Source organism: Microtus oregoni, unplaced genomic scaffold, assembly GCF_018167655.1.
Source record: "Microtus oregoni isolate MIOR12 unplaced genomic scaffold, Mior012 000005F_ref0000423, whole genome shotgun sequence".
Classification (NCBI taxonomy): Eukaryota; Metazoa; Chordata; class Mammalia; order Rodentia; family Cricetidae; genus Microtus; species Microtus oregoni.
In genome coordinates, this window is record NW_024543064.1 from 10021931 (window position 1) to 10146907 (window position 124977).

The window sequence follows — 124977 nt, forward strand, 5'->3', positions numbered from 1 at the left end:
TATCCAACGTATCCCGATGGATGTTTTTTTAAAAACCTGAAGTTCAGGTCGTTGAGATGGCTCAGTGGGTAAAGGTGTTTCCGATGAAATGAGTTCGATCCCTGGAACATGCATGGTGGAAGGAGAGAGACAACTGCTACAAGTTATCCTCCGACCTCCACAGGTGTAATGTGGCCCGGCTGTGCCCTCACACTTACCTGTACTCATACACACTGGCACACAAAACGTCGAAAGAATGGTTGCATCCCCTGGAACTAGAGTTACAGATGGTTGTGAGCCATCATGTGGGTGCTAGGGATCGAACGTAGGTCCTCCAGAAGAGCAGCCAGTGCTCTTAACTCCCAACTCATCTCTCCAGCTCCAAATAAATATAAATTTTAAGGTCCTATTCTGCCTGCCCATCCTCCCTTTCTCCACTTCGAAAATCCTCAGGACTCCCCATGCTTTCCGATCTTCATTCAGAGATCTTCCTGTCTGGTCCTTTTCCCATCCTTGTCAATTATCCAGGAGACGAGGCCTCAGAGGGCTGTATACATGGAAGTCCCCTGGAAAGGCCCTAAGTAGGGCCAGGGTCCTGAGAGCAAAACCAATCCAGCAGCCAGGCTTTCCCCTTTTGTTGCCACACTGATGTCTTAATTAGCCAAAGTCCCAGGCCTTGACTCCTAAGCAAGATGATGCCAATATGTCAAAGGCTATGTTGGAATCATAAAAAATGTGGCCGGCATTTGGTGATGTCATCTGGATTAGTGGTGTGAATTGCTTTTTAATCAGTGCCTGGCTGCCTGGGCAGGAGGCATGAGGACATCCCCTTGTCCCCCAGGGATGAGAACATACTCTAACCCTTTCCCTGAAGCAGCTGGATGCGGAACATACTCTACTCTGTGTCTGTGTCCCCTACTAAAGGGCTAATCTCAGCTCCCCACTCTTCTGCACCACCACCACCAGGGGGTGCTATGTCACACACACAACACACACACACACACACACACACACACACACACACACACATGCCACTTTTCCAGCTCTGGCTGGCTTGTGAAGTCGGTGTGCAGTATTCCTCCACTTTGCTCAGTAGCTTGGTTATTCTGACTATGAGCAAGTTAGCGAGACTCAGGACATGGGGGCAGTCCATTGGCCTGGCACAAGGAGATGTGTGTTCTTCACTTGGGGCTAGTGCCCCTAATGCCAGCCAACCATCCATCTAATGTGTGGCCTTAGGCAGGGCTGGAGAAGAATGGAGTTATGGGCATCCTATCTGTTCCAGGGAAAAGCAAGAGTCCCAGGCATCCTCGTCCCATAGGCAAGATATAGTCCAGCAAGCCCTGGTGCTACCTATCCCCACTTCCTCTCCATCCATCTTCATCTTCTATCCACCTGCAAGATCCTTACCCAAGCCATGTAACGCTCCAATTGCCATCTGTCGTCTACTCCTGCCCAACTCCCAACTCATGCTTCCAGTACGCAAGGAAGCCAAAGTGGCCAATGAAAATATGTATCCGATTATGTCACCCTCTGCTCAGATGCTACTGATGGGATCCTGTGTGTGACTGTAAGATTCCTAAGATCATCTCAGGCGCCTACCTCCAGGCGTTCCTTGAGTGAGGGTGAAGTCTGTGGCTTACTTCCTCAAAACACATTAAGGCAACGGTGAAAGATGTCGCATCTGAGATTGGGTGACAAAGAGCTGCTCCCTTCCACGTTGCCAGCAGACTGTCACCTTCTTGGCTTGCACGGTTTGATGGAGCAAGCTGCCAGCATAGAGTGGCCCACATGGCAAGGACTGGAGGGTGACCTCAGAACAAGAGCCCATGAGGAATGGAGCCTGGCCAACATCCACAGGAACTTTAAGTGAAGCCTTCCCAGTTGAACTTGAAGCTGTCCGCGGGCCAACCCAAAACAGTTTCTCACCCAGAGAAACTGACATAAAACCACGTTTAGGTTTGAGCAATTAAATGGGAATGGGGGTGAAATTTGTCGTACAGCAGTAACTAATGAGTACAGTCACTTGGGATAAAACCTACCGTGCCTAGCTCTATGTGTCTTTTCCACAAGGCTTGTGACCCTTTCTTTGCCTATAGGTCACAATCTCTGGTCTTGTTCTTTTTTCTTTTTATTGATTTCTACTGCAAAGTCATTGTTCTAGTTATATCCTCTGTATAGACACCCACCCACCCCCACGCACACACCAGGTTCTGGCTTGATTGGTGCCATTCTACCCTTTGAGTTTTCTCAGTCCAAATATCATCTCCTCTGAGGCCTGCCTCAACTTCCCAGCTTCCCCATCACCCTAAACTTCTCCTGTCTTCTTGTCAAGATGCTCAGTATCACCAGACGAGGCCTCACTTGCCTATTTCTTTACTTGCTCACTCTATTGTCCCTCATTAAAATGGAAATGGGACACTGTATTAGTCAGGGTTCTCTAGAGGAACAGAACCACTGGAACGGATGTGTGTTACAAAGGGGATTTATTGGGCTGCCTTACGTAACACAGCCTGGATAGTCCAATAGTGGCTGTCTGCTCACGGGAAAGACTGCGATCGTGGTAGCTGATGGCCAACTTTGGTGGCTGGATGCCTTAGCAGCCCCAGGCTGGTGCTGAAAGTCTGGAGGATTCCTGGAGAGCCACTGGCATCAGTCCAGGTCAGAAAGCCAAAGAAGCCGGATTCTGATGGCCACGGAGGGTGGTGGTGGCAGCCACAAGGGTACAGACTCACTCACCAACTAGCAAGAAGCCAAGTCAAGTGCCAAGCATTGCTTTCTCCTGGGACATTTTTATATCTTGGCCACTAGAAAGGGCTGCCCACTCTTGGGGCGGGGCTCCTCATTTCAGTTAACCCTTCTGGAAATGTCCTCAAGAACACACCCAGAAAGGGGGTGACTCCAAATCCCATCAGTTAACTATTGCTATTAACCATCACGGGTGCTTTGTTCTAGTTCCCAGAATCCACCTCAGCATGCAGTAGGCTCTCAAGGAATGTTTAAATAATGAACTAATTGTCATCTGCAAATGATGCTTCTCAGTCAGGGTTCACAGTTACTTCCCTAGTGTCCCATGTGGAGACAGATGCTCACTTGTCCTTCCCTGGTAGAACAAGAGCCTTGTCCCTCCAAGACAGCCTCAGCTCTGGTCCTATGAGAGGTCAGGTGTGTGTGGGAATCACAGAACACTCCAGTTGTACCCTTGCAGCACCCTTGGAATGCAGGGTCCCTCCAAACATTAGTTATAATCCCTCTTTAGCCTATCAAAAGCAGGCAGCACCCCACTGCTTTATTCTACTCCCCCACCCCCACCCCCAAGCCTTCATCAAACCCTCCTCCCTAGTTGTCTCCCACTGAGATCCACACTTATTGAAGGGAACTTGACTTTCCAAATTTACCCAGACCCCTTTGGTTCTCCTTCTCGGGCGAATAAGTGTTGTATTAGGAGTGGAAATCAAAGATGGAGTTGGCACAACCCCATCCTACAGGGGTCCCAGGCTTCAGAAGGAGCCACAAAAGCTAACAGAATTTTTGCTGGAACTCAGGACTTTCACATTCATCTGCAAAACTCAAGTCCAGAGGCTGGAGGGATGGCTCAGCAGTTAAGAACTTTGACTACTCTAGCACAGGACCCAGGTTCAATTCCCAGCACCCACATGGTGGCTCACAATCCCCTCTAACTCTGGTTCCAGGAAATCCAATACCCACGCATGACTCCACAGACACTAAATGCACACGGTGCATAGGTACACATGCAGGCAAAACACCACACACATCAAACAAAATAAATCAAGTCCGCACTGGTTTACCAGGCATAGCGAAATAGGAATGGTAAGCATGGATTAAGTTGGAGCGCAAAGCTTTGACTGTCGTACCTGTTTGTCTGCATTCAAAGCCAGCATTTCTCTGCATCTGTGCTCCCTGTGTATAAATATACTTTCACCCATGCATGCCTCCATCGGGTTGAGACACGGTCTCCTACTGAAGCTGAAGCTCATCATTTGGCTAGACTAGCTAACCACTAAGACCCTGGGATCCTCCTCTCTCCATGTCTCCCTCTATGTCCCAGTGCTGGGGTTACAGGGATGCTCGCCATATCTGGTTTGATGTAAGTGCCTTAAACACAAATTTGGGTACCGGTGTTTGCAGAGCAAGCGCTTTCCACTGAGCCATTTTTTCAGTCCCAAAGTCAGCATTTCTGGGCAGCTTCCATTCTACAAGAAAGGTCACACCTCCAGACCCTAGTAGATTCATCTGTAAAGGAGGGACCCACGCTGGTCACTGGAGGGGCTGCTCAGTGAAGAGGGTCTCACAAAGGCAGAAACATCTCCAGCCATTTGGTGCTGGGTGAAGAGGGGCATCATGCAGGTGGGAACATTTCTAGCCATTCCCACAATTTCAGTGAACTCAGTTTCTTACCTGCTTGAGGGTTCAGAGCAAGGCGCTGAAGCAGGATTCCTAGGGAAAACAAAGAGGCAGACATAGCCCCATTTCTCAGTGACTCAGTCTCCTGGAAGGGACAAAGCCCAGGCAACAGCAGAGGACAAACCACACAGACTCGCTGTTTACCTTAATTGAGGAACAAGCACCTGAGGCCCAAAAATGTCACCGGCATTTTCAGGAGCCAGGGGTGCCAGGGAAAGGTACGTCTTGACACCGTTGACCGTATTTCCCAATTGGAACGCACCGTTGTGTGGCTTCATGCTTCTGTGCCCTGGCCCACAGCAACCCTTCTGCCAGTCCACCTGGCAGGCTCCTGCCTATCCTTGAGACACAGTGCGTTCCGGTGTGACTTTGACCTTCCCAGGTACAGCCAGCCCTTTCCTCCCTCTATCTCCTGCCAGGCCTGCCCCATGTGTGGTGTTTCTAGGTGATACATTCGTCTCCTGTTCTGGGTGGTTGCAGAGCTCTGGAGAAGAAAAGAGGTCCCTGTGAGCAAGGACAGCGAGAAACGATTTCTTTTTCTGTGAACAAAAGCAACGACAGTGTCCTCTCTGTCCTTACGTCCTGGAACCCTGCGGAGAGCTGATCCCAGAGCCCGTGCTCTCTGCATTTTTGTCAAATGAATGAACGGGTGCTTGCTTGTAGGGACAAATGAGCCTGCTGTCCAGAATAATAATTGGACAGAGGACTCGAAGACTGAATTACTTTGGAAAGCTCCTACTGCCCGGACTGCTGTGCGGCCTTGTGCTAACCCTCCTTCCTCACTGCCTCCCGTCACCTTGTGTAATACTGTCCAGTAGGGGCTGAGGAAATGTTCCAGTGGGTAAAGTGCCTGCCCATGCAAGCAGGAAGACCTGAGTTCGAATCCTTAGCACCCACTTCAAAGTCAGGCATGGCGGCAGGTGCTTGTAACTGTAATGGAGGTGAAGAGACAGACAGGCCCTTGGAGTTCATTGGCCTAGCCAATTGGTGAGCTTCAGGTTCAGTGAGAGACCCTGCCTCAAAAAAATAAGGCGATATGGGGCTGGAGAGATGGCTCAGGGGTTAAGAGCCCTGACTGCTCTTCCTAGAGGACCTGGGTTCAAGTCCTAGCACCCACATGGCAGCTGACAAGTGTCTGTAACTCCAAAATCTGACATCCTCACACGGACATACATGTAGCAAAACACCAATGCAAATAAAATAAAAATAAATTACATTTTAGAAAATAAGGTGGTAAAAACACAGAGGAAGGCACTTGCTGCTGACCTCTGGCTTCCATACATGCTTGCAACACACATATGAAGGTACGCACAGACACATATTTGAGATGCACATTAACATACAATAATTAGTTATAATTTTTTTCATTTTCTTTCTTCTTTTTTTTTTTTTTTTTTTTGGTTTTTCAAGACAGGGTTTGTCTCTGTAGACTAGGCCGTCCTCGAACTCACAGAGATCCACCAGATTCTGCCTCTTGAGTGTTGGGATTAAAAGCATGTGCCATCCTGTCTGGCTGAAAGTTTCAAATATTGGCTCTTGAGAGCTTGTATGTAGGCTGTAGCTGGGGAGCATGGCTACCTATACGCCAGCAAGCCACCTTTACTGAGGAGGGCTGGTCTCTCCCATGGAGCACTCAGCTTTGGGGCGGGGAGGGGGGGAGTGGACTTGCATGGAGCCCTGATGCTCACCTAGTCACCCAGATCAGCCAAGCCAATCCTGGAGTTTAAAAGACCACTCTCACATCCCAAGGGATTTTTTAAAACTTGCAGTTCATGTATTTATCTGGCATGAACGTGTGTATGTGCCAGCACGTGGACACACTGTCAGAAGAAAGTCTGGGGCAGTCGGTCCTCTCCTTCTACCACTGGATCCCAAAGACTGAAACTCAAGTCTTCCGGAACTCAGGTCTTCAGGCACCTTCCCCCGCGGAGCCCTCTTGCCGGCACTCATACTGAAGTTCACGGTCTTGGACCTGCCACTCCTTTCTCGCGGCTGAGCAGTTTTGAAGTTGCCACCACCGACCGCTCTCCCCAGAGACCCACGCTCAGACACACGCGCATCCACGTGCATGCCTCTCCCCACCAGGTGTGCCTTTCAGAGAGGACAGATTAGAAACCTGACAGGACGGAGTGGCACGGAACAAAGCCACCAGACTTCTTTCTAGTAAACGCGGAGGTGGTACCCACAGACTTACTTTAGGTGAATCTGCATGTGATTTGCATACATTTGCATGTTTCCCCCACAGCCATCCCACTGCGTTCACAGAACAGAAAATTATCCAGCAAAGGACACCTTCACCGAAGCTTTGATTCATATGACACCCTCTCTGCATCCGTGAAGACCCCAGAGGGTGCAGAAAACACAATGCTTCCTTGGTAAAAATAGTCATCGTGCAACTAGAGAGATGGTTCAGCCATTAAGAGCACTGGCTGCTCCTCCGGAGGACCCAGGTTCAATACCCAGCACCCACATGATGCTCACAAGTAGCTGTAACTTCAATTCCAGGGGTTCTGATGCCCTCTTCTGACCTCTGCTGGCACTGCACACACAAGGTAAACATACATGCAGGCAAAACACCCATACACATAAAATAAAGATGCAACTTAAAGAAAACAGTCATCGTGATCAGGAAATCATCCATCGCTTAACGAAGCACTTTTTAAGCGTTAGGTGTGGCTCTGAGTTTTAAATATATAATACTTGAAGTGCAGCCATCTCAAAACAGCTCAATTGTTCTCCCCACTTTACAGGTGAAGAAACTGAGAGCCTTGTGGTCAAGGCTGCACAGCTTGTCATGTTGTCCAAATAAAGGAATCCCGACTCCATTCATTGGCACAGTGGGTATTACTGTCTGAGCACAGGCCAGGGATCATCTATTCCCTCAGGGGCTGGGTACGCGGCAGTGGATAAAGAAGACAGAGCCAGGATTGTCACTGAGCACTGGACTGCTATAACAAAGAGAGCCCAGGTTGATTAGAGAAGTCAGGAAAGGAGGCTGGGGAGATGTCTTATTCAGTGATGATAAGGTTTGATTGCCAAACACGTGTTTAAAAAGGATAACAAGCCTCGGCTGGGCATGGGGGTGTGCGTGCGCATGATTTTAATCCCCGACCCCAGAAGGCAAAGGCAAGTCGATCTCTGAGTTTGAAGCCAGCATGGTCTGCATATTGAGTTGCAGGCCAGCCAGGGCTACCTACACAGAGGGACCCTGGCTCATGTGAGGGAGGGGAAGTCAAACATAGTGGTAACACTTTTAGTCTCCGTGATGGGGAGTAGAGATGGGGCGGGGGGGGGGGGTGTCTGAAGCTTTCTGGCCTGCTGGAAAACTCCTGAAGAAAGCCAGCTGAGCTTGTTCTCTGATCTCAGTCTCAGTCTCAGTCTCTGTCTCTGTCTCTGTTTCTCTCTCTCTCTCTCTCTCTCTTTCTGTGTGTGTGTGTGTGTCTGTCTGTCTGTCTGTCTGTCTGTCTGTCTCTCTTTCTCTCACACACATACAGAGCCAGAGAAACAGCAAACTCAGAAACTGATTGCTCTTAAGAGGTTCCTGAATGTAAGTTCCAGACTTGGGCAACCTCGCCTCTTCCACACAGGCACACAGAACACCCAGGAGCACCCCACCTCATCTCTGCGAAGCCCTCAGATGCTGTCTCCACCTGCTGGATGAGGCTGGGCCGCACCTCCTGATAAAACGGGGAGAAGAGACGAGAGCTGAAGAGGTCACACCCAGGGCACCAAAGCCCAGTAGTCTGCCATCTCTACCCTTTTACTAAGTGTCCTGTGGCCATATCTAACGTTAAGGGAACTCGGGGGAAAGGATCATGCCGAGGGTCTGACAAGGGAGGCATCGTGGATTTGGGTGGGCAGATGACAGAGATGACAGGTTTGAGGTGAGTGGATAATGTTCAAGGAATGGCGTCCAGGGCGAACCACACAGTGAGGAAAAGGAACAGGGAAGGACTGGAGATGACACGGGGTCAAATTTGTAGACAAAGTCCTCAGCTCTTGTCACTGTCCTTACGTGACCTGGTCACATTCATATATACTGTGAAGATGCCCAAGGCTTAAGAGAGTGTCTGCACTTCCTGAACTCAGTGACGTCACCTTACATCCAGCCAAGCAGCAGGTGATCTGTCCAAACAAGGCTTTCCTGGCCCTGACGGAGCCTCTACAGCCTTTTAGTGATAGATTGTATAGCCATCCTTTTGTTCTTTCTCGTTTGTTTTGCTTTAGTTTATTATTTTATCTTATTTTTGACTCAGGGTCTCACTATGTAGCTCTGATTGGCCTGGAACTCATCGTCTAACCAGGCTGGCCCCCAACTAACTGGAAGAGATCCACCTGCCTCTGCCTCTGAGTGCTAGGCCTAAAGGCATGTGCCACCAAGTTCGGTTTTTGTTTTTATTTTAAAAATACTTTAAGGTACCTAGTTAAATCATTATCATCTTATTTTCAATTTTTCTTGAAATTTATTCTTTGTTTTTGTTTTGTTTTGCTGTTGGTGGTAGTGGTTTATCTTTGAGACAGGGGTTCTCTGTGTAACACCCCTTGCTATCCCAGAACTATTTTGTAAACCAGGCTGACCTCGAACTTACTGAGATCTGCCTGCCTCTGTCTCCCAAATGCTGGGATTAAAAGCATGCACCATCACCACCCAGTGAGATTTATTCATTTTTATTTTATGTGTATGCATGTTTTGCCTGCAGGTATATCTGTGGAACACATTCATGCAATGTTCACAGAGGCCAGAAGAGGGCAGTGGATATCCTGGAAATAGAGCAGAGTAAAGTTCTAAGATGCCATGAGGTGCTGTGAATCAAATGTGAGTCCTCCAGGCCCTGTCATTTCCTTTTGTTGAGAAAAGGATTCAAGAGCTGAAAATATCTGGTCTAATTAGAAGACAGAATTTAGCCAGGCAGTGGTGGCACACGCCGTTAAACCCAGCACTTGGGAGGCAGAGGCAGGCAGATCATCCAGTTCAAGGCCAGCTTGGTCTACCAAGAAAAAAAAAGATACAATTTACTGAGCTTCTGTGGGGTGGGAACCAGGGGAAAGGCAGCTTCGGGCTGGAGCAATGGCTCAGTGGTAAGAAGAGACGGGAGCAATTGAAGGGGCTGCAGCATGGCGTCAAAGCCCATCCTGCCATTTCTCTCTTCTCCCCAAGTTCTCTGTGGCCATATCTACTTCTCAGTGGAGCTGGGCAGCCCCAGTGGCTCAGCTACTGGTGACAGGGTCCCCTTGGCTGTACCTATGGCAAATGGCGTCATATCAGGATCACGGGCAACAGGGAGCGATGACAGAGTAGAGCTAGAGGGGTCAGGAATCAGGTTTGTTCTTTTACAGCAATTTATTATTGGGAGAGCTCTTTCTCTCCATGGCACTCATCCCTATAAATCCACAGAAGTGAAATGTGGGGAGGGGGGAGCCTGGGCCATTTCTCATTAACCTGATTTGATAGGTTACTGAAACACTCAGGTAGATTTGTGTCATGTTGCTGGGCCTCTTAGCATAGCTCTGTCGGGAACAGATTCTCCATTTGTGCTTCTGCACAACCTTCAGATCGTGGTCATGGGGTCACAGCTGAAAGCGTCTGCTATTCTCTGAGGAGACTCAAGTTTGGTTCCATCACTCACATCAGGTGGGTTCTTCTGGCTTCCTTGGGTACGTGTGTGTGTGTGTGTGTGTGTGTGTGTGTGTGTGTGTACTGTTCCCATCTTAGTTCCTCCTCCTGCCTGCTTGGCTCCTCACCATCCTTCTCCAAAGGCTTGGTGTTCTGGCCTCACAGAGTTGCGTGTTTGCTCCCATGTCCATCCCCAGCCCCAAGCCATGAGCCCAGTAAGGTACACTACACATGCTCAGTGAAGACCCTTGTCTTAGAATCAGAGAACTCATGATCAGAAGCCAGGAATACAGGCAGGGAGTCGTTCTAGTGTCAAACTCCAGAAATAGCCTCCTGTAGCTTAAAATTCATTAAAATATATTCAATTTTTCACTAACACTTGAATAACATTAGACCCAAGTAACCGGTCCCCATCACCCATCCCTGTAGGCTCCCCGCATCTGCTAGTGGTTCCAGGTCCCACCTCCGACACTCTCCAAAACATCAGCTCTCTCACCTTCTCTGTCCTTCCCTGACCTGTTCCCTGGCTTCTCATTGTCCCAGTTTGATCTCTCCCAAGGCCAGAATTCAGGCTATAAAGCGCAGAGCTCTCCTTCAAAGGCGAAAGAGACAGCTCAGCTGGGCTGGTGAAGACTTAATCATACTTGAGCCTCCAGGCTGTGGTCGTGAAAGGGCACTTTTTCTCTCTGGGTCCAGTTCCAGAAGATTCCTAAGTCAGACACATGCAACAGCAGCCAGGGTCATGGCCACAGCTGGACACACCTGCCAAGAGCAGCTGTTTGGGTTCTTGGGACTTTTCCTGCTACATGGAGAGGCTGTCTGTAACCTTTCAATCTACTTCTCCAAAAGAAAGAAGAGCAACTTGGAAAAACTGAGTTTGTCCCACGCAGGCCCTCTTCTCTATTCCATAAGAGCTTGTTGTTTTTCAGTTACAGCCTCACTGTGTAGCCCTGGCTACTCTAGAATTCACTATGTGGACCAGGCTGAACTGAACTCACAGGGATCTGCCTGCCTCTGCCTCCTGAATGCCCAGCATGTAACAAGCCAGGTATTCCTGCAAATGCCTGTGACCTCAGCTCTGAAGGAGATGGAGACATCCAGGAAAGATTCTGCCTCAGAAAGAATAGGTGATTGGCCAGTGAGATGACTCAGTGGTTAAAGGCACATGCCTCCAACCCGGACTATCTGTATTTGATCTCCAGAACCCACATGGTAGAAGGCAAGAGCCCATTCCCACAACTTGTCCTCTGACCCCCACGCTCATGCCACAGAGCATGCAAATACACACATTAAATAAATAAACCTTTTTAAAAATCCAGGCCCAGTGAGATGGTGCAGCGAGTAAAGGTACTCGTTACTACGATTGGAAACCTAACTCTGATACCTGGAACCCACATGGTAGGAGAGAACCAACCAACCCCAGTGAGTTGTGCTCGGACCTCCACACGTACGCATGGCACACGTACCCGTGACTACATACACACATTCACAATAAATAAGTGAATATGAAAACAATTCTTCTGGTTCTTGAGAGAGGGTTTCTCTGTGCAGACCCGGCTGTACTGGAACTCACTCTGTAGACCAGGCTGGCCTTGAACTCACAGAGCTCCGCTGTGGAATCATGCTTCTGTACACTCTAAGCTGCGTTGCTCTCATTGCTAATAAAAAGCTGATAGACCGATAGCTAGGCAGGAAAGGTTAGGTGGGAGGATCAGACTAAGAGAATACTGGGAAGAAGGAGGAGGACTCTGAGGAGAGACGTGGAGAGACGCCATGAGCGAGCAGAATGGGAAATATGGACATGAGGTAAGTGAGCCTCAGGCAGCACATAGCTTAATAGACAGGGTCAAGTTAAGTTATAAGAGCTAGCTAAAAATAAGCCTAAGCTATTGGCCGAGCATTTATAATTAATATTAAGTCTCTGGGTTATTTGGGGGAGCAGCTAGCAGGACAGAAAAATCCGCCCACAGAGATCTTCCTGCTTCTGCCTCCCAAGTGTTGGGATTAAAGGTGTGCGCCACCACCACCACCACCATGACAAACTATTCTAAGGGGAATTTGCTTTGTGGGATCAGGAGAGGACACTACACTAATGTTTTTATGACATTCCAGTCAGATTGCTTACCTCGGAGATGAAGAACTGCTCTGAGAAATGACTGGTGGACTATTTTGGGGATCGAGTTATTTTACTTTGAATTAATAGCAACCTGTTCTGACCGAGAAACAGCGGTTATTTTGTTTATTCATTTAAACCTCCAACATCTGGGCTCCCAGACTGATCTCTGAGAGGCAAGGAGATCTAAGAAGGACTCCATGGCGGGCTGGGCCTCTGAGCAGGGAAAATGAGTCCATTTCCACTGGCAGATGGAAATAAGCGGGACCTACTTTTCCCACGAGCTGCCAGCTCCTCTTGCCTCTTAATACTGCAGCACCCTGATTCCGTTCCTATGTTGATTTATGGCTGTTCTAGTGACATTGTCATATTAGGGCGGCATTTTGGAAGCATGTCACCCACTAGGTTGAACCCTGGTCAGAACCAGCAATGGGCTGATAAGTGTTTCTTGACTTTTTAGGGGGAGGTGGGGACTATGATATGTACATATACATAAAAAAGATTTGGCTTTTCTGATAAGGTATATAACATGGTTTGAATATAACTGTAACTTTCATAATGTTCCTTATTGTACATTCTGAATATTCTGAACTATCCCTCAAAGAATGCATTTATTTTATTTTTTGCTGAAGTCATGACCTGGGACCAACCTACAGCTGCTATTCAGCCTTGTCTTAACAAAACCAGTATTCAAGTACCATCCATATGGCAAATTTTTAATTTTTATTTATTTTAAATTTTATTTTATATGTATGAGTTTTTCTGTTTGTTTTACTGCTTTGTTTTTGGGTTTTTGAGACAGGGATTCTCTGTGTAACAGCTCTGGCTGTCCTGGGACTTACTCTTTAGACCAGGTGGGCCTCGAACTTACAGAGATCCTCCTATCTCTGCCTCCCAAGTGCTTGGATCAAAGGCGTGCACCACCACCACTGGACTGTATGGGTGTTCTGCCTACATTTATATCTATGGGCCATTTGCATGCCACAGAAACCAGAAAGGGTGTCAGATCCCTTGGAAACAGTGCCAGATAGTGCTGGGCCAACAGATGGACCAACACACGTCAACTCTTGACGCTAGCTAGTGTACTGTGTTACTCTAACAGAATACCTGAGACTGGGTAATTTATGAAGAACAGAGGTTTGAATTCGGGCTGTGGTGGCACACACCTTTAATCCCAGCACTCAGGAGGCAGAGGCAGAGGCAGGCGGATCTCTGTGAGTTTGAGGTCAGCCTGGTCTACAGATATAATTCCAGGACAGCTAAGGCTGTTGCACAGAGAAACCCTGTCTCAAAAAACCAAGATAAGGGCTGGAGAGATGGCTCAGAGGTTAAGAGCTTCGCCTGCTCTTCCAAAGGTCCTGAGTTCAATTCCCAGCAACCACATGGTGACTCACAACCATCTGTAGTGGGGTCTGGTGCCCTCTTGTGGCCTGCAGGCATACATGTAGACAGAATATTGTATACATAATAAATAAATAAATATTTAAAAAAAACAAGATAAAAAAAAAAGGTGGAGAGGTTTTTTTCCCTTACTCTGCTGAAGGCTGGGAAACCCATAATTGAAGGACCCACATCTGGTGAGGGCCTTCTTGTCACAGCGTCTCATGAGGAAACAGGAACCCCAGATTTATAGCCAGGGGATCAGAAGTACAAGTGGCCTGAGAGTCACACCTGGCGTTTGAGACTAAGTCCTTCACCTGTGGGATTTGACTCCACTCCCAGGTAAAGTCATAGAATTAGGCACCCAGCTGGTGGTGGGGAAAAAAAAAAAAGACAAGGGCTAGAGAAAAGGGCTCATTACAATCCTCCCCCTTGTTAACTTCCAATTCAGAGTAAAAATCAAGCGAGTGGAGAAGTGGGGGAAGGAACAAGAGTTCACCCTCTGCCTGTGATGCTGGAAATCTAATTCAAGGATGGCCCAGGAGGCACCTCCACTTCTGCTTCCTCTTCTCCATAGACCTCCCGGTCATGTGACTTGGGCAAAAGCAGCCTCCTAAGGGTACGAAGGGGACAGGGTATTCCTCAAAGAGGCACTAATGAGACTGGCTTCGGTCCGTGTTGCTACAGTAAGGTTCACAAAGCAGTGTTAACTCAGAAAGCAATATGAATCGTAATTCCCAATGATAACTGGGTGATGATTTTAGCAGCATGCCACTGTCTGGCGGTGACACATCACGGAGAGAAGCAAACAGAAACGTTGCCATGGTTTGCGTGTCCCCGATAAAATATCCTGACAAATTGCAAATTAGAAGAGAAGGGGTTGCTTATAACTTACAGTTCTGGGGGTACAGTCTGTCTGTGTGCAGAAATCAAAGCAAGAACTTCAAACAGCTAGTCACGTCACTTCCACAGGAGAGGGAGAGGGAGAGAGAGAGAGAGAGAGAGAGAGAGAGAGAGAGAGATGAGTGTACAGCCACTGCTATGGTCAGCTCAGTTTCTCTAATCTTACAGAGTTGAGGACTCCCTGTCTAGAGAATGATGGTGCCCACAGTAGGCTGGGTTTTTCCACATCAATTGACTTAAAAATCTGCCAGTCATACCCACAGGCCAACCTAATGTAGATAGTCCCTCACTGAGAGTGAGTTCCCAGGTGGTTATAACTTGTGTCAAGTTGACAATTCTAGCGAATCAACACTGTGTGTAAGCAAGGAAATAAGAGACTTAAACCGGAGGCAAGCATTCATCACCCTTTAAGAATGGAGCCCCCGGCGACCTAATTACCTACCAACAGGTCTCGTCTTAAAGTTCCTACCAATCCAGCACTGCCACACTGGACACCCAGCTTCCAGCCCAAGAACCCGTGGGGGTAACAAACTCTATCCAAACGTTAGCAAGAAGACCGAGCTAAACCAAGCTTTGCTCTCTCCCTAAACTCAGACCACCCTTGTTCTCTGTCCCAGCAAGATGAGGCGCTGCTGGGTTTGAATGAAGGAAACAGAGATGGCAGAAGGGAAGGTGAATGAGCGCAGAAAAACCAAAGACCATTCAAAGAAAGAAATCGATGCAGCCAGTGAGCTAATTGTGTGTGTCCCTTAACCAACCCTGGATCAGATACATGGTATTGGGGTGAGAAGTCACCAGAAGATGCAAGCCATAGGCATGAGTCCATGGTTCTCAGCACCACTAGCCTCTGATTTGTCTAGGGTAGTTTATCATGGAATATAGTGGTATGGTATTTGTGTTTTAAGAAATAAAGTTTGCCCGAAGATTAAAGTGCAAAGCAGCCACACTGGTCAGCCACACAAGCCAGGCAGTGGCGGCACACACCTTTAACCCCAGCAGCCACACTAGTTAACCACAGAGGTCAGACGGTGGTGGTACATGCCTTTACTCCCAACACTAGAGAGGAATATAAGACAAGAGGAGACAGGTCTCAGCTCAGTCCCAATCTAAGGATTCATAGAGGCAGGATCACCCCTTTCAGTCTGGTAAGAGCCAGGGGCTCGTTGCTTTTCTGATCTCCAGCTTGAACCCCTATATCTGTCTCTAGGTTTTTACTATTTGTGCTACAGTGGAATGTTCCCAGTTCTCTGAATATTTGATTTGAATTGGGGGGAGGGCAGTATGTGTCCAACAGTGTGGGTGCCCACGGAGGTCAAAGACAGCAGATTTCCCCAAGGCCAGAGTTACTGCCTGATCTATCTATGGATGCTAGAACCCAAACTTGGGTTTTCTGCAAGAGTAGCATGTGCTTTTAATTACTACGGCATCTCTCCAGCCCTGTGCAACTATACTTAATCAGCACTGTGCTTAAAGTGGAAACACTCAGCTAGGACATGTGAGACAGCTCAGAGAGGCTGAATTTGGACGTGCCTGCTTCTGAGAGGAAGTCGGCTGTCTCATCGTCAGGAGTGAATGACCTCCAAAGAAGGTGGATTTTTGTCACGGGAAAGAATGGAAAGAGGTCAGGTATAGGGGATGTCCAATCCAAACGGATGAATAATTTCACTCCCACTTTTCAGGGAATCTTATGGTGGTTGGCTGTCATATTGCTAGAATCTAGAATCATGTATAAGGCAAGTCTCTGGCTAGGCATGCCCCTGGGGGACAGGCCTGTGCAGGCTTTTCCGGATTCGGTTCCTTGAGTTATGAAAGACCCACCCTAAAGGGGGCTGTACCATGCCATGGACTGGGGCCTTGGACTGTTTAAATGGAAACAGTGAGCTGAGCACCCGCACATTCCTTGATCTGTTTTCCTTGATTCTGCTGCCTGCCAGACCTTCCCCATGCCCTGATGGACCGTGCACCCTCAAACTGTGAGCCAAGGTGATCCCTTCCTTCCTGAAGCTGCTTTTGTCAGGCATTTGATGACAACTACAGGAAAAGTGATGACTTTGCCCAGTATGCCAAAAGGCAAAGCATGAGTGTACACACATATACATACATGCATACACATGCACACACACACATGCGTACATATGCACAAACATGCACACACGCACACATACACACATGTACACATGCATACACACACACACACACAGGTCCTCTCTCCAGCTTACTCACAGCCCCGCTGTGTGCTGAAAGCCTTCATTTCCCTCTGCTGATTAGTTATTCAGGAGTTGTCCATGGGTGACACGCACCTTAGAATCGTGGTGACTTTCAATCCCCTGGAGTGTGGAAATTGGGCAGGGAGGCCTCTGTGCAGAATGACAATGTGCACTGGGAGTAGGTGGGGAGAAAGGCTTCATGGTTGCCTTGAAACAAGACCTGGTCTCTGAGAGAGCAGTGCAGCAGACAGGACCCAGAAAGGAGTTTAAAGTGACTCTTTCCAAGAGACATCAGGCTAAGACAGGCTGGGAAAGGAATGAGTGAACAGAGGGGAGATGAGGGGACTTTTCCTCTCTGCTGGGATGAGATGAGTTCCTGAGAACTAGGTTGGAAATTGGAATTTTTATAGTTCAAATCATTTTCCCCGTTATTTCCCTTGCCCGCCCTCCCAAATGGCTCCTCAGAACATTCTCCAGCTCTTGAATATAATAAAATTACAGCCAAAGCCTCAGCAAACCTTTAAACATTATTGCTTTTATAACGGAAACTGACCATTTTCTTATATTAAAGAAAATCACATGTGGAAAAACATGAAATAACATAGCTGAGGTTGCTTCTCTATGTGGTACCATAGTTTCAGTGTTAATGGCTGTTGACTGAGCGGCTCCTAAGTTTGGGGCAGCAGAGGAGAATTTCAGCACAGCGCCCAACTTCACTGTGAACGCAATCCTGAGAGCTAACTATTACCTCCAGCTTAAAGTGCGGTGATCACATTTGGGTGGGGGGTAAGGAACTTACCAACACTCCTGGTGAGCTAGAACTGGCAAACTGAGAATCTAGACCCAGGTAAGAGTGGCTCAAAGACTGTTCTAGTCTCCTTTCACTTGAGGTATTCTATTAACTGAGCTACATCCTCAGCTCTGCCAATACCACTAGGCTTCCAACACCTCTACGCTCAGGGGCTAAATCAGACCCGAACTATAGCACTGGGGGACGAGGTGCGTAGCTCAAACAACCTCTAGGACTTGAGGCTTCTTCTAGTAAATGGGAGCGAGCCTGCCCCTCACTTCAGTGGTATTGTTGAGTCCACAGAAGGCTCACACACACCCCACACCTGAAGTCAGGGTCTCACATCAACTCACAGCAGATGCCCTTTTCTTGCAGTTCCCCCAGGAGCCTCAGGCTGGGTGTGTGGCTCAGCAAACAGCTGATAAAGTAGTCGTAAATTAGTTAGCTAAGAGACCTTGCCCCTAAAAGGATACAGCCCTAGCTAGCCCCGGTACATCTCGGGGGAAGTCAGCAATCAACGGCCACACTAATAATAACCCTTCCCCTTTTCTTTTTGAAACTGGGCTTCACTATATATCCCAGGATAGCCTTGTGTTACAGTTAGTTAACCTTAACTGTCAAGTTGACACAACCTACAATTCCCTGGGAGAGAGTCTCAATAAGAGATTTGTCTACACGGAGTTGGCCTGTGAGCATGTCAGTAGGGGACAGCCTTAGTGAAGTTACTTGATGTGGGAATACCCAGCCCACAGTGGGTGGCAGCATTCTCTAGGTAGAGAGCCCTGGCCTGTACAAGAGTGGAGAAATAAGCTGACCCCAACAAGCCAGCACTCATTCATGCATTGTTTCCTCTTCTCTTGACTGTGGATATGATGTCACTAGCTGTTGGAAGCTCCTGCCTTGACTCCCCCACACTGATGGACTGCCGTACCCTGGAATTGTGAGCTAATAAACCCTTTCTCTCCTTAGTTGCTTTCTGTCTGAGGAGCTTACCACAGCAACAGAAATGACATTCAGACAGCTTGAATCCTAGACTCTCCTCTAGGACCTCCTGAGTGCTGGGACTAGAGATGTGTAACCATTTTTAATTGACCACGAGGCAACATGGTTTGAGCTCTGTCTCAGAGGTAGCCTTAAGCTGTTGTTGTTGCTGTTTTTCCACAAAAAAAAGAAGTCTCAACTCATTGGAAGTCTCAACTCATTAGCAAAACACAAATTCTGGTGTGCTCTTTAGAGCCCCTCTGAGGACCATGCTGACCTGGAGGTAAACTGCAAATCCTGAGGAATAAACAAGCTCCCCATCCCCTGCAGCGGGCAGGGCCCCCCAGCCCGGACCACCCTCCCTTGCTTTACTCCCTGGACTCTAACTGGGAGACAAAACAGTTGTTTCCTCCCCAGCTTCAGGGCTTCGGAGGATCAACTGCTGACGTCAGAGATGAATTTCTCCTGCTGGTTGTGGTCTAGAATTTCACAGCCTTCGGTGCCAGGAAGGCCTGAGCCCTGTAATGGGACACAGGTGGAGTGGTCCTGCCGTGAGCCAGCTGTCCTGCTTGGATTACTCACAACTGCTGGGCTGAAGGGAAAAGCCGGGCATGTCTACAGTTCCAGAGACTGGGAGAGTGAGCGGAGAAGGTCACTCGAGCCCAGCAGTTCCCTGCCCACCTGGGCAGAACAGCAAAGACATGGCTCATAAATAAACCAAGAAAGAGAGCGACTGGGAAAGAGGGAGAGAGAGAAAGGAAGGAAGAGAGCAAGAGAGGAAGAGGAATGAAGGGAGGAAAAAGGAAAGCAGAGAGCGAGATTAGTTCAAATTTAAAACCCCAGCACTTAGAAATCTGAAAGAGGGGGGTTGCCATGAGTCTGAGTACAGCCTGGGCGAAATAGTGAGTTTCAGAGCTACACGTACACGCACATGCACGCACACACACACACACAGAGAGAGAGAGAGAGAGAGAGAGAGAGAGAGAGAGAGAGAGAGGACTCAGCCAGCCATGATAAGTTTAATAGGAGTAGACCACCCGAAGGAAGTTCTTTTTTTTTTTTTTGGTTTTTCGAGACAGGGTTTCTCTGTGGCTTTGGAGCCTGTCCTGGAACTAGCTCTGTAGACCAGGCTGGTCTCGAACTCACATAGATCTGCCTGCCTCTGCCTCCCGAGTCCTGGGATTAAAGGCGTGTGCCACCACCGCCCGGCCCGAAGGAAGTTCTTTACTTCCAACCATTATCACCTGCCAGAGTAGTACTCAGACATCGATAAGTTTAATGGAGGCCTGAGTCTCAGTAGTTTACCCTGAAGCAATACCTGGTTGCGGGGAGGACCACAAATTTAGATTACCCAAGCACCATCTAAAGGAAATGCCTAACATTCTAACCATTGTAGATAGGATCACCTGCAGCACACACTCTTGAGGACACCCCTAGACAAATGTCAGCCAATCAGGGGTCCTGAACCTTAGAAATCCCTCACCCCCACCTTTACTACTATAAAAACCCAACTCTAACTGAGCTCGGAGACTCTTCGATTATTCCAATATGTTGGGCATGCAGAGAGACCGAGTTTGCAAACATATAAAATAAAAGATCTTTGCTTTTACATACGGGACTCAGTCTCCTTGTTGGTTTGGGGGGACCTTTGCAGATCTGGCCATAACAACACGCACACACATAGACCTTTCTCAAAAGAAATTAGTAGGATATTCCCCTAGTATAACCCTGCTGCCCTGGGTTCGATCCCCAGCACTGTATGAAACAGGCATTATGACACACACTTGTATAACCCTGCTGCCATGGGTTCGATCCCCAGCACTGTATGAAACAGGCATTATGACACACACTTGTATAACCCTGCTGCCCTGGGTTCGATCCCCAGCACTGTATGAAACAGGCATTATGACACACACTTGTATAACCCTGCTGCCCTGGGTTCGATCCCCAGCACTGTATGAAACAGGCATTATGGCACACACTTGTAACTCTAGCTCTCAGGAGGTGGAGCCGAGAGGATCAGAGGTTCAAAGTCATTGTTAACTTCATGGGGAGTTCCAGGATAGTCTGGGCTACATGAGAGCTTATTTGAAGAAAAAAAAATCAAGGAGTAAGAAAAAAGGAAAGAAGGGAGAGAAAGAAAATTGGAAGAAGAGAAGGGAAAGAAGAAAAACTGTGTAACAGCCCTAGCTGTCCTGGAACTAGCTCTATAGATCAGGCTGGCCTCTAACTCACAGAGATCCACCTGAGTCTGCCTCCCAAGTGCTGGGATTAAAGGCATGTGCCACCACTGCCTAGCTCCAGTTCATGTCTTTTGTGTCTTAACATGATCAAATGTATACAACTTTATCTCATGACGAAAGGAAATTGTTTATTCTCAAAACCCTCAAACTTCAGAGTTTCGGAGTTACCCAGGACACAGGATGAGTCCAGTTCAGCAGACACATTAGAGACAAAGGAAAGGGCTACTGACTGTCCCAGGAAGGGCAGCCATAGTTCTCCAGCTCCTTCGGGTCCCAGCTGAGAACAGCTCAGTCCCAGCCCAATCAGACAGCCACCCTGTTCCTGGTCCCAGGTTCTTCACTCAATCAAAGGGACCAGGAGCATCAGGACCACCAGTTTTGGTGGTGCCTAAGGACACAGCTATGTACAGACAGGCATGAAAAAGAAACAGACAATAGACAGAGAGAGGGGTGAAGGACAAGGTGTTCACACAGGAATGGGCTTATAGGAAGACTGTTGAGGGCTCCTTTGACTGAGTGGTGGGAGAGGGCCTCTGTGAGGGAACATCTGGATCACTGCAGAGTTAGGTTTTGGATGAGCAGTGTCCTGGTTAGAGGTGGAATCTGCCACATGCAAAATGAAAATACAGAGCTTCATTCAAAGGCCAGTGTGAAGAGGAGCTGAAGATGTGGCTCAGGGATTGAGGACACTGGCTATTCTTGCAGATGGCACAGGTTCAGTTCCCAGCACCCTCATGGCAGCTGACAACCGCCTATAACTCCAGCTCCTGGAGAAAGCACGGGTATTGTAAAGAGACTGCTTGTTTGTTTCCCAGCTGCCCAGACTCCTGAAATAACCACACAGAAACTGTATTAATCAAATCACTGCTTGGCCGATTGCACTAATTTCTTATTGGCTAGCTCTTACATTTAACCCATTTCCATTATTCTGTGTATCATCACAAGGCTGTGGCTTACCAGGTAAAGTTCTGGCATCTGTCTTCAGGGGGCTACATGGCTTCTCCCTGACTCTGCCTCCTTTCTCCCAGCATTCAGTTTAGTTTCTGTCTCCCCCCCACCCCGCCTACCTCTGTGCTGCTCTGACCTGCTATAGGCTCAAAGCAGTTTCTTTATTCACCAATGGTATTCACAGCATACAGAGGGGAATCCCACATCACAGGGGGATTTTAACTTCAGGGTCAGTGTGGGCTACATAGTGAAATCAGAAAGACGTTTGGCATCTCAGAACATTAAAGCCAGCAGAAACCCTTCTAAGCCCAGAGCCCCAAAAGATGACTTGTGAGATACACGCTGAGAAAGAAACACCAGAAGAAGGACTCATTAAAGACCCAGAGCCCTGAGACTTGTACAGTCCCAGAAAGTCCTGGAATTAGAGAAACAGTGTGTGTGGAAGGTAGAAGGCAGGAGACATGGTCAGAATGTTGTGTGGTGGAGAGATGGAAGAGGCAAGGGGTGGAAGCCAGGGGAAAGGGTTGAATTGTTGACATGGCCATGCCAGACCCAAGGGAAAATGTAGGTATCCCAAGCTAGGAAGCATCTCCCCATTTATTTCTCAGAGTGAGGCTCAGAGGCAACTGGCAAAACCTGCTTGGGGGTCTAAGTATGAATTTGATTGTGTGTGCAGAAGATGTCCACCATGGCTTTCTCCCCCGAGATATTTATGGCCTGGAAACTGACCCCCTATAGAGACTGCTTCTACTGAGATTGGCTAAACCTGTATACCATAAGCCCACCTTCCTGGTCAACTGTATATCATAAATACACATCCCTGGTCAACTGTATACCATAAACATACCTCCCTGACCAACTGTATACCATAAACACACCTCCCTGACCAACTGTATACCATAAGCCCACTTCCCTGCTCAACTGTTTACCATAAACTCACCTCCTTGACCAACTGTATGCCATAAACCCACCTCCCTACTCAACTGTATACCATAAACCCACTTCCCTACTCAACTGTATACCATAAAACCATCTCCCTGTTCAACTGTATACCATAAATCCACCTCCCTGCTCAACTGTATGTAATAAACACATCGTGAACTTCCAGGCTGATGGGGCTTTCCACCAGAGGGTTCAGTCTCCCTGATCCCAGCTTTCATGTGTTTCTGTAGGTCTGCTTGTCTGTTATTTCATCATTCTCTCGTCTCCCTAGTCATGCAAATCTCTGAAAGTTGTGCAAGGACTCCAAAAAATACTGCTTATCAGTGAGGGGGGTCTGAAGGGAAGCAGGGGCCATGTGAGAAGGCTGAGATGATGCACTTTGGGCCCCGTGATGGCGGTGGAAGGATGGGACGGTTCACCTTGATTGTAGGCTTGAATCACCATGGAAACAAACCTCTGGGTGTGTCATCAAGGGGGCTTCTGCACCAGCATCCATCCCTCCTCTCCTCTAACTGTGGATGTGACCAGCTGTCTCCAGCTTCTGTCACCAAGCCCTCTCTGCTGGGAAGCACTGGACCCTTCAGCTGTGAGCCCAAACAGACCATTCCTCCCTTTCCTCTGTAAATTGTTCCTGTCAGCAACAGGAAAAGTAACCGGTACAGACACACCCCACCCCCTTGTTTTGTTCCTTTAATATTTTGGGGGAAGGGCATGCATCTCATCTAGTCCTGGTGAGCCTCAAACCTGGTAGGTAGGTGGGGATAACTGAACGTCTCAATCTCTCCTAACCCTAGCATCCACCTCTCTCGGCTTCCTCACTTCCAGACCCAGCGTGAGCAGCTGCTTTAGACTTCTGCTACCACGGTGGACTGTCACCTTGAGCCATGAGTCAATCCTTCTTCCCTAACTTATTTCTGTTCATACTTTGTTCAGCAGGAAAAAAAGTAACAAACAGAGTATGGAAAATAGAACACTTGACTGCCTGCAGCTCCTGATGTCCACCTTAGGGTCCTTGCTCACACAGTCCTCTCCTTCATCCCTTCCTTCCTCCCCTCCATCCTCCCCTCTGAGGGACTGGGCATCTTGGACCTTCACTTTGCGCACTCCGTCTCATTCTGCATCCCTACCTGAAGGACCACAGCTCCTCCCAAGTGTCCACCTCCCCAGCTCTGAGTCCGCTCTCTTCCAGGTGGCCCACAGAGTGTCTACCACATGGTGATGGTAGTCACATCGCTGTCGTCAAATGAAGACATTTGTCAACTCCAGCCAAGAAACAGGGCTCTGCTCCAGCCGTGCAGATCTGAGCCTAGACCTTGACCTGGAAAAGGAGAGTGTATTTCTAAACAACCAGCGCCTTTCCCTCTCATTAAATGTTTAAAAAAAAAAAAAAAGGAAGAGAGAGAGTCACTAAAAGAAAGAGCAGAAGCTGACATCCGAGGCTGTGGCACCCAAATTGTAGGCTGTAACTATTGTTTACGCTATATTTGTCCTGTCTCCTGGCATCATCCCGGGGACAGGAAGGAAAATGTCAAGCCATTGGCTTCCCTGGCCCAAGCACCACTAACTGAATGAGTCCGTGTTGCCTCCTTGTGGCCAAGATGGGAACTGCATTGACCTCCAAAGCAGAAAAAGAAAGTAAATGTTTCAGTCAGAGAAGGGTGGGTGAGCCATGCTGAGGGCCTCTCAGGCTGGGGGGCTCCATTGGCCTGGACTGTTATTTACTGGTTGGGTTGCATCAAAATCCTAAGGTTGCCTACACAGTAGCTGGGAGACCTGTCCCAGACAGGCGACTGGCAGCTCCGGTCCAAGGACACAGGACCTTTTAAAACGACTTTTAATGTCCCCCTTCACAAAACGACTTTATTTACCTGCCGCATGGATGAGGCCTAAGAAAAACCCACATTTAACGTGTAATTTAGAGCTAAGTACACAACAGACGTCCGGAGTTTTAAAATTAGCCAAGTGAACTGAACGCTGGGGGTGTTCTGCTTGCTCTCAAGCGCCTGAGTGTGTCTGACAGGGAGACATTGCCTGGGGCAGATTCTTGATCAAATAATCAGGCTCTGTCACTCCTGAGGAAGAAGGGAGACACTGCTCATAAAGGGACCTGCTGTCCCAAACCTTCTCCATTCATGTCAGTGAGAAGAGCTGTCTGTGTGGCCCTGCCACACACATGGGGTGCCCTGCAGTTTGCACAGATTAAAGTGAGATCCAGAATGATTTCCGAAAGACTTTTGAATATCTCGTTTTATGAATGTATCCCACCCACTTAGCTTGAAAGCCAAGGCTTTCCTCTATCCTGTCTCCATCCTACACAGGGTGATAGAGAAAGCGTGTTCAATGAAGAGAAGTTCCCCAGTGCCTACTGAATCCATGCTAGGCCTTCCCATTAATAGCCAAAGCAGAGGCTGTGAGGATGGTTCAGTGGGTGAATGTTCCCGTCTTGCCATCATGAGGACCTAAGATGGATCTCCTGGCATTGTGGTACACACTTTGTAATCCCAGTTCTAAGGAGGCAGAGATAGGATGGTCTCTGTAGGTTCGGGAATAGCCTAGTTGGTGAATTCTACAATAGTGAGAGACTCTGTCTCACAAAATAAACTGGACCCCTGACCTTCACATGCACACGTACACACGCACGTACACGCGCTCACGCACGCACACATACACACACACCAGCTGAAGTGTGAGAGGTGCTTTTCCTATGCTCTTCACTCTCAATAATTCATAGAACCCTTACCCTATGGCTTTACAGGACCAATATGACTTCCTTTTCCTGAAGGAAGGGGCTGAGAAATCAGGGAGGAACAAAGACTTGCACGTGGCCACCATCTTAGTTTGGGTTTCTATTGCTGTAAGTAGACACCATGGCCACGGTAGCTCTTATAAAGGAAAACATTTAAACTGGAACTGGCTTACAGGTTCAGAGGTTTAGTCCATTCTTGTCACGTTAGGAAGGTTGGTGGAGTGCAGGCAAAAGTGGTGCTGGAGAAAGAGCCAAGTTCTAAATCCAGATCAGCAGACAGCAGGAAGAGAGAGTGGCATTGGTCTTGGCTTGAGCATCTGAAAACCTCAAAGCCCACCCCCAACTTTCTCCAACAAGGCCACACCTCTAAGAATGCCACTCCCTATGGATCTATGGGGGCCATTTTTATTCAGGCCACTGTGGGGGCCAGCCATGGTAAGCTAAGTATGGGCAGGCCACCCAAAGGAAGTTCTTTACTTCCAACCATTATCACCTACCAGAGTAGAACTCGGCCCATCCATAAATTTAATCAGAGGCCTGGGTCTCAGTAGTTTGCCCTGAGGCAATGCCTGGTTGCAGGAGGAACCACAAGCTAAAATTACCCAACCTCCACCCAAGAACAGACCATTCAAAGGAAATGCCTGGCATTCCAACCACTGTAGATAGGAACACCTGCCAGCACACTCACCAGGACACCCCTAGACAAATGTCAGCCAATAAGGGTCCTGAACCTCAGAGACACCCCCACCCCCACCTTTACCACTATAAAAACCCAATTCTAATTGAGCTCTGGGCTCTCCAGTTTTTCCAACATGTTGGACATGCAGAGAGACGGAGTAGGGAGCCAATCAGTAGCAATCCCATGGAACTTGGATATACAGTTCAGAAATATGCACCACGTTCCCGTATCCTCAAACACGGCAGCTTCAACAACCGATGCTTATTGTCTCGGCGCCCAAAGTGGGAAAGTAAAAGATGATTAGTGGGGTAATGATGGGAGACTGCAGATGAGACTCCAGCCAGGACTGCAGTGAGCTCAGGGGTCCCCAGAGGCTAAGTGATTTGATGCTAAACTCATGCACTGGACTATTAGCATGGGCCATAAGCTACATGACCTTAGCCCTGGGCAGCTCACACTTGAAGGTTGGTTTCTGCAGAGCAAGTGATGAGGGAGGGTGGGAGAGAAAGGAAGGAAGGGAGGAGATTGGCAGGGAGGGAAGGAGAGGTAAGTACTCTGGAGTAATCCTCTTCCCTGTTACCATGGGAACCACCTTGATACAATATGGCACTCCTTGAGGACATGAACGATTATTGGATGCTATTTTGGAAGGTGTCCACTTCAGAGACAGAGAGGTTGGAAAGACAGAACAAAACTATGACTTTAAAATACAATGAGCCCGATATTGTGGCCCACACAAGTTATTCTAGCACCTGGGAGGCTGAGACAGGAGGATCACCATGAACTGAAGCCCAAGCTGGGCAACAGAATAAGGCAATGTCTCAAAATTAAAAAAAAAAATAAAGTAACAACAACGACAAAATCCCACTAATACACACGCAAGAGGCTGATACCACAAGTTCAAAGTCACTGTACTTGGAATACATACCAAGTAAAAAACTAGTCAGGACTATGTAGTGGAACTCATTTGTTTGTTTTTGTTTCTCAAGACAGGGCTTTTCTTTGTAGCCCTGGCTATCCTGTAGACCAGGTTGGCCTCGAATTCGGAGATCTGCCTGCCTCTGCCTTCTAAGTGCTGGAATTAAAGGCATATTAAGATTCCCATTTCAACAAAAATAAATACTGAAAATCAGCAACAAAAGATATGGTCCAAGATGTTGGGCCACAAGGACTCCTTTGGGGCTGCCATCCATGACACAGACATATTTAGCCACCGGGTCACAGGTGGCTCTGGAAGGCAAAGAAGCCAGGTAGGCTTTATGAATTGAAAAGTGGAGAAGGCTACTGAAGTATAGTCACGGTGCCCTGGCATAGTGACGGTGTCCTGGTATAGTGATGGTGTCCTGGTATAGTGATGGTATCCTGGCATAGTGATGGTGTCCTGGTATAGTGATGGTATCCTGGCATAGTGATGGTGTCCTGGTATAGTGATGGTATCCTGGCATAGTGATGGTGTCCTGGTATAGTGATGGTGTCCTGGTATAGTGACGGTGTCCTGGCATAGTCACGGTGCCCTGGCATAGTGATGGTGTCCTGGCATAGTCACAGTGCGCTGGTATAGTGACGGTGCCCTGGTATAGTGATGGTATCCTGGTATAGAGATGGTATCCTGGTATAGAGATGGTATCCTGGCATAGTGATGGTATCCTGGTATAGAGATGGTATCCTGGTATAGAGATGGTGTCCTGGCATAGTGATGGTATCCTGGTATAGAGATGGTATCCTGGTATAGTGCCATTATGGTGTCCTGGTATTTGATAGTCATCTGATTCGTCACTGTTGGCAGACGTGGTGAGACAATTGGGAATTCTTAAAGAAAGGAATTAGTTAAAAGAGAGAGTTTTTTACCGTGCTAAAAAATGGGAAACACTATTACACTGGAGAGAGTTGTGTCTCTGTGTAATTATGCAATGCAAGGTTTAAATGTAGAGCAAGTAAATGAGAAGATAATCAACTGGGATTAACATAATGTTAACTGCCATTTTAATAATCTTTGCTGTTGGTTTGATAGTCCTCGATTTATCCTTTAAAAAGTTGGTTGATATGAGTGCCAAGATACAGGCCTTAGAAAAACGTAGTAAAACAGATCATAGAGCTATTCAGATCTAGACAGAGGAAATTAAAGAAGAACCAATTTCAGCATTGCAATATAAGGTTAGAGAAAACAACCTAAGGTTTTCAAACAATCAAATTTAATTTATCCAGTAACTTTACAGGAATTGGCAATGATAGATATCACCAAGGTTGTGCAAGAGCTGAATGAACTCCTGTGGAAATTTTAGATTTAAGGAAATTCAAAGAAACAATAGTCTCATATGGCATGCACTCACCTTTTGTCAAACAGATGTTAAATTCAACATGTAATAGAACTATCCTTTAAGACTGGAGAGACTTTGTTACAGCAGTCTTGGAGCCTGGTTCTCAATTACAATGGAGGACCTGGTAGAAAGATGAGGCTATAACCATTGAACAATGAAGAAGGGCTAAAGGTATGGAAATCTCCAAAGACCAAGGACTTCTTTGAGAGGGAGATTATGTTAATGTACAAAGGCAACCTCTATATGATTATGCTGTGCAGCAGCTTTGAATGCTTGGGATAGAATTGAAGACGTAGCAAAGAAAATTAAAACATTTATCAAAGTTATGCAGGGCCCAAAAGAAATCTTCACTGATTTCTTGTAAAGATCGACTTCAGCAGTAAATAGAATACCTAATAATTGAATCTCTGGCTTTTGAAAACACTAATGCACAATGCAAAAGGGTAATTAGGTCATTAAAGGCAAGATCAGCACCCTTGGAGAAATGGATCTGAGATACAACCAATACTGAATCTCATAACCATGATGATGCTTGGATAGAAGAGATGATTTCTTGAGGTTTGAAGAAAAATCAAAATGTCAAGTGTTTCAGTTGTGCTAAACAAGGTCACCTAAAAGGGGATTGTAAACAGGGTGTTTCTAGAAACAATATTTTTTTTTCTAAGCACAATCCGAACAGAACTCACCTCTCTTCTGGATTATGTAGAAGATGTGGCAATGGCAGGCATTGGACTAATCAAAATTAAGGAACTATTTTGTTGCTACTAATCTCATAATCTTTTGGTTTTATTTTTACTTTTTAACAGGTTAAGGTACAAATATTATCTCAAAATTTATAAGATTAATATATATATATATATATATTTAAACTTTTTGTCATGATATTAATGATCATATTGAGTACTAACTAATTCTAGGAAAAGGCTTCATCTAGCTTCCTGTACATGATTTCAGGTTTGAGTCTCTATCAGCTAACTAGGAATTCAGTTTTTGTACTCTGGATGGACATAACAAAGTATGGTCCTTTAACATTTTTTAGATCTGCTGCATGTGATATTTAAATGTTTAAGTTTTCTCCAGTGAACCAAGACTGTGCCTAACAGTGAGCTTTGAAGTCTCCAAAAGGAGGATGGGGCCCCACAACGATGATTCCACGAGGACTATGGTAACACCAAGTTGAAAAACACCACCTAAAGATCGGCTTTTGGCTACAAACTGCTCAGGACAATTTCAAGGAGGCTAGCTGAGTGATCCAGCCTCACAGACTACTCTAGCCAGTGCTTGAGATAAGCCCTGCACCTTCCCATTACACAGAGACTGGACAACAAATGATACAACTACCTCTCCCAGGACTTAACAATTAACCCAATTTTTTTCAGGGTCCTCAAAGATACCATTGCCCCAAAACAGCAGTAAGTAAATTTAAGAACACTATTCCCACATTCCCAAGAGGTAGGGTGGGTGGTTTTTGGTCATTCAGTGAGTTATGGATAATTGTCATTGTTTAGGGTGGTTGATTACAAGCTGTTATCAGTAACAGTTAAAAGTTTTGTTTTGTGTTTTTTAATGATAATGGGACAGTAGCATCAATCTACTTCAGAGAAGATGATGGGCACCAAAGAAACTTCACATGGAATTTACTTTCTTTGTGGCAAAAGTTAGCCATTGGGCAAGAAAGGAGGAAAGGGAAAGCCATTGTATGAAACTATCAAGATGAAACCTAAATTGCAGTGGATGTTAGAAATACCAGGACCATGGAGTATCTGACACAGGAGAGTTGCAGACACAGTTTGGAGCTAGCCAGGGGAGAAGACCTGGAAGTACAGGGCTGTCTAAGGCCACTGGGTGTTGACTGATTCTTGGTGAATAGACCAGCAAGGCCATTGGTTCTCTTATTCCAAGCCATGTGTGTGGTAGCCTTTGCAGCTGCTGTTTCTCAGCTCTGCTGGTGTTTCTGGTCATGAGATTTGAAGTCTCCTGCCCTTCTACCAGGACCAGGTCTCCTCTTCACATCCCTGCTACTTCAAGGTGATAGGAAAGTCTTTTCTATAAACAGTTACCTATGTTACTTCAGGGTCTCCTTTGGGACCCTCCATACACTGAGCCACACTACTGCATGCAGGCCATGATGGGTGTCTCTGTAAGCAGGACACCGGCTTGGATGTTCTTGAGATTTATCTTCTTCCCTGGCCTTGGGCAGCAGCTCCCAGAATCAAGCATCCCACCTCCTCACTTTGTTCTCTTTGTCACCCCTTCCTAAAAGACAGTGCCACATACCACATGTCACATATGGATTCTCTCTAAGCAAAACCCCTATGAGACAAGCTTACCGGGTTTGGCTATTATTGTAAAAAGGACGCTTGGACATTCTCAGTATGATTTGATTATTTCAGCCTGTTTTATTGCTGAGGATTTTGGAAGCCCATTTTGAAAACCAAATACCTGGTACCAAGTCCTTTCTCTATATAACCTTATGTCCCCAAAACTAATCTTCCCAAAGGAGATACTCTGACTGACTGGGTTTGCAAAATGAGGGTCAATGAGGGAATTTTATTGTTTAGGTAATCTCATGTTTTATCATTACATGGAAGTAAACGGGTGGATACCACTGGCACCTGGTGAATTGATTCCATGGATGTCCCTAAATATCTTATAATGCCCAGGGCATGACTTCATAAAAAGGAATTACCAGGTCCCAACTATCAACAGTGCCAAGGTTCAGAAGCCGGGCTGTGGCTGAGCAGTGGGAACATCCCAGATAAGCCTTTCCAAATCCCGTCATCCGTCAGCAGTCACACAATCGATGTCTGTGGCTCCCTGCTTCTCCACTCAGCTCCTGTGGTCCCCTCCCACCTCTTCTCCAGTGGACCAACCACTCCTCCGCCTGTCCTTCCTGCTTGCTCAGGGATCATTTTGAAAAAAAAAAAAAGAGGGAATGATGGGATAATAGATTTATAATTGTGAGTTACTGCTTTTAGACAAATATATTGGTATCAATTCTTGTATATTGAAACAAAGTTAAATTATATTGACTATTGTATGCATGCATGTTTCTATGTCTGTTTAAAACATTTTTATGTATTGACATATATTGTATTGATATATATTGTATATATTTACCATATTGCAATGTACATTTCTACCTCTGATTAAGATACTTATATAATGTTTGTGTATTGATATATATTTGCCATATTGCAATGTATATTTGTACAGTGTATTTGGAGGTCATTATCCTCATTTGTTACACAGTTGTTTATTGTCTTAGTCTTTAAGTTAGATAAATATTGAGAATTATATAGATAAATAGTCATCTAAGTTTGTCATTTATAATCAGACTAATCAGGTTCTTTAGATATATAGAGATTATACTCAGTATAGATAGATAATCTTCAACCTCTTCAAAGAGCTGTAGAAAATGGCCTTTAATCTAACTCAGAGTTTCGTGATAGTGAGACACAATTGCTCCTGGCAACACCGCTCTATTCCCGAGAGAATGTTGAGCACCAAAGACACTCCACCTGGAGCCTTTCTATTTGGCAGAACTGCCCTTTGGGCAAAGAAATGCCGATACCTCAACCACTGACAGAGATACAGAGCGTGCATCAATGGATAAAACAGGACTGTCATATCCTGCCAAGACAGGGTAAGATAGTTTTGAAAAGTTCCTTGCCTTTAATAATGGTATGTCAGTTATGTTAGACCTTAGCCAAAATTGGTTGACTCAACATTGCAAACGAGACTTTGGGTGATTGCCCAGGTAGTCAGTTGTCTCTGTTAATTGTTGCACATTTTGGATATATCTCGTTTGTTGAGTAGTGTTTATTCCCTTCTCAGATCTTTGACTGAGTTGAAGATTATATAATTGTAGTTACTCTTTACATTATTTGGACTCCTTGAGATAGAATGTTTAGCAAAGCTTTTGTTCTCAATATTGTTTGTTATATTTATTATTTGTTGTTATTGTATGTAGTTGTATTTGGTTTAGTTCTGTCTTATTTAGACAAAAAGGGGAGATGTAGGGATAAGTCACACCCCTTAGGGGGCGTGTTCGCCTCGGGCTAATGTCTGCCTATAAATTTGGCGAGAGTGCTCCCGAGCTGTCTCTTCTGCTTTCCTGGTCTCCGCAGGAACGGTGGTTCTGTAAGTCTATTTCTACATTAAAAATATATATATTTTTACAATCTGTCTACATTTGTTTAGGCCGCTACACCGCTGCGTGCCTGCCCTCCCGCTGGTGAGAAGCTGTAGCCGCTTGCTCGCTTGCTCGGGTGCGGACCCTAGAGCCGGCGCCCGGCACTGCTGGGACCCGCCAGAGTTTGCTGTGGGGCGGGGGGACGCCAGGGATATTTTTTAAGAACAAGACTGCCTATCCTGAAACTCACTTTGTAGATCAGGCTGGCCTCAAACTCAAACATTCCCCTGCCTCTGCCTCCCAAGTTTGGGATTAAAGGTGTGCACCACCACATCTAGCTTGGGTTTTGTTTTGCCTAGAAACCTTTCAAGCAATTTCTAAATGTTACATATCCTCTGCGCACACTTTAAAATCCTTAGAGATGCTTTTGGGCCGTGCAACAAAATGACAAACACAAAGAGAAGATCCTGATCTATGTTCTCTAGATCCTTCAGGAAACATGGAGTTATTCCTTTGGCCACAGATGTGTGAGAGGAGAGGAGTCACATTATAGACAGCAGGGGAATTCACGCTGCTCAAAAAGGAACGCCCGTAAGCGTCACCAGGGCAAACTTGGAGCAGTCTATAGTGTCCACTCAGCACGCTGACGGCGTTGTAAACAAGCACAAACAAAATTCTTGCCAGGAGAATTAATGTGCAGATGGAGCCTGTTAAGGCCTCCAAGAGCCGAGACAGCCTCCATAAACGGAAGGAGAATGATCTGAGAAAAGTGAAGCCAAGGAGAAGGCACCCGAGTTCAGCTGAAGCGCCGGCCTGCTTCTCACAGAGAGGTAGCCTTTGTGACAAGGGAAGAACCCCCGAGCAGCTGGAGCCGTCCTGCGAATTCACGGCTCAGTGCACAAAAACAACCCTTCAGATCTGCAGAACCACAGACTCTGGCGAAGGCAGACACCTGGAATTTCAGTACCGCCTCAGTTAGTAGAGGCAGGAGGAGGGTCGGAAGCTCAAGGTCATCCTCTGCTAGGAGTTAGACTCTGTCTCAAAGATGGACAGGTAGATGAACAGACAGACAGTGAATCGTTCATCACAAGCTTAGTAGCTGCAAAGATGGAGCTCCCAGCCCGGGCATATATCTCAGGTTAGTCAGCTCCAAGTCCTCCTATACAGCAGCAATCCATCACTGGTGTCTGCCGCTGCCTGCTTAGCACAACAAAAGATATGGATATGTCTGTGTGTGTATGTATATGTGTATGCATATAAATGCGGACACTCTAAAATAATCTCTTTCAGATTGCCCTGTGACTCCACATGTGTGCCACGGCACATGAATACAGATAGCAAACAAATAAAGTAATTTTAAAATTTAAAAAACACAGAACTCCTTAAAGGTAGTCCCCAAAGTTAGCAATACATATTAACTGTTATTCTGCTTAGAACATTTTTTTTTACGAATGACACTTTATTCAGTCATTTTCAAAATTAACATCCTTGCCCGTGAGCTTCTTATACACACCAGAAAACGTTTCCACCTTGTGCTCCACATTGTTCTGCTGTGCTTTGTCTAAATGAACCTTTATGAGCCGGCTGCCGTCCAGTTTCACACGGATCCTCTTGCCCACAATCTCCCTCAGGAAGACCAAGTCCTCAAGGATGGCATCGTGCACTGCGGTGAGCGTGCGGCTTCTGGGGCGCTTCTGCTTATTTTTCGTACGGCTTTTCCGAGTTGGCTTGGGCAGAATCCTCCTCTGAGCAATGAAGACTACGTGTTTCCCGCTGAACTTTTTCTCCAATTCACGAACCAGCCGGACTTGGATTTTTTGGAAGGATTTCAGCTGAGGAACTGGTACAAAAATTATGATGGCTTTCGGGCCACCGCCAACTTCAATTTCCTTGGCCGCAGTGATGTTGAGCTCCCGCAGCTGCGCCTTGAGATCCGAGTTCATCTCCAGCTCGAGCAGCGCCTGAGAGATGCCGGACTCGAACTCGTCCGGCTTCTCGCCATTGGGCTTGACGATCTTGGCGCTCGAGCTGAATAATGACTTGCCCTTACGGAGTGCCGGCTTGGAAAGAGCTGCTTAGAACATTTTAAGCAGATGCACCCAACATGGGAAAATCTTTCCTAAGACCCATGCACGTAAACTGGTTTGATATCACCACCCACTTTATACTTTGTTATCCATTTAACCATAGATTTTGTCCAGTGAATCAGTAGGAAACTTCTCTTCCTAACACTCTGCTGGCAAAGCCGTCTTCCTTATCAAGCGAGTCATCAGATCAGACTGTCTTCTTGTCAGTCTGCCTTCGTTTCCTGTCTGACGTGACATGTTGTCACACCTGTCTTGAGACAGCTGACAAGATAGATGGGTTAGGCGGAGCAGCGCTGTGTGCTTGTTCTAGTGTAGAGCCAGGCTGTTCTGCCTGTTGTGTGATGTTTTACACTTTGGACTCTTTTGGGGAGCCCACTGCCCAGCTCCCAAGTAAATGACACACAGAGACGTATTCTTAGTAATGAATGCCCGGCTTTAGCATGGCTTGTTTCTTGCCAGCTTTTCTTATCTTAAATTATCCCAAGTTCCTTTTGCCTCTGGGCTTTTATCTTTCTTTCTTCTGTATGTCTTACTTTCCTTCTTACTCCGTGGCTGGCTGGGTGACTGGGTGACTGACCCCTGATATTCTCCTGTCCTTGTTCTCTTGCTCCTCATTCTCCCTTCTCTCAGGGTTCTCCTCCTATTTATCCTCTCTTCCTGCCAGCCCCACCTATCCTTGCTCCTGCATCGTTATTGGCCAGTCATCTTTTTTTTTTTTTTTTTTTTTTTGGTTTTTCGAGTCAGGGTTTCTCTGTGGTTTTGGAGCCTGTCCTGGAACTAGCTCTTGTAGACCAGGCTGGTCTCGAACTCACAGAGATCCGCCTGCCTCTGCCTCCCGAGTGCTGGGATTAAAGGCGTGCGCCACCACCGCCCGGCTGCCAGTCATCTTTTTATTAAGACTCCCAGGTGTTTTAGACAGACACAGTAACACAGCTTCACAGAGTTAAACAAATACAGCATAAACCAAAGTTACACACCTGAAAATAATATTCCCCCAAATTCACTCTTTCCTTGCCTCTTGTCATCCTTTCTGCTTTGGCCACCAAGGCACTAGTGACAGTCATCAGATTCCAGAGCCAAGACACAGAAGAGGTGAAGACACGTAATGGAAATTATAGACACTCTTGCCATTTGCACTGAAAATAGCACAACCGCCGGGTGGTGGTGGTGCACACCTTTAATTCCAGCACTTGAGAGGCAGAGGCCAGCAGGATCTCTGTGAGTTCAAGGCCAGCCTGGTCTACAAGAGCTAGTTCCAGGACAGGCTCCAAAGCTACAGAGAGACCCTATAAGTGCAGTGGGATGGGGAGGAGGAACACAACCACCAGGCCGCAGTGGTACACACCTTTAATCCCAGCACTTGGGAGGCAAAGGCAGGCAGATCTCTGTGATTTCAAGACCAGTCTGGTCTATAAAGTGAGTTCCAGGACAGCCAGGACTGTTTCACAGAGAAACCCTGTCTCAAGAAACAAAATAAAAACCTACAAAAAACAAAACAAATAAAAAGAATAATACAACCTTGGTAAAAATTCCCTGTTTTAAAGCTGAATTTCACACTTAGCAGAGACATCAACTTGCCAAGAAAGACACAACCCACCCCACCCCACTCCCTAAGCCTATAGAGGCTGTCCAAACGCTGTGTTCCATTGCTAACAATGGGCAATTCCTCAGCCCAGGTAAGCTTTAGGGAAATGGAGTTTAGTCAAGGGCTGTATCTAGTGATGACTTTCTTAATGTCAGAATTCCAAGGTGGTACATGATCTGCAAAAAGACAGGGGAATCCAGGGTGTGCTGGTGTGCACATGTGTGTTCAGATAACTGTGTATGTGACTGTGTGCGTGTGTGGTATGTGAGTCTGTGTGTGTGCATGCACACCTGTGTGCTATGTGTGTGATAGGTGTGCATGCCTGTGTATGTGCACACCTATGTGGTAAGTATGTGTGTGTGGAGTATGTGTGCAGCCCTGTGTGTGGTCGCATATGTGGTGTGTGTGCACATCTGTGTGGTATGTGTGTACATGTAGTACCTGCATGTGTGAACACACCTGTGTTGTGAGTGTGTATGTGGTGCCTGTGTGTGTGTGTGGTGTGTGTCTTTCTCTCTGTGTGTGCACACCTGTGTTGTGTTTGCATTGAGTATGTGTTGTGTCTATCTTTCTCTGTGTATACCTGTATGATGAATGTGTGTGTGTCTCTTTCTCTGTGCACACCTGTGTTGTGAATGTGTGTATTATGTGTCTGTCTCTCTGTCTCTGTGTACACCTGTGTGGCGTGTGTGAATGATGTGCATGTCTGTAGCACGTATGTCTTTGTGTGTATGTTTATGTGTGTTGTATGTGTGATGTCTGTATATGTGCCTGCACATGTGTGTGTGTGTGTATTCGTGTGTGTGTGTGTTCTAGGCTGTCTTTGTTCTAAAATCGCTCCAGGACTCCATCAAGAGGCCCCGCCCTGACAAGCACATCTGAACTGCCTTCCAAAGGTCCCACCTCTAAATGATACAATTCAACGGTTAATCCTCTCCACACCTCACAGAGGAGATTAATTTTCAACGCAGGAATCCTTTGGGAACAATTTCCAAACCACAGCACACAACAATCTCTCCGATTGTACTTTTGGTGCCCCGAGTGGGATCTGCATGCCCGGAGCAACACTGTCCTAGGATCAAGCATATCTGAGGGCTTTGTGTTTCTATAGCAAAGCCCAGAGGTAAAAAAAGCAGAGAACGGGGAAGTAGATACACGTTCGAAAAGAGAGCCGGTTAGCTGAGACTCTGAAATGGATGCCCTTGACTCTCCCTTCCTGTGAGTCCCTTTAGAGGGTCAGTGCTCCTCTAGGGATTCGGTACCCCTCAGAACAAAGCTGATATCCTCCATTGATGCATTTCTTCAACATATTATTTTCTATTATTTCTGTTATTTTTTATATTATCAATTTTACTTATATTTTCTGTTTCCAACCCCACCATCCGTCTCTTTGAAACACAAGAGGTTCAGAAATGGGAACCTGAAAATCTGGCCTCCGGCACGTCCTGGGAGCCCAGTACACTGCTGCATATACTTCTTATTTATGTAGCACATGCTGACCTTATCCTAGAAATGACTAGATGACCACACTCCCTGCACCGGGAAGGAAAACAGAAAAATCACTTGAATAACATGTCCCAGAAGCCCCCTGGTGCTTTGTGACCATCTCCAGAAAGTACACTGGGGCCGTGCAGAGCAAGAAGAGGCCTGGCTCACTTTAGGGCCTTCAGGCAGCTGGGTAGCAAGGACCCTGCTCACACAAAGCCCTTTTCTCCCAGCTTTATTAACTTCTAAGCCTTTTCCTGTTTGTCTGTCATGGCCAAACCCACCTCTTGGCAGACAGTGAGTCTGAGTATTTGAATTAGATTCCTGAGCAGTGATTAAAACAGACTCCGGCCCTTAACAAAGAGGTTCTAATACAGCACCAGCAGGGTCCGGGCTATACTGTAGGGCCTTCACTCCAGCCTGTGGGCCTATGACCTGATCTCTGGGCAAGACGTTGGGTGCACCAGGGAGAACAGACCCTCCAGGGTGGGATGCAGTCTGTGATACTGGGACTCAGCTGTCCTTGTGACAACCAGCTGCTGGCAGAAGCAAGCCTTCAGTACGCAGTTGCTCCTTCAAGGAGGACAGCCATCCTTGGGGACACAGAGCTGTTGCCACGCTCATTCTCACAAGTCCACTTTCCACCCAGAGAAACAAAGAGGGCACAGGGCTAGGGCTGATGTCCACAAAGCTTCCACCTTTCCAGGAAGCCATGAAGGAAATGGTAGCCCCGGCTGCTGTCCTGCGTGTCCCACTTGCCTTCCTAACCTCACAAACACACATGTGTTTACATGTAAACGCCTGAGTCTTCACAGCAAAGACCCGGGAACACACTGACAGGAGTCTTCCATTTTTTGAGTTCTGCATCGTGACAAACGCCTACCTCCCCAGGGCTTGTCTGTCCTTTCAAACTGGGCTTTGGCTTTGCCTGGCTGTAAACAGCATCATCCCAGCCCAGGAAGGCTGAGGCAAGTAAACCCAAAGTTCCAGACTAAGATGAGATTTTGTCTCAAAGCAAAAACCACAAACTCAATATTCACCATAACAAAGTAAACCCAGCCAGACTCCGATTCCAAACTAGCACAGCGACACTTTTTGTCCAAATCATCAGAGACCTTTGAATTCAATGGGGATTCAGACAAGTTCTCCTTTCAGTTGGGGGAAGGTAGTGTGTAAACCAAGAGTTGCTATGACAACAACCTTCAACAGCTGAGGGACTCTTTGCAATTTGGGGGGCCAGTGAGAAGTCAGCCCAGGGCCTAGAGTCTCTAAGATGGGGGTCACTCCCCTTTCTTCAAAGGCTCTGTTCATCTCGCTGACCAGAGCAGCCTGTGTGAAGCCCGTGCAATGTGTCCCGCCTCGAGGATCAAGGGCTTCCTCAGAGCACAGACAGCACAGAGGCCTGTTGATCTGGATTTGAATAATTTCCTCATCATTCCAAGAAGATAGCAAACTCTTTAAATAGATCATAGAAAGACTCCACACAATATTTCTTGTCTTATGACAGCCACGGGGACCCACCTCAATCACCAAAGACTGTTCTCGAAGACTCTGTCACAGGGCGGGAGAAGTAACGGAGTTGGTAGAGGGCTTGTCTAGCAAGCAGGAGGCCCTGCATTTAGTCCCCAGTTCCAGATAAAATGGGGTGTGGTATGGAGTGCTAGTGTTTCCAGAACATGGAAGATGAATAAGGGGCGATCATGAATTCAAGGTTAACCTTGTCCAAATTTGTGAGTTCAAGACTACCCTGGATTACCTGGAACACTGCCTTTCCAAAAGAAAACACACCCTCAAAGCAAATGACTCCTGTGTGTGGATAAAATGATCAACCATGCCTTCCCCACCCATGGGCCCTGCCCCTCGGGAACTGTAAGCCCTTTTCTCTAAACTGCTTCAGGCTATGGTATTTTATCGCAGCCACAGCAGTTAATACAGGCTGTTGGGATGGGCTGATGAATCAGAGGTTTTAGGGTTCTAACTTTTCCTTCTCGAGCAGCTGCAGGAACACCAACCTTCACAAGAATCCATCTTACTCTAGAAAGAAAAGCAAGTCTCATGTCTAAAACAAAAACTTGCTTTTCTTTCTATAGCCTAGACTGGCCTTGAACTTGCTACATAGCCAATGATGACCTTGAACTTCTGATTCTCCTGCCTTCACCTCCCAAACGCTGGCTGGATTTACCGGTGTACACTGTAAACCAGCTTCTTAGGTGCTGGGAATCCAATCTGGGGCTTTGTGTTTTCTAGACAGGCACTCTGCCAACCGAGCTGCAGTCTCAGGAACAAGGTCAAGTTGTTATCCCTGGCATCTTACCCAGCTAACGTTTTACCTAACATCTTACCTAGCATTCCTGGGATGGAAACAAAGGCACCGCGAGTAGGACTGTGTAGTTTAATGACTGAGCACTACCATACCACAGCTGGAAAAACAAAAAAGGAACTTTAGTCCAGGGTGCCAATGGGAAGGGCACACTGTTAGGGGCAGAGGTCCACCCAAGTAGGGTGTTCTAAATTCTAAAGCCTTGACTAAAGGCTCAGAGGTGGCACTCAATAGGTGATGTGTAAGAAAGATACCAGGGCACTCCTGTGCCCCGCAGCCAGGAGCCTCATCTACATCTAGTCACCAGGAAACATCCCAGACTCCTGCAGAGGGGCGTCCTACAAACATAAGCTAAGGCCTGCCTGTCAGAGCATCCCACAAACACTTAGTCTGCCGTCTTCATCAAGTGCCAAGTTCATGAAAGACAAGGAAAGACTCAGTGTTCTGGAGTCTTCGGAAGACAGGACAGCAGTTATGGACCAGGGGCAAAACAAAAGCATTTTTTAAGTTGTTTAGAGATGGGGTCTTGTTACCCTGAGCAGGCTGATCTCAAATTCTTTGGCTCTAGTGGTCTTCCTACCTCAGCCTCGTGATCCAGCTCGGACTTCGGGTGACCACCACCGTGCCCGGCATGCTGAGGCTCGAACCCAGGATTTTCTCCATGCCAGACAAGTCCTCACTCCCCAATCAAGAGCAGTGTTTTAATATTAAATTTCTTAATTTGATAATCCTGCTGTGGCTATGAAGGAGGTCTCTGATTTTAGGAAATTTGCACTCAAGAATTGAGGACTAGAGGGTGTAATGTCTCTCTGACTCTCCCTGTGACTCAGAAATATACCAGTCCCGTCTACACGTCAGAGCAGACTGCTGAGTCACGAGCGTGTAATAAGGCAGAACAGAAGCAGGTTGCTTAATACAGAGGAAGGGTATATTGGAGTTCTGGATTATCCCTTCAAACTCTTCTTTTTTTTTTGTGGGGATTCTTTTGGTTTATTTGTAGGGGTTGATTTTTAGAGACAGGGTTTCTTTGTTATGCTCAGATCCATGAAGTCCCCCCCCCCCCATCAACAAAGAGATTGAGTCCTATATGTAAAAGCAAAGAGCCTCTATTTTATACAAGTTTGCAAACTCACTCTCCCCACAAGTCCAGCGTATTGGAATAATCAAAGAGCCCCGAGGTCAGTTAGAGTTGGGTTTTTATAGTAGTAAAGGTGGGGGTGAGGGATTTCTAAGGTTCAGGATGCCTGATTGGCTGACATTTGTCTAGGGGTGTCCTGGTGAACATGTGCAGGTGATCCTATCTACAATGGTTGGAATGTTAGGCATTTCCTTTAGATGGTGCTTGGGTAATCTAAATTTATGGTCCTTCCCGCAACCAGGTACTGCTTCAGGGTAAACTACTGAGACTCAGGCCTCCATTAAACTTATCAATGTCTGAGTCCTACTCTGGCAGGTGATAATGATTGGAAGTAAAGAACTTCCTTTGGTGGTCTGTTTCTATTTAGCTTATCATGGCTGACTCCTACACCTGGCTGTTCTAGAACTCACTATATAGACCAGGCTGGCCTCAGATTCAGAGATCCTCCTGCCTCTGCCTTCCTAATGGTGACTAAAGGCATGAGCCACCATGACTAGGCTCAAACTCCCTCTCCCCCCACTTCCTTCCTCTCCTCTTTGAGACAGGGCTTCCTCCAATTTACTATGTAGCTGAGAATGACCTCGAGCTTCTGATCCTCCTGCCTCCCTCCACTTTACAAACACTAGGATCACACTGCAGGTATGAGGGTACCACACACACCCAGTTTATGTAGCAATGGTGTTAAAAACCAGGGCTTTGTATAAGTTAAGCAAGCACCTCTCCCTTCAGGCGACAACTTCCCCTTCCCTTTCCCTCTCCTCTCCTTTTCTCCCCTTCCTTCTCCTTCCCCTCTCCTCTCTTCCCCTCCCCTCTCCTCTCCTATCTCTTCTCTGCTCTCCTCTCCTCTTCATTTTAGTGCTGAGTACTGAATCCAGGCTTTTACATATCCTAGGCAAGCCAAAACTTTGAAATTATGAAAGAAAATAAAAGCTGAGAGGCTGAACATGTAGCTCACCGGAAGAGCCCCAAGTTCAGTCCCTGACACCAAATAAATGAATGAATTAGTTAAGAGATAAATAAATAATAAATAAAACAAAGGCAAAGAAACCTGAAAAGAGTCTTGTATCAAAATTATCAGCATATATGTATAACAATACACTGATAAAATTCTTTACAACTTTTAATGGTCAGTTTTATCAAATCAGGTCAAAAAACATTCTTCCAATTACAGCCACTATTCACCATATTGTTTTTATTTCTTAAATTTCTTATTATGTATAGTGTGGGAGCCCAAAGAAGTGGATCTATCCCCCCTTGACTAAAGGTCAGAAAGCTCAGACCTATTCTTGCTCCTTCAAGGTTATAACAGGAGGTTTGACCTAAGATGTAGCTACTAACAGAATGTTTTGACCTAGGATGTGGTTACTTGATGCTTTGGTTACTTAGAAGGTAATTGCTTTAGTTGTTCCTTGTACCGTGGTAAAGAAGACTCTTGCCTTCCCCCACTCTTTGGATTGGGGTGTATAAAGCCTATGAGAAATAAACGCCAGGTGAATCTCGGGATTTACTGGCTGCCCTCCCAACTCTAGCAATGTCTCTAGTCTCTTAATCCTCATGCTTCCCTCCAAGCACAGACCTGGCAGGACTGATGTTGTTGCCTGGATGTGGGATATGACAAATGGCCCTCAACGTGGGTCATATGGCAGTATATTGCCAGCGGGTACGTCTGTGCCCTACATGTGTGCAGTGTCTGCAGACATCAGAAGAGGGCAAGCTGGGTGGTGGGGGTGCACGCCATTAACCCTAGCACTCAAGAGGCAGAGGCAGGAGGCTCTGAGTTTGAGGCCAGCCTGGTCTACTAAGTGAGTTCTAGGACAACCAAGGCGACACAGAGAAACCCTGTTACCTGTCTCAAAAAAAAAGGAGGAGAAGGAGGAGGAGAAGGAGGAGGAGGAGGAGGAGGAGGAGGAGGAGGAGGAGGAGAAAGAGAAGGAGGAGAAGGAGAAGGAGGAGAAGGAGAAGGAGAAGGAGAAGGAGGAGGAGAAGAAGAAGAAGAAGAAGAAGAAGAAGAAGAAGAAGAAGAAGAAGAAGAAGAAGAAGTCAGATCTTCCTTGGATCCTCCATCGGATGCTCCTCCTTTGGATACTGGGAACTGAACCTGGGTCCTCCAGAAAAGCAGCAAACGCTCTTCCCTGATGAGCTCCAGTTCCACCGTATTTCTTTTTCTGAAATGCTTAACATGTTCAACATCTTGTTCAATCAGTCCCCTAGATTCATGAGTTCAACTAATCACAGATTAATATTTAGAGAGCTGGACAGAGTGGCACACCCCTTTAATCCCTTGGTAAAGGAAACAGGAGTAGGAAACCTCCATGATTTCAGGGCCAGACTGGTCTACTTAGGAAGTTCCAGGCTAGACAGAGCTCTAGTGAGATTGTCTCAATACCTAGGAGTGGGCATTGAACATACACGGGTATTTTCCTCTTCCCCTTTGCCTCTAAACAATACAGCACAGTAGCTATTCATTAACACATAGTATTGGTGTCACATTAGTTATTATGAGTGAAGAAGAAAGAGACTGGGAACTCAATGGGCCCTGGTAGAAACAGCCACCACCAGGCTCAGATCCTAGCTGTATGCAGAGTTCTCGGCAGCGGGAATCAGAATCTCTGCTCGCTAGCATGCAGATTCTGGGGCTCATGTGGCTCCCTGGCTCCTTCCAGAAAACCGAGGTGTGGTGAGTTCACAGCCTCACGTTATTCCTGGTCCAGCTCGAGCCCTAAGAAATGGCCTATTCAGGAGTCACAGAGATGCTTCGTGTCTTGGGGGAGTCAGCTGGAGGAGTTTCAGCCCCAGAACGCTGTGTCTTCCCAGGCACCCTGCAAAAGTTCAGTCAACTGCTCTCCAGACTGGGCAGAGGCCTCAAAGAATGCTTCCAGTGCCAGACCCAACACCAGCCTTCAGCATCTCCCAGGACAAAAGGTCCCATCCCATTTGTGCCATCTTAGCTCCGTCTATTGCATTCAAGACCCAGGATTAAGAATAGGCTTCAGCCCTGATCAGCCACAGAAAAACTGGTCTTCCCTCCCCATTCATTTTCTGTAGGACTCCACACGGTTTGTGGTATGTTGTAAAGAGTGGTTCTCAAAGTGGGACCCCTGGTCTCCTTCTTTTAATGAATGAGGACTTTGGAGTGACCCCAGTGACCCTCGTGTTAGGCAGCCCTCCAGGTGAATCAGCGCTGTGATCCTAGAGGAAGGTTGACTGGAAGAACAGATGAGATTGCAAGGTAAGATTTACAAATGGTGGGGCTGTGGGCGTTATCTCAAGGTGCCTGTCTCTACCTCTTTGTTTCTTTAGTCTCCACACAAGCTGAGTCATTGTCTTCACACAAGCTGTGTCCTAAGGGGGAAAGATCCCTGTGGTGCCAAGTTGGATTTATGGCTCTGTATCTCTCTTGGGCATCTTTCTGCCCAGGGCTAAGGTATCTCTACCCTGCTGTTTGCCTTGTTGTGCAATGTAACCCCCTCCCCCACCCTGTCCTTCAGTGACCCTTCTAGGGGCCAGTCACACACCTGATTACTCAGAAGGCCAACATGAAGACCTATTTCAGACCCTTCCAGTTCTCTCCCCGTCCCCGGACCCCCAACAGGATTCTGTTCCCACTTTTGTCCCCTCCTCCATCCTCTACAAGAAGATAGGAGACCGCCTTCTACAACCTAGACACATCCCTAGGACACAGGGAGAGAGGAGCATGGGGTAGATTTCCTGGATCTTTCATCTACTCCTAGAACTCACTCTGTAGACCAGGCTGTCCTCAAACTCACAGAGTTCTACCTGCCTCTGCCTCGTACTGGGACTAAAGGTGTGTGCCCCCACCATCTGAGCTGTTAAAATAATCTTGGTTCAGGAAATAAAAGGGCTTCCCTGGCAGCCTTAGGGATTTGGGCTTAGAACATACATGTGAAGGTAGGAGTGAGCCAACTCCACAGAGCTGTCCTCTGATCTCACACACACTTACATGTCATGGGTCACTACACACATCATATACACACATGTGCATACACATGCACACACATACACACACGTACACTAAATAATTTTAAATGTCTTACTCTTGAAGTTCTTAAGATGAAGTCTATGCCAGGCAGTGGTGGCACACGCCTTTAATCCCAGCACTCAGGAGGCAGAGGTAGGCGGATCTCTGTAAGTTCGAGGCCAGCCTGGTCTATGAGAGCTAGTGCCAGGATAAACTATAAAGCTACACAGAGAAACCCTGTCTCAAAAAAAAAAAAAGTCTATTTAGAACCGGGTCACAGACCAAAGGATGGAAATAGCCCATTTTCACCCTCATTGAAACACTTGGAGGACCTTCATCCTTAAGTTCTGTTTTTAATTTAATTTTATTTTTATATCCTCTCTCTCTCTCTCTCTCTCTCTCTCTCTCTCTCTCTGTGTGTGTGTGTGGTGTGTGTGTGTGTGTGTGTGTGTGAACTGTCTGGTCAGAAGCATCTTTTGGGGGTCATTTCTTTCCATTCATTATTATGGGTCACCAGGTTTGGGGGCTGAGCCTTCACAGGGCCCATCTTCAGATGCTTTTGTTGAGTGGAATTTATGGCATCTGGGCGCGGAGTCAAGACCACGTCCCCAACCCTGTTCTTAAATTCCAGTAGGTTAGAAGGGGGATAAAGAAGAAGAGCTCTCTTGCTGATACCCACTCCCTGAGACCAAGGAGAGATTGTTTAAACCAAGAAAGGAAGATTACTGGTTAAATCCTGGGATTAAAATGGATAAACTGGAACCCTTAGTTCCAGGTGAGTGGCCACCCATTAGATGACACAGCTGCTCACGTCTCCAGGGGAAGCCACAATGTCCCCAGTATCAGGAGGGGTCACGTGCTCTGCCTTTCAAAACTGTGTAAGTCACTAGGGCCAAGCACCCTATCAGGCCAAGCGCCCCAGCCAGACCAGTACCCCTCCTAGACAGGTACCCACAAAGCCAAGTATCACACTGGAAGCCAGTTTTGGGGGACAGGCACCCCACCAGCCACACATCCATGTGCCTTGGATGAGGGCTCAGTTAATTAGCACGAGCTGCCTCTGACTCACCCAAACTACTGCCGTTTTTTTTTTTTTTCCCTAACCCTCACATTCAGTATTTATAAAAAAAAATTAAAAATCCAATGTGTGATTCTAAAACCAAGGGATGGGCCACACCGGCTACTGTGCGAGTCTCCCTTTAGCCGAGTAAAAAGGAAAACGTTGGTTTTGTGCTTTCCCCTTTAAAACAGAATAATAAGTACAGTAGAAAAATACATGAAAAATTATAAATCAGAACTGTTTACTGCCTGTGTCCTCTCTTTCTCCGGTGGTGGAACAGTCAAAAGCTTTTTTTTTTTTTTTTTTCTTTTTTGGTCTGGACTGAGCCCCAGTGGCTGAGAGGCCCTGTAACTTTAAACCTGGCCTGAGGTCATCTTGTGATGCTGGCCAAACAGAGTCCGGGGGCGGTCCTAGATCTCTGGGCTGGGACCACCTGACGCCCACCCGCTCCCGCCCCGGGTTGAAGACATAAATGCTGTCTGCGCCGAGAAGTTGCCCGCTGCCAAGTTTGCTGTTCCTGCTGCTGCCGCGAGCCAAGGAAGCCCGGGCACTCTCCGGGACTTTTGCTCACCGCCTTCCAGTCTCCTGCAGAGTTCTTCCCGGCTGGGCCTGTAGTTGCGAAGCTTTTTTTCCGTCTTTTCACAACCACAAAAACCGCTAGCTGCTGAGGCTCCAAAGAGATCAAGATGTGGACGGCGCCAATGTTGTTTTGGGTTTTGGGGAGCGCGTGGTGCTGGCACTTTGCGCAGGGAGGTAAGTGTCCCGGCCTGAGTGCCTGAGTGGCTACCAACACTTGCTGGGGGTGGGGGGCGGATGAAGGGAGGCGGGGGTTGCCTGGGATCAGAGAGTGCCCGGGAGAAAGCTGGGGCAACTTAGTTGGGGCCAAGTCCCCAGGAACAGTCAGTGGGTGCGGAAGTAGTCCGGATCCACAGGTGGTAGGGGTGCGGAATGTCTCCCGCCTCCCGGGGGCGCGGGGTGGGGGAGGACTAATGTCGTGGAGCGGGAGGGTGATGCCAAGGGAGACTGTACTGGTCCAAAGAGCGGGGTATTAGAGGAATAGTTAATGTCTCTGGAAGAGAGGAATAGGCGGAAGGACAGGTTGGAACCAGGGGTCCCATCCTTGGGGACGGACCTGATGGATGGTAGCCCGGGTGGGAGGCGAAACAACTCGGAGTAGAGGAGGGGAACCGAAGGCCGCTGTCTTTCGAGCAGCCTTGTCTCTGCCTCCTTCCTCTGTTGACTCCAGCGCTGGGAATGGATGGAACCCAGGGCGTCCAGCATCTAAAGCTGTACCTCCTAACCTGGAGCATCGCCGTGAGCATTGAGGAGTAAGTGTGGTTGAGGCCAAGGACTCAGTGGCGTTTGTAAAAGACCAAAGGAGCTTAAATGCGCTCAGTTGGCAAAGTCCTTGCCTTGCAGGCCTGATGCTCTGGGTTCCATCCCCAGCAAGGTGCAAAAACCAGCGTAGCGATGTTCACCTGTTGATCTCAGCGTTGGGGAAACAGGCGTTTTCAGGGTCATCCTGGGGGCTACGCAGCGAGTTTGAAAGCAGCCTGGGCTTCAGGAGAGAACTTACCCTGCTTTATTTCTTGCCTTGCGTTACTAGTTGTGTCTGTTTCCCTGGGGATTCTAAGCTCTAACTTTGATCCCAAACATCACCTGCTCCTCAGCGAGCTAGAGATGGAGCCCTGTCCTTCCCGGGAGGGAAGGAAGTGGTCTGTGTGAGCCGGGTGAGCCTAGCCTCGGCTTCTGTAATTCTCCACAGACAACACCTACCTAGTCTTGGGGAAATTATACAGCAGGCTGCTTCAAAGAGGCGAAGCTGCTCTTTATGGCACTCCGGGCTATTCCTGGCAGGCCTATCTTTGAAACTTCTCCTTGCGCTAGGATGATATATACAGTTCTGTATTTCAGTTCTATTTCTGGTCTGGCGAGACAATGTGTGTAAATGACATGGCGTTTCACTCGCCCCAACCACATCCGAGGAAAGCCAGAGACTGGCTAGCATCCTCTTAGGCAAGGGTAGGCTGCCACTCTCGGAAGCCAGTTCCCAAGGTGCTCCTAAAATGTAGCTGCTGTTCGGTCTTGTCTAGAGTCTTCGTTGTGGCTATATTAGAAACTGTACAACTGAAGAAAGAGGCCTGGAAAAGAAAGGGGTGGCCATGTGGCCAGTGCTATGCAGGCTGTTCTGCTGCAAGATTGAAGCCTATAGGGGTTTTGTCTGGGAATAATGAATATGGATGAGCAACACCATTGAGCTGAGGTATTATTGGGGAGCCAGACTGGAGGTGATTGTGGTGTGCTAACTCAATTGTGGTCATGTGCCATGATTTAGTATTAGAATCCAACCCCCTTTGCCATCTCTAAAGTCTTCGTGGATTCTAAAGAGGACTGTTGTCCACACATCTGGCATCTTCCTCCATTGCCAGGCCCCACCCTCGCTCTGAACATTCATCCAAAGCCTGTACCCAAGGGCCTGTCCGTTAGGCAATTAATTGTTGTAAGATTCTGAAAGTCGCTGCTTGCTGCTAAGCCATGTGTGCTCTTCCGGGACCAGTCCAAACAGGATTAATCATGTGGCAAAGAAATCATCCTGTGATTTCCCTGAAGTTCTTGCCAGTTTGGGGGAGGTGGGGAGCTGGAATCCTCGTGGGTTGCTGAGGGTTTTTGGTGCAGAGACGTTGAAGAAAGCTCCTTCTCTTAAAGATTCTGTGAGGGAAGCTTGGGCTATGGTTCCAAACTGAGTTCAGAAAGAAAAAGCACATTTGAAGCTCCGTGTTCGGCCCCAGAAGGCTGAGTGTCCCCGTAACCAACAGTACCCAACTCAGTTCCCCACTTACTGACTCAGTGCTGGCACAGACAGAGACCCAAATCTGGGCATGAGTGAGGGTGGCCCTGCCTAGTGGGCAGGGTACCACTTCGTTGCGTTCCCATCCCCCACCACATTCTAGGAATGTCACCAGACTACCTCGTTTAATCCCCGACAACTCCTGTAAATTATACACTATTATCTCAGAAGCTGCCAGAACAAAGATTCAAAAGCAAAGTCAAACTCCTCACTACTCCTGAACTAAAAAAAGAATTAAAAAAAAAAGAGACAGTTGAACTTGACACCAAGGGTGGACTTCACTTTCAGTCCCTTAAACATGAATACAAACTTTCCTAGACTTCTTTCAGTTATGTGCTCCCCACACTGTAATCGGTGCATCAAAATAGATTGCCTTAATCCATCCTGCTCACAGGTGCTAAATACCTCCCAAGAGGGTGCGGCAGGTTGCTGGGTGCAGGAAAGCCGAACGTGTGCTCCGCCGTCCTCGCCAACCAAGAATGAACCTGTGCTCCAGATTGCACTGGCTTATCTGAATTTTTGTCATAGTTCTGGCTTTTGAGAACAGGCATTCCAGGTTACTACTTGTGGAAGTATTTCGGGGGAGGCTCCGAAGGGAGCCAACTCAATGCCAGTCTTTCCTGGAACCCCACAGAGGATCCCCAGCCCAACCTCCCAGCGCTCAGGGAAACCCTGCTTATCCTGAAACCTCTCACTCAGGAAAGAAACCGATGTGGTTTTGTTAGAGGAGGGTCCATGACTGGAGAGGTTGAGACACTCTCAAAGCTGATGAGGTTGCTCACAGAATTCTCGCGGGGTACACAACAGATTAAGCTCCCTTTGTCTGCAATTCTGAGTACTTTGTCAATAGATGTCTTGAAATGTGTATGTGTGTGTGTGTGTGTGTAGGCCAAATCTTCCTCAATGACTCCGCACCCTATTTTAGAGACACTGTCTCATTGAACCTGGGGTTCTCCCATTGCTAGACTGAACAATGGCCCTCGGGAATCTGGGTGCCTCTACCTCCTCAGTGTTGTGGTAACAGATGCACCCTGCTTTTTGTGTGAGTCTGGGGGTTGGAACTCAGATCCTCATGTTCACGTGGGGAATACTTACTAAATGAGCCATCTCTCCATCCCCTGGAAAGTTCTGGGAAAGGAAAGTGGTCAGGCTTTTCATCCAAGCTCGAATGCAGGATAGAGCCAGGTTGGGAAACAACTGGCATTCTGCCAAGTTCATGCAGGGCAGGAAATGGAGGTGTCTGTTTCCTCCCACGTGGCTAACCACAGCGCCTGGCTGTCCGTCATCCCAGCCCATTCATGGCCAGCCAGGTGATGGGAAACTCTTGAACATTAACGGAAAGAGTAGAGCAAGGCTAGAGAGATAGAGAGACAGCTGGACGGATAAAATGCTTGCTGTGCCAACAAGAGAGCCTTAGTTTGGTTCTCAGAACCATTTTAAAAAGCTGGGCGGTAGCAGGGATTTGTAATCTCGGTGCTAGGAATGCAGAGTCAGCCACATCCCCCAGGCTCTCTGGCCAACCAGTCTAGCCCAATCCACAAACTCCAGGCCAGGGAGACACCCTGCCTCAAAAAATAAGATACCTAGAGACTAATACCTGAGGTTATCCCTTGACTACAAACACACGCACGTACGCACGCGCACGCACGCACGCGCACGCACGCACATATACCGGTACGTCTGTGTTTATACCTGGTCTCATGTCTTTGTCTCAGAGAACGGTTTGTATTTGGAGGTGAATCTGGTTAAGTTCAGAGGGAGACTTTTGACCTTGGCCAGCTGATCACTTCCTTGGAGAAACAGAAGACAAACATTGTAGACACAAGGCAAAATGGATGCAGTTTCAAAAACAAAAAACATATGCAAAGGATGAAGATGAGCTTGTGATTTCTGTCCAGAGGGTCAGAAACTGGAGAAATGCCTGGAGAGGTATGGGCAGGTCAACCTGCGCCACAGCGGGGCTCTGAGAGCGTCTGTTAAATTGGCAGGGTACAGGGGAATGCCAGTAGTTTGGAGTACAGTTGGAGGCCTGGGAAGCAGGGGTGCAAAATGTGTGAACAATACTGAGGGAGCAGGGTATTTCCCAGAGGCCATCATTGTATTTTCACCAAGGGGAATAAAAGACAGCAAACAAACAAGGCTATAAAGCAGAGGGGAGTGCCCCACCCGAGAGAGAAAGGAATTAGTTTGCTTGGGTTCTCTGGAAAGGGAGAGAGGGAGAGAGAGGCAACCGCCCTGCCCAAGGAATTTGCTTATTTGGCAGATACTTACCGGGTCCTTGCTATGTGTTCAGGCTTTGGAGCGTGGTGTTATCCTGCTTTGAGCTCCTAAGGGGAGGTCTGATCTGGCAGCTTTGGGGAGTCTGACCTCAGTTAGGGTGGGTCCTTGAGCATCAGAGATCTTTATTCCCTTAATCTGGCAAAACATTCCATCCAGTGCTTTTGTTCTACAGAAGATCAAACATCTCCGGAACCTTTGTCACTTGAGAGGGGCATGACATCAGTAGCAACTACATACGTAAAGTGCAGAAGAACAAGTCTTATTTGTGCGTGTGTGCGCATGCGCAGTTGTGGAGGCTGGAGGAAAAATCTCTATCTTGTCATCCTTTTTAAAAAATTTTATTTTGGGCTGGAGAGATGGCTCAGAGGTTAAGAGCATTGCCTGCTCTTCCAAAGGTCCTGAGTTCAATTCCCAGCAACCACATGGTGGCTCACAACCATCTGTAATGGGATCTTGTGCCCTCTTCTGGCCTGCAGGCATATACACAGACAGAATATTGTATACATAATGAATAAATAAATATTTAAAAAAAAAATTTATTTTAAGATTTATTTTTATTTTTAAAAATTGTGTGAATGCATATATGTCTGTGTGGGGGTATGCGCACCTGAGTGCAGGTGCCCACACAGGCAGGGGGAAGTCAGATCTCACAACAGGCGGAGTTACTGAGAATTGTGAGCAGCCCGAAGTGGGTGCTGGGAACCAAGCCCAGTTCCTTTGGCAGTGTAGTATGAGCTCTCAACCGCGGAGCTACCTCTCTTTTCGGGCTCCCTACGTGGTTTCTCAGAGACAAGCTCTCTCACTGGTCTGGACCTTGTCAAGGACACCAGGTTGCGGGAGCCAGCAAGCCCCAGAGAGCCACCTTGTCTCTTCTTCCTCAGAGCTAGGGTAGAAGTCACACACCATTACAGCTTTGGTTCTGGGGATCCAAATGAGGTTTCCATCTGTGCTGTCTTGAATCAGAATGGCCCCAGAGGCTATCTATGTGTTTGACTGCTTGGCCCACAGTTGGTGGGCTTTCCACACTATCCCCAATCTGTCTTTCTGTCTCTGTGTGTTTGCGCGTGCATGCGTGTGTGTGTGCGCGCGCCTGTCTGTCTCTTTCTCACTCTGCCTCTCTCTACCTCCCTTCTACTTGAGGATAAGATACAGGCTCTCAGCTATGGCTCCGCTGCTGCCTCTTTGTTGCCATGTTCTTCCCTGTGGTGGTGATGGGCTCGCCCTCTGAACTGTCAGCCCTAATTAAACTCTTTCTTCCAAAAGTTGCCCTGGCCGCCGTGTCTCTTTGCAGCAACGGACAAGTTCTAAGGTACCAAGCTTGCAGGGCAAGTTCTTTCCTGGCTGAGCCCTCTCCCCACGCTCCCGTGACTCGTTCCTAGTAACCTTTGGTTCCTGGCATCTTATAGAAAGGTCAACTCATGGAAGGCAGCCTTTTCTGAGACTATCACTTCATAGGAAGACTAAATGTGAAGCTGCAAAGCCGCACACTAGATTCCAAATGGGAGGGGCTCATAGCTATAACCGCTTTGGAACTTTCACCATTTGCTGGGCTAGACTGTCTTAGCCACTCGCGAACCCTGTTGGCACTCAGTCCTCACAGCACAACGACAAGGCAGGAACATCTTATAGATGAGCTCATCCAGGTTCAGACACAAAGCTAGGAGACAGCAGCAATGAGCTGGAACTCAAGTACTGGAACATAGCAAGAGCACATGCCCTGGGCACACATCTCCGGCTGCTCAGCTAAGTGGCCACCAGTGCTTGGCGTCGGTGTCCCTGAAGACACCTAGAAAAGCCAAGCCATGTGATCCCTCCAAGTACTTTAGACGGCAGCAACACCCTCTGTTACGGTAATACTCACCAAGTTGTTTTAATCAATTTTGTTTGTCACACACATGATTTTAATTATGTATGTGATGTCAAGAGCACTCTGCTGGGTCGTTTTCATTTTCAATTCGACACAACTAAGAGTCATCTGGGATGAAAGAGGGGACACCTCAGTTACAGAAGTGCCCAGAATTGCCCAATCCGTGGGATATTGTGGTAATTGATGAGGGAAGGCCCTGCCTACGGTGAACCACACCTCCTACTGTGGGGAGGTGATCTTGGGCTATAGAGAAAAATCTAGCTGGCATGATCCAGAGAGCCAGCCCATAAATGGCGTTTCTCCAGGCTCTGTTCGTGCCTTGAGGTCTGCCCTGACTTCCCTCAGGGATGTATGATTACCTCAAGTGTGGCTTTTGGTTGTGGTGTTGATCCAGCAACTGAAAGCAATTAAGAACAAGTACCAAATGCTGTCCCTGTCCCTTTAAGAGTTTGCAGGGCACATATTATCAGGGATTAGAGGACGTGCTGGTTTAAGTGAGAATGGCCCCATAGGCTCAGCTGTTCCAAAGCTTGGTCCCCAGTTGGTGGAACTGTTTGGGAAGGACTAGGAGGTGTGACTTTGGAGGAGGTGTACCACTGGCGGGTGGACTTTGACGTTTCAGAAGCCCATGCCAGGCCCAGTCTCCATCTCTCTCTGCCTCATGCTTGTGGATCCAGATATAAGCTCTCAGCTACTGCGCCAGCCCCACCCATGGCTGCCTGCCTGCTGTCATTGCCCCCTGCCATGCCCCCTCGCCATTAAGACTCTGAACCTCTGAAATGACGAGTCCCTAAAGTAAATGCTTTGTTTTAGAAATTGCCTTGGTTATGGTGTTTTGTGGCAATGATAGGAAAGTAACCAAGACAGAAGGGAAGAGAGGATGGATGGTTAATAGGTACATGAGTGTAATTCCTACGCATGAGGTCTAGTGTCCTATCGCTCAGCCGGGCAGCTGTGATTGACAGTGAACAACTGTGTTGTTGATGTAGCCAGAGGATTTTGAGTGTTCCTGACAACTGATACATGTTTGAGATGATGGAAGCCAGCAGTCCCGCTCTGATCTTTACATACTATAGAAAAGTATTGAAATATTGTATTGCACCCCATAAATATAGCTGTATCAGCACTTTTTTGTTGTTTCCAAGCCTTTTTTTATTGATTTTTCTTATTGTTTTCAAAATATTGCTTCCCAAATTTTACTCTTAAAAAGAATTTCAGGAACTGGAGAGATGACTCAGAGAGGTTAAGAGCACTTGACTGCTCTTCCAGAGGTCCTGAGTTCAATTCCCAGCAACCACATGGTGGCTCCCAACCATCTATAATAGGATCTGACTGCCTCTTCTTGTGAGCATGAAGACAGATCACACAAATACATGATTATAGGCGTGTCCCACCATGACTGGTTTATGAGGTGCTGGGGTTGGAACCTGGGGTTTTGTGTGTGCTGGGCAAGGACTCTGCCACCTGAGACAGATCTTCGTCCCTATTTTTTCTTAAATTTAAAAACAAATGTCTGCACACATGCTCTCTCTCTCTCTCTCTCTCTCTCTCTCTCTCACACACACACACACACACACACACACACTATTCTAATGAGCAGGGGGTATCTCACACTAGTTCTGAACTGTCTTTCCTTCACTAACGACAAATGAACTTGAACACCTTTTCATGCTGAACATCTTGGGATTGTTCAAACTCTTGGCTGTTGAAGTCTTCAGGCATTTTGCTAATTTGCTTTTTTCCAAGTAAGAAATTAAAGTTTATTGATTATCGAATACATATACATATATGAGAAGGAGGGGGTTAGGGTTCCAGTCATTTTTAAGAGGATTATGTCTGGTGATTATGAATAGACAAACTGTTTACACTGTCCCCATGAACAGGATTCTCGGGCCGAAGCCAAACTGGAACTGGTGACTAAACTGTTTTTAAAAAATCAGCAAAGAAACAATTAAATATTAGTTTCTTGGTAAATCAATTTATTTCCCAGGTAGCTCCCCTCCCTCCCCCGCCCGAATATTGCCTCCTTCCCACACATTTTGACCTTTGGTGCTTTCATCAATAAGTAACACATTTTGTTGTTCTTTAGAGTAAGAATTTTGTAGATTATTTCTAGTTGCAAGATATGAAAATTTCAAGTGGTTTTTTTTTTTTGTTTGTTTCCTTTTGCTGTTGATTTCTGAATAGATTTCACTGAAGCCAGAGAAGAGATTCTTCCCAAGCATTTCTTCCATTCTATGAACTGGCTTATTTGTTATTATTTTTTGATAGTGTTCATTAAAGCCCCAATCGTTAAGAACGTGAAGTCTGGCTTGTCTCCTCTCCTTTTCTGTTCTTGCCGTTGGTACCAGTGTTGGAGGCTGCGGAGGTTGACTCTGACTTTGTATGGCTTCATTCTGGCAGTCGGGCGTTGATGCCTTTGCAATGAAGATTCGTGTGCCCCATGTAGTGACCCAGCTCCATTCTTTACCGCATGGCAATTCAGTTGTCCCAGCACCTTCTGGGATGAAAAGATAACTCTACCCCACTGAAGTGTCTTGGTGCTTTTACGCAAAATCAGCTGTCTGTGAGAAGAAAGGCCTATGCCTGGACTCGCCGTTCTAGTCTGTGGGTCTACACGCTTACCCTTACCCAGTGTCTGCGGTCATTTGTGAAAACGTTTCCCCGTTGCTGGAAATTAAACACGGGGCCTCTGCAGGCTACGCGAATGCTCTGCTTCTGAGCTCTGCCCCTAGCTTATTTCTATTTTACTATTTTTCTGAGATAGGGCTCCCTCTGTGCTGCATGCGCTGGCCTTGAATCCCTGGGCTTGAGATGCTCTTGCTGGGCCTACAGGGACACCATGTCCAGTTATAATCAGCCTTGCTTTCTGCAGATCTGCTTCATGTGTTTGAAATCAGAACGCACGAGTTCTTCCACTCGGTCCTTCATCGGGATTGCTTTGTCTCTTCTCCTCACTATATTTTATTTATTTAAATATATATTTTGTTTATTTTACAACCCAACCACTGTTTTCCCTCCTTCCTCTCTCCCCATCTCCTCTGTGCCCCTCCCCCATCCACTCCTCCTCTGTTTCTATTCAGAGGAGGGAAGTCCTCCCATGGCTATCAGCCAAACATGGCATATCAAGTTGAGCGCTGGACGCAACCCAGTAGGATGATAAAGGTCCTAAAAGCCGGCAAGTGTCGGAGACAGACCCTGCTCTCACTGTTAGGAGCCCCACAAGAAGACCAAGCTACACAACTGTAACATACATACGGAGGGTCTAGGTCAATCTCAGGCAGACTCTTTGATTGTGTCAGTGTCTGTGAGCCCCTAGGAGCCTAGGTTTCATCACTGTATGTTAAGTGTTTGTGGACCAATCTTGCCTCTTAGCAGAATCTGTAAAAGAACACTGGGGCTGGGGTGTATACAGCTCAGTGGTAGGCTCCTTGCCTGGCCTGAGAGGCCCCGTGTAAAAGCATCTGTTCAGATTGTAGTCACCATCTGTCAATGAAGAGCAAGGGAGTGGTGTTACCCAAACCTATCGGTAGTCAAGGCAATGAGGACACTGTGGAGTGGGAGAGATGGCTCAGCAGTTAAGTGTACTTCCTGCTTTTACAGAGGACCGGATTCACTTCTCAGAAACCCCACGGAGGCTCACAACCACCTATACTAATTCTGGGGGATCTGATGTCCTCTTCTGACCTCTGACGGCACCATCGGTGTGTGGTAGTCTATATACATACATGTAGGCAACCACTCATGTACACAAAATCGAAACAAATGTATTTCAAAAGAAGGCAGGTGCAGTGATTAGCTTTTTATCACTAGGAGCAGATACCTGACGGAAAGCAATGTAGGGGAGGAAGGCTTTGGTTTGGCTCATCGTGTGAGGGCGTGGGGTCCATCATGGGAGGGAAGATGTGGGGACGGGGTGTGAGGAAGCTCATGCATGGATAGTCAGGGAGCCCAGGGAGAGAGCTTGCTTCCTCCTTGGCTCTTCTTGTTCAGTCTGGACCCCCAGCCCACAGGGTGCCGCCACTCTCCTTCAGAGTGCCTGTTCCCGCCTGGGTCACGCCTCTCTATAAACACAGGTGTATCTCCTGGCTGACTCCACATTCAGTCACAGGATCTGTGAAAATCAGGTAGGGGAGGTGAGAGGCGAGGGACGAGTTGGTGAAGAGTGGCAGGTGTTTGCTCTTCAGTGTTAAGACTATGAGGGGATGGAAGAGATCCATCAAGATACATCTCATGGGCGTGTGGGAGCCTGTGTTCTAAGAGGGTCTGAACAGTGAACCTGGAGATGGGGCTGGATGCATGAACTTCCCATGGGCCAGGATGAAGGGAAATTCAGAAGACACCCTACTGGCCAAAGCAGCTTAATTTTTAGTCTACCACGGGTTGAGATGAGGTGCAATTCGGTCATAGACAGTTGCCTAGCACACACACACAAGGCCCTGGGTTTGATTCCCCGGGGCTATGAAAACAAAACCAAGATTATTCTAATGCAAAATAAAAATCTCCCGAGATACAGCTTCCAAATGAAGCTGAGGACCAAGGCCAAGGGCAGCCACATTCTGCACATTGTCTCCCTGTGCTCACAGCTGGAATGTCTACCCCGCAGGTCCGATCTGAAGGGGCTCTTCTTCCACTCTTTCGAAATCCCAGCCGCTCAGCTGAGAGCCCTGAGTAATCAGAGCTCAGAGTCTCGCTCAGTTCCTGGCAGATGGCAAGTGCCCTCACCCCACTGTGATGTGTGCTCTGGGCAGCACCCTTAAAACATCCGATGAGGTCACCACTCAACTATCTTCCCTAGAAGGTGGCCCTTCGTGCGTGCATCCAGCTCTCGCTGGGTTCCAGAAAACCTCTTAGGAGGTATGATTCCTGCTCACAAAACTGAGAGTTCATTTCCCCTTTTACAGGAAAACCGCCTGCTCTTAGTCAGGAGAGCGAAGTGGTCTCCCCGAGTTGAGTAATCAAACTGAAAGCTGGAGTCAGCTGTCTCTGGTTTGCTGCTGAGGAGTTTAGGGGTGAGCAGTATACTGATTCACTTCCTGGAGCCCCCCCAAATGTAACCACTGCTCACCTAGTCATTCTGTGTCCTCAGGCTATGAGACTGACTGGGCAACAAACTCAGCAGAATGGCAGGTTGCTTAAAAGAAGGTTCTAGAACCACGAAGGGAGGAAATAGTGAATGGGCCCAGTGTAGCCAAGACCTGGACTGCCATGGAGACACTGCCTCCCAGCTTTCCTGTGGAGAGAGGGACTTTCTCCTGGGGCAGTGGGTGTGGTGAAGCCTTGAATGGACAGCAATGGGCCTTGGCAGCCCAGCCTCAAGCTCCTGTGATCCCACGGTTAGCTGTGTACCCCAGCCTTTTCCTTAAAATAAAAGGCAGAGGCTCAGGGCTGAGGAAATGGCTGAGCTGGTAAAGTGTGTTAGCCTTGCAAGCATGAGGACCTAAGTTCAGTTCTTAGTGCTTTGAATCTTAGTGCTGGAGAGACTGAGACAGGAGGATTCCCTGGAGCTCATCTGCCAGCCAACTGGGCCTACTCCGCAAGCCCCGTGTCCTCAGAAAACAAGGTGAGTAGTTTCTAGGAAGTACACCCGAGGTTGACCTCTGACCTCTGTGTGTGTGCACATACCTGCTTGTACACTTGCCCATAGTGCTCACACGTGTCTGCACAGCTGAGTATGGACACACACAGACACACTCACACCCACAGAATAGGTCTGCAAGAGGGAGCCAGGCGAGAATGATCCGGAGACACACTGGTTACAGGTGGCTTTGCACTCTGCTGGACGCTGACATCCTGTCCGCCATAACCACTTGTTCTCCTAGTCAGTGGTTCACTCTCTCCTTCACCATCCTCCCGAAAAGCAGGGATGCTCCTTGTGGCAGGGGTGTGTGTGTGTGGAAAGGCCGTGGGGAAGCTCAGGGCAGCAGCTTCTGTTCATTCTCTGTAAACTCAGTCAGAAGGAGCCATCATCAGAATTGCTTCTCCTGGACAGTCCTGTCCCCTGTTCCCTTTCTGAGGGTAGAGGACCGGGTCTGCTTGGGTGGCCCAGAGTTAGGCCCTCCCCCTTCCACCTGCCCAGTGACTTCTTGCTCTCAGAATGAAAATGAGAGTCCTTAATGGCCATTGGCCTCTTCTCTATTTTCTTTCCGTTTTCCTCCTCCTCTTCATTAGAGTCTTCCTGTAGCCCAGACATACCTCATATTCATGCTTCGGTCCCTCTAGTGCTGAGATTACTACAGGGGTGTATCATTCCCATCCACTCTTCCCCCTCCCCTCCCCTCCTATCCCTGTCCTCCCACCCCCACCACAGCTATGTTGGTTTTTCTTTTCCTTTCTCCTCGTCTTTCATTGTCCCTCTCTGTGACTCTGGAGATTGATCCCAGGGCCGCCCTGTGCCCCACACTCAACCACTGAGCCCCACCCCAGCGCTTCTCTCATTGCCCTTGTTCAGCTACAGGAACGTTCAGAAGCCGTTTCCAATTTTTAGGAGGTGACCCACTGGGGCCAGCCACCCCGAAGCACAAGAAACCTTTGGAGCCATGCACAACCCATACCCACTATGAGGTCAAGGGAACAGGCTCCTGATGGTAGTGTGTAGGATTTTCTCAGAGGATCTAGGAGCACATCTCAGTTCTGACATCCTTCTGTTCAGTGCGTGGAAGAGGGGCTCATCCTGTCTGTCAGCTTCATGCAGGCTGACAGTCAGGTCCCATCTCATCAACCAGGCTTGGTCTGCAGGTTTGACAAAAGCTGTGACAGCGAGTGACAGGCAGGGCCGCAGAGTTCAGCCTCACAGGTGAATTGTTCTGTCCTCATCCCTGCTGCCCTACAGTAGGGAAAGGCCCTCACCAACTCTGCAATGAAGGCGGTGCACACATCCAAGGAATATCTCAAAAGAAACCAGTTCCTTGACTGTCCATATACTTACCCATCGGTCACTCAGCAAACACCTGCCAAGGACCTGCCGTGACTCCAGAGGCTGGTAATGTGTTAGATGGCACCATGCTCTCCCAGAGGGAAGTAAGTGAAGGCATTTCTGTGGGTGCCCAGGGTGACAGGGGCCAAGCCTCCCAAGAGTTGTCTAGATTAGTAGAGTTGTTCAGCCCAGGTATGCTGGCACGCACGCCTCTAATCCCAGTCTCAGGAGTGACAGGAGGATCGTGAATTCAAGACCAGCCTGTGTTACAACACAGTGAGACCTTGTCTCAAAAAGGCACAGAGAGGGCTGGAAAGATAGCTCAGTTGGTAGATAGTTTGATGTGCAAAAATGAGAACCCAAATTTGAGCCCCAGAATTTGTGGGAAAAATAAAAACTGCCAGGTTATGAGTGTTTAGAATCCCAGAGTTGGGGCTAAAGAAACAGGCAGATCTCTGGGGCTTCCTGGCTAGCCAGCTTAGTGGAATTGACAAGTTTCCACCCACTGGGGGACCCTGTCTCAAAAAGTAGGGTGAGTATATCCTGAAGAGTGACGCTGAGGTTGATCTCTGATCTACACACACGCGCGCGCGCACACACATGCACGCATTCCCATGCACGTGAACATGATACGCATATAGACACCCAAGGCAGAGAGGAGGAGGTTTTCCAGTGCCAATCTCTCGATCAGATGAATAGTTTGCCAAGCTGTATGGAAAGAGTGAAGAGACAAAAAAAAAAAAATCCTTGGCCACACCAGGGAGGATCCTGGCTACGTCCAGCAAACTACCTGGTGTTGTGTTGAGGAACATGCCTTTTGGAGAATGGCTCTTCATATCAGAGGAGCCCTATAAATATTTGCTGCTGCATCCATATCCAAAGAATGACTTCCTCAGAAGGCCAGGAGCAGGACCAGCCCACGGTGCACCGAGAACATCAGGGCCGTGGTAAGCAGAGAGTTCTAGGCTCTCGCCCTGGCTGCAGAAACCCACTTGGGGTAGCTGGGGGAAGAGGCAGGAGCTCCTGGGAACCCCAGTGAGAGGTCAGCAGGGTTGAGACCATCTATGGTGTGAGGTATGTTTGAGACTTGTGGTCACCTCTTAAGACATGATAAGGAAATGAGATGCGAAAGCCTTCATGGGGATAAAGGAACAGAAGAGAGTTTGTTCTTCCAAATGGATTCTCTGTGTGAGACGTGTGTAAGTGTAAGTGCATGCGTGTGCTGTACACACAGGTGGAGGCCAAACATGCATGGCTGTTGTCTTTCTGGGTCATTCTCCACTTTTTAAAAATGATGCTGTATGTGAGTGAAGGTGTCCAGAGTGAGAGCCCCCGGAGCTGGAGTTGCAGGTGTTTGTGAGTTGTCTAACCTGGATGCTGAGAATCGAACTCAGGTCCTCGCATGCTCGCTTAACCACTGAGCCACCTCTCAAGCCCCTCTACCCTGTTTTTTTGAGATAGGGTCTCTTATTGAAGCTCACTGATTGGTTAGACCAGTGCTGGATTGTAGGCACCCTTCCACATGGCTTTTCACGTGGGTCCCGTGCAGCAAACACTTTGCTGACTGAGACATCTCTTCAGGTCTGGACTTAATTTTTTATTTTATTTTGTTTGTTTGTTTGTTTTCCCAGACAGGGTTTCTCTGTGTAGCCCTGGCTGTCCTGGAACTCATTCTGTAAGAACAGGCTGGCCTGGAACTCAGACATCTGCCTGCCTCTGCTTCCCAAGTACTGGTGATTGAAGGTGTGCACCACCGTCGCCCAGTTTAGACTTCCTTTTTAAACCATGGATTTATTTACTGGGGGAGGGGCACCCATGCCACAGTGTATGTGTGGAAGTCATAGAACGACTTTTGGGAGCCAGTTCTCGTCTTCACTATATGGTCCTAGGGATTAGACTCAGGTCGTGGCTTGGCTACAAAGTTTCTTCATCCACTGAGCCATCTCACTAGGCCAGGGCCCTTGTTTTTCCTTATGAAAAATTTCAGGTCAGCAGAGGAAGCCATGGGCGTCACCGTGGCATCTGCCAGCGTAAATGACATCTGCTTTGTTCTCATTCTCCTCTCTACTGTCCCTCCCACCCCTTCCAGCTGGTTCCTTTTCTTCCCCCAGTTACTTCCTCTTTTGCTTTCCTAGTATGTGTGTTTCTTTGCTGTCTTTATTTTCCACCTCTCCTAGGGTCTCCTCTTCCTTTTACGATTATCTTCCTAGTTTTGTGACCTACACACACATGCAAACACACATGTAAACACACGCATAATGTAAACACACGCATAAACACACGTGTAAGCACATGCATAAACACACACACACATAGACACAAACACACACAGAGAATTTACATTTAGGTTTAGCCTATGAGAGCAAACATGCTGTGTGTCTTTCTGAAATTGATTTATTTCACTAAACAGAATGGTTTCCAGTTGAGAATGAACTTTTAGTTTTATTGTTTTGGGGTTTTGCAGGGGAGGTTGTTTTGGTTTGATTTGTCTTGTTTAGGACAGGCTCTTCCTGTGAAGCCCAGACGACTCAAAATCAGGATCCTCCTGCCTTTGCCTCCTGAATGCCCCTTGCTCAACAGCAGGCACACTCTGCTGTAGGCCAAGACACTTAGCTTTGTGGGAAAACCTGGCTTGTTGTTCCCACAGATTTAGACCACATAGCCCTCCACTCCCCACCCAAAGCATCGGCAGCTACTTCTGTGGCCATGCACTTATTTATCATAGATAGTATGAAGTGTGTATTCATCTTCCGCTTCAAGGAGTCTCTGACAGCCGTGGCTGGGATGGAGAGATTCAGCTTCATCTTGACATAGCTGTCAGTCCAGCAGGTACCCCGGAAAGAGCCCTTACACAGCTATTTTCGTTGTTTGCTTCAAGACAGGATTTCACATTGTGGCTCAGGCTGATCCTGAACTCACAAGTTTCCTGCCTCAACCTCCTAAGCACTTGTGAGATTATAGGAATCAGCCACCACACCCCCCAAAAATTTCTTTTTGTTTTTGTTGGATGCATGCATGCAAGCGTTGTTGGTTTACTTCATGTGATACTAGGGTGTGAGCCCAGACATGCTAGACAAGCGCTCACTCTACAGATGAGCTACACTCCTAGTCCCATGGGCTCCTGTCTTCATGGTGATGCTGCCTTCACTTGAGCAGAGAACAAAGGACTGTCTTTCTAAGACAGACACACTTTTAGGATAAATAACGTCTTCTCTCTAATCCACCTGCATCAGATGCAGAGTAATGTGTGGCACCGTGATACATGGACAGCTATGGTGCCCCATTTTGAGCACCATTATAAGCTCACAAGCAAAGGTTGTTGTGCACAGATGGAATCTTGTTAGGTAAAGGCATGCCTGCATATTCCTGTTTGATGGGCCCCATTGAGTAAACACAGAGAGTCAAACTATTAAGTATACAAACTAAACTGAGACAGGGGAAATAGGCATGAATATTTGCAGAACCCAAGGAAGGCTTGGTGAGTATGGTGTCAGAGAAAGGAAATAAGATGTTTGATTACTGGCTGGGTTTGCCTTTTGCAAAAGAGATGCAAATTCCAACTAGCAGAAAAGTAGCTAATATAAAGAGTGTATCATGTGTGTGTGTATGTGTGTACCTCTATATTTGTACACACATAGGGCTGATATTGGGTATCTTCTTTACAGGAATCTTAAAAAGTTTTACACCTTTACTACTCCCTTCCAGGATTCATTTAAAAACATCATGGATAGCCAAAAGGGGGCTAAAGATCTGAGGGCAAAGAAATTTACTCACAACGGGAATTGTCTTTCTACGTTTCTTTATTCTTTTCTCTTCAATCCATCATTTCTCATTGTTCCATCCGTTACTTGTTCTCCTTGTCCTATACTGTTCCTTACTCTACATTGCTCCTCCTTGTCCTTAGTTCTACCTGTTACCAATGTTCCCAGTCATATAGACCCTTAAAACTAGCAATTCCCCAGCCCTAGAAGGTTCCAGGCTGGGATTCTTTTGCCCCAGAGAAAATCAGATAAAAGTTTTCACACACACACACACACACACACACACACACACGGGAGTGACTAGTACACGTCAGTGAACTCCTTAATGGAGAAAGTTAAGAAAGGAATTAAATCACCAGGGAATTCTAGAGAGGAAGGTTGGTATGCTACACTTCATTTTTAGGTGGTTAGTAAAGAGCTAAGGAATTTATTTTCAGTAACGTTTAAATCAGCGCACAACTTCTTTTCTTCCAGTGGGCATAGAGGCTGCAAGGTAACTAGGCAACCTAGGGAAGCTGATGGCTCTTGATCAGAGAACACATACACCAGACACTGTACTTCCCTAGGTCTGGAGTTAGACTTACTGCTCTAGGCGGTGGAAACAAAGAAGGGACCCAGGTTTCTAAATATGCTTTATCAGCCGTTCAGGTCGTGGGGTAAAACCAGAGCAGCAACTTGGGCAGGAAGTAATTCTGTGTCCTTGGAGATCTGTGAGTACAGTAAGCGGGATGCTCTATGCTTGGACCCAAATGCGTGCTGATGAAGATAATTGCAGGAAGACATCTCTGCACTTACCTAGGAGAGAGGAACAAGGCCTGGCAGTGGGAAACTGTTTTCACGAAAGAGTTCTGAGCTGTGGGAATTAATTCCCAAATATGTAACAGAAAAGGAAGTCAGCTACAGCAAAAAATGTACAGCAAAGGACAGCTACTTTATTCACAAGGCAATAATACGCCAAAAGCCTTGCCTTTTCGTTTAGCTTTTACCAGATCACTTGGATCTGATAAGTTGCTCGTGGAAAGATGGTTGGGCAATTTCTGTATAATGCTGCACTTTGCCATCTGTTTTTGAGACAGGGTCTCTCACTGAGCACCGAGCATTCGGGTTCTTTTAGACTGGCTGGCTGGTAAGCTCCAGAGATCCTCCTGTCTCTGCCTTCCACTAGCACTGGTGTTACGTACAGATGTGTATTACCATATCAGCTTTTATTTTTTTATTGTTACTTTTTATTTTTTGGTTTTTCGAGACAAGGTTTCTCTGTAGCTTTGGAGCCTGTCCTGGAACTAGCTCTTGTAGACCAGGCTGGCCTCGAACTCACAGAGATCCACCTGCCTCTGCCTCCTGAGTGCTGGGATTAAAGGTGTGTGCCACCATTGCCCGGCTCATCAGCTTTTAAAAGATGTATTTATTTTATGTGGATGTGTGTGCGATTATGTAATGTGTATGTGCATGTGAGTGCAATACCCATGGAGGCCAGAAGTGGGCACCAGATCCCACTAGAACTGGAATTACAGGCAGTTGTAAGCGGTCATGTAGGTGCTGAGAACTGAACCTGGGTTCTCGTCAAGAGCAGCCAGCACTCTTAACCTCTGAGTCACCTCCATTTTAGTTTTTATATGGGTGCCGGGTCCCCCCATACTTTCATAGCAAGCAATTTACCAACTGAGTCTTCTCCCCAAACCCCTAACGAATAGCTTCATAAGGCATGAAGGATGTGAGAAAACTCAAGAGATAGAATACCGTAAGAGGAAAATGTGACTGACAAAGGCATTCCTGACGGCTAGCAGCTAGATGGGACCACTCGCCACCACATATTAAATATATACTAATAAAATCAAAAGACTGAACACACAGTCAAAAGATTTTTATTAAAGATTTGTGGCTGCAACATTGTACCTATTACAATATCCAATGTGACATATCAAATTCTATCAGAGCCAGGTATGGTGATAACCTGTAATCCAGCACTTCGAAGACTGAGGCAGGAGGATTTCTAGGAGTTTAAGGCCAGCCTGAGCTACATAGTGAGATCCTGTCCCCAAGCGAACAGAAGGCTGAAGAAATGCTGCCCCCACAAATGTGTCCTTATTTGAATCATTTCGTTAAGATGTATCTCTTAGGGTTTTTATTAATATGTATGTGTGTAAATGAATGTTGTGTGTATGCAGATGCCCTCAGGACAGAAGTGGATGTGGGATCCCCAGGAATTTTAAATTGCAGGTGGTTGTGAGCTACCCGATACAGGTGCTGGGAGGTGAACCTGGATCCTCTGCACGAGCAGCAAACTCTTAACTGCTGAGCTATCTCTCCAGCTCCTTAAATAATTCATTAAAAATCCTTTTACATTTATTTATTTATTTTTGTTTGTTACGGGGGCCTCATCGGTCATAGCAGGCATATGGAGGCCAGAGGACACCTTGAAAGGGTAGGCTCTCTTCTTCCACCATGTGGGCTCCAGGAACAGAACTCCAGTTGTCAGGCTTGGCAGCAAGCACCTTTACCGGCTGACTCACCTTGGCAGCCCATAAACTTGAAGTTTGACTTTGTAGTATTAGAATTAGATTTTAAGATAAAGCCATTCATAAGGTCTGGTGAGGTTGCTCAGTGGTTAAGCTGTTCTTGCAGAGAACCTGGGTTTGGCTTCCAGAACCCATGTAGTAGCTCATAGCAGTCTGCGAACTGCGCAATAGTCTGGGGCACAGTTAAAAGTTCTTGGCTTCCAAACTTAAAAGCCTCAGTGTAAAAATCATTTTTAGTTCAGTTATCTCCTCTTAAAGAGTTCAAACTTTGTCCTAGCTTTTTCAAAATAATCTTTAAGACTTGTTTATTTAATGTGTGGGTGTTTGTGATTAAGAGCATGCAGTGCCCATAGAGGCCAGAAAAGGGCATCACAATCCTTTGGAACTGAAGTTACGGGCGGTTGTGAGCTGTCACATGTGGGTGTCGGGAATTGAACCCAAGTCCTCTGAAAGCAGTCAGGGATGTTAAGCCAGCCCCCGACCTAGCTTCTTAAAGAATAACAGTGAAAATGGCAAGGGATGAGTTTTTTCTCATGTGGAGAAGTTCTGTTGATTCATGTTAGCTGCAGCGGAGTGTGTCAGGGAACTGTACTCAGGTGACCGGGAAGGGATACAGATGTTTCCAGAACTTTGCTGGCACGCCAGGCTGTGAGCATTGTTGTGATTGTGGGTTCTTCACTCTCTACTTACATAAGCATTTGTACGCAAGCATAGATGTGCGACCCTGCATGTGTGTGTGCTGGTGTGTGTATCCTAGGAGGACACGAGAGAGCAAAGACATCCATCCATGGCTTGAAGGTCACCAGCAAAGAGAAAAGGAGATGTCAGCTGCTGGCTAGAAACTCGGCAGCTGGCCGACACTCTCCACCAGGGAAAGCCTTCTGCCAAAATAATTGAGAATCTTGTAAAGATAACTTTCCCAGGGAGCCAACAAGAATGCTGGGCCAGAGAGACAAAAGGCACGCATCGTAATCTTGACGGTCATTCATAAAACACCCTTTGTCTATTCAGGGAGACTTCAGTACTTGGCTGTGTGGGCCAAGGGAAAGAAAGAACAAGGAGGAATTTTTTTATCGAGTTACTCTTTCAGTGAACTGAGCTTTCTATGAAAGGACTGAAGCCAGCTTCATTCAGTGCTTTTGTTTTGAAAGCAAGGCTTGTTTTAAGTTAGAGACACTGTATGGAAAATGATTTTGATGAATGGGTCCTAGGAACTTTTTAACAACTGATGAGTTTGAAAACTGAATTCAATCCAGGGGATAAAGAATTCTGTTGTTGTTGCTATTTTAATGTTTTCTATTAGTATTTTATTAGTATTCTGTTAGCTTGTATTACGTGTACATGATGCTGGGTTTCATTATGACTTTTTCATACATGGAGTAGTGTGTTCTGGCCTTATTCTCCTGGTCCCTCTTACGTCCTTCTAGTCTCCATTCTCTTCCAAACTGTTCCCTTTCTGATTTCATATCTTCTTTGTGTGTGTGTGTGCGCGCGCGCGTGCGCGTGTACGCACGCAAGTGTGAAGGGGGAGTGAGAGAGAGAGGGAGAGAGAGAAAAAGGAGCATGGGTGGAGGTTTGCTTATGGGAGTGTGAGGTACCTTACCAGTGGCCGCGCCGCCGAAGACAATGTCTGTTCCATGGAATGCTTAGCTTTTAGGTAGGGATTACTTCTGGAAAAGAGCATCTCTCTACTCCATGGGCATAATCCCTGCCCTCAACCATAACAGCAAACGACCACAGGAGGAGACCTACCATTTGTATGCACTGAGTTTTTTTTTTGTTTTGTTTTGTTTTGTTTTTTTTGAGACAGGGTGTCTCTGTAGCTTTGGAGCCTGTCCTGGAACTAGCTCTGTAGACCAGGCTGGTCTCGAACTCACAGAGATCCATCTGCCTCTGCCTCCCGAGTGCTGGGATTAAAGGCGTGCGCCACCATCGCCCTGCTCTATGCACTGAGTTTTAAGGATTTTCCTGAGCTTTTAAAATTAAATTTATTTATTTATTTATTTTGGTTTCTCTGTAGCTTTGGTGCCTGTCCCGGAACTAGCTCTTGTAGACCAGGCTGGCCTCGAACTCCCAGAGATCCGCCTGCCTCTGCCTGCCGAGTGCTGGGATTAAAGGTGTGCACCACCACCACCCGGCTTAAAATTAAATTTATATGATTTTTTTAAGTAAATATGTTTATACATTTTATCTCCCGGCCACTGTTTCTCCTTCCTCCTCTCCTCCCGTTCCTTCCCCCCATCTCCCCTCTGCTTCTGTTAGAAAGGAGCAGACCTCCTATGGGTATCAACAAAACACAGCATATCAAGCTGCAGGAAGACTTAAGCACCTCCCTGTGTTAAGGCAGGACAAAGCAACCCAGTATGAGAAATAGGTTCCCCAAAGCCAGTGTTAGGGACAGCCCCTGCTCCCATTGTTAGGAATCCCACAAGTAGACCAAGCTACACAGCTGTCGCATATATGTAGAGGGGCTAGGTCATTCCCATGAAGGCCTCCATTACTGGTGGGAGTGCAAAATTGGACAGCCATGTTGGAAATCAGTGTGGTGGTTTCTCAGAAATTTTGGAATCAGTCTACCTCAAGATAGTTTGTTTTGTTTTGTTATTTTGTTTTTTAAGGATTTATATGCTAGGTAGCTCATCTAAAGCTATCCGTCAGCAACTGGAATAGGGCTAGCTGCAAAGAGAAGGCTCCAGAACTTAGCAGCATTCCTCCAGAGGCCTCCCACCCTGTTGGCAGCAGCAGTGGAGTTCTGATCAAATATTTATGAACCACGCTTCTGGCTGGGATGTCTCAACAGAGGGAAAATCAAGTGTTAAAGGAAGGGTTGCTCATCAGAACAACATCCTAGGCGTGGATGAACATCTGCTCTTTAATGACACCGGGCACTTTCCAACACCCCTCCCTCCTGTACTTCTGATGCATGACCCTTCTTTCGTAACTGCATCTGGTCATGGCATTTCCAGAACCGCTCCATCCAGGGAGGAGGCCCACAGCCAGTGAGTCAGATCTGTAACTCGTGAAAAGGATTACGTGAATTAAGAGCAGATGCCCTGGTGCACTTAGTCCTGAGGCAGTTAGAGGACCCTGTCATCTCTCTCACACCATTTGAGTCTATTTATTTTCGTCGCTGTAACGAAATACCCCAAACCATGTAATTTATAAAGAATAGGTGTTTATTCTCCCCATGGCTCTGGGGGCTGGGAAGTTCAAGAGCATGGTGCCATATCTGCTAGCACCTTCGAAGACATCACAGTGAGGATGCATACCTCAGTTCAGATCTATCTTCTTCCTCTTTCTAACCCACCAAGTCACCTCTTGGAGACCCCGTCCTGATGACCTCATTCAATCCTCATAACCTGCCAAGAGCCCCAGCTTCAAACACCCTTGGCTTATGAATGTGAGCAGTTTCTAGCCCATGGGATCTGGCGGAGATAGATGCAAGGCGTGGCATCCCACACAACGGGATTCAACCTGCTACTGCCTCATTCGTCCTTCATCCGAGTGTGAGTGCAGGAAGTCAGGGTCAGGGTAGGCGGGATGACTCAGTGGGTAAAGCACTTGCCATGTGTCTTAGTTTGACTCTCTGCAGCTGTGATAAAACATTGACCAAAATACAGTCTGGGGTACGTAGTGAGACCCTGTCTCAAAAAAGCAGTTGGAATCAATTTATGAGGTCAGTGGGTCAGTCACTTAATTATCCAAGTGAATGGCAATCTCAATGAAATAGTATGGAGATTGGGTTTATTGTTGTTGTTTTCAATTTTGTTGCATCTTATTTACTCATTTATGGGGGCAGGGCTTGTGCCATGACATACATATGACCATCAGAGGACAATCTGCAAAAGTTAGTTCTCTCTTTCTACCTCATGGGTCCCAGATTTGGTCTCAGATTATCAAGCTTGGCAGCAAGCACCTTTACCTTCCCAGCCATCTTTCCAGCCCTATGATTCTTCTTCTTCTTCTTCTTCTTCTTCTTCTTCTTCTTCTTCTTCTTCTTCTTCTTCTTCTCCTCCTCCTCCTCCTCCTCCTCCTCCTCCTCCTCCTCCTCCTCCTTCCTCCTTCTTCTTTTTGGCTAATTAGTGAATGTTTTGGTGCTGGGGACTGAGACCAGTACCTTGGGCACACCAAGCATGTGTTCTGCTGCTGGAGTACCGTTAGCCCTGAAAGTTTGATTGTAAAAAGTGAACGAACACTCATTTTTTTGGACCTTGTAGGCTTGCACAGAGCATGGACCCAGGTATGTTTAGAAAACTTTCCAGATGATTCTACAGAGTTTTTCTGGTCTGTGTAATACTCTGCCTGTCTGAATGGAGGCACTGGCTCTTTACTGGAAAGGGAAAGGTAGGCAGGTTCTTGTCCAGCCCTAGCTGGCGGTGTCACCAAGTGTTCCCATTGTCTTTTGCTTCTCTATGGAGACCAGGCCATGGTGTGTGTCAGTGGCACCATAAGGAAGTGGTGCAGGCCCTGGTACTGTGTGACAGGGCAGAAAGGACCACAATTTAAAGTATAGGAAACAATCATGACTATAAGTAGCCAATTGGCTTCGTCCACATCATCTGCGTACCTCATCCCTGACTGACCTTTCTTTTTCAGCACCCGTAGGTGGACTAGAAGATGATATTGTGACTCCAGGTCCAGGAGGTGGCATGGTGAGACCAGGTCTGGAAGACAGAATAGCAACCACGGGTACTACTGGAGGACTGAATGAATCTACTGGCAAGGTACCCTGGGGAGTGTCCAGGGAAAGAGGGAGTTGGCTTCAAAGGCAAGCTGTCACATGCCAGGGGATGACGTATGCTTTGATGTGAAATCAACCGCCATACAATGAAATAGTGGTATAGCTTACCACAGAGGTACATCTAAGTCTCATCCAGGGACAAGGGAGCTGGTGCGGTGGACACAGACGGTTTGAGAGCAATAGACCAAGTCTTCTCAGAATGGTATGAAATCAGCCTGCACTGACGCCAGGTGTAGTGGTACACATGCCTGTAATTCCAGTACCCAGGAGGCAGAAGCAGGCAGGTCTCTGTAAATATGGGCTGAGTTCCAGGACAGCTAGAGCTACATAGGGAGACTCTGTCAAACAAACCAACAAACTGGATTCAGGGAGCTTTAGTAGGTTCCTGGGGAGGTGGGAGGAGTTCACCATGCAAGTCCCCAGCCAGTTACGACACAACCTCATTCTGTGTGGCTCTTCATCCAGGTCAGTTGCTCTGTCCTCAATGATGAGCAATGAAAAAGTAGAAAAGCCAGCCCCTGGCTGGGGAAATGGCTCAGTCAATAACATGCACATCTTGCAAGCAAGCATAAAGACCTGGGTTCAACCCCTAGAACCCACATAAAAGCCAAAGGTGATGGTACCTAGAAAGGTGGACCTCTGGGGTTTGCTGGCCAGCTAGCCTAACCTGAGAGGCATGCCCCAGGCCAGTCAGAGATACATCTCATGAAACAACAAACACATTCACACATACCCACTGTGTAGATGGATTTTTTTTTTTTTTTTTGGTCTGCCAGCTCACCAAAAATGACATGGAGGCTTCTTATAAATTATAAAAGCTTGGCCTATAGCTTAAAATTGTCCCACTAGCTCTTATAACTTAAATTAACCCAGTTATATTAATCTACATTTTGTCTCATGGCTTTTTACCTCTTCCATCTTGCACTTCCTGTTCTCGCTCCATCTCCTCTGGTGTCTCTCATACCTATATTTATTTCCTCATTTCCTCTTCTTTACCCTCTGTCTGGAAGTCCTGCCCAACCTCTTCCTGCCTAGCTATTGGTCAGTCAGCTCTTTATCAAACCAATCACAGTGACACATCTTTACACAGTGTAAACGAATATTCCACAACAATGTGTCCCCCGCCACACACACACACACACACACACACACACGCATTTCACACATAAACCCGGAACCACTTCCTAGCCTTCCACTGTCACCGAATAGCTGTGAGGACCTTTCCTGCAGGGAGTCAGTGCTCATTATGGAATCTCTTCGGCTTTGTTCATTGAGTTTACTTGAAAAAGTTGCCCATGTCTGGTCCTGCTGCACATACCTGCTTTGTGGGAACCTAGGCAGTTTGGACGCTCACCTAACTAGACCTGGAAGGAGGTGGGTGGTCCTTGGACTTCCCACAGGGCAGGGAATCTGATTGCTCTTCGGGTTGCTGAGGGAGGGGGACTTGATTGGGGGAGGGGGAGGGAGATGGGAGACGGTGTCGGGGAGGAGGCAGAAATCTTCAATAAATAAATTTTTTAAGAGAAAGTTGCCCATGGTGTACTGAGAATGTGTTGAAAGGACCTTGTATAAAGTGAGCTGTCAGTTGAAGTAGTAAGGGCAGCGGGGCTGCGTTCCCAGCACCCCAGCCGCCTGCCCGGCTAGCTTATGCCCCAAAATAATTACACAGACACTGTATTCTTTTAATCACTGCTTGGCCCATTCTCTTCTAGGCTAATTCTCACATATTAATTTAACCCATTTCTAATCATCTGTGTATGGCATCCCAAGGTGCGCTTACCCGGGAGATTCTAGCCTAGTCCATCCTGGGTCGGAGCTTCATCCCGGGAGCGGGGCATGGCGTCTCTCTCTGAGGCGTCTGCTCCCGAGAGAGCAGAGCTGTGGAGTCTCAGCTCACTTCCTCTTCCTCCCAGCATTTTGTTCTGTTTACTCCACCCACAGGGCCAAGCAGTTTCTTTATTGGCCAATGACCTTCCTCCATCAGTCAGTGACGGTGAGCTCCGCTCCTCCACACAGTTCAGCAAGTCAATGTTAACAGAGAAAAGTGCTATTCCAGTTTCAGAGAGAGAGAAACTTAGGTGTGAGTGAGCCAGTGTTTTTCAAAGAGATCAAGGGACAGGAAGTCTTCATGCTGAACATTTAAAGTTCACTTCTGGACTGAACCTGCTTTTATCCCTATCTCCACTCTTATTTATTTTTGTTTTGTTTTTTTTGTTTGTTTGTATCCATCTGGAATTTATACTTGTGTTTGTGAAATGTGTGCTACCTTAAAGTCTTTCCTGCAGGACGTCAGATGCTGTCCATTCCAAACCTCAGGCTCTGTTTCCTTTTTTGCTCCGCCCACTTCTAACAGGTACCAGCACACACAGACATTCCCTTTGAGGACCAGCCAACCCCAGAAATCCCAGACCACGATCACGAAGAACATAAGAGTACAACCACTGTCAAAATGGTGACGAGCCATTCTGTGGATCAGTCAACAAGTCACCCCAAAAAAGGTGGGTCCGCTCTTACATCACCCATGAAGCTCTCTCAACCTTGAATGATAACGAGTCGCAGCCCCCTCCAAGGACCCGTCACTGGCTCCCGGTGTTGCATTGCAGACCCCGTGTTAGAGCCTTGTGCTGGCTGCTGAAGAGAAGGCTTGGGGGCTAAGAGCACACACTTTCAGAGTTCAGTTCCCAGCATCTCACGGCCTCCTGTGGCTCCAACACCCCTGTCTTCTTTAGGGTGCCACACACAAACACATACACATGATGAAAGTAAGATCAATATTTAAAAAGGAAAAATATCTGTTTAAGACGGGTCATATGACTCAATAGATCAACAGGTTAGGGTGCTTGTTGCCAAGCTTAACTTCCTGAGTTCAATCCCTGGAGCATACATGAAGGAGAGAATCAAAGCCTGAAAATTGTCTTCTGCAGGGCACCACTGCACAGTGCCCACATCCATACAGATACATAAGTCAATCAATCAATAATAATAGTTGTAAAAGAATCTTGCATTGACCCTCAAGGGCAGAAATTCTACACCGACGTTTCCTGGCTTACCTTATGGCTATTCTAAGTCAGACCCGACAGGACTGTGTGTTGTATGCATCATCCAGGTTGGTGCCTGTGACCTGAACTGACCTTGTAGCTGAGGCTAGCCTTGAACTCCTGATTCTCCTGATTTTACTTTCCAAGTGCTGGGACTACATATGGCACAGAACCTGACTGACTGTTGTATATTATTCTTCAATGCATACTTCCAGGTCCAGTTGCCAGTTGAGATTTAAGAACTCTACAGTAATTTTAAGGGTTTAACAAGTGATTTTAGATCCAGGTGTGGTGGTACATAAACCCTCACATTCAAAGGCACAGGGATGCAAATCAGAGGCCTGGGCTACATAGTAAAACTTTATTTGACAAAACAATAAATAACATGGGGGCTACATGAGGTGCTGTCTCAAGAACAAAGCAAAATCTTTCACAATTGTTTGCCTCTGTACACACCACTATCCACAATATTAACACATGGAAGCAACTCAGTAGTCACACCAAATGAATGGTTAAAAAAAACAATGTGTACCCACAGTGGAATAAAACTTAGCTTTAAAAAAGAAATACATGCTTAAACATACTACAATGCATGTTAGTCACATTCAGCCAGGTACAAAGGACAATATGGTATGGGTCCACTTGCATGAGGCACCCAGAGGTGCTGAAATCAATAGATGTAGACAGCAGAATGGTGGCTTCTAGGAGGTGATGGTTGGACGTGGTGAGTGTATTTTATCCCACTGAGCTGCACACTTACAAGAATTAATGTTGCTCAGGCATGGTAGTAAACAGCTGTGATCCAAGCACTCAGGTAGCAGAGGCAGATGAAGCTCTGTGAACCTGAGGGCAGCCTGATCTACAAAGTGAGTTCCAGGCAATCCAGCTCTGTACAGCATGATCCAGTCCTGTCTCAAAACAAACGGAAAATCGTAATTAATGTCATAATTTTCTTGCCGCATATATTTTGCTCCTATTGTTTTTATCAAGTGGGGTGGGGGCTTGTTTATGTATATGGTTGGTTGGTTGGGTATTTTGGATGCTCTGGATCTAATCTAGCACTTTCCTCATGGCCAGGCAAGTACTCTCCCACCGAGCTGCATCTTTGAAGTGATGGAGAGTCTTGCTGCAAGCTGCTGAGAAAACACTGACAGTAATTGCCAGGCAGAACCAAGTCAGCCTCAGTGAGGAAATAATGAGTGTTAGAACACATCTCTTGTAGACCAGGCTGGCCTCCAGCTCACAGAGATCCGCCTGCCTCTGCCTCCTGAGTGCTGGGATTAAAGACGTGCACCACCACTGCCTGGCTAAGACCACATCTCAAAACTGTAGAGGACTTCTCGTGTTTGGCCCATGAGTAAAGCTTCCCTAGTCTTCCTTGGAGAAGAATTCTAGTTTATATGGCTTGTTTCGGGGTGGGTTTTATGAGCCAAGAACCTCAAAGCCCCCCCCACCCCATAAACATCACATCACAGCCAGTTTTACTTCTGGAACCTGTTGACTCTCTAGAGCGGTGATTCTCAACCTCCCTAAGGCTGCGACCTTTTAGTACAGTTCCTTGTGTTGTAGGGACCCCCAAACATTAAATTATCACTACTTCATAGCTGTTAACTTGCTACTGTTATGAATTGTAATGTAAATATCTGAGACCCTCAACGTGGTGGCCACCCATGGGTTTAGAACCGTTGTTCTGAAAGCAGTGAGCTAAGATCCTAGGGAAAGTCTGATCTTCCCTTCTCTTCATTGTCTTCACCAGACCTTGGGCCTCATCTACAGCTGAGGCAGATAGCCACCCTCAACTCCAGAATTAAGGACTCTCTGTAAAATGGGTAGTGGGAGAAACCAAGTAAAGGACTTTTATTCTAAAGTAGAAGTCATGGGAAACTAACTGTCCACGAGGAAGTCAGGTGGAGAGTGTGTATTGTGGCCACCTGGCTGGACTAGGACACTGGTGGACACCCTCAAGTGACAGGGGTGGAAGTCACAAAGGACCAGTTTTCATTCAGCCTAGCAGGGCAGGCCACCCAAAGTACAGGTCAGACCACAGAGGAAAAGCTATCAGGAGACAACTCACAGTCCTGGCCACCCCCTCCCAAATAAGAAGCCTGCTGTGAAAATGCTTAGGACCTTAGCACTTGCCCTGTTTGCCAGGATTTTGATAAAAAACGAAGTCGCCACACCTGCATTCCTCCGCTCCTCAGCACCCAGATTTCCCAACCATTTACTTCACAGCTGTGGCTCAGGAGCCTTGACTCTTAAAATCAGCTAAGATAAAATCCACTGGGTGTAAAAGTACAGAGGATCTGTGGGTGGGCTGTGAAGTCGCAAACTGGTGATAATGCAAAAGGATGGTTATCGGTACAAGACTGTCAAGTGCTGGCTTCTGAAGCCCCAGTCGGATTGGTGGAGGGAATTACCCTCTTTGCATAGGTTTTGTTACATTCCACTTCAAGTAAATTCAGCTGCCAACTGTTCAATTATAGTCATTAAATCCTAATAGTTCTCTATCTTTGCATTTTTCTCTTTCCAGATAGCACAGCTGACGAAACAGAGACAACAGATAAGAGAGGTAAATGAGATTTTGGTCTTCCTTTGGGAGATAAAAAGAAAGTTTCTTTGAATCCAGTTTTTGGGAGGAATTCTATTCATTCTCAGATCTCAGTCAAACAAGAACAGAAAGGACCATCTTCCAAAACAGAGATGATGGGTTTCCTCTCTTCCTTCTTTCTCTCCTTCCTTTTGTCCCTCCCTTTCTCCCTTGCTTTTTGAAGTGCTGGGAATTGAACCCAGCACCTTGTGCATACTAAGCTAATGGTCCACCACTAAGCAACATCCCCAGCCCACTTTTAACTTTTTTATTTACTTTGAGACAGAATATCACTTAAGTTTTGCCCAGGCTGTAGTTCAGGCTGACATTGAATATAACTCCCCTGCCTCATCTTCACAGGTCTCTCTCTCTCTCTCTCTCTCTCTCTCTCTCTCTCTCTCTCTTACACACACACACACACATACATGCAGTGTATTTACTTAATGACAGCTGTGGAGAATGACAACATATCATAGTTCACTATAACTGTATTATATTAAAAAGCTGGCATCCTTGTTCTTGTAATGGACATAATTTGTGGTTTTTCCCACTTAAATAATGTTGCCTGTAGGTTTGTCATACAGAGCCTTTATTATGTTGAAATGGGTTCCTTCTGAGTTTTCTGGACTTCTTTTGTCATGAACCAGCCATAAAGAAGCATGCCCATCAATGATGAAGCCAGCGTGTGTGATGAATTCAGAGACTCAGAAATCTCTTGATTCACAAGATGGGATTAGAGCAGAGCTGGGGCTGGGGCTTGGTGGCACGGTGCTTGACTAGCACACTCAAGGCCTGGGTTTGCTCTCTGCACCAAGAAGAGAAAAATGGCTCAGTGCTTCCACGCTTGACTCAGGCTCCGCTATGCTTGGGAGAAGAGCAGAGCGCACTCTCTGCTAAGAGCAGCAGGACAATGCCATCTCTTGCGTCTGCTCTTCCCAGGCCTCATGGTTCTTTTCTCTTCATTCAGATGGCTTAGCAGTAGTGACCCTGGTTGGAATCATAGTTGGCGTCCTGTTAGCCATCGGCTTCGTTGGAGGGATCATCATTGTGGTTATGAGGAAAGTTTCTGGAAGGTTCTCGTAAGTAACCTCTTATCCCATGTGATATGTGAACGTTGGCAGTCCTGCTCACCACTCAAACCTCTGCATGCGTAGAACCACTGCCTCGTCGCCTCCACTGGGGCAGATGTCAGCATTGGCTATAGACATTTCTAAAAACACAAGCAGAGCCCAAGACTGACTTCCTCTGTGGTCTGAGGAGACTGGATCTCTCGTCTTAGTTTTCCAACTACCCACACTTGAAAGAAAATCCAAACCAAGTTTTAACTTGTTCCCTAATCAATCTCCTTGCTCTCCAGCCATCAATGACAGGTGTGCTGAGGGGGAGAAAGCACCTGTCGCAGAGACAGGCCTTCGTTCTGATGAGGACCTACACTGTGGGTGCACTGTGTGTGCCGTGGGAGGGTCTTTTGTAGTTATCACTCCCTCACACCTGTCCTGCACACCCATCACACAGGTCGTTCTATCTTCCTGGCATTGGCTTTAGGAGGGAAGAGCCTTTCTCCTGGCTAAGCTTCTCTCACAGCGTTCCAACTCAGCACGGGAGAGAAACCAGAGAAATCTGATGGGCGGGGAGGGGAGAGGATGAGTCGTCCATGGCTGGGAAGGGCAGTGACACACAGCTGCCAGTGCATCGTGTTGGAAATGTCTGGAGTCCTGACCCCGCCTGCCTAAGGACTAGGTGTGGAGGGGAATACCTGGGAACTAAGGGCGCAGGCTTCTGGGACTGAAACCACAGAAAAGGACAATAGGCTCAATGACTATGGGGCAAGGGAATGATTGGTCCCAATAGTTAAAGAAGCAATAATTCTCTTTATTTTCACAGGCCCTAAAGAGCTGAACAGATCAGGTTGTTCTCCCAACATATCTGAAAATAAGGGTGCTTCCAGCTCCCCATCTTCTGCTTGTGGAGGAAGATGACCCATGGAATGCCCACCCCACTCACAGCCATGGTGACTCCTCCGCTTGCCGAAGTACCAAAAGGAAAGATACATGACAAGCCACGGCCCCTCGAAGCATATGCCTTTGGAAAGCAAACATTCTTAATATAAATTTTATAATAAATGATTCAAAATACAACATGCGTGGAAAATGAAGCGAAGCTACGTAAACTGACTTGTTAACCAAGACAGCATCACCAGTTGACGTTAGCAACTGTAACCATGGCTTCATCCTGGCCATTCCCTGCTACTGCTGGGATGCAAAGGAATCTGGAAATGTTTATTGAATCTGCAGAGCCATTGGCTCAGTGTTACTTACGTCAAAGAGGCACGGGCCTGCTGATATGTACACATTCCAGCCTGGATTGGGGGGGGGGGTGTTTAAATATGTTTGAGTCATCGAGCTGCAAGTGTAAATTTATAATCAGGCATGGTGAGCAGCCCCTTAAGGGAGCCTGGTGGACCGTTTCAGAAGCATCCATTGTGGCTTCAGGTCCAGGAGGGTACTTGGCTGGTTACAGTTCTCTAAACCATCTCTAAGCCATGGTGACTTGAGGAGTCATGTCCTCACTTCCCTACACTCAAACCTTTGGATGATTTGATTCTTTCCATACAGTGAAGGCCTATTCCAGATGTTGAGAAAGCTTTTGGATGTCACAGGATGCCAGAGGCTCAGCAGCTGTAGAACCAAGCAGGGAACTTGGTCCTTAAGCACAAGAGACTCCTGTGTGTGTTTGGTATAGAAGATAAACTGACCAGTTTCTAACATCTGCCTTCTGTTTCTGAAGAAAGACAGGGAAAGCAAAAAGAATAGTTGCTCTTATGTGGATGGGTGTAAAGGTCTGAGTTTAAAATAAAAGATACTTCTAGTCTTCGTGACATACCACATCTTTCTGTGGGTTCAATCAAGAAGATCAAAACGATGAGACCACAGGGGTGTCCTGCCTCTACCACCCAGCTCGGTACTTCTCCTCTTTCTTCTGCACAGTATTTAACACTGGCCTGGCCAGATGCTCTGTTAAGACTGTGATTATATAATCCTTACATCCTCTAGCCTAGGAAGAGTTCACAAGATGCAGAGAAAAGTAACCCAATGTGCCTGTGTGTTGACCCAACCCAGCTGACCCAGCAGGCTGCCTATTCGCACATCAGCGGGGCCGGGCTGGTTAGAAGAGCCTTGTGAGTCAAATCGTAGTGTGAGTGGTCCTCCTTCTCATCCGTCAGATTCCAAACTGGAGCTAGGAACAGTGCCCTTTTCTTCTTTCTGTCCTCTCCCTTCCCACTTCCACCTCCACCCCACCACCTTCACCCTGAAAAATAGCAGCCCAACTCAAACTATACCCCAGAGTCAGTGCCTGCTGGGACAGGGCTGTGGTGTCTTGGTCACCTGTGTTGGTACTCAATACAGTGTCGACATCTTTTCAAATAAAACATGATTGTGTACAAACATGAGTCCAACCTCTGACTGAACACTTCCGCCGAGAATGGATGTTATTTCTGCTAATGTTATACAACATTTACTCGTTTTTGGTTTGGTTTGGATTTTCAAGACAGGGTTTCTCTGTGTAGCCCTGCCTGTCCTGGAACTTGCTTTATAGACCAGACTGACTTCGAATTGCCACATGCCTTTTAAACCCAGCTACCTGTTGACTTAATGGAAAGAGAGTATCCATGGTCACAGGAAGTTTATTCCCAGGAGAGAAATGTAGCCACAGCGTTCATTAATCTCTGCTAAAGACGAGAGGCCAAGGCCAACAGGACAAAAACTAGGTGGCCTCTTGAGTCTTTTACTCTCTGATCTCAGGGTTAGTGAGGTCTTGCCTGGTCCTTCCTTTCTCTGCATTGTAAAGAAAAGCCAGGTGAGGAGCAATTTTATCTTGCCCTTGAAACTCAAGGCCTCCCTATGAATCCAACTGTAGATCCAGAGCTCAGCTGTCCAAGAACAGGGTGACAAGGGAAGGGCCCACAGATGTGGACAGCTGTGTCTCCATCCAGAACCCACTTCTCACTTGTTCTTTTGACCTGGAGACGGCCCCAGTCAGGGGACTGGTCCCTCTGTCATCTGTCCCTCTGCATCTTACCACTTTGCCACTGTTGACCTTCTACAAGCCTGTGATCACTTATAAAAGTTGAGGGTTAGTAGTAGTTACATTCTGCCCCTTTCAAAATAGGTGAAGCTTGGGGCTGGTGAGATGGCTCCGTGTGCAAAGGCGCATTCTACACAAGCCTGAGGATGTGCGTTTGGTCCCTGGAACCCAGGGGAAAAGGAGAGATCTGATTTCTCTTGCTTCCACTAATTTTCACATATCACCCATAATAAATAAACATTTAAATCAGTAAAAATAGGAATTGGCTATCCTTTATATATGCCTAGGATCATAAGTATTCAGACATTGGTTTTTTTTTTTTTTTTTGCGGGGGTGAGGGTGTTGTTTTGAGAAAAACTTATATATTAAAATTTATATTTTGTGTGTCTATGTGTTTTTGCAGCATGTCTATTTGCACTACCACTGCCTGGATGGAGCCCACGGCAGCTTCCTGAAGAGGGCATGGGATCCTCTAGAACTGCAGTTACAGATGGTTGTGAACTATCATATTGGTGTTGCAGGCTGAACCAAGGTCCTCTGGAAGAGCAGCCAGTGCTCTTAACTGCTGAGCCATTTCTTCAACCCCTTGAGATAGATTCTTGTCTCGTGACTTAGGTCGCACTTGAAATCAATCCTCCCACCTCAGCTTTCCCAGTTCTGAGATTATGCGCACTATGCCTGGCTCCAGACATCAGAAAATGGAATATTTTCATAGTCCCAGTTGACCATCCCTAATCTGAGATTGATAACTATGACACTCCAAAGTCTTGAACGGAGCATCGTGTCAACTCAAAATACTTCTGTATTTTTTTTTTTTCCGAGACAAGGTTTCTCTGTGGTTTTGGAGCTTGTCCTGGAACTAGCTCTGTAGACCAGGCTGGTCTCGAACTCACAGAGATCCGCCTGCCTCTGCCTCCCGAGTGCTGGGATTACAGGCGTGCGCCACCACCGCCCGGCTTCTGTATTTTTTTTTAAGCATTTCTGATTTCAAAGCTTGAAATGTTTGACCTGGCCTCAGGTTTTATTCAGTTGGGGTTGTTGAATTTGCAGAACATCAGAGTCCTGAGTGCCTGGTTCCCTAGAGATGACTGAGATTTTGGCCCATCCATTGCTTTTTTTTTTTTTTAACCCCTTGGGCGGGCCATTTAAAAACCTTGAGGGTTCATTTGTAGTTACTTCTGGAGACTGTGGAGAAAGCTTCTCTGGTCTCATGGAAGACTAGGCACACTTCCTAGTCTCACACCCCCAAAAGGAAAGTGGGCCCTCCTTTTGTTTGTCTCATGCACATTTGTCTTCCAGGATAAACACTCCCAGGGGAATGCTGGAAAGCAGAGCGACGGTCTGCCAAGGGTGTGGGATGTTTAAGAAAACAGCTTTGTCTACTCCTCCACCCTGGACATCTGGGCTGGCGGTAGTGATGAAGTTCACTTCTATTGCTATATCAGTCCGTTGTTTGGCTGTTCATGGTGTCTCATGCCTGTACTCCCTGAGCCCAGAAAACTGAGGCAGGAGGAGCATGAGTTTGAGGCCAGCCTGGGTTTTATACTGAGATGCTGGATCGACTCCGCTTCCTGCTCCACGTTTGTCTTCTCCAGCAAACTTAAGGTTCACTTCTGAAGTTCCTCGACTCGGGTGCTGCTCTCCAGCTGAGCAGGTGTCTGCTCAGTTCCCAGCTGTCCCTTCAGCCCCAGAAGCAGTGGGTAGCACTTAGCTAGTGGACAGTCCTCCCGCCCTCTGCAAGTATACCACCCTCTTCCTGGTCAGATCTTCAATAGAAGCTCATCATGACTGCAAAGTTAAATGTCCTCATCCCCCTCCTGGAACTTCTTGTGCCAGGGATCCTGAGCTAGGATATATCTGAACATACCACCACCACATTCCAAAAGTGCTCCAGTGGTTATAAAACAACCAGGGCGAGGGGGGTCCTATATGAGACCACGGTACCTATATCACAGACACCCATACAACATATTCCAGTAAAAGCTGCGTGGTTCTAGGTCTAGGTCCAGCTTGGGTGCCAGCTTCTCACACCTCCAATACGTAGGAAACTGCTCATTTTGTAATAAACTTAGACTTTATTATTTTATTTATTTATAATTTGGGGTTTTTTGAGGTAGGGTCTTTCTGTGTACCCCCAGCTGTCCTGGAACTGTCTATATAAGCCAGGCTGGCCTCCAACTCACAGAAATCCGTCTGCCCCTGCCTCCCAAGCGCTGGGATTAAAGGTGTGTGCCACTGCATTCTGCTTCCTTAGACTCTTAATGATTTTGTTTTTATTTGTGTGCACGTGCATGTGAGGGCACCTTTCTTGTAGGCTTGCTCCTAAGGTATGAATTAATTGGATAATAATAATAATCCAATAACTTCATAATGATCATTTCCCCTTTCTCTTTCCCTTCATGTGAATATCTGTATGACTTCATTTCTATATGAAATTATTTGGATAAAACATGCTTATTATTTCTTTCAAAATGATAGAAATGTCTCATCTACATTCCTAAAAATTTATTTGGGGGTGGTAATTTAATATAATTACAGTTTAGTGAAATTGAAGAACTGCATTTGCTTTTAAAGTATAATTTATCAAAAAATAGGACAGATTTTCTTTGGTTTTGCAGGGGTTGTGTGAGTGTGTGTGGTGTATACACACCTGCTTGGGTGTGTGTGTGGTTGTATGTGCATGTGTGTCAGTGTGAATTTGTGTGGTGTGGATACACATGCTTGGTGTGTGTTTGTATGTGTATACACATGTTTGGGTGTGTGTGTGATGGTGTGTGTGTGTGTGTGTGTGAATTTGTGTGGTGTATACATACATGCATGGTGTGTGTGTGAATTTGTGTGGTATATACACATATGCTTAGTGTGTGTGTGTGTGTGAATTTATGTGGTGCATACACACACATGCATAGTGTGCGTATGTGTGTGTGGTGTTGTGTACACATGTGTGCCAGGCATGGGAAACCTTCCTTCCAGTTGTTGGTCAAAGTGATTAAAGAGACCCCCAACACAATACAGGAGATTCACATTGCATATTGTCTTGGTTGTTTCCTGCTTCAAAAGACCCCATTGTTAAAGTACTACATACTAGAGACACAGGACACGAAGAAATCGAGCTGGAACTGACCCAGAAGCCTCCTTTCTGAGGGCTAGACCTCAGGGAACCAGAAAGTGCCATGCAAGCTGCCAAGGGAGAAAAGCCAGCAGTAGTTCCATCCAGCTGTAGGACCTACAGACCACAGGAACGACTGGCCTAGCGAGACAGCTCCAGTGGCGCAGTAATGGCACTCATGTTTGGGGTGCAACAAACAAACCGCTATCTAAGTGAACTTAAGGCTCACTCAATGGGAGCAAATTCATGCCTTGTACAGTAAGCCTGACCGATTGATTACCCATGGCTACAGAGGATAGACACTAAAGGAAGAAATACGACTGCCATTTTCCCAAGTCAATACAGCCTTTAAATGTGTCTTAAATATTTGTCCTCATTCTAACAGATAGTTTTCCTCCCAGGGATAAGTCCCCTGACAGGTTTTCTAATCCCAAATTTTCAACCCTAAATAATACATACACCTCTAAATGGACTCCCCAGGTTATATGTATAAATGTAACAATAATAATTACAAAAGAAGAGGTCCTGAATTTAAAAGGGGGCAGCGTTGAGCACAGGAGAAATGAGAGAGGGGAGAGAGGGGTAGGAACAATGTAAATACAGTACTAATATATGAAAACAAGCAAACAAAAAAGTTGGGCATAGTAGTGGACACCTGTAATGACAGCAGGGTGGGGAGGGGGTCAAAGGGGCAGGTGAAGAATCCGGGGGCTTGGTGGCTCCAGGTTGAGCAGGAAACCTTGTCTTGAATTATTAAGAGACTAGGGAAGGATGAAAGCTAGCACAAGCTAACTCTTGCCTGGAGTCATCAGAAACTAGAGGAGGCTGGACCACTTCCCTGGAGCTCTTGCTCTTCCCACTCTGGATTGCAGATATGAATCCTCCAGAAACGGGAGAGAGAAAAATTCCCGATGTTTCCGTCCACCCAATCTGTTGCCATCTGTCAGAGATGCCCTGGGAAGTTAACGCCCCTGTGAGTAACCCCCTCGAGGGAGGAAGCTCCCCACTCCTGTCCAGCCCATCCCAGATGGAAAGCGACCCTAACCTCTTCACCTCTGACCTTGAGCCATCCACCTGACGCTTCCAAACAATGGGCTGGCAGGCTTCAACATACTTCCTTTGTGACCAGACAGCTGTTGACTAGGCTTCACCGGACTGTCATTCCAATTTATTGTTAATGATGAAGGAATCCTTGCTGAAAGACATATGGCCTAGAACAATAGGCATCGCCAATGCTGGAATGGGTCATGGAATTCGGGGCAGACCAAACTGTGGCCAATTTCTATACTTGTCATGGTTACTGGCCTTCACACATCTTCCTTGCTCAAAGCTCAATCTTAATGTATGGTTCACACCATGAAACAGTCAGATGTAAGTAAAATCCCAACATCTACTCAACAAGCACTCAACAGATCCTGCCTGTGTGTCTCCTGTCAGTGACTGCCTATGTCCAAGGTGTTCATGACGGATTGGTATTGTTCTAATTAAAGTATGTGGGACCCGTTTTCCTTTGGGTCTGTGGCTAACAGGGCAAGTTTCCAGGGATGAGGACATTCTTCATTCACAAACCCCGACCCGACTGACTTGTGAAAGTATTTGCTGACTACCCCAGGCCTTGGAGCTTGCAGTTGAATGTAGGTAAGCATCCTGTCAAGCAGATAAAGAGGCCAAGGGTAAACAATTTGACAACATTCTAACTTCTTCACTCAAAACTAAGTGCCACTGGCAGGGTCCCCCTTCCTCCTGATGAGCCGCAACATGCCCAAGGTCAGCCCAGGAGAGTCTTAGCTCACATAAAACTGCAGGCCTCCTCTTTAAGTTGACCAATCCAAATTAAGACGGGGGAAACTTGCCTTATACCTTATACCAATGGTATATACCTTATACCATTTCTTTTGGGAATTGTAAGCCAAAATAATATCTTTCTCCCTTAAGTTACTTTTGTAACTTAGCAACAAGAAAATAACTAAGACAGCATAGTAGCTAAATACACAACATATGGACCCTCCCCACACCCGCCCCATCAAAGAGAAGCCTCAACGAAATTCGTACATTCCAGGGTAGAAGCATGAGGATTAGGATCTTTGAGCAAAAGGAACAGAGATCTGAGAGAAATATGAGACAGAGAAACTGAACAGCATCGGGAGGGACAGTCAGTGAATGCTGAATCCGTGTTTATTTTCCACGGGGGTGGGGGGAGGCAACAGACTTCATTAACACGATAGAAGAAATAGACTTGAATTCTCCGACCTTTGGTCCAGGTGGAGTGGATGCACCTCTATACCCAAATACTAATTAACCACACTCTAGGTCAGGATCTCTTGTTTGTAGCCACATCTGTTGTCAACAGCTTTGAAAGAGCAAAACTAAGCTCAAACTCTCTGACCTCCAGTCAAGGTGGACCAGGCCCTCACACCCCCTTTCTTTGTCTCCATTATTGTTGTCCCTGAGGGACGTGTCTCTGGGAGTTAATGACCAAGCTCACCTCACGATGAACCTCATCACTACTCACTGTCATCTGTAAAGGTCCTTAGGTCCTAGGAGAAAAATTCATTCAGAACTACCCCCATCCTAGCAAGAACAAGGGATGGGGCTCATCTGTGGCCTAACCCTCTACATCCAGGAAGCCTTTATGATAAACAAAGACCCTCACTTCATAATAAGAGCACTGAAGTGTCGGAGAAGCCAAAGTGAAGCAGTTTATTTTAGATCTGGCCCAGTCGGGCATCAGCCTAGAGCAACAGGTATGCTGCCCAAGGTAGAGTGAATCCAACCCTGGTGGCACTGTCCTTCCTCCCTGTCTAAACAATCAAGAGGGTACAATATTCCAGCCATCTCAGTCTCATCTTTCCCTCTGTTGCTTATGTTATTCTTTTTTTTCCTCAACAAAAGCAAGCATGATTCATCTCTACGTTTTACATCCTGTTTATTTTCAAGTTTGTTAGATGAGAGTACCCTTGCGAGGCCAGCTCAGCTGTGGGTGATTTCTTCCTCTCTAAACTGTGTGTGTGTGTGTGTGTGTGTGTGTGTGTGTGTGTGCGCGCGCGCGCGCCTGCGCGTGCCAGAAGGGGGGCTTATCCTTAGTGGATTTTGGGTAGGAGGGGAATAGCTAGACGATTAAGTGTTGTCAGGGCTCTGGTGTTTTCTGTTCATCTGTAGCTGAACCGAAGTTGGATGGAGGCTTCTTTGAAAATGAGCCATGGGATTTTATTACTAACTCTTCTTAAAAATGGTGGGATTTAGGGTACACTGGTGTGGCTCCTAGATCTTCTGTGTGGTTAGACTGACAACAGCCCTGTGATGGATCCCATTGGATTCTGTCAGACTTGGATCTGTCTTCCTCCTGGCTCCACCCCTCTTCCCTCCCACTGCCTTCCCCATGGTTGCTCTAGGCTGTCTGTCAGTGGACTGCAGTATCATCTTCATGTCTCTCTTGTAGTTTTCAACATCACAACTCTCTTAAAAAACCCCAAGCGAGAGGGCTGGAGAGATGGCTTGGCAGTTAAGACCCAGCTTCTGCAGGCTATCTGAGGTCACCTCACATCAACTGCTAACAACCCCATAAAATTCCAGCTCTTGGGGATCTGATGCATCTGGCCTTAGTGGGCATCTGCACTGGTGTGCCCATGTACATGTGTGTGACTGCGTGCCCATGCAAGTGCATATGCATGCACATACACATGCACACACAGAGAAATTACAATTAAAAAAAATCTCTGAACATTTCTAAATAAGAATGAGCAGCCCACGCATATACATATTTCCCCCTTGCTGCATTTCCATGGCTTCTGGGATTTTTCCTCCATGTTCCCCACCTTTGTCTCACCCTGGTTTTCCATACACTCTTGACTCAATGTTAGGAACTGGATCAATTTCTCTGCCTGTCTCTCTACCTCCTCATTGCGTTTGTTTGCCATCTTGGTCTGGAGCCATTTTCTACATAAATTGGGTGACGGATAGGCTCAGTCCCCTCTGCAAGAACACACCAAAGCCGCCCTGTTCCTGTGTGGGCATCCTTCCCATTGATTTAATCTTATCCAGAGGCCCACCCACATGGGAGTGAAGCAGGTGGAGGCAGAAGAATTGTTCCCCTGTAAGTTGCAACTCTCTTGTGTGCCCTTGTTTTCATTTCTCTGGTTCTTTTGTTTTGTCTCATATAGCACAAACTGTATCCAAACTCTCTGTGCAACTAAAACTGGCCTTGAATTTCTCATCTTCCTCCCTCCACCTCACAAGAGCTGGGATTACATTCAGTCACCATTGTACCCAGCACCCATCAACTGTTATTTTTGTTATTATTATTAATATATGTATCAGTTTAATCTTTGGACCAGTTATTCAGCAAAGGAAATGCTGTTTTTCTTACTGTTTCTTTCAGCTGGGATTCTCCTTTGGTGACCGGCTTTCCCTTATCAACAGGGATGTTTAACTATGACAATGACAGTTCACAGGGAGTAGGAGGGGTCCTCTTTCATTCATTCCCTTTAACTTTCAAGCCAGGATTTAGTGTTCTAGCTACCTTCAGTTGATATGATTAATGTATTTTTTGAACTGCTGTTTTTATTTTTTTTCTTCTTATTTCTCCACATTTCATGCTGATTATTATGAATCCATTCTAGCCATCGGAGGCCAGAAGGAGCCTGGGAAATACAAACATATGTGAGACCCCCATGTGGGGACTGAGCATGATATCTGGGTTTTCTGCAGGAGCAGCAAGTGCTCTTAGTCATTAAGCCGTCCCTTCAGGCCCCTCCACCCTCTTTAAGAGAGAGGTGGGGTTCTCAAGTAATCATGTCCAGCTTTGAACTTGCCGTAGCTTAAGATGGTCTTGAACTCCTGATCCTCCTGCCTCCACCTCCTGATGCTCATGTTACAGGCACGTGCCACCCTAACCAGCTGTCGTCCTTTTTGATGCTCAGACTGTTGGTCTTGGGCCAATGGTAGCCCCACCCCCACAGGTTGAATATTTGGCACCATCCCTTCTCTTTTTGGTTTTATCCTGACACTTAAAAAAAAATATTTATTTTATGTGAATTTGTGAGTGTCAGAATTATGTTAAGTGCACCTCATGGATACAGCCCTCAGGGGCCAAAGTGGGCATTGGACTCTCCCAGAATTAGAGTTACTGACAGATGTGATCTGCCTTGTGGGTGCTGGTACCTGAACCTGGGAGAGCAACAAGGGCTTTTAATCCCTGAGCCATCTTTCCAGCTTCAACATCCTGGTTTTTTGAAACAAAGCAGACCTAGAAAAACCCAAAATATTCTGTCCCTAATTGAGCCTAGGTGCGCTGGTCTGCTTGGGCAAGGACATTAGATTCATTGCTACTGAGTCCTTATTGCTTCCATAGACAGACTAGTTTCCAAAATACGAAAGGCCACAAAACTCCATGATAACATTTCCTCTTCAAACCTAACATCTGACCTGAGGGCCGACTAAGTCCTTTCAACATGTCACATTTGGATGGCTTTTTCTGTGTTGTTAAATTCTTCTCCTCCTCCTTCTTCCTCTTCCTCCTCTTCCTCTGCTCCCTCCTCTTCCCTCTCTCTCCCCTCCCCGTCCCCTTCTTCTTTAGAGAAAGTGTTTCTTGTGTAGCACTGGCTACCCTGAAACTCACTCTGTAGGCCAGGTTAGCCTCGAATTCACAAAGATCTACCTGCCCTTATCTCCCAAGCGCTGGAATTAAAGGTGTCACCATTGCCCGGGTTTCTAATTATAGTTTAAATTGCTGGAATGACTTAGGAGCCTGCTGCATGCACACAGTGAGCGCAAACATCAGCTTTGGTACCAGACTGCTGGTAGAAGTTTACATTTTCTTTGCGGGTTCTCTTCTGACCCTGGGATGCATTCCACTAATGATGGGCACTCTAAAGGCTGGATCTGAAAGGAACTTGAAATAAGTCTTTCATCTTAAGAGTGCACCATCAGTTTGATGCATAATTTAGTACTTGTTTCGACTCCTTTGCAGTTTTTAGGCGATACTTTCTTTTCTTCTATTGGACTTACTTTGAAAATTTTGAATGTATAAAATATTTAAGCAATTCCAAAGTCAAAGCTTTCCAGCAAGATAAATATTCTGAAATACCTCATTTCTTTCTCCTGGTCCTTCCTCTGGCCCATCTTGTTTGCTTTTGAGAGTGTGAGAGAATGTTTCTGGTATGCACACGTGGGCATCCATGGTCTTTCTCCTGTTTTTGTTTTGTTTTTTGAGACAGGGTTTCTCTGTGTAACCCTGGGAGACCAGGAACTCCCAATGCCTGTATTTAGACATTACCTGCCTCTTGAATGCAGGAATTAAAGGCATGTGCCCCCATGCCTGGCTTCTTTCTTTCTCTGTGTGCTGTATCATACATACATCTTGGGGGTGGAAGTGTATTTCTATGGAAATACACCGCCTAACACTCCCACTAACTCCACACAGAAAGGAGATCAGCCCGCGATGGCTTCAAGACCTAGATCTCTTGTGTAAGGACACCAGAGCATGGAGACATTTCTAGCAACTGACTTGGCAGGGGTGGCAGCTCACCCAATTACAAACACCCAGCTAGTTGATTGGTTATGCAACTAAGAACCTCCCAGCAGCCCATCCCCAAGGTAGGTAACCCAGCTGTGGGCAGTCAGGTAAATAAAAGCTCACTGCTCTTAACTTGCACTGGGCTCTCCCAACCACTTCTCTGCCAGCTGCTTTTGGCTCGAATAATTTGTGTCTAGTGTGTTTCAGCCACAGTGTTTCTTTTAGCACCTCATGTGCACATATGCATTCCACATTTCCCTTTGAGTCTCTGTCATGTGGTACTTTCATATGTCAGCAGCCATTTCTCTATTGATGGATGCTAGATCGTCACCAATATTCCTATAAATGTTGTTGTATGGAGTCAATAACTTAATATGTCATTTGACTGTCTGTGCCACACACACACACACACACACACACACACACACACACACACCACTAGGAAATAAACCTCAGAATAGTGTTGCTGAGTTAAGGGATAAATACTTCTGGAATTTTGTTAGATGCTGCTAAGTTATTCAAAGACCTCATCATATTCTGTATTTCCTCTGTATTACTCAGAGTTCTCTAGAGGAGCAGAACTGATAAGAACTAACATATTATTGTCTTACAGGATGGGGACCAGGTAGTCCAACAATGTCTCTCTCACACTAGGGAGGTCAAGAATGAGTGGTCGCTCAGTTCATGAAGCCGGATATCTCCAAAGGCCTTTGCAGCCCTGCCTGTTTCTCTCTCCTCCCTAGCCATTGGCTGTTCAAATCTTCATTAGATCAATCGGGTATTTTAGGCAGGCAAAGTAACAGCTTTACAGATCAAACAAATGCAGTATTAAAGAATACAACACATCTTTGCATCATTAAATAAATATTCCACAGTGTAAACAAATGAAACACATCTTAAATTAATATTCCCCAACAGACACACACACACACACACACACACACACACACACACAATGGAATGCTACTGTCTTACTTAGGGTTTCCATTCCTGTGATTAAACTAAAAGTCACTTGGGGAGAAGAGAAATTACTTCTATAGTGATATTTTATTTATGTTTTAATAAGTAAAACTTGCCTAAAGATCAGAAGAGCAAAGCTAAGTCACTAGAGGTCAGGCAGTGGTGGCAGACACCTTTAATTCCTGGATTTGGGAGACAGAGTCGGATGGATCTCTGTGAGTTTCAAGGCCACCCTGGGCTACACACAATCAATGCAGGAACGAATCCAGGTGGTGGTGTCTCACACCTTTAACCCCAGTCCTAGGGAGTCACACGCCTTTAATCCCACCACTAGAGGGAATAAAAAATGGGAGGAGAGAGAGGCTGTGTCTGCTTTGTCTGCTTAGTCTGTGGTCACCTAGCCTTGGTAGAGGTAAGACTTCTCTAGTGGTTTGGCTGCTTTGCTTTTCTGGTTTTCAGGTTGACCCCCAATATCTGACTCTGGGTTTTTATTATTCGTGCTACATATTTCAAGCTACAACTCTTAGATCACATCCATCTCTGAGGGAAGTCAGAGAAGGAACCCAAGGCAGGAGCCTGGAGGTAGGAACTGGTGCAGAGGCCCTGGAGGAACTCTCCCATGGCTTGCTTAGACTGCTTTCTTATTCACCCCAGGACCACCCGCCAGGGGTGGCACTGCCTACAATAGTCTGGGCCATCCCACATCAATCACTAATTAAGAAAATGTCCCCATTGGGTTGCTTACAAGTCAATTTTATGGAAACAATTTGCCTTAGGGTTTTATTGCTGTGAAAGACATTATAACCATGGCAACTCTTATAAAGGGAAACATTTGATTGGAACTGACTTACAGTTTCAGAGGTTTAGTTCATTATCATCATGACAGGACATGGTGGTTTGCAGATGGACATGGTGCTGGAGAAGGCAGTGAGCGTTCTACATCTTAGTCCAAGGCACCATAAGGAGACTGTGTACCACACTGGGCATAGCTTGAGTATATGAACCTCAGAGCCCACTCCCACATGACAAGCGACAAGCTTCATCTAACAAGGCCACACTTCGTAACAGTGCCACTCCCTGTGGGCCCAACATCCAAACAACCTGAGTCTCCGGGGCCCACACCACACAATTATTCAATTGATGGTCCCTTTTCAAACAGGACAGTTATTCAGCCATGAAATCCTGTCATTTACAGCACCATTGGTGGAACAAGAGGTTGTCGTGTAAAATCAGATAGCCCAGACCCAGAAAGACACACACCACATGAGGCAAGACTCGCGGATAGACATCTGCAGCTGTGGTCACTAGAGCCTGGCCGAGACAGGGGAGGAGGATGACCGACGGAAGTTAAACAAGAGGCCCCAACCCTGTTGGAGAGGAATGATTACTTCTTGTTTTCTGGTGCACAGTTGGTGACTTCTGGGTTTTGTCTGGATCTATACCTGTGCACTATATGTGTGCAGTGCCCGAGGAAACCAGAGGGTGGCACTGGATGCGCTGGAAGTGGAGTTACAAGCAGTTGTAGGTGCCATGTGGATGTCAGAATCCTTTGGGAGAGCAGCCAGTACTCTTAACTGCTGAGCCATCTCTCCAGCCCCTGCATTTAGATGGCTGGAAAGCAGACCTTCTCAGCTTGTAGAAATGATTAATGTTTGCGGAGACAGAACGCTTATTATCCTAATTTGATCATTACTCATTGTCAACACTTGTGGAATTACCATAATGTATCCATAATGATGTACGACTATTACATCTCAGTTTAAAAGAAAGAAAGAATGTTGATTTAAAATAAAGTTTAAGTGGCTGGTGCGATAGCCCAGCCAACAGAGCATTTCTGTGCAAGCCTGACACCCAGAGTTTGAGCTCTAGAACGCTCATAGTGGAAGGACAGAAGGGACCCTGCAAGTTGCCGTTGCACCGCCACATCCACCCTATGGTACTGGCCACCCTCCCTGCAAAATAATGAAGGAAATAAATAAAAAAAATCTAGGTCTTAGGTTAGAGATAACCTTGATGGACTGTGTAGGGGATGGGTTTTTTTTTTTCCTTCTCCAATTGTCTGAGATTGATTGCGCACCTGAATCAGTTGACATGATTGATGTCCTGGCTATTTGGATGCTCTCAGCTAAGGTAACACAGCTTCCATTTCAAACGTTCAGCATCTTGCGACCAACAGTCGGAGATTCAAGAACGTTCTGAACATTCTGAAAGGTGTACGGCAGTAGTGCAGGAAACCATTGCTGCCTCCCGCAGCCGTGGCACGGAGAGCCCCGCAGCTCCACTCCTCACACTGCTGTCTTAGCATCTGGACTACACGCAGTGACTCCTGGGAGGAAAAGTCCTTCTCCCTCGCTTCCCGCGTCATCTCATTTCCCAGGCGCAGAGGGACAGGAGGACCCAACACCTGCAGCTGTCAAACCGCACGTGACTGACATGGTGACATGCCCCACAAAGCTTTACTGTCCTTGATCTCCAATCCAGGGGAATCACATTCAGAAATGTAGCTGGCCAGAGAGATGGCTCAGTGGGTAAAGATGCCTGCTGCCAGGCCTGACGTGAGTTCAATCCCTGGGACCTGCACAGTGGAAGGAGAGAGCGTTAACTCTCACAAGTGTTGTCTGACCTCCACACATGCACTATGACACTCCCCATGTCTAAATGTAATAAAAAGTCCGCAGTCAATACTTCGGAAGGCCAACTCAGGTTGTCATGAGCAATGATATATCTTTATCCGTCCCATGGATTCTAATACAGAGTTCATGATGACAACTTAAGAAAATGTAATTGGGGGGCTGGAGAGATGGCTCAGAGGTTAAGAGCACTGGCTGCTCTTCCAGAGGTCCTGAGTTCAATTCCCAACAACCACACGGCGGCTCACAGCCATCTATAATGAGATCTGGTGTTCTCTTCTGGCCTGCAGGCATACATGGAGGCTGAACACTGTGTACATAATAAATAAATAAATCTTTAAAAAAAAAAAGAAATTGGATGGGTGGAAATTTCCCAAGGCTTTGACTATTTATGTGTGTGTATCTTGACAAACAAATGATGCTTTCCTTTTAATCACAAAGTCCATATTTCTTTCCCTTTTTCAAGTGTATTTGGAGTGATCAGCAGAGACCGGGGAGATGACTCGGTAATGAGGAGCACTCCCTACTCTTCGGAGGACCCAAGTTTGGTCACCAACGTCCGCATGGCAGCTCACAACCATCTGCACTTTCAGTTCTAGGGGCTCCCGTGCCTTTTTCTGGACCCCACAAAGCACCAAGCACACATATGGCACACAGACATAGATGAGGGGAAAACATTCATACACATAAAAGTAAAAATAAGAAATCTAAAAAGAAGGGACCAAGAGGTAGCAACATTTTTCCCCACCAGGAATGCTGGAAGACTCACAATTCTGCACATTTCCAGACGCGACCTCAGTGGTCTCTGGGACATGTCTGAGCGGAGCCATGGACTCAGAAAAAGCTGATTGAGGGCCCGTGAGATGGCTAGGTGCATAAAAGTCCTGACGACAAGCCCGAGGACCTAAGTTTGGTTCCCTGGGATCCACATGGTAGAAGGGGGAAACCAAATGGTGCTAGCTGTCCTTCGATTCCCACACAAAGCAAGTGATAAGAGCATTAGCAGTGGGGTAGAATGATGGACCTCACAGACATAAAAAAGTGCAAGGAAAAGAATAACTCTAAAGAACAGAAATAGTGTGAAGTGTACACACAGTAGAGAGATTCCAGAACACTGTCATTTATATTATGTTGAAAACTCCCTGTGACTTAGGACAAAGTCTTTTTAAAACACGATTTATTTATTTTTATTTTATCCATATGATTATTTGCCTGCGTATATGGATGTACACGATGCACATGCAGTACCATCAGACTCCAGAAGAGGGAGTCAGGTCCCCTGGAATTGTAGTAGCATACGGTTGTGGGTTCTGGAAATCGAACCCAGGTCCTCTGGAAGAGGAGTCAGCTCTCTTTGCAACTGATTCTTTTTTTTTCCCAGCCCCAAGACAAAGCTTCTTACACTGTGGGTCACAACCCCCACATGGGTCTGATTGCTTGAATATGGGGTTGCGAAAATCTTGTAAAAGGTTCTTGAACTTGCCCAGACTGAAAGCTCGCGCAGAAGCCAGTGCACGATGGAGCTGAGGTGTTCCCGGCAGCTTCAGATAAGTGGTGCATGAGGCTTCCCAGCAGCCTCTCTTCTGAGCACCGGACGCAGGCGCTTCTCACTGCATGTGCTGTTCCGTAGCACAACTCCGCTAAACACTGAGCCTCCTTGACTCACACTCAGAATTGTTTTTTTTTTTAAAATATTTATTTATTATGTATACAATATTCTGTGTGTGTGTATGCCTGCAGGCCAGAAGAGAGCACCAGACCTCATTACAGATGGTTGTGAGCCACCATGTGGTTGCCGGGAATTGAACTCAGGACCTTTTGAAGAGCAGGCAATGCTCTTAACCTCTGAGCCATCTCTCCAGCCCTCACACTCAGAATTGTTGCATGTTATCAACTGCTGTGTTTTTACTGCACACACAATTGCTGCTCTCAGAAAAACATATCCTACGCTTTAATTAAGAAAAACAAAATGTCTTTAAGTGAGTCGGGCGGTGGTGGCGCACGCCTTTAATCCCAGCACTCTGGAGGCAGAGGCAGGCGGATCTCTGTGAGTTTGAGACCAGCCTGGTCTACAAGAGCTAGTTCCAGGACAGGCTCCAAAACCACAGAGAAACCCTGTCTCAAAAAACAAAACAAAAATGTCTTTAAGTGGAAAGCAGGAAAAGGAGATTTATTCGGTGTAGAATAAATTAGGAAGAAGAACGAAGAGAAACAACACCCTCCCCTTCCCAGTCTAACATCAGGGCCCGGGACTAAGGATGTCAGCATCCAAGCAGTCAGGTGTGGTTCTGCCAATCATTGATTCATCATTGTTTGGGCTTCAGTTTCATCCTGGAACCCCCCAGTCTAACATCAGGGTCCGAGACTAAGGATGTATGTCTCTAAGCAGTCAGGTGTGGTTCTGCCAATCATTGATTTATCATTGTCTGGGCTTCAGTTTCATCCTGGAAAACAAGAAAAAGCCAAGAGGTTATGAAGTGTGTTCCTTATGCAGTGCTACCTGGCACGAGCTAAGTATATTTTAACCATGGTCCCAAGTTTCTGCTTATTAGATAGACATCTTCTATGTCAAGAAAGAGGTGATAAAATAAAAGGGCATGGTGGGGTTTGAATGAAGATGGCAACCTATAGGCACATAGGGAGCGGCATTCTTAGGAGGTGTGGCCTTCTGTAGTAGGTGTGGCCTTGTTGGAGAAGTATGACACTGGGGGTGGGCTTTGAGGTTTCAGATGCTCAAGGCGGTCCCACATCACTCTCTCTTCCGGCTCCCTGCAGATCTGGGTGTAGAATTCTCAGCTTCCTCTCCGACACCATGTCTGCCTGCTGCCTCTGTTTTCTCCCGTGGCAATAACAGACTAAACCTCTGAACTGTAAGCCAGCCCCAGTGAAATGTTTTCCTTTATAAGAGTTGCCTTGTCCAAGCATGGGGGAAATAAAGGCAGGTGTATCTCTGTGAGTCTGAGGTCAGCCTGGTCTAAAGTTCCAGGACAGCCAGGGCTGTAGGGCCCACGGGTCTACCCCTCCTCCAGGGATTCATCTTGAGGACAGTTTCTGGCCAGACATTTTGTTGCTTTTTCCAGCTAAACATCTTGTTTGTTCCTGTGCTCCCTCTGCGCCCCCCCCCCCCCAGTGGTTAGCTATAGGGCCATTGTTTACTCCATTTTGGGCATGGTAATTTCCCACCTGCCTGGGGAGAATTTCATTGTGCAGCAGCTAGGTATATAAGGGATTTCCTAAACTTGAATAAGCGACAGTTGGTTTATCTCCTCATGAATGAATGTGTGTCCTTTCAATCTCTAGGCCTTTGCCCGGCTCACAACTGTACCGTAGAGAGTAATGCAGGCCTCACAAGGGCTACACAGAGAAACCCTGTCTCAAAACAAAACAAAATCAAAAACCCCAGAAAGAGTTGCCATGTCATGATGTCTCTTCACAGCAATAGGACTTTGACTACGACAAAGGGTATGTGTGATAGGCCTGGCAGAAATGAAGCTGTCCTAAAGGGACACTTGTGTCTCTCCATCCTACAATCTGAATATCAGACTGTTGAAGCAATGGATCCCAGAGAAACAGGAATTTTCCCAGGAATCTCATGCTGGGAAAAAGAAAAGAAAAGATGTCAGCCAGGAAGGGAGCACTTCTCCTGGAAAGGGTTCCCACACAGTTCTAAGAACCCCTCAGACCACTTAACAAAGACTTTGAAAAAGGTTTAGTTTTATTTTGTATTTATATGTTACGTGTGTATATCTGTATGAGTGTATTACACGTACATGTGGTGCCTGCAGGAGCCAGAAGAAGGTGCCAGACCCCCTGGAGCTGGAGTTATAGGTAATTGTGAGCCACCTCATGTGGGTGCTGGGAATTGAACCCCAGTCATTTGAGGGAGCAGCAAGTGCTAGTATCCATTGAGCCATCTCTCCAGCCCAAAGGGAAAAAAGGGCTTTTAACATTTGCCCACCACCATTCCTTAGCATGGAAGTATTGAGTTAGTATATGTTTGGATTATAATATGTCAAACAAGCTTTTCTATCTCATTAGTATCAAAATTTGCTTTGTTTTTTAATGAATGCTAAAATGATGTGTATACAAAAGAATTGTGTTAAAATGGAGAGATGGGTCACCAGTTAAGAGCACTTGCCGCTCTTGCAGAGGACACAGGCTTAGTTCCCAGCTTTGACATGGTAGCTCATAAATATCCTAAACCCAGTTCCAGGGGTTCTGCTGAACCTTCTGATCAACTTAGGTACCAGACACACATGTGGTTCACACACAGAAATTCATGTAGGCAAAACACTCATACATGTAAAATAAATCATAAGAATGTTAAATAAATAAAACAAGATAATTATCTATAGTTATTTATCAGGAAATATTTGATTTGTATGCTATTTTGGACTATGCACCCCGGTCACATAAAAAAAATCCTTCAGGTATAATGAAGCCACAAGTCAGAATTCTCAAGAATCTTTGGAGAATGGGGAAAGAGAGAGAGAGAGAGCGAGAGAGAGAGAGAGAGAGGGAGGGAGAGAGAGAGAGAGAGAGACAGAGACAGAGACAGAGAGAGAGACAGAGAGAGAGAGACAGAGAGAGACAGAGAGAGACAGAGAGAGAGACAGAGAGAGAGACAGAGAGAGACAGAGAGAGACAGAGAGAGAGACAGAGAGAGAGACACAGAGAGAGAGACACAGAGAGAGAGAGAGACAGAGAGAGACAGAGAGAGAGAGAGAGAGGGAGAGAGGGAGAGAGAGAGACAGAGAGAGAGACAGAGAGAGAGACAGAGAGAGAGACAGAGAGAGAGAGAGAGAGAGAGAGAGAGAGAGAGGGAGAGAAAGCGAGCCCAAGACTGGAAATGAAGCAGGACAGTCGGAGCAGCAGCCTCCATCACGGTCAGACATGACGAATGACTCTGACAAGGAATTTGAAAACTTGAATAGAATGGACAAATCCTTCAGGGGAAAAATTAGCTGGCAAAATCAATTTGAGAAGCAGTAGTATAACTGACAATTTCTGCCACCATCAAAGAAACCGAATTGGTAATAGAAATAACATAAACCCAGACTCCATTGACTTTACTGGAGATGGTCATCAAGTATTCTCTCTCACACACACTGTCACAGAAAATGACAAGTGTCCAGCTGTTTCCTGAAGGCGTAACCCTGACCCATAGCCAAATAAACCATCAAAGAACAAAATCTCTGGGCTGATGATAAGGCTGAGCAGGTAGGGTGCTTGCCTAGCTCCCAGAACCCAGACTAGGAAGAGTGATGCACACTTGTTATTTCAGCATTAGGGAGATGGAAGCAGGATGATCAAAAGTTCAAGGTCATCCTTGGTTATATAACAAGTTAAAGGTCAGCCTGAGCATAACACCTGGACTTAAAAAATATAAGATAGAAGAGAGGGAAGGAGGGAAAGAAGGAAAGAAGGAAAGAGAGAGGGAGGGGAGGGGAATGGTGGGAAGGAGAAGAGAGGAGGGGAGGGGAGGGGAAAGGAGGGGAGGGGAAGAGAGGAGAGGAGCAGCCAATCTCATTTGGGTTCCAAAAATCCTAAAAAACAAACAAGAAATAACAAAACCCCAAATTCGATGTCATATAAAATGGATATAATATGACAGTCACATTATATATATACCAAGAATACCAAAGTTGATTTACACTTTTTAAGGATTCATTAACACCATCCATAGCATTAGAAAATTAAATGAGAGGAGCCTTGTGGCGGTATACACCTTTAATCCCAGCACTTAGGAGTCTGGGATGAGCAGATCTCTGTGAGTTCAAGGCCAACCTGATTCACAGAGCAAGTTTCAGGACAATCACTACAGGCGGGGAGGACAGAAGGGGCTGCCTCTGCGTTGATCATCAGGACAGTGGACTAGACATCAGGGCATCTCATCCAACACAGGGAACTCAACTCTGGGTGACTGATGATCACGGTTGGTATGGTGTCCCTGTGTGCTTGCTACATGGAGTCCTAGCACCAGCTAGTGGCAGGAAGTAATGAGGATGTCACTTGCCAGGAGGAGAAAACAACAAAAACAAGAGAAGGCACTGGGCACAGGAGGAGCTTAGGTCTGTTTCCCAACCTCTTCTCAGGCAGGGAATTTCTGCCCACAGTTCTGAACACACACATCTTTGCTTAAAACACCGATGGAGAAATGTGAAGTGGCTCAGGGGGTAGCAGTTCTTGCTGCCAAGCCCTGTGACCTGAGTGTTAATCCCTGGGACTCACACAACAGAAGGAAAAAATGAAGTCTTGAAAGCTGTGCTCTGACTCCTACATTCATGCACACATGCGTGTTTGTGCACACACACACACACACACAAATAAATACATGTAATACTATTTGTTTAAATGTTGAAGGATGCTAGCAGCTCAAACGCCAGCAGCAGCTCTGAGAGTGGCCAAAGTCCTGGGAGGACAGTCAAGGGTGGGGGTGAGTAGAGAAAGGAATATAAAACTCTTTAAAATTTTTATTACCGGCCGGGCGATAGTGGCGCACGCCTTTAATCCCAGCACTTGGGAGGCAGAGGCAGGCGGATCTCTGTGAGTTCGAGACCAGCCTGGTCTACAGAGCTAGTTTCAGGACAGGCTCCAAAGCCACAGACTCGAAAAAACCAAAAAAAAAAAAAAATTTATTACCTTAGGGCCTGGAGAGATGGCTCAGTGGTTAAGAGCACTTGCTATTCTTTCATAGGACCCAGGTTCAGCTTCCAATGCCTGCGCCATAATTCACAACCATCTGTAACTCCAGTCCTAGGGAATTCAACACCCTCTTCTAAATGAGCATGCAGGCAAAACACTAGTGTGCATAAAAAATAAATAATATTTATTTGATTTTTTTGAGACCGGGTTTCTCTGTGTAACCCCAACTGTCTTGGAATTCTCTGTAGACCAGGCTGGCCTCAAACTCAGAGACCCACTTGCCTCTGCCTCGCGAGTGCTGGGACTAAAGGCATGTGCCACCACACCCGGCTTCATTTTATTTATTTATTTATTTTTTGATTCTTCGAGACAGGGTTCCTCCGTAGCTTTTTTGGTTCCTGTCCTGGAACTAGTTCTTCTAGACTAGGCTGGCCTCGAACTCACAGAGATCCGCCTGCCTCTGCCTCCTGAGTGCTGGGACTAAAGGCATGTGTCACCACACCCGACTTCATTTTTAATTTTACATTATGTATGTGCATGTATATGTGCATGCAGTGCCCACAGAGGCCAGGAGAAGCCATCCAGTCCATAGATGCTGGATCTTCCGCAAAAGCAGTATGTTCTTTTTATCACTGGGCCATCTCTCTAGCCCTGGAAAAAACTTTGTATTCAATAAAACTCAGCCTTACTCCATACAACCTTCAAGGAGGGTGTGTATGTATAGCAATGTCTTGATATTCTGTCAGGGACCAGCCTCGACAAAATTACCTCTCGCCAGGGTAGAGGTGTGGGGATTGAGGAAATAGGAAAGAATACGAAGACGCAAATGAAAATAATAAAACAGAAAGATAGTATAGGGAGGGAGTTCCAGTGAGTACTGGAATTTGTCCACATTTAATTTCCAACTGCTTAAAATTCCCCTGACCTAGGCCGGGCGGTGGTGGCGCACGCCTTTAATCCCAGCACTCGGGAGGCAGAGGCAGGCGGATCTCTGTGAGTTCGAGACCAGCCTGGTCTACAAGAGCTAGTTCCAGGACAGGCTCCAAAACCACAGAGAAATCCTGTCTCGAAAAACCAAAAAAAAAAAAAAAAAAAAAAAAATTCCCCTGACCTCAAAAGATAGGAGTAAGACAAAAGACTGCATTAACAGGAGACAAGGAAACGAACAGACCAATTGAAGGTCACTGGCAACATTCACAGTTAATTTTGTTTGCTAGACCAAAACAAATCACATTCACACCAAAGCATTCTGTAGGCAAACCACTCCCTCAGTGGAATCCAAAGTTATCTCCATAAAATGGAACTGGACCCTTAGTCTGATCCTTAGCCTTTTGTTTGAAATAGAACACATCTATACTCTATTCCTGAAATACGAGTTCTGGCTATTAGCCACACCCGTTGACGAGAACCTTGAGAGAGCAGAACTCTCTGGTCTAAACCCGCGGAGGCCTTTGCGGTAGGGGCGCAATAACCTTGAAGGGCTGGAGGTAAGTTCCAACTCTCCGACCTTTGGTCCACGTGGAAACAGGCTCACGTTTTGGGGCCTCCACAGTATTCCACCCTCTTCAGCCTTCAGGATTCCCCACCTGGCTCTACCTGGCTCTCCCTGCCTCTCCCTTTCCCCTTCCACGCCCCTGCCTATCCCAGTTCTTTCATTTGTGGCTCCCCCAAACCTGCCCCCTACCCGTAACCCATGCCAGGTCCTGTCAGGAAATTCAACCACCCCTTCAGCCTTTTCTCAATTCCACCACCCTTCAGGCTTTTCTCAATTCGTGCTTGCGTCTAAAACGTTATAGCCCCGTGCTTCACTCTCAAATACCTGGTCTCTGTACACAGTGCCATAGCGAGTAAGATAAACCGCGAGGGACCTGCTCATCCCTCCCCCCCCCCCCCCCCCCACTTGTCACAGAATCTTCTGTCTTTAGCACTGAAAGTCGTGGTCCCAGGTAATCCTTCAGCTCTCTGCAGACAGACAAATATCTCACCGCCTCAAAGGCAACCTCGGTAATCCATCTCTTGTCACCTCACCTGAACTCTAACACGTCAGCATCTTAAAAACAAAAACAAAACATCCAAAAACAAGCAAAAAAGAAATTAACTGTAATTGTCCTACATGACCACGAGGGGGCTCCATCTTCCACACAGACAGCATCACTCTTAGACTGCTTCAGATTAGCAAGGATCAAGTTAAAAAGACTGTCAGCGCCTGCCTCTGCCTCCCGAGTGCTGTGAGTTCTCGAGACCAGCCTGGTCTACAGAGCTAGTTCCAGGACAGGCTCCAAAGCCACAGAGGAACCCTGTCTCGAAAAACCAAAAAAAAAAAAAAAAAAAAAAGACTGTCAGCGACTGTTTGTGCCTAGAAGGAGGAAGAAAGGCAGTGCGGGAGGGAGGAAGAGGAGGAGAAAGGATTAAATGAATGTTATTTCTGTGGCTAAAAATCGAAAACAAAAACAAGGCAGTGCTGACCCTGGCCGTCCATTCTGGGGTCCATCGTCATATCCTACCAGTTTGGTGTCTTAATCTTGGTCTTCACAGAGACCTCGAGACGTGAGAACACTGGTAAGGAGCCCGAGGTCACAAACCGTGTCAGACTTGGAAGGTGCCGAATCTTTTGCAGGTTTTAAAGGGCTGTATGCAGCTGACTTGTAAGGGAAGATGGATTGGAACCAAGAGTGCTTAAATAAAAGAGAGTTTGGGGCAATTCTCTGCGGAGATGTAAAGACACGGCCACGAGGCAGGCGGGGTGGGGTGAATAGCCAGCTGGGACTGACCTCACATGTTCCCGATTCCAAGTTACTTTTCTTCGGCTGCGACGGAACACCGTGACCTAGGCGACTTACGCAAAGAAAGCGTTTAGCAGGGCGTGGTGCCTCACGCCTTTAATTCCAGCACTTGGGAGGCAGAGGCAGGTGGATCTTTGTGAGTCTGAGGTTAGCCTTGCTTACACAATGGAGTCCAGATCAGACAGGAAAAAAAAAAAAAGAAAAGAAAAAGAAAAAAAAGAAAAAGGAGAAGTGGACACAAGGCCCTATTCCTAACCCAGAAGCTATCTCCAATTGATAACCTCTTGAAAATGAAGAGTTAATTTTCTGCAAGGCAGTCTCATTGGGAAATGAACTACTCTTAAGGGTAGGCCCAGCTGTAGGTGGCCAGCAGATAATGAATTGGGCAGTATTTTGGTGGTGCCTTGTCTAATAATATCGTATCAGGGCTTTAGAATTTTTTTCATTTTTATTTTATTTAATTTATTTTTGATCTATTTTTACACTACAGGTATTGTGTGTGTGAGAGTGTATGTGTATGTATATAATGACCACCAGCTTTGTACTTTTACTGGATTCCTGAATGTGCAAACAAGTGTGTCTGCACCCGTAGCTGTTTCTTGTGCCTTTTCTTGGGCTCTTTTCCTTCTGTTTATCTGTTTTCTCCCATTCTGATGTTTTGTTTTTTCTTATTTTGTTATTATTCAATGTCTGTTTGTTTTCTAATGAGAGGCAGAAGGGGGTACGGATGGGTGGGAAGGTGGGGAGAAACTGTGAGGAGCACAGGGAAGAGGGAGGAGGAAATATCAGAATGCGTCGTATGGAAAATTTTTTCAATAAAAGAAGTAGGGCTGGAGAGATGGCTCAGTGGTTAAGCTGAGTTCAATTCCCAGCAACCACATGGTGGCTCACAACCATCTGTAATGAGGTCTGGTGTCCTCTTCTGGCCTGCAGACATACACACAGACAGAATATTGTATACATAATAAAGAAAGAAAGAAAGAAAGAAAAGAAGTAAAAGTAGGCAAAGAAAGAAATCATTTAATATGGGGCTCAGAGTTCCAGAGGGTAGTGGAGTCCACGACCATCGTGGCCGGGAGCAGGGCAGCAGCAGGCAAGCATGGCACCAAAGTAGTAGTTGAGAGTCTGCATGTTCAGGGAACAACCATGAGGCAGAGAGAGAGACAGAGACAGAGAGAGACAGAGAGAGAGACAGAGAGAGAGACAGAGAGAGAGAGAGACAGACAGAGAGAGAGACACAGAGAGAGAGACAGAGAGAGAGAGACAGACAGAGAGACACAGAGAGAGAGAGACAGAGAGAGAGAGAAACTGAGGTCTGGAATTTTGAATGCTCAAAACCCACCCACAGTGTCACACCTCTAATTATGTTCCATGTTGTCCTGGAATTCTTTTACTTTCGTGTATGGGTGTTTTGCCTCCACGTATGTATGTATGTATGTATGTATGTATGTATGTGTGTATGTATGTATGTATACCATAGTGTGTGCCCAGTGCCATAATAGGCCAGAAGAGGGTATTATCTCTTGGGACTGAAACTACAAATGGTTGTGAGCCACCCTGTGGGGGTTGGGAATTGAACCTGAGACCTCTGCAAGCTCTTAATCACTGAGCACCTCTCCAGCCCTGGCCTGGCATCTTAATCCTCTGCCTCTGCCTAGTGCTTAAGATGACACTGTACCCAGCTTCCAACTGTGTTTTGTTTGTTTGCATGTGTTGTGTTTGTTTTTTTAATTTCTGCTATATTGACTAGGACTTTCTATTTCAAGTTATAAACCTGAAAAAACTTAATTTTGGGGGCAAGTAAGTGTATGTGTGTCTGTGTGCATGTGCATGCATGCATGTATGTGTGCTTGTTCACATATGCAGGCACACATTGCTACAGTGTGCATGTAGGTCAGAGGACAACCTCCGGGTATTAGTCCCCACTTTTCTACCTTCTTTGAGACAGGGTCTCTTTGCCACTTCAGTGCTAGGCTAGCTGACCCGTAGGTTTCTGAAGAGCCTCTCATATTTGCCTCCCATCTCCCCAGGAATGCACGGGAACTGAGGAAGTTTGCACTGCTGTGATGGGGAACCTCCTTCAGCCAATGACCTTTGAGAAGCTGGACCAGGTTGAGCGTGGCCTTGGGTAGCAAAAGGTACAGGCCCACCTCTCTCTAGCATGCACATGCATGCTCTCTCTCTCCCCTCCCTGGCCTAGATGCTGGATTTGGTTCCTGTTCCCCTTTTGTGCAGAGGATTGTGACTTGTGAGTCCCCCTAAATAAAGAACCCCTTTATTATACTCAATTCTGAGCTAGTGTGGGATTACTTTATTTACGTTCTCCTTCACTACTGTGTTGGATTTTATATGGATTCTGGGCAGTTGAACTCGTGCCATATTTACACAGGAAATATCCCCCCCCCCCCGAGCCATCACCGCAGCCCCTTAATTTTTAAAAAGGTACTTATTGAGTTCCAGAAGCAGAAAGTTCAAGTATACATCTAACTTCAGGCATGGCTGGATCTATGTACCTATATGGTATCATTAAGAAACTGGAGCTGGAGAGATGGCTCAGTGGTTAAGAGCATGCACTGGACCTGAGTTTGGATGCCAGGACCCATGACATAAGACTTACAACTAGCTGTAACTCCAGCTCTGGGGATTTGACACCTTCTCCTGGCTTCTGTGAATATCTGCACACATGTGGCGTATACAAACATGCATAAGTAAAATGGTAAATATTAAAGTTTTCTCCTTTCTCTCTTGGGTCCCTGGTTTCTGTTTGTTCAGAATGTTTTGGTTGTTGATCCTGAGCCCCACTGTGACTATTGTTTAGTTTGTTGTCTTTCCTTTAGACCTTTCTGTTTACAAAGAAGCAAAGGTAACTATTTCACACATCTCTGTATCTCTTCCCCTACTCTCAAAAGAACAGAGAGCATTAGTTAAAGAAATAAGTTGAGCACGGCAGCACATACCTATCATCCCAGCACTAGGGAGGCTGAGGCAGGGGGACTGAGATGTCACAGCCTTCCTTGGCTACACTGAGAGACCTTGCCTCAAAAAAGAAAGGGCTGGGAGTATAGGCAGCTAGAAGACACCTTGTCCAGCGTGTGTCCCAGATTTCACCCTACAACCACAACAAACACTGCAAGAATCTCACTATGGACAGATTGATCACCATCCATATCCCACAATGAAAGCAGCCATGGTGCTTTGGAAGCAATTGTTTCCTTCGGTTGGCCTGGATCTGTAGCCACTCCTTAAGCTAGTGGTGGCATCTGCCGAGACCATACAGTTTGTAAGCAGAGGGTAAGTTTCCTCCCAATGTCTAGGATGCTCTTATCGAGGGCAGAGAGGAGTAATGCCTGGTGAAAGCACTCATCCAGGGCTGGGGAGACGGCTCAGTGGGTAAAGCACTTGCTGTGCAGGCGAAGAACTGAATCAGATCCCAGAATAATCCACAACCAAGTCAGGCACAGTGCACATCTGTCAGCCCAGGGCTGGGAGTTTGGGCATAGAGATAAGAGGATCTCTGGGATTCACTGACTCTACAGTCTAGTTAAATTGGTAAGCTCCGAGTTCTGTGAGGGAACCTGTCTCAAAAAATAAGACAGAGTCAGATGTGATGGCATACACTTTAATCCTAGTACTCTCCATAATAAGACCCTGCCCCTATATAGATGTATATATGAATGTATATACGCAATATACACACTTATATGTGTGTATGGTATATGTATATATATGTATGTATGATGTATGTGTATGTGCATATATATGTATGTAGTGTGTGTGTGTGTGTGTGTGTGTGTATGAAAGCTAGGAATGGTGGCACATGCATTTAATACAAGTACTTGGGAGGTAGAGGCAGGTGAATCTCTGTGAGTTCCAGGCCAGGTTGGTCTACAGAATGGGTTCCAGGGCAGCCAGAGTTATATAGTGAGAGCCTGCCACAAAACAAAATAAAAAACTGAAACCAAAATGAAACAAAACAGAAAACAAGAAAAACATTAGAAAGGGTGGAGAGAGACAGAGAAAGACACCTCATATTAACATCTGGTGTCCACATTTTCATACATGGGTGGAAGCACCCGCACCCCCCAACACACACCCCTCAGCTACTTCACGCAATAACCTAGACATTCCTAATTTACAGTCTATGTCAGCAAGAATGGTAACGGGGCAGGCGTAGTGGTGGATGCCTCTTATCCCTGCGCTTGGGAAGCAAGAAGATCTCTGAGTTTTAGGCCAGCCTGGTCTACATAGTGAGCTCCAGGGCAGTCAGAGTTAAATAATGAGACCCTGTCTTACAAACAAACAACAGAAAACACGGCATCAAGAGTTCAAAGCCGAGCTGGGCAAATTGAGGGATAGATAGAGCGAGCCAACTCGCAAAAAACTTCAGCGTTTAAAACCATCCCAGTGACTCCATCCCTGACCCTGCCTGGGCATGGAAGCCCCTGGGGCACAATGCCAGCCATAATGCCAGGGGCTCATGCTGAATTCTCAGTACCACAGACAAGTAAACACATCACTGTGCCCTAAGAATGCCTTCATTTCCTCTTTGGATCTCCTTCAAAATGTGGCTTTCTGTTCAGTACTCTTTGGTGTATCTGGTGCCTGATGGTCTTTGTGTTCTGCCTTTGTTATTAAGTTCTAATTTTATTGCATTTGCGATAAGGAACAAGGCCTGCGTGGCTAAGATCCTGTACCTTTGGAATTTACTGAGACTTATTTTATGGCCCCATTTATGGTATAACTTGAAAGTATTTTTTCCATATGTTCTCAAAAATGTGCAAAAAAGATGGTGAACTCTGGTTTTTGTTAGCATTCTTTCTCTCTTCCCGCTTCTATGTATACACACATGCATAATACATATGTGCATTATAATATAGACTATATAAAACATATGCATATTTTTGTGGTCACATTTATGTAAACATTTTAAAAATCTTTGCTATATAGTTTTCTGGGGTCTGTTTTCAAAGCTTTATTTATTACTCTTATTTTACATGAATGGGTATTTTGCCTACACATACTTCTGTATTCTGTGTGTTCCTGTAGACTTCAGAAGTCAGAGGACAGAGTTAGATCTCAGGAACTGGAGTTACAGAATGTTGTGAGCCGCCTTGTGGGCGTGGGGAATTGAACACGGTCCTCTGGAAGAATAGCCAGTGTGCTTAACCACTGAGCCATCTCTCCTGTCCATTACCTGGGTGTGTTCTCTCTCCACCACATCCTTCTTCATCTTGAGCATTTCTTTTTTTTTTTTTTTTTTTTTTTTGGTTTTTTCGAGACAGGGTTTCTCTGTGGTTTTGGAGTCTGTCCTGGAACTAGCTCTTGTAGACCAGGCTGGTCTCGAACTCACAGAGATCCGCCTGCCTCTGCCTCCCAAGTGCTGGGATTAAAGGCGTGCGCCACCACCGCCCGGCCATCTTGAGCATTTCTAAGGACATCTCTTGACTCATCAGTCTCATCCTCCCCACCTGCTACTCTCAGTACCTGCTGAGGCCTTGGAGTCCAGCACATATTCCATTCTCTGCGTCTGGAGAGGAGGCAGGAGACCCAGACACGCATAGGTATGAGGGAACGAGAGACAGCCAGGACTCCTAATATCTTCCAAACAGTCCCTTAGTCCCATAAGATCTGTGGTACATTTAGAAGGCAGTGACCTTGGATTTTCTAAGTAAAATAGGTGACAATAGTGCCATAATGTCACCCAGGAAAGAAACAGGACCAGAGAGGCTGAGCTCCCTCCTCCAGCCTAGTTCTCCACAGTGGCATCCAGTTCCTTCTCAGGCTAGACTGGGGGATATTCCCACAGCTGGGCCTAGTAGCATCCCCAGAAGACATCTACCTTTGCTGCTGAGATTTTGTTCATGTGTAGAAATCCCCCTTCTTCTTTTCCATTCTTCTTCTCCCCCTCCCTCATTTCCTCCCTCCCTCCCTCCTTTCTTTCTTTCTTTCTTTCTTTCTTTTTTTGCTTTTTCGAGACAGGGTTTCTCTGTGTATATTTTATCTTTATTTAATTTGATTAAATAATTAAATTCTAAAGAAAAAAAAAGAAATTCCCGCCTCCTCCCAGCCTCCCATTTCCCTCCCCCTACTTCCACTCCTCTCCTCCTCCCCCCACTCCTCTCCCCTTCCCTCTCCAGTCCAAAGAGCAGTCAGGGTTCCCTGCCCTGTGGAGAGTCCAAGGTCCTCCCCCCTCCATCCAGGTCTAGGAAGGTGAACATCCATCCTGGCTAGGCTCCCACAAAACCAGAACATGAAGTAGGATCAAAACCCAGTGCCATTGTCTTTGACTTCTCATCAGCCCTCATTGTCCGCCATGTTCAAAGAGTCAGGTTTTATCCCATGCTTTTTCAGTCACAGTCCAGCTGGCCTTGGTGAGCTCCCAATAGATCAGCCCCACTGTCTCAGTGGGTGGGTGCACCCCTCGTGGTCCTGACTTCCTTGCTCATGTTCTCCCTCCTTCTGCTCTTCATTGGGACCTTGGGAGCTCAGTCTGATGCTCCAGTGTGGGTCTCTGTCTCTATCTCCATCCATCGCCCGATGAAGGTTCTATGGTGATATGCAAGATATTCATCAGTATGGCTATAGGATAGGGTCATTTCAGGTTCCCTATCCTCAGCTGCCCAAGGAGCTAACTGGGGACATCGCCCTGGGCACCTGGGAGCCTCTCTAGGTTCAAGCCTCTTGCCAACCCTAAGATGGCTCCCTTAATTAAGTTATGTGATTCCCTGCTCCTCTATTCAACCTTCCTTTCTCCCAATCATCCCGTTTCCCCAAGTTCCCCCCATTCTCCCCTTCTTACTTTTCTCTTCCCATATCCCCTTACCCCCATCCTACCCCACCCCCAAGTTCCCAATTTTTTGCCCAGCAATCTTGTCTACTTCCCATACCCAGGATAACAACTATATGTTTTTCTTTGGGTTCACCTTCTTATTTAGCTTCTTTAGGATCACAGATTATAGACTCAATGACCATTATTTGTGGCTAGAAACCAATTATGAGTGAGTACATCCCATGTTCCTCTTTTTGGGTCTGGGATACCTCACTCAGGATAGTGTTTTCTATTTCCATCCATTTGCATGCAAAATTTGAGAAGTCATTGTTTTTTACGGCTGAGTAGTACTCTAATATGTATATATTCCACACTTTCTTCATCCATTCTTCTATTGAAGGACATCTAGGTTGTTTCCAGGTTCTGGCTATAACAAATAATGCTGCTATGAACATAGTTGAACAAATACTTTTGTCATATGATAGGGTATCTCTTGGGTATATTCCCAAGAGTGGTATTGCTGGGTCCAGGGATAGGTTGATCCCGAATTTCCTGAGAAACCGCCACACTGATTTCCAAAGTGGTTGCACAAGTTTGCATTCCTACCAGCAATGGATGAGGGTACCCCTTCCTCCGCAACCTCTCCAGCAAAGGCTATCATTGGAGTTTTTGATTTTAGCCATTCTGACAGGTGCAAGATGGTATCTTAAAGTTGTCTTGATTTGCATTTCCCTAATCGCTAAGGAAGTTGAGCATGATCTTAAGTGTCTTTTGGCCATTTAAACTTCTTCTGTTGAGAATTCTCTGTTCAGTTCCGTGCCCCATTTTTTAATTGGGTTAATTAGCATTTTAAAGTCTAGTTTCTTGAGTTCTTTATATATTTTGGAGATCAGACCTTTGTCTGTTGCAGGGTTGGTGATGATCTGCTCCCAGTCAGTAGGTTGCCTTTTTGTCTTAGTGACAGTGTCCTTTGCTTTACAGAAGCTTCTCAGTTTCAGGAGGTCCCATTTATTCAATGTTTCCCTTAATGTCTGTGCTGCTGGGGTTATACATAGGAAGCAATCTCCTGTGCCCATCTGTTGTAGTGTACTTCCCACTTTCTCTTCTATCAGGTTCAGTGTGTTCAGATTGATATTGAGGTCTTTGATCCATTTGGACTTGAGTTTTGTGCATGGTGATAGATATGGGTCTATTTTCATTCTTCTACAGGTTGACATCCAGTTGTGCCAGCACCATTTGGTGAAGATGCTTTCTTTCTTCCATTGTATGCTTTTAGCTCCTTTATCAAAAATGAGGTGTTCATAGATTTGTGGGTTAAAATTTGGGTCTTCTATATGATTCCATTGGTCGACTTCTCTGTTTTTATGCCAGCACCACACTGTTTTCATTACTGTAGCTCTGTAATAGAGTTTGAAGTCAGGGATGGTAATGCCTCCAGATGATCCTTTATTGTATAAGATTGTTTTGGCTATCCTGGGTTTTTTGTTTTTCCATATAAAGTTGATTATTGTCCTCTCAAGATCTGTGAAGAATTTTGATGGGACCTTGATGGGGATGGCATTGAATGTATAAATTGCCTTTGGTAGAATTGCCATTTTTATTATGTTGATCCTCCCAATCCAAGAGCAAGAAAGATCCTTCCATTTTCTGGTATCCTCTTCAATTTCTTTCTTCAATGCCTTATAGTTCTTGTCAAATAGATCTTTCACTTCCTTGGTTAGAGTTACCCCAAGATATTTTATGCTGTTTGTGGCTATCGTGAAAGATGATGCTTCTCTGATTTCCCTCTCTGCTTCCATATCCTTTGTGTATAGGAGGGCGACTGATTTTTTGGAGTTGATCTTGTATCCTGCCACATTACTAAAGGTGTTTATCAGATGTAGGAGTTCTTTGGTGGAGTTTTTGGGGTCGCTTATGTACACTATCATATCATCTGCAAATAATGAAAGTTTAACTTCTTCCTTTCCAATTCGAATCCCCTTGATCCCCTTATGTTGTCTTATTGCTATTGCTAAAACTTCAAGCACTATATTGAAGAGGTATGGAGAGAGTGGACAGCCCTGTCGTGTTCCTGATTTTAGTGGGATGGCTTTGAGTTTCTCTCCGTTTAATTTGATGTTAGCTGTTGGCTTGCTGTAAATAGCTTTTATTATATTTAGGTATGACCCTTGTATCCCTAATCTCTCCAATACTTTTATCATAAATGGGTGTTGAATTTTGTCGAATGCTTTTTCAGCATCTAATGAAATGATCATATGGTTTTTTTCTTTCAGTTTATTTATATGAAGGATTACATTGATAGATTTTCTTTTTTTTATTTTTATTTACTTAACTTTATTATGTTTGTTGGCGTGAAGGTGTCAGATCTCATGGAACTGCATTTTCAGACAGTTGTGAGCTGCCATGTGGGTGCTGGGAATCGAACCCGGGTCCTCTGGAAGAGCAGTCAGTGCTCTTAACCGCTGAGCCATCTCTCCAGCCCCATTGATAGATTTTCGTACGTTGAACCAGCCCTGCATCTCTGGGATGAAGCCTACTTGATCATAATGGATAATTTTTCTAATGTGTTCTTGGATTCGGTTTGCCAGTATTTTGTTGAAGATTTTTGCGTCGATGTTCATGAGTGAGATTGGCCTTTAATTCTCTTTCTTGGTTGAGTCTTTGTGCGGTTTTGGTATCAGAGTAACTGTAGCTTCATAAAAGGAATTTGGCAATGACTCTTCTGTTTCTATATTGTGAAATACATTAAGGAGTATAGGTATTAGGTCTTCTTCGAAGTTCTGGTAGAATTCTGCATTGAAACCATCTGGTCCTGGGCTTTTTTTGGTAGGGAGGTTTTTGATAACAGTTTCTAATTCTTTGCGACTAACAGGTCTATTTAGATCGTTCACCTGTTCCTGGCTTAACTTTGGTATATGGTATTTATCTAAAAAAGTGTCCATTTCTTTTACATTTTCCAGTTTTGTGGCATACAGGCTTTTGTAGTAAGATCTAATGATTCTCTGAATTTCCTCTGTGTCTGTGGTTATGTCCCCCTTTTCATTTCTGATCTTATTAATTTGCGTGTTCTCTCTCTGCCGTTTGATTAGTTTGGATAGGGGTTTATCAATCTTGTTGATTTTCTTCAGGAACCAGCTTTTTGTTTCATTGATTCTTTGAATTGTTTTCTGTGTTTCTATTTTATTGATTTCAGCCCTGAGTTTGATATTTCCAGTCTTCTACTCCTCCTAGGTGAGTCTGCTTCTTTTTTTCTAGAGCTTTCAGGTGGGCTGTTAAGTCTCCAAAGTGTGCTTTCTCTGTTTTCTTTAAGTAGGCACTTAGTGCTATGCTTTCATAGTGTCCCATAGGTTTGAGTGTGTTGTTTCTTTATTTTCATTGAATTCAAGGAAGACTTTAATTTCTTTCTTTATTTCTTCTTTGATCCAGGTGTGGTTCAGTAGTTGACTGTTCAGTTTCCATGAGTTTGTAGGCTTTCTGGGGGTAGCATTGTTGTTGAATTCTAACTTTAATCCATGGTGATCTGATAAGACACAGGTGGTTACTAATATTTTTTTTTTGTAACTGTGGAGGTTTGCTTTGTTACTGAGTATGTGGTCAATTTTCGAGAAGGTTCCATGAGCTGCAGAGAAGAAGGTATATTCTTTCCTATTTGGGTGGAATGTTCTATAGAAGTCTGTTAAGTCCATTTGATTCATTACCTCCATTAATTCTTATTTCTCTATTAGGTTTCTGTCTGATTGACCTGTCCATTGGTGAGAGAGGAGTGTTGAAGTCTCCTACTATTAGTGTGTGCGGTTTGATGGCTGCCTTAATTTTTAGTAATGTTTCTTTTACGTACATGGGTGCTTTTATATTAGGAGCATAGATATTCAGGATTGAGACTTCATCCTGATCGTGTTATGAGTATAAAATGTCCCTCTCCATCTCTTCTGATTGATTTAAGTTTGAAGTCAACTTTGTTAGAAATTAGTATGGCCACACCTGCTTGTTTCTTAGGTCCATTTGCTTGATAAGCCTTTTCCCAGCCCTTTACTCTGAGTAGGTGCCTGTCTTTGTGGTTGAGGTGTGTTTCTTGCAAACAGCAGAATGTTGGATCCTGTTTTCGTCTCCAATCTCTTAGCCTATGCCTTTTTATAGGTGAGTTGAGTCCATTGACATTAAGTGATATTAATGACCAGTGGTTGTTAACTCCTGTCACTTTTTTATTATTTTTATTTTTATTTTTATTTTTTTGGTTTTTTGAGACAGGGTTTCTCTGTAGTTTTGGAGCCTGTCCTGGAACTCCCTTTGTAGACCAGGCTGGCCTCGAACTCACAGAGATCCTCCTGCCTCTGCCTCCCAAGTGCTGGGATTAAAGGCGTGCGCCACCACCGCCTGGCTGGTCACTTTTTTAATAGTAGAGTTTGTGTGTTTCCCTTCTTTGAGTTGCACTGGTGAAGGGTCTCTAGATGTCTGAGTTATTGTGGTCATTGTTGGACTCCTTGGTTAGTGATTTTCCTTCTATTACTTTCTGTATGGCTGGATTTGTGGCTACGTATTGTTTAAATTTGTTTATCCTGGAAAATTTTGTTTTCTCCATTTATAGTGAACGAAAGCTTGTCTGGGTATAGTAGTCTGGGCTTGCATCCATGGTCTCTTAATTTCTGCAGAACATCTATCCAGGACCTTCTGGCTTTTGTGGTTTCCATAGAGAAGTCAGGTGTAAGTCTGATAGGTTTACCTTTATAAGTAACTTGGCCTTTTTCCTTTGCAGCTCTTAATATTCTTTCTTTATTCTGTATGCTTTGTGTTTTGACTATTATATGGCAAGGGGATTTTTTTTTTTTTATCCAGCCTATTCGGTGTTCTGTATTCTTCTTGAACCTTCATAGGTACATCTTTCTTTATGTTGGGAAAGTTTTCTTCTATAATTTTATTAAATATATTTTCTGGACCGTTGAGCTGCACTTCTCCTTCTTCTACTCCTATTATTCTTAGGTTTGGTCTTTTTATTGTGTCCCAGATTTCCTGAATGTTTTGTGATGAGAGTTTGTTGGACTTGCTGTTATCTTTGATCAGTGCGTTTATTTTCTCTATGTTATCTTCAGAATCTGAGATTCTTTCTTCTAACTCTTGTATTCTGCTGGTTATGCTTGTTTCTGTAGTCTCTATGTGTTTACCTAGATTATCCATGTCCAGCCGGCCCTCTGTTTGTTTTTTCTTCCTTGTCTCCAATTCAGTTTTCAAGTCTTGAACTCTTTCCATTATCTGTTTGATTGTTTTTCCTTGGTTTCCAAGGGTATCATTCACTGCTTTATTCAATTCTTCAAACTTTCTGTTATACTTCTCATCCATTTTTATAAGGGCATTTTTTTTACATGCTGTTTAAGAAAGTCAATCACTTTCATAAAGTCCATTTTTTTCTACTTCTTCTTGATTAAGGTGTTCATGTCTTCCTGTTGTGAGATCGCTGGGTTCTGGTGGTTTCATGTTGTTTTTCAGATTGTTGGGTGAATTCTTGCATTGGCGCCTGCCCATCTCTTCCTCCGAATGCTCCCCTAAGGATCTTCTTTTACAGGATCAGGTCTCCTTGCCCACTGATGTACCTTCCCAGTGATGGCACTCTCGCGTGATGGCTCTTTAGGTGCCCCAGTGATGGCTCTCCTGGTGCCGAGATCATATCTCCGTGCTGGTTGGGTAGCTCATAAACAAAGCGCCTACCTTGTTTGCTGCAGGCAGGTTATTGAAACAAAGGAATTCCCGCTGCCTTCCGGATTCGATCCCAGCGCCCAGACAGGCTGAGCTGGGTGCTGTTATGTGCCCAAAGACGGCAGGGAGGCAGAAGTGGGGAGGGTTCTGGATGCACGCTGGGTGAGATAGGAAGAGAGAGGCATTATGTAGGAGTATAGGCCCTGCAGGAAGTAGTTCCTTGTCCTGGGCTGCTGCTGCGGGTCAGAAACTCACTCACCCCAGAGATGGATCTCCTGGTGCCCAGATCAGATCTCTGTGCTGGTTGGCTCTCTGTGGTGTTTGGAGTCTGTCCTGGAACTAGCTCTTGTAGATCAGGCTGGTCTCGAACTCACAGATATCCACCTGCCTCTGCCTCCCAAGTGCTGGGATTAAAGGCGTGTGCCACCACCGCCTGGCTTCTTTCTTTCTTTCTTTTAATTTTTCCCCCACTCCTTTCCTGTTTTCCTTTTGTGCTAGGCATGAAGCCCAGGTCATTTGAGTGGTAGACCAGTTCTCCATCACTGAGCCCCCTCCCCCTCTTTTATTTATTTTTATTTCACTTTATTTGTGTGTGTGGTGTGCATGTGTGTGTAGACATGCGCACCCATCTGTGCATATGCAGCGGCTAAAATCAATGAGCCCCAGAGATCTACATGTCACCGTCCAAGGCTCTTGGTTACAGAAGCACTCTGAGCAGTGTTTACATGGGCGCTGGCCATCTGAATCATGCCCTCATGTATTTTGACGACTGAGCTAGCTCCTCGAATCCTTCCTCCCTCCCAATACTTTTCCAACATGGATTTTGGGGAAAGGAAAGTAAGTGTGTGTTGGCTTTGGCAGAAATATCCAGTCATCCTTCAGTCCCAACCCCCTTTCTCATGGCTCTCTGTCCTCAGTCACCAGGTGACCTCACTGACAGGTTGAGTGTGCTTTGCTGACATGCAAGCAAGCAGATTTCCATCATTGGGATTTGATTGTTTTTGTGTTTTAAAAAAACTAAGGTATAAGCCATATGCCATAAAACCGCTCCTTCTAGATACACAATTAGGCGCCGTCCTGCTTATTCAGTTTCGCAACCATTGCCAAAGTGGGGAACATTTGCATCCACCCCAAGAGAAACCCCATCTACAAATGTCCCTGTTCTATGTCCCCAGTAGAGGCAGCCACCAGTCCCCTTTCTGCTTCTGTTGATTTGTTTTGCTAATTCCCAATGCAAATTATGATGTCAAATAATCTGGGGCCTTTCGCACCGGGCGTCTCTCACCTAGGACAGTGACTTCAAGCTTCATTCTCAGTGAAGCTCCTATGGGTGTTTTGCCTGTTTTATGACTGACTGCTACTCCGTTTGGGTGAACCCAGCTTGGGAGCTGTTTGCATTTGGGGCTCGTATAGATGGTGCTGTCTTGGATGTTTGAGCATGGATGTCTGTACGGACATGTTTTCTCGATTCTCTTGGGTGTGTGTCTAGGCATGGGCCACGTGGTAACTATGCATGACTCTTCCAGGACTTGTCAAGCAGTTTGCCAAGATGCTGCTTCACTTGGCATCCCTGTCGGTGGGACATAAGCACCCTGATCATCTCAAGGCCCAGCCAGCATTTGCCATTGCTGCCTACTGATGACAGCTTCCCCAGTGGGTGGGAAGTGGTAGCTCATGATTTTGATCGGGATTTCCCTAAAAGCAAGTAATATTCCGGATCTTTTCATGTGCTTACTGGCGATTTGCATGTCTTCTTGGGGGAATGTATATTCAAGTATTTTTTTCCTTAAAAACAACAAACAACAATAACAAAAAAATGGGGCTGGAGAAATGGTTCAGTGGTTAAGAACATTTGCTGCTCTTCCAGAGGACCTGGGTTCAATTCCTAGCACTCATATGGTGACTTAATAGTTACATGCGATCTGACACTCTCTTCTGACCTCCATGGCATGTATGTGATACACACACACACACACACACACACACACACACACACATATATATATATATATATATATATATATATATATATATATATATATATATTGCAGGGAAAACAACCATGCATATAAAATATAAAATTTTAAAAAACCAAAATTTAAAAAAACAGACAATTTTTCTTTGTGGTATTGAATTGTAAATTCAGCAACAATTATTCATATAATCTGGACAGGAGATACTTACCAGAGACACAGCTTAAATTTTTTTTTAGGTTTATTATTTTATGTGTTTGAGTATTTTGTTGAATGTATGTGTGTGTACCACATACATGCCTGGTGCCTGTAGAGGTCAGAAGAGGGCATAAAATCCTCTGTATCTGAAGCTATGGATGTCTGTGAGCTTCCATGCAGGTGCTGCAAACTGAGCTTGGGTTCTCTGGAAGAGCAGCCAGAGCTCTTAAGTGCTGAGCCATCTCTCCTGACCCATAGAGACATATATTATAAGTATTTCTGTCATTGGGTAGCCTTGCTGTCTTGATGGCTTTATTTATTACTGGGATTTTAACTTGGTAAGATCCAAGTCATCTTTCCCTCTAGCTGCTTCTGAGCTTATCACGTCGGAAAGTCCCTGCCTACCCAAGGTCACGGAAATTTACTCCTGCGACTTGTACAGGTATTATCATCTTAGCTCCCTGGTGATTGAAAGTCAAGGTTGATGACTCGGGAATGCTTTGACCTCCAGGCGAGATATACTGTGGCTTCAAAAGTTCGTCGTAAATCCCAGTCCTGTGAGGACCCAGGTGTGTCAGCTCACATTCCCATCTCCCATCCCCTGTGTGTTGCTCTGTAAACCCATGACAAATGAACAGATGCATGTGGACAGGCTAAACTCCAGGCGGGTTTCCTGACACAAAGTAGTTTTTCCTTCTACCCAATCCTGGCATGTTCGTCTAACGAGCAGCTCAGTAAAGAGAGATGGAGAGGGCCAGAGGATGGCTCCATGGATAAAGGGGCCTGCCACCAAGCCTGACGATCTGAGTTCAGTCCCTGGAACCCACAGTTGAAGGACAGAATACTCATTATGTAGCCCAGGCTGGCCTTGTACTTGTAACAGTTCTCCTGCCTCAACCTCCTGAGCACAGGGATTTCATAGGCGTGCACCACCACAACACCTGGTCAGAATAGTGACTTCTATATACAACAACTCACACATTTTTTATTAAATATATTTTGTTATTTCAGACGATGCCTTATATATGTTGGTATCATGTAATTTCTATGATATATTCATATACATACATTTATATAGTCTATATTTTATACAGTATTGATTTTGGAATTTGTCACTGGAAAAAACTCCCATTAATCACAAATATTGAATTCCATAGTAATGTAAGAGAATAAGCATCAAGTTATGCAATAGTGCGCTCTTTATTTGTTTTGTATGTTGTGTGCAATGGGAGATGACTTGCATACTTTTTTACTTAAATAGTTGTCATTGCTTAAAATGTGGACAATTTCATAAAAACAATGTAAATAATTTGGGGAATTTGGAAATTTTGTTTTGTATTAAGAATGGAGATTTGTAACGTGGCCCAGACTGGCCTCCAATCTTTCTGACTTTGTTTCTAGAGTGCTGGAATTATTGGTGGACACTGGTTAAAACATTTATTATTTCCGAAGATGTTTATTTAATTTTATTGTATGTTTGTGAGTGTTTGCTTGAATTACGGATATGTACCACAGGAATGCAGTACCTGCAGAGGCTAGAAGAGGGAGTCAAATCCCCGGGAGCAGGAGTTACAGGGGGCTGTGAACACCAGGTCCTTTGCAAGGGTGACAATAATCTTACCTGCTGACCCATCTCTCCAGCCCATAATATTGATTTTTTTAGAGCATTTTTCAGAATCCAAGACATAAACTATTTGTATTTCAAGATACCTCTCATCTATTATGGCTGCTCTTAGTGCTCAGATGTGAAAGTGCCCTGGAGAAATGTGTACAAATGCAACCAGAACCAAACCTTTTTAGAACTAGAGGGAAACTTAGGGGCTTAGTTTTAACCCTTTTATTTTACAGACTTAATATAAAACAGACCCAGAAATATTAGGCGTCACCACTAAGGTTGTCCAAATGCCTAAACCACGACCACTCAGAAACAAAGACCAAAGCAGCAGCGTCTATGATGGCTAAAATAAATACTTTACAGAGAGGCGCAGGAGTCCATTTTACACTTCAGCGCTCTTCAGGAATCTCACACAGGAGACGACGTCCCTGCTGAAATGTTTGTTTGCCCTCCTGTGAGGACAGTCGTGGTATTTCAGCACCGTCAATTATAAGAAGCTGCGGAGGACCTGTGACTTGTGATGACAGCCCCACGGTGGATTCAAAACCCAGTCCATAGGCATGCCTATTGTGAGTGTTCATCATGGCAGAAGGCGCGGAGGGAGCTTGAGCCTCATGGCCCAGGGCAGCTGCTTCCTCTGCTTTGCTCTGTCTGTCTGCTGGAAAGCAGTCTGCATCCCGGTGACTAAGGGGATGCTAATGAGCTGTCAATCTTGCCGGTAAATTGTTTTGACAACTGCTCCTGGAGAAGAATACATAGCGGGTGTTCTGTGCATCCAGCGCTTCCAGCACTGTGCCTGCCCTGCCATTTTCCTGCATGAGACACCCCAAGATAGGGACTGTCCCTCGCCAGTCCTACTGGAGCTTTAGTGAGGGGATATTTTTAGATCCAGTCACCGCAGTGCTGGGCTGTGAAGCTTCAGTCTTCTGAGTGCTGAGAGGCCCCTTTGGCATGCTGCCTCTTTGGGCTTGCCGAGCACACTCCTGACATATCTTAGAACAGAAAACTATGCCACTTGAATGTGCTCAGCCTTAAAAATAACCAGACAAAAGGATACAATTTAGACAAATAAAATGGCAATACTCCTACGTGACTAACTCATTTATGTTTTTGATTTTTGCAACAAGGGTCTAACAGTAGCCCTGACTGGCTCAGAACTGGCCATGTAGACCAGGCTGGCTTCCAGACTCATGGAGATCCACCTGCCTCTGTTTCCTGAATGCTGGGGTGACACATGCATACCAATCCCCCCATACACACACTTGTGCACGCACACGTACACACGTACACACGTACCCCTAAAGAAAACTGACTCTCTCTCTCCCAGCAGCCACCACCTGTCAATAACCCCTTAGCTCTAGTGGGAGCTCCTGAGCCTCTTTCCTCTCTATGCCGGAACGCTGACTGGCTTGCTCTCATGCAGGTCTTGTGCGGGCAGCCACAGCGGCTCTGGGTTCAGGAGTGCAGCAAGCGGAAGACACCGTTTCATTGTGGTCCTTCTCAATCCATAGTTCTTAACAATATTTCCATACCCTCTTCCGCGATGGTCCCTGAGCCCTGAGGGGAGAGGGTGTGATATAGCCGTGCCACTTGAGGTCGAGTGACACGTATTCTCTGTACTTCAGTTGATTCTGCTTTAACTGCTGTCTGCTGCACAAAGATGCTCCTCTGACGAGGTCTGAGAGCTGTACTAATCTGTGGGCATGGAGAGATGAGTTTAGAGGGCAGTTTGATAATATGCTCATTAAGCAAAATAATAGTAGTCTCACCCCTATTAATAATAGTCCTATTATCTCCCCAGGCCTGGGTTCTTGGCCAGATTTACAGTAGCAAAACATGTGTTCCCTTCTATGGATCAGGCCTTCAGCCAACTGAAGAGTGATTGGTTCCCCTCCACACACACAACATTTATACCACTATTGCACCCACGGGTGTATATCACCAGATCAGTCAGTATTGTAGCACATGGAATTCTCAGCTAGGTAAGAATGTTGATTCCGCTCCCACCCGGAGGCTATACAGCACTCTCTGTCACTATGACATCTATCTAGAATTGAAGAAGCTTCTTGGTTAGGATCAGCTCGATGCCTCCATGGCCCATGACAAGTATGTGATGTTTTTACAATAGAGTTTTAGCATTAATTGCCTGTGGACAATCAAGAGTAAGAGCAATAGCTTATATTGTTTGGTCTCCAGGACATGGCTGACTAACAGTTTAAAGAGAGATATCCCACACCTGGGCCAGGGCTTTTGATTTAGCAACCCATGGCTTCTGGGAAGAGTATCATCCTCTGAGTAGGCTACCTCAATTAGACTCGTTTATATGATCTATCTATCTAACATCTAGTCATCTATTATCTATCTACAAAAATGCTAGGTTTCTATATGCCTTTTTTTCAAACACTCTTACTTAGTTATCTGTATCCCAAATCCCTCCTCTTCTGTATTCTTCCATCCCTCTCCCCCTTCCATCCTCTCTCTCCATTTCTCCCTTTCTCCTTTATAGACCATTAAAAAATAGTCTTGCTATGTTGCCTAGGCTGACCTTGAACTCCAAGTTCAAATAATCCTCCCAACCTCCTTAGTAGCTGAGATTTTACAGGCGAGCACCACCACGCCAGGCTCAGATCATTTTTTTCTCTTGCTGGAGATTAAACCCAGGGTTTCCTGCACACTAATCAGGTGGTATACCCCTGACCCACACCCTAGCTCCCTGTGATTATTTTCACCAAAGCTCACTGTGGTCTTACATACAAGATTAGCTTATTCTAGAGTATTCGGTATAGAAACGTTCGTACAGTGTATAAGCGAGCATGTTTGTGATATCGAAATTTCACGAAGGGCGGCAGAAAAGCAACTTTCTGAAGGGTTTGATTGAGCGTTTGATTTTAGGATGAGTCTCTCCTGGCAGGGAGGCGTAGTGGCCAGCAGCAGGCACGGCAACAGGAGTGGGAAGCTGTGAACTCACCTCAAGTCCAAGCAGGAAGCAGAGAGAGTTCAACTAGATGTGGCAAGAGGCTTTTTAACCTCAAAGCCAAACCGTTCCCAGTGACATACTTCCTCCAACAAGAACATAACTCCTAAACCTCCTCAGACAGTGTCACCAATTGAGGACCAAGTTTTCAAATGCCTGAGACCATGGAGAACATTCCTTATTCAAACTACCACAGGAATGGATTAAGAAAAAAATCTGAAAGAACTCTTGGGATGGGAAAAAATAATAGAAAGTGGACAATAGCCCTTCTTAATTTTTTTTTTTTTGTATGAGCCTGGGCTCCATATTCCAGTCAAAGAGAAACGTATCTCAAGGTGAGGCTGGAAAATCAAATGCAGAGTTATCCAGTACAGCTTTGTGAACAGCTGTGGTATTTGCAGCCAGATAGTCCTTTGATATGGAAGATATTTTCCTGTACCAAGTAGAATGGTTAGCAGCCTGTCTGACCAGGACCGCCTAAAGGCCAGGCCTGCTCTCAAGTCAATGATGATACTGGGGCTGCCTTGCAAAATGGATCCTGAAGATAGAATGCCTTATTCAGTTTCACAATTAAAGTTAGTCGCAGCTGACTTACGGAGGCCCATATCAATGCTTTCAAAGCCCTAACAGGTCATCACCCTGCCTAGGACACCTGTATGGTTGCCTCATACTGTTGAAACAACCTTCGTGACAAAGGAATGCAATGCACTCTTATCATGAGTGCAAAAGAATTCATATTTCTCTTCGTAGTCCAAGGATCTTATGAGGAAATCAGAGTTTCGATCCCCTGGGCAGGACAGAGGAGGGAGGAAACGTGAATTGAAGGCATAGTCTTCCCAATGTGGAGGACAGAGTCTAGGGCCTGCCTCCAGCTAAACCAGCATTCTACCACTGAACTGAGTCCCAGCCTTGGCCTTGGCTAATATTTCTATTTTAGAGATGATATTTAAATGACCAAAGAGAGCATTGTATTTCTTATTCAACAGTATTTATGAGGAAGACATCTGTCTGTCACTGAAACCCAATGGTTGGTTTCTCTCTCATGGTGCTTGAGATACTTTTGGGGTATAAAACACACATGTTCAGGCGCTGCACTGCAGGAGGCAGTACCATGTAGCTGCAGGTACGGGTTGTGATGAGACCTATAGAAAGAGGAAACGACCCATGTGGGCTCTGCTTCGGGACTGGGTAATGTCTTCCAACACTCCTATACTCTGGGACCTCAGAATGTGACCTTTGAATGGCATCTTTGCAGATGCAATTCGTTGAGCCCATCCTGGTCTAAGGTGACTCTCAAATACAGTGACTAGTATTCTTCCCAAGAGGCTTGTGAAGGCAGAGGCTGCTGAAGGGATATGGTCTACAAGCTGGGGGCAGTACAGAGGCAAACCCAGAATGCGGAGAGACGCGCAGCAGGCTATGTCCCTGGGCCTTCAGGATAAACCGACCCTACCCTTACCCTCAGGCTGCTGAGGAAGCGTGCGTGTTGTTTTAACCCACAGACTTTGCGCTGTGCTGTTTTCTCCAGAAGCCACACAACTAAGGAAGCGCTCATCCAGAAGCTGGCTTCTAAAGGAAGACCAACTATGGGTGCAGAATAGAAAGGGTGATGGGAGACTCTCAGCCGAACAGCAAAAGAAGCAGCCCTGCATTTCCCGTGTAGAGATGGTTTATGCTGAGAATGTGTAGGGAATGAGCAGTAGTCTACGGAGGAGGACGGCCCATCCTGTCTGCAGTCACCCCCACCCGCAAAGGCAGAGAGTGCGACTTCTAACCGACTCACCTCCCAGTGTGGCCACCTCAGCGTAGCCTGTGGATTTCTGCACCTGATTCATCTTCGGTTCCCTCCCACACTGCTGCCGCTTTCCTGCTGAAAAACATTTCACTTTGTCTTTGTTGCCGGTGGATATGTTTTATTCATGCCATCGTGGTGGTTGGTTAGCGAATTAATTCTGCCTTGGAGGACCGTGGAGATGGAACCTTCCCATTGTGTTCTTGGGAACAAACCATGTAGGCTTTTGAGCCCGGCACACTGGAGCTTCTGAGAAAGGAGCTAAGCAGGCTACTGAGGGGCAGCTGTGTGGGAAAGGCTGGACCTCTTACCTCATTGATTAACATGTTTGGCTCGGCTCACAGAATGCGACGGAAAAATGAAGAATCTGTCATCTGTATCTTGTTTGGCATGGAATAAAGTTATCGTTGCTAGAATTGCTATTTGATCATTTTGAAGTTGCTCTTTTTTTTCTCCTTTGAAAATTCTATTTTTAAAATGTATTTATGTATTTTATGTGTATGGATATTTTTCCTGCTTGCATGTCTGTGCACCACATGCATGCCAGGTCCCTGCAGAGGCCAGAAGAGGGCATTGAATCCCCTGGGACTAGAGTTATTGTGAGCTGCCACGTGGGTGCTGGAAAGA

The 124977-nt window shown here is 46.1% G+C and overlaps 2 protein-coding genes across 3 annotated transcripts; one reads left to right on the forward strand and one right to left on the reverse strand.

Moving 5' to 3' along the window:
- Positions 1-33866: 33866 nt before the first annotated feature.
- On the reverse strand, positions 33867-38427 carry LOC121448500 (40S ribosomal protein S7-like). Its single transcript, XM_041652566.1, has 2 exons — positions 38352-38427; positions 33867-34474 (listed from the first exon to the last, which is right to left on the reverse strand). The coding sequence occupies exons 1-2, from the start codon at positions 38425-38427 to the stop codon at positions 33867-33869; spliced, it is 684 nt and encodes a 227-aa protein (XP_041508500.1).
- Positions 38428-46486: 8059 nt separating this feature from the next.
- Positions 46487-80833, forward strand: Pdpn (podoplanin). Of its 2 annotated transcripts, XM_041652388.1 has the most exons (6): positions 46489-46810; positions 70845-70972; positions 73343-73487; positions 76558-76596; positions 77582-77693; positions 78499-80833. In XM_041652388.1, the coding sequence occupies exons 1-6, from the start codon at positions 46744-46746 to the stop codon at positions 78503-78505; spliced, it is 498 nt and encodes a 165-aa protein (XP_041508322.1). In that variant the 5' UTR covers positions 46489-46743; the 3' UTR covers positions 78506-80833. The 2 variants fall into 2 exon arrangements, with proteins under 2 accessions (XP_041508323.1, XP_041508322.1); XM_041652389.1 differs by lacking the exon at positions 78499-80833 and having other exon boundaries at positions 46487-46810; positions 77582-77697.
- The last annotated feature ends 44144 nt before the right edge of the window (positions 80834-124977 follow it).

Excerpts from the sequence above, each read along its gene's own strand:
- LOC121448500 (XM_041652566.1), bottom strand. The coding sequence starts at position 38,427 with ATGCAGAACTCAAAAAATGGAAGACTCCTGTCAGTGTGTTCCCGGGTC. Across the intron at positions 34,475-38,351 it reads GAAGACTCAGGCGTTTACAT|CTCTTTCCAAGCCGGCACTC; the intron begins GTAAACACATGT and ends TGTTCTAAGCAG.
- Pdpn (XM_041652388.1), top strand. The coding sequence starts at position 46,744 with ATGTGGACGGCGCCAATGTTGTTTTGGGTTTTGGGGAGCGCGTGGTGC. Across the intron at positions 70,973-73,342 it reads TGAATGAATCTACTGGCAAG|GTACCAGCACACACAGACAT; the intron begins GTACCCTGGGGA and ends CACTTCTAACAG. Across the intron at positions 73,488-76,557 it reads AACAAGTCACCCCAAAAAAG|ATAGCACAGCTGACGAAACA; the intron begins GTGGGTCCGCTC and ends TTCTCTTTCCAG.